The sequence below is a fragment of the Telopea speciosissima genome, chromosome 4 (assembly GCF_018873765.1).
Source record: "Telopea speciosissima isolate NSW1024214 ecotype Mountain lineage chromosome 4, Tspe_v1, whole genome shotgun sequence".
Lineage (NCBI taxonomy): Eukaryota > Viridiplantae > Streptophyta > Magnoliopsida > Proteales > Proteaceae > Telopea > Telopea speciosissima.
This window is the reverse complement of record NC_057919.1, coordinates 8,924,358-9,066,599: the sequence shown is the minus strand read 5'-3', so window position 1 is coordinate 9,066,599 and position 142,242 is coordinate 8,924,358. Positions and strand designations below refer to the sequence as shown.

The following is a 142,242-nucleotide window of genomic DNA, read 5'->3' as shown; positions in this document are numbered from 1 at the left end:
ATTTTCTTTTCTGGGTAAAGAGGGAGGGTCATCATTTTCACAGTTTTCACGAGCTTCTGCTTCATACTAAACATAAGTCAGCTTCCACATTTCTACGACCCACGAAAGGAAAAACCCTTTTGTCTATTAAACTTCTATATATAGCGAAACTACCAGACTAGCTCCACCGTCAGAGCTTATCTTTGCGTGAGAGAGACGAGAGAGAAGAAATGGGGGATGTGAAGTGTTTCTTAGAAACAGAGAGATCAAATCCAGAGTGTGCCATAGGGGTTCCATCCTCTGAAATCTCGTCTCCAAACTCGGGTAGATCATCACAATTACCAGGACTCACTTCTGCAACCCCTAAAACCACAAGGACTACTACTACTACTACTACTCCCTCTCGTTTCATTGCCCCTCTTCCTCCTCCTCCTCTTGCTTGCCCAGTTCCGGGAAAGGCAGCGATCGTGGCCACCAGGCAAGGCTGTCTCGACCTGGAGCTCGATGAAGAAGTAGCACAAGTAGGCCACAACCACAAGCGGTCAAATCCTACCAACCACGGTGGTGGTGGCCTTGACGCTTGGCTCCCCATTACGGAGTCGAGGAACGGCAACGCCTTCTACTCAGCATTCCATTCCCTTAACTCCGGAATCGGATTTCAAGCCCTCCTCCTTCCCCTTGCTTTCACCATTCTTGGTTGGTACGTCTCTCTCTCTCTCTCTCTCTCTCTCTCTCTGTACTAAAGCTTTTGGAGGTAATCATTGAAGATGGCTGATGTTTTTGATTTCTTTTTCATTAAATTTCTTGATTTTTCAATGGATTGGATGCTATGATGTACCATGTGGGCCAGGTCTTTCTTTGTCTGTTTCATGGGTGGGTTCAATAATTCGACAGAGTTGTATCTGTTTTTTCCATCTATCATCTATTTGTATAAATGTTTCACTTACAAAAACTTACTAGTCAATCATGACTGGTTAGTTGTGGTGGTGTTGTTGTTGCAGGACTTGGGGAATTGTAAGTTTGTCATTTGCATTTGGATGGCAGCTATACACTCTATGGTTACTCATCCAACTCCACGAATCGGATCCTGAGACTCGCTACAGTAGATACCTCCATCTAGCTAAGGCAGCATTCGGTAATGCCCTACTGGCCCCATTTGCACACTCTCTTGTTAAAATCCATCCAACGGTTGAAATTCTTCTGATCAAAGTAGATCATTAGATTAACGAGATCATCATGACTAACATTGAGAAGTACTACCCATGATCTGGCAAGTAGTTTTGGGGTAATTCAATTAGCTTAGGAGGGATGAGAAAGCTTTATGATAGGGAAATAATGCTTGCACCACTATGCTCCCACAGAAAAATGACATGGCCACCATGTCCATGGTTCTAAGTATCGGTATCATATCGCCCGTATCGGGCGATATGTACCGATTTTGCTAGTCACTGATATTGATATTGTGTCGATATCATATCGATAGCATGGTATGGACAAGGGGTAAAACAGTCAAAAAACTCATTTTTTAAGGAAATTTAGAGATAATTTTTTTTCGATACAACCGATCTAGGCTGATACCATATAGGTATCTTATCATTTTGCGTGTTGCCGATACCCGCTCCAATGCCGTGCACTTAAACCATGACCATGTCCCCCCACTCAAAAGCATGCATCACCTATCGACCCATATGGGGAGGATGGTGGATATAAATTGCTACATGCACTTGCTATGACATGCTAATGTTGGAGTAGGACCACATGGTTGGCTTTATATTAATTCATACCCAAAAAAAAAAAAAAAAAAAGAGTACTTTCTAGCATTTATACTTATGAGTTATCACCTTATCTGGTTAGTCCCTCCCCGAACAAACCCCTTTCTTCTCTTTGTGAGTGTTTTTTTGGATGATAGGGTGGGGACCAGCGAATGGGGGGAGGGGTGGGAGACAATTTGTCAATAGAAATTAAGAGAAGAGTGTCAGGAAAAGAGAGAATATTGACGTCGTCCGTGCTATTAAGTCAAATACCTTTACAGGCATAGTCTATGCTCTTAACTTAGACTCCTTTTCGCCAAAAAATTATTGTTGTAAGAATGAGAGAAAAAGAGTAAAGGAGATGGCACATGGCAGTCCATCACACAATGGAAATTGAACTGTTATAACAATAAGGGTTTCCTTTTACAATACAAACATGTTATCTCAGGATGTGATGATGGACAATGTTATTTCTCCCGTGAGGATAACATTTTCCTAACAGAAGAATTCTAGAAGAACTTTGACATGCCTCATGATAAAGAACCTTATCAAGTTTAGAGATCACATCATCTTGGTCACACCCAAGAGAGACCTTTTTATTTTTACTGAGTATTCTTTAAGTCAAAATAAATTCACTCATCGTAAGGTTTCAGATGCACACCGGAAGGTATCAAGAGAGTATTTTGAAAAACATACTAAAAAACCTATAGAAGTTTGGAAACCCTAAGGATAATGTGGTGAACCGTCACCCATGGCCAAGTAAAACTTCCAATGTCTTTTTTTCTCCCCTAAACAATCAAGGGGCCAAAATTGGAGCCCGGATCCTCTCCAATGACATTTAACACCACTGAGTGTGACTCTGATGGTTAAATGCCATTAGATAAGATCTGAATTGGTAAAAATTGCGGGTAATTTTTATGCAAGTGCACAAAATAGATTAGTTAATTACTAAAATATCCTTAAATGTTTTTTTCTCTAATGAAAATGATAACCCACGACATTTTTCTTGCTGATCTACATGCTCCTTATCTACTATTCTTCTTCTTCTTCAAAAGAGTGATCTAATGGCTGCAGTCGATCATCTCCCGTGGCCCGTCTGTTACTCTGTTTCAGGTGAAAAGCGAGGGAAGTTGATGGCCTTATTTCCGATCATGTACCTTTCGGGTGGGACATGTGTTGCACTGATAACCCTTGGGGGTGGAACCATGAAGCTTTTCTTCCAGACCGTTTGTGAGGGCACAACCTCATGCCTCGCCAACCCCCTTACGAACGTCGAGTGGTTTTTGTTGTTTACCTGCACTGCCGTAGTCCTGGCTCAGCTACCTAACCTGAACTCCATTGCTGGTGTCTCGCTCATTGGTGCCATCACAGCCATGACTTATTGTACCATCATATGGGTGGTTTCCGTTACCCACGGCAGGGCCGCCGGTGCTTCTTATGAGCCATTTCAGCCTAAGTCTGATATCGCCAAGACCTTCAGTATCCTCAATGCACTTGGCATCATTGCTTTCGCTTTCAGAGGCCACAATCTCGTGCTTGAAATCCAGGTAAGAGAGTAGAACTCAAGGCACTTTCAGATGTTTAAAGATAGGGTAATTATATATAGATGGGTACGTTGTGTTATTGGTGAAGCCTGATCTCAGTTCTAATCCAGAAAGTATTGTGGTGTTTCTTTGGCGGGTACTTTTGCCTTCGAAACGCACTAGAAAGGCAAAAAAATGCATACGTCAGCGCATAGGCGCTAGAACCTGAATAGCTCGTTGAGTGTTTCGATTTAATATGTATTTCACATTTTCACTCCGATGTTGGTTCGGACCAGACCGGGTGGGTTTCTGAGGGCAATTTTATACTTTCGTGGGTTAGGGTTTTCCTATGCATTGTGGTTATCTCTTTGAGAGATGTGTGAGAGGGTTCGTATTTTTTTTTAAAAAAATAGTGGATTCGGATTATCGCTCAGCCGTGGAAGTAGCCTTCCTTCTTGTGGGTGAACCACGTAAAATCGTTGTCTTTTGTGCTTGATTTCTCTTTCTCTTTGTTTTCTTATGCAAAATCGCCATTTTGCTGCGTTGTTTTTCTAACACGTTGAAATCTCTTTTCTTGTAAATGATATTGCAGGGTACAATGCCTTCAATTCAAAAACATCCATCTCAGGTGCCAATGTGGAAAGGGGTGAAATTTGCATATCTTCTCATTGCAGTGTGTTTATATCCTCTTGCAATAGCCGTCTACTGGGCTTATGGGAACCAGGTAAGTTCAATCTATGTAGATTATATACATTATTTATGGATGATGATTCTCATAGTTTCATCCAGGGGTGTCAAACGGTTGGTTCGTACTGGTTTTGAGTTGTAATTGGAATAAAGAGGAATAAATTGTAAAGGAAACTAACATTGAAAAAAAAAAATGGATAAATAGAGTTTGTAGCGAAATCCTTGTTATAAATCAAATCGTCGGTTATTATTTTTAGGATAGATAACTAATATTGAAATCACAAAAATGAATCCTATTATCAAATCATTCATTTAACTATCCAACTAATTTTGTATAGTGAACAAGGAGATCAATGGAAAAATTGTTACAAATCAATTTCCTATTCATAACTTTATACTTAACGATTTGTAACATATATTGAAATCAATGTATAATCAATTCATCTATTCATATATATTGAAATCAATGCAGAATCAATCCATCTATTCATAACCTCATGCTCAATGATTTTTTTATCGGTATAATTCAGTTTGATTTTCAGTCTAGATATCAGTTAGTTCGATGTGGTCTAATTTCCAGCCAGTTCCATCATACCCCCAGTCCAAAACCAACGCAATAAAGATCAGTTCGATTTGATCCAAGTTTTTTTGGTCGATTTACTAGTTCGAGCTATGTTTTGACACCCCTAGGTCTACCAACTTATATGTGTCCTTTGATAAAATTCTTTAATTACTACTGTACATATGAAGAACAAGAACATGTATTTTCTAGGGGTGTCAATGGGTCGGGCTGGGCCGGGCTTGGCCTTAACCCTAACCCAACCCTGGCAGCCTTAACCTAAACCCAAGCCCAGCCCGACCCTAGCAGGGTCAAGCATACCCTCAACCCCGCCCGACCCTGCCAGGGTTTTCCCAAGCCTGGCCTGGCCCTGAATAGTGAACAGCCCATAACAGCCCAGTGAACCCACTTAACATATAAATATTATGTATACACATAGCCCAGCCCACTGAACAAAAACCATTGAACATATAATATATATGAATATATAGCTCCAACCCACTTAACAAAGCCCATTATACAGATAATATATTGTGTATACAGGGTCAGGCTGGCCCTGCCAGGGCCAAAGCCTCAACCCAGGCCCGGCCCAGCCCTGTCTGGGCTCAAGGCGGGTTAGGGCCGGATCGGGATGGCCGGGTTTTTTTGACACCCCTAGTATTATTTTCTTTCTTTGTTTCTCTTTTATTGCACTTTTCATTGGAACCATATATATTGAAACTAAAAAAAGGTGTATCCTCTGATGCCAGATACCTCAGAACAATGGGATGTTGTACGCCTTGTTCAAGTTCCATGGAAAAGAAATCTCAAGGGTTGTCTTAGGATTAACAAGTGTGCTTGTGGTAATTAACTGCCTGAGCTCTTTCCAAATATATGCAATGCCTGTGTTTGACAATTTGGAGTTTGCATACACTAGCAAGAAGAACAAGCCATGTTCAAGGTGGATACGCACAGGGATTCGGGCCTTTTTTGGATGTTTGGCCTTCTTTATAGCCGTGGCACTGCCAGTCTTGGGAAGCTTGGCTGGTCTACTTGGAGGAATCGCATTACCTATCACATTAGCTTACCCATGTTTTATGTGGATTCAAATAAAGAGACCTCAACGATATGGTGCAATGTGGTTCATTAACTGGGGACTTGGGATTTTAGGTATGGTTCTTAGTTTTCTAGTGATTGCTGGAGCTGTGTGGAGTATTGTGGACAGAGGTATTAAACCCAACTTCTTCAGGCCTTCATGAGAAGAAACTGTCATTTAAGAAGAGTGGACTTAACAATTAGTAAATATTTTGAATGCAAATTACTGAATTACACATCTTAATTGGTTGCCATAATCACTTCCCTAGATGGATGATTTGAAAGGGTCTTTCTTGGGCCTGAAGTATTCGCGACTATGGGCCATGATCCTTTCAGGCCTATACTTTGTAACTAGAGAGTCTGATGAGGGATTTGAGGAAGGACCCCTAGCTTCCTGCCCCTGTCTCTCCTGCAATTTTAAGGGTAGTTTTTACTGGATTAATTAGTAGATTGATTTTGTAGATGATCATCCAACTGAGCCACTTTATAGTCCTTAGCTTGACCGCATTCATTATGATACACTACGTGCTTATATGTGCATTATTAGACCATGATGGGCTTAAGGAGCGCAAGTCAAAGTTACTCAAACATGAAGTTCTTCCTTGAAATGACCTCGTTACGTTTAATGTTGATCTTAAAAACTAATATAGACTCCATTGCCAATGATTTGACAATTATGGAAGTGTATATATACGTATAAATTGTCATTTTGAAAAGATTTATTGTAGAAAAGTTTTACAAGAAATTTATTTTTTTAAATATAAAATAGGGTTTTGCGTATTTTCATTTTCTAATTCATATTAAGAGGGAAAATGGTAATTTCAATGTAAGCCCAACGGATTCACCCAAAAACATGTAAGCCCAAGGGGGATTCTAGACATGGATGGATATTAAGAGACTTGCATTTCACTTAGAGTTAGATTTTATGGCTAGAAAACTCCACCCTTGAGACAGAATTAAGGATCTAAAGATCACACAAGCAAGGGGAATTTAAAGCTTGAAATACGGGGTTGCGATATACTTGTTTGGTTGAAGTGCGGATCCTGATTGCTTTTGAGATCCTTGAATATTCAAGTCGCATCATTGTGTGGTCTCTATTATTTTCTCTACAAGGTTACATTCAAATCTCTAAAAACTTTACGTCATTTTTATTGGGGTGCATCTTATTATCCTAAAATGTGAGAAGTTGTAACATTCTTTTAATTGTTCCTCGTCTTATTCCCAAAATTTGTTTAATATAATTATAAAAAAAATTTTAAAAATAATTTCAAAATAACTTGTCATTATATCTTCAAGTAGGCTGTCACATGTGAATGACAAAAGAGCAAAAATGTATAGGCCAGACATAGAAAAAAAAGATGAAAGAGCTTCAACGATGGCCGAGACAAAATAGTTGATGTTTTGGGGAAGATCATAGGATCATGAACAAAACAAAAATGAGTGATCTTCAAAGCTTAACACTTAGCAAAACAAAACTTTTACTTTATTATATATAAAAAATGAGATTTCTTACATGTACTGATATCAATTTTTTTACAAAAAGATGCTTAAAACTTAACCAAAACTGAGAGACCAACAGTTTTAGAGCACTAGTTGCGAAAACTGAGCCTCACGCTAACTGTTGAGAGCTTCAGGTACAAACAAAAAAGAAACCAAAATTAAAAAGGAACAAGATTTTTTCGAGTCTTCCACTAGATTCTAGAGCCCTATTCATAATTCTTTGTCGTTGTTTTGGATTAATTAGAAAAAAGAAAAGGGAAGGGTTTTGTGCACGGTCGTCCATGTTGAATCATATTTTTGGCAAAAGAAAAAGTGATTTGGTTGTTTTCCCTAAAAACAAAAGGCGATTTTATTGAGGCCGATGGTGGGGATATTGGGAAATCGAAGTAATCGCCCACCCAAAAAGACCATGAGTGGGATTTCAATTAACATTTTTTAATCCTAATAATGAGGCAAACGGATCTTCTACGGCGTGTTGCCCTGTCCTATCTGTACTGCGCAGACACAGGACTGTGCATAATGACTGCCTTACCCCTACTCGGGTAAGGCGCTCAAGCAGGGGTCAGGTGGTCAATGCGTACCACCTTATGTCTGCACAACACGACAAGATGGGCAGCCCACGCCGTGGACGATCTGGATCCAATAATGAGACAAAGATTGTCGTTAATTGAAACTGATATTGAAGTGTTGTTGGTAGATGCAGTTAATGGATGATATCTTCGGTAATTTTAACTATATTAAATTAGGCCAAATGTTCTTTGTGCAGTAGCGCAGGCTACACCCAGACACATAAGGATGGACAAAATGACCATCCTACCCCCTGAATGGGCAACCCATGTGCCTAGGCGTAGCCTGCACTACTGCATAGAGAACTTCCATCCATTAAATTATTAATTAACACCAAATTAAGTAGATAGTCATAGACTTTTCTTGCACGTTTTTAATTGTTTTTAGGAAAAGGACTTAGATTAGACATATGAAGAACCAGAACATGTTGTAATAGTTGTTAAGTCCACTCTTAATAGTTGTAAGAGTCTGTAAAATTTAAGCACTCCTTGGAATGTCAAAAAGGTCTGCTTATAGAAATGTGTTTTGGAGAGGACAAAGGATTGAAGCAAGTTTGTCCACTTCTTGGCTACGTTGTGCAATCCATAATTAGTTTAAAAAAATGGTTTACTGTTGCAATCAAGTCGTGGAGTACTATGTACCAGTCAAAGTAATTAAGTTCTAGCTAGCTACATAATAAGGCTAACTTGTGGATAAAAAACTTATGGTTTTGCATGAATTTCTTCTTTTCGTGAACTGAAAGAAACATTTTTTAGTACATACACGGGGAGGCATTATGTTGCTCTTTCATTTCATGTATTAATTAATTTGCACAACCTAAAAAGATACAAGATAATATTTACTTGCAGTTAACTTTGATGGGTGTATTCTTTGCATGACGTTCCCGTCATGGTGGGGTCTAAGAAGGGTCATAACGTTATCCTCGATTTGCGGAGAAGCATTATTTTGCACTTAACTTTGATGATGACTAGTAATTCAATTTTGTCAATCAGCCCAATCAAACTTTTCAAGAATGGCATTGCTCTAGCAAGAAAGAAGACTCTAAATCCATTGATGAGGAGTTCACGAGACACCCCACCTCTCTACATTGGCACATGCGACGAATATTGTTTTACTTGAAGGCGTTGTTGTCTGCAATGAAATAGATATACATGTTTGGGGAAAAGTACCTTTGAGCCACTAGGGTTTCTTACATTTCCTCAGAGTTCTTTTTTTTTTTTATAATCTTTTATTAAAATAATGATTTAATTATTCTCTGCAAGAGGACATAAGATACTCCGATGTCTCAAAGAACCCTTGTCCACATATTTATTGGGAAGTCCTTCAGAAAATAGTTCTTTTGTTAGAAAAACACTGATATCAAAAGAAGAGGACAAAGAGATAGCCTGAGTCGAACGAGAACGCTCTGTCCTTAAGACAGCATTTGCACCCTATTATTGCACTGGATTGCAGCAAATCTGCCTACCAAAATAAAACAGGCTGGATTGATTACTGATTTGCAGAGACAGTAATCACTTGAAACTATCAGAGAATTGAGAATTTGTTACTGTCTGACTGACTGAAATCGTACCACAAAAATTGAATGATTTGGGCTGTCCATTTCACCTCTATTTGTAGTGGTGGATGTATCCCTTCAAGACACCTCATGGAATGGGTGTGTCCATTGACATGAGTGGCTAGGATTAAAAGATTCTAATCCAAACGCTTATATGTAAGTGTCTCTTGAAGATACCCCATGGTGTAGGTGTGTCTCTTGGTTCAATGGATTAGATTAAAAGATTTCAATCCAACTGCTATGAATGCACCTGTACAAATGGATATGTCTCTTTGAAGATACATGTCCCTTAATTAGCCAAAAAATCAGGCCAACATTGAACCAAAGAATGACCCAAAACCGTCTACACAATTATTGAAAAAATTCCAACATCACTATTATATGAAGAACCAGAACATGTATTTGATAAAAATCTTTAATTACTACTATACATATGAAGAACCAGAACATGTATTTTCTAAGGGTGTCAATGGATCGGGCTGGGCCGGGCTTGGCCTTAACCCTAACCCAACCCTAGCAGCCTTAACCTAAACCCAAGCCCGGCCCGACCCTGCCAGGGTCAAGTATACCCTCAACCCTGCCCGACCCTGGCAAGGTTTTTCTAAGCCCGGCCCGGCCCTGATTGGTCCTGAATAGTGAACAACCCATAACAGCTCAGTGAGCCCACTTAACAAATAATAAAGCCTCAGCCCACTTAACATATAAATATTATGTATACACATAGCCCCAGCCCACTTAACAAAGCCCATTGTACATATAATATATATGAATATATAACCCCAACCCACTTAACAAAGGTCATTATACAGGTAATATATTGTGTATACAAGGTCGGGCTGGCCTTGCCAGGGCCAAGGCCTCAACCCAAGCCCAGCCCAGCCCTGTTATGGCCAGCAAAATACTAAACCTAGCCTGACCCTATCTAGAACACAGGCCCGGCCCACCTCTGTCCTGGCTCAGGGTGGGTTAGGGCCGGATTGGGATGGTCAGAGTTTTTTTGACGCCCCTAGTATTTTCTTTCTGGGGCGTTGTTCTCTGTGTCGCAGCGTAGGCTGCGCCCAGGCACATGGGGGTGGGCGCAATGACCACCCTACCCCCTGCACAGGCTGCCCATGTGCCTGGGCGCAGCTTGCACTGCGGCAGAGAGAAATTTCTCCCTTTCTTTCTTTGTTTCTCTTTTATTGCACTTTTTATTGGGACCATATTGAAACTAACTAAAAAGGGTGTATACTCTGATGCCAGATACCTCAGAACAATGGGATGTTGTATGCCTTGTTCTAGTTCCATGGAAAAGAAACCTCAAAAGGGTTGTCCTAGGATTAACAAGTGTGCTTGTGGTAATTAACTGCCTAAGCTCTTTCCAAATATATGCAATGCCTGTGTTTGACAATTTGGAGTTTGCATACACTAGCAAGAAGAACAAGCCATGTTCAAGGTGGATACGCACAGGGATTCGGGCCTTTTTTTGGATGTTTGGCCTTCTTTATAGCCGTGGCACTACCAGTTTTGGGAAGCTTGGCTGGTCTACTTGGAGGAATCGCATTACCTATCACATTAGCTTACCCATGTTTTATGTGGATTCAAATAAAGAGACCTCAACGATATGGTGCAATGTGGTTCATTAATTGGGGACTTGGGATTTTAGGTATGGTTCTTAGTTTTCTAGTGATTGCTGGAGCTGTGTGGAGTATTGTGGACAGAGGTATTAAACCCAACTTCTTCAGGCCTCCGTGAGAAGAAACTGTCATTAAGCCTTGTGGACTTAAACAATTAGTAAATATTTTGAATGCAAATTACTGAATTGCACATCTTAATTGGTTGCCATAATCACTTCCCTAGATGGATGATTTGAAAGGGTCTTTCTTGGGTCTGAAGTATTCGCGACTATGGGCCAAGATCCTTTCAGGCCTCTACTTTGTAACTAGAGAGTCTGAGCGATTTGAGGAAGGACCCCTAGCTTCCTGCCCCTGTCTCTCCTGCAATTCTAAGAGTTCAGTTCTCTCTCTCTCTCTCTCTCTATCTAGTATTATTAATCCAAAAGTTTTTATATGTAATAGTAACCCCGTAATGTGTACCTGAATTAATTATGTTTAATTAAAATAAATATGCTATTTTATTTTGGTGAAAAGTTTCATACATGGTAATGTATTAATATGATCAACACTTCTGTTTTTTTAATAACTTTACTCAATTTAGTTGGAATTGGTAAGATTTGGCCCTAAATAGCCTAAACCCTAGAAATCCAGTTATTATAGTAATAGTATTATAATACTAGTGTTAGAAGTATAATGGAGGGACATATTATTTTTAATCAAAGTAATAAATAAAAGGGAGAATGTTCTCTGTGCCAATGTGCTTGGACGCAGCCTGCGCTGCGGTACAGAGAACAGCATCCCTATGGTACTATTTACCACCATTATTTGTTACATTTCACAACGGTTTTTTTTTTTTTTTGAACCGCTGCTATATAGGCCATTACTCATTTGGCGTGAACATTGATTATTTTTTTTTTGGAATAGGGAGCTTTATATATATTTTGTATAGAGGGGGGGATCGAACCGGGGAGGGTATAAGGTACCAGCTAGGAGACTCGAACTCGAGACCTCTTGGTGAGCATGGGCATGAAGTGCACCACGGCTCACTAACTGAGCTAGGCAGTTGTTGGTATGAACATTGATTATTTAGCGGGCTGTTCAAGTTAGGGGAGTTGGGATAAGTTTTTGGACATTCAATAGTGATAAATATATTTTCGTTGCTAAACAATATGTAAAAGATCCTGATTGGGAGAAGATCACAGTGAAGAGCAAGTACTGTATCTTCCATGGGATTTACCCAAGAAAAGGTTCTTGGGATTTGTGCAATCTACATAACTAGCACCTCCTTAGAAAATTAATTTTTATTCTAGAGAAAAATCCCGGGGAAATTTTTTGGCTGGATAAAATAAAGGGGTTTACAAAAAAATTAGGTGGATGCAAGGTTTAAAGTATCGGTATTAGATATTATGTTGGAGGGGTGATTGTAAGAGACATCGTATCCAAGAGTAAGATACGCTAAAGATATGGAAATGATCAAGAAATATATGAAAATGCTTAGGATATATGCACAATATAGTTTTGAAGCATAAAACACTATAAATAAATAATATGTAAAATATATCATATATAAAAAAAAAAACAAAATATGACTGAGACAAGTGCTTTTAATTGATTATATATAAAGGATGAGATTTCTTGCATTTAATAATACAAATTTTTTTTATGTATCTTGCCGATACCTAAAATATATGTATCAATAAGTATTGACGAATACTGAGCCTCTGTGCTGGCTACTGAGAGCTCGAGGTACAAACAAAAAGGAAACCTAAATAAAAAAAAGGAACAAGATTGTGAGAGTCTTCCACTAAATTCTAGAGCCATATATCCTTAATTCTTTGGTGTTGTTTTGGACTAATAAGAAAAAGGAAAGAGGAAGAATTTTGTGCACCATCGTTAATGTTTGTGGCATGACTATGCACGAAGCCATTGGATGAGGATCTTTGTCCCCTCCAAATCTCTGTCCAGCCCAGTTCCCCCAGTGCCTCTAATAAGGTTGGGGGGAGGGGCAGAATGACCATCCTACCCCTGCTCGGATGGGGTCCACCCCCTTATTACAGTCACTAGGGGAATTGGGCTGGGCAAGGAACTGGAAGAGATAATTTTCCCATTGGATGAAGGATGAAGTCTACTATGCACCCTCTCAACTTCATCTGACACGATCATGCACACAACCTTTTACCAAAAGGAAAAGTGATTTTGTTGTTCCCCCAAAAAAACAAATGGTGATTTTGTTTTGAGGGGAAGTTTTCATACACGGCCATGTAAGCATACACGGTTGTGTCCTCTCTCACAAAGAGTTGGAAAAGTCATAAACCCCCACCTATTAATTGAAGCCTTGAAACTCTCACCCTCTCATATACCGTGTATGAAAACTTTCCTCTTTTATTTTTCTCCTAAAAAAAACAAAATGTAATTTTTATCGAAGTAATCGCCCATTCAAAAAGATCATGAGTGGGACCACAATTAACATTTTTTAATCCTAATAATGAGACATATTGGGGTGTTGGTGATATTGAGGTGTTGTTGGTTGATGCAGTTAATGGAAGATATCTTCGGTAATTTTAACTATATTAATTAACACCAAATTAAGTAGATAGTCATAGACTTTTCTTGCACGTTATTAATTATTTTTCAGAAAAGGACTTAGATTGAACATTAAAAATACATATATATGATGAAAACTTTTGAGAGTCTCTTTAAAATTTAAGCACTCCTTGGAATGTCAAAAAATCTGCTTATAGAAATGTGGTTTGAAGAGGACGAAGGTTCGAAGCAAGTTTGTCCACTTCTTGGTTACGTTGTGCATTCCATAATTAGTAAAAAAAATGGTTTTCTGTTGCAATCAAGTTGTGGAGTACTATCTACCATTCAAGTAATTAAGTTCTAGGGCAAGCTACATAATAAGGCTAACTTGTGGATTAACAATTTCTTCTTTTCGTGAGCTGAAAGAAACATTGTTGAGTTCAAACACGGGGAGGCATTATGTTGTTCTTTCATTTCGTGTATTAATTTGCACAACCTAAAAAGATGCAGGAAAATTTTTACTTGCACTACTTAACTTTGATGGGCGTATCAAGTGCACAAGGTTTCTGTCATTGTCGGGTCTAAGGAGGGTCATAATGTACGTAGCCTTATCCTTGCTTCATGGAGAGGCATTACGTTGCACTTAATTTTGATGATTACTGGAAATTCAAATTTGCCGATCAGTCTAGCCAAACTTTCCAAGAAAGGCATTGCTCCGGCATGAAAGAAGACTATGAATCCATTGATGAGGAGTCCACTAGACACCCCACCAATCCACTTTTAGGGAATTGGAGATGAATTTTTTTCCTAATAACTGACTTATTAAAACATATGAATTCTTAAAAATTAAACTTTTGGGTAAATTGGATGATCCGAATGAAGAAGAGGGTTTCAAATACTATTTGGGGAGAAGTTTTCTATAACATATGGCACATCCATAATGGAATCCACGGACTGCAAAATTTTTTATCATGTGGTGGTCTAAGACTTGATGTTGCAATATTTGATAATCCTTATTTTAACTAATTAAATCTTATTTGATGTGTCACAAGAAAAGAAATATCTAATGTGGTAAAACAAAAAATTCTCTGCAACGATGGAGTGGGAATTTCTTCCCACGATCTATCACGTTATGAGCCATGGCACATTGATACTACATTTTCTTGAATAAAATGTGGGTTTCTTCCTGAATGAATATGATTCTGACCCTCGCATTGGTGTAGTTTCCCACTCTACCATAATGAATTTTGAAATTCTAGACTTAAGTGAAAGAATTGATGGACAACAACCCCCATGATTCACAAGACGTTAGTGATGGCTTCAGGTTGACTCCACTCGAAAACCATTCTTCAAAGATGAAGGAGAAACCCTCCGATTTTCTTGTCTTATCAATTAATGTGAATCTATAAGAATCTGATATCTTGAACCCTTCTTACGAAATATATCAATGGTCCAAATGTTTTCATTAAAAAGAGTAATTAATACATGTGCACAAAATTATGAATCCAGTTCGACTGCGACTGCGACTGCGACTGCTTGATCCAAACTGGGCTGGGCTAGATTTAGAAACCTCAAACGTAGGTTATTAATTGGGCTAAAAACTAGCCCACCAAAGACCAAATCCATCCTATTTGTGGGAAAGAAATCTTCTCCAATGTGCATTCAACGGTTTTAGGAACTCAAGGTGCGTGTCCAAGTGCCTCCAGCAATTGAATGCGCACTGAGGGGTTAGCGTGCTAGAGAGGATCTGGGTTCCAATTTGCTAATGTAAATCGGAGTTGCTAGCAAATAGAGCCTTAATAGATAATAAGAGAGCATAATTACGGATATGAAGATGGAATCCCACCTTCAACTGTGCAATTTACTATCAATTATGACCGATTAATTGGTAGCGATCGAACACCAAATGTCAAAGTTCAAACCAAACATTTGTTTCAACCAAAAAAAAAAAAAAAAAACCAAACATTTGTTTAAATATTTTTAAGGGGACGGTATTATCTGAGTCGTTTTTGGGCGGTGGAGTGCTTTGAAGGAGAAGACGGCGGGCTAGGGAGTAGCACATAGAAGAGTTTTTATTCTTATACTTCCTCAGGGGTTCTTGACAAGAGACATTGGTCCTTTTGATTTTCAAAAGTATTAAGTCGACACCTGTTTTTTTCAAAACTAACTTCCAGGTTCACCCTTATTATTATTTTTTTTTTGAGGGGGGGGGGGGGGAGAATGTTCTCTGTGTCGCAGTGCAGGCTCACCCAAACACATGGGGGTGGGCGCCATGTGCCACCCCCATGTGACGTACACATAATAGACAGGGCCTGGGCGCAGCCTGCAGAACAACGCCCCTTTTTTTTGATAAAGAGAAATTCTATTGATATGAAGGTAATCATGATGTAGATAGAGGCCAATCTGACGTACACATAATAGACAGGGCCTTCCTGACTTGGGAGTCTACTAATACTTTTGCATCCCTAGAAATATGGGAAAAAGAACATGCTCTCAAACAAAGATGAGATAAAAGATATCAGCTAGGACAGATTCACACTTCAAGTATGAATATATACAAGGGAGAAAGAACGCTAGCTGGGTACGTGCGTCATGCGGTGCACTGCCCTTGGGCCCAAACACAAGGACACACAAAATGACTGTCGCATCCCTAGGAAATTTCGTCTTTCAATGGGGGTGCAACGGTCATTTCACCCAGCCCTGTGTCTGACTATAGGAGCAACGTACCACACACGCTCAGGTAGTGTTATCTTTCCCTATATATAAATACTTCAATTGAATTACTAAGGGGAAGATTGTTTTTTTGTAAAATTAGAAAGTATCTACACAACAAGTCCAAATAGTGATGACATTTTTATAATGTTTGACAGTTTGTCATGGATCCACCTAAGTTTGCCACATGACAAGGGATTTCGTGGAATCAACTAAGGGTGTCGATTTGGGACCAGAACCTAGAGGCAGCGTCCCTCTAAAACCCGGTACCAGACATTCCTATTGATAAATGAGTTTTTATTAGGATTTAATTTTGATATCAAATAATAAATGGGACGGTTTTGGGATGGGATTCCCAATAATATCAGAACCAAAATACCGATTAGGTATCAAAATTTATTAGCGCACGTCCAGCTAATTTAGCGCACGCCCATCTCACCAACCTTATCTTCTCCTAATTCTTCTCTCCCCTAATCTTGTAAATCTGTAACTGTATTACATATTCCTTTATTCTTTCCTTCTTATCTCCCTTCCCCATTATAGGAAGATAGATTTTATCTTGGAGAGATTTTCTCCAAGGATTCTTTGTATTTTTTGTATATAACCACACAATAGTTCTCAGAATAATTAAGTGAAGTTTTCACCTCAACGGATTCTCTAAATTCTATTTTCTTATCATGGTATCAGTCTAGTCGATCCGTTTTTTCCCAATGGCTGGAGAACACCAAGCTGCTGCTACTGCTTCCAGCAATGTCATTCCCACGACTGATTCCTCCCCTCCATACTTCCTACATTCATCCGACCAACCTGGCAGTCCCTTGGTGACCAAGCTCGTCACTGGTGACAACTACCCCACCTGGAGTCGAGCTGTTACAATGGCTCTTCAGGCCAAAAATAAGATCGGTTTCATCAATGGAACCATCACCAAACCTGCTACAGAACCGACCCTCTCTGCCTGGCTTCGATGCAACAGTATGGTGACATCGTGGCTCATTCATTCCACATCCCCGGCCATTGCAAACAGCCTGCTATGGAACAATAATGCTGCTGAAATTTGGAAGGAGCACCTTGATCGATTTTCTCAAGGAAATGCCCCATGGATCTTCGAAATCCGTCGAGCCATTGCTACTCTCAGCCAAGACATTGGTTCCATCTCCCAATATTACACCAATCTCAAAGCTTTGCACGATGAACTGGCCTCTTATCGTGCCTTGCCAGTTTGCACATGCAATGCTCTTGCACCTCTCAATACACTCTTGGCTGAAGATCATTTGATGAACTTCTTACAGGGACTCAACGACTCATATGCCATTGTTTGCAGCCAACTATTATTAATGGATCCCCTTCCATCCGTTAACAAAGCCTACTCTCTTCTCCTTCAAGAAGAGCGTCAACGAACCTTAACCGATTCTCGGCATCCTCAACCAGAGCATGCTGCCATGACGACTCAGGCGAATCCAAGATCGTCTTCCAAATTGAACAGCAGCTCACGTCCGAAATACCATTCCACTCACTGCAACGTTGATGGTCATTCCAATTCCCACTGTTTTAAATTACATGGGTACCCCCCGGGTTCCCTCGCAATGGCTCTTCAGCCAACCGTGGTGGCTCAACCACCGGTGATCGTAGATCTGGTTTGGCATCCCATCAAGTATTTTCTCGACCTTGAGATTGCACATTCCATATCAGGCTTCTATGTCTCCCAACGCAAATATGCCTTAGATATCCTTGTAGACTCAGGCCTCACTAGCACTCGCCCTGCAGATTTTCCTATGGAGCAGAATTTGAAGTTATCTGATTCCGAGGGTGTTGTTCTCTCCGACCTTTCTGTTTGTCGATGGATGGTCGGTCGGTTAATCTATCTGATAGTTACCAAACCTGATATTGTGCACACAGTCAATATTTTGAGTCAATTTATGCATCAACCTCGACAACCACACCTTGATGCTGGCATACGGTTACTTCGCTACATCAAGGCTACACAAGCGCAAGGCATTTTCATTCCCTGCCAATCAGATCTCTCTTTACGGGCCTATTGTGACTCTGATTGGGCGAGCTGTCCAATGACCCACCGGTCCACAACTGGGTACTGTATTTTCATTGGCTCTAGCCCCATCTCATGGAAGACCAAGAAGCAAACCACAGTTTCTAGACCCTCGGCTGAAACTAAATATCGAGCCATGGCTGTGGCAACTTGCGAACTCACATGGCTCTCTTACCTTTTATGTGATTTGGGCATCTCTATCAGCGCACCAATCTCTCTTTATTGTGATAATGCGGCGGCCCTCCACATCGCCTCCAATCCGGTTTTTGACGAGCACACTAAGCATATCGAAATTGACTGTCATGTGGTTTGGTGACAAGATCCAGCAGGGATTTCTTCGTTCGGCCAAGATATCAAGCCAAGATCAATTGGCCGATTTATTCACCAAGTCTCTTGGCCGTGAGCAATTTCAGTATCTACGGTCCAAGTTGGGCATCTCCAATCTCCATGCTTCAACTTGAGGGGGAGTATTAGCGCATGCCCAGCTCAATTAGCGCATGCCTAGCTCACCAACCTTATCTTCTCCTAATTCTTCTCTTCCCTAATCTTGTAAATCTGTAACTGTATTAGATATTCCTTTATTCTTTCCTTCTTATCTCCCTTCCCCATTATAGGAAGATAGATTTTATCTTGGAGAGATTTTCTCCAAGGATTCTTTGTATTTTCTGTATATAACCATACAATAGTTTTCAGAATAATTAAGTGAAGTTTTCACCTCAACGAATTCTCTAAATTCTATTTTCTTATCAAAATTGCCAGTACCCTTTCAAACGAGATATTTTATGTTTTGGTGTTCAAGTTTTATGGTTGTAGTTTGATGTATTTAGGTGTTATTTTCTCTCACGAAGGTTTCAGCTAATGAACCTTTAGGCTATGTTTGGATGGATCCAGATCCTCTACTGTCGAGTTGCCCGGCAGGACCGTGCTGCCGAGATACAGCAAGGAGAGGAATGATTGCCTTACCATGCCCGAGCGCCTTGCCTGAGCAGGGGTAAGGCAGTCATTCACTGCCTCACTGTGTCTCGACAATATGGTCTTGCCGTGCAGCTCGGCAGTAGAGGATCTAAATTGATGTTTGAATGCCAAGAAAAGACACACAAAAAAAAAAAAACTCAAAAAATTTTGAAATTAAGGAGAGAGATAGACACATAAATCATTCATATTATCATATAATCATGATTTTTATCTTATTATGTTTTTTTCTTTTCTTGGCATCCAAACATAGCCTTAGTTTTGTTTCTATAAACTTGGTTTATAATGGCACTAAAACCATATAGGAGCTTGTAATTATTATTTGCTAAACAATGTCGAGTTTGAAAACCATAACTGATGTATCAGTGATCAGAAACCATAAGGATAAATGGAAAAAACTCGGATATAGAAATGGAGTGGGACCTACAGACCTACAGTTCATGTTCTCTCCCTCCTCAGTCCCCACCTCCTTTCATGAGGTAGGCCAATATTGATTTTGATGAACTCCCTTCATCTAATTGTACAAGTTTCCTCAAAAAGTGATAGTATAGCTTTTCTTCCTTATTTCCCCTATTTAGATTGCATGTAATATTTGTCCTGTTTTCATCTTATAGACTTGCGTGTCGTCACTTATGAAGGAAAAACTCACTTGGTGTCGCAATGCTTGTATTCCTAGTTGTTATCAGGCGCCTAAGGTTGAACGCAAAACCTTTCCCAGGAGGCAAGGGCCAAGGGCCATATATAAACTGTGATAAGTAATTTGAAGCTTAATAATTATAGTTGTCATAAGGTGCGTACGTGAGATTGAGTGGAACATATATAGGACAATGGAAGCAGTTGGTGTTTATAGCGATCAGGAAGGAAATCCAGTTACATCCATCAAGGCATTGCATGTTACTACAAGACCATGTTGAGAGGGATGGTTTTATAATTGAGTTAAGTCAAGCAGGTCGGCCGTGGACATTTTTGGATTTTGTTCACACTTAGCAATATTCTACCACTTTAGAAACCAAAAAAAGCGATTATCTAGCATCAGCACCACGTCCATTTCTGTAACATAAATACGTACAATGTTTTATAACCATCTTTTAATCTTATCTCAGAGGAATTTTTTATAAAGAGGATGAAGAGAAGAAAGAAAACCCATTAGGATCTTTATCGCCCCCAGTACTGGGGGCGCTGCTGTGCGCATTGTGCGGTGTAGCAGTACCCATGTGCACACGGTGGGGCCCACTGTGCACACATGAGCGTTGCTTCGCTGCACAATGCGCACAGCAGCGCCCCCAGTACTGGGGGCGATAATTTTCCCATTATTTGTCGGATCTTTATCCCCTCTAGTTTCCTGCCCGGCCCAGTTCTCCAGTGCCTCTAACAAAAGAGGAGGGGAGGGGGGCGGGGGATGCAATGACCACTCTACCCTTGTCCGAACACTCTGCCCAAGTGGGGTCCAACCCCCTTATTAGACGCACTGGGGAACTGGGCCGGTCCCCACTGCCGGGCAGGGAACTGAAGGAGATAATTTTCCATTACTTGTCTTCCTATGTACCAAAATAAAAAAATGAAAAAACTGTACAAAAAAAATAGAAACCTATAATGAAGCAAAAAAAAATGAAAATCAAAGTCGATTTTTCATGACCTACAAATGGATGCTTAGGGAAGGCCTCAGTTTCGTTTTTGTTGATCTTTTGCTTGTGTTTGCATGTTAGTTTCTCCTGTTGATGGCAATGCCGAAGGTGGGAGGGGCTGGCTTTGCTCTTTGTGTTTGAGTTTCAAGAGGCTTTTCATTTGTAATTCTTTTTTATTCTTTTTAATACAAATCATCTTTTAATGGAAAAAAAAAATCACACAATGCATACAACGATTTACATGGTTGGACAAGATTACCTCCACAATGAGATGAGATCTGCTTCACTATCAATGGAGAATAGGGTTACAGTCGCTCGTTCTCACACCTCTCTCAGATTCATGACAGAGAAAAACCCTCAGTACAAATTTATAATGAAATTCTATACAATTAAGAATTTTATCGAAATACCCATATAACCCTAAAAAAGATATACTTAGTAGAAGTACACGTTTAATGCCATTATTTGGTGCTCTGGAAGAGTCAGCATATGCATACATACACAATAAATGTGTTGAGTATAAGTAAACGCAACCCTTTGCTCCAACCATTAGGAAACGTTATCCCCCTTTAATGGTCAAATGATACATTGTTAGGTGATAGAGATTCATCTTTGGACATGATTTCATAGTGTTAATGCCTGATCATTTTGACGCAATTTTCCGCCCACTTTGACAATACCAAGTATCTTTCCATCTTTCTCTCTCTCTCTCTCCCGTGTCTTATATATCTAAATATCGTGAAAATCTTCACAATTCACTGGACTGATCAGCTCATACCCATTTCAGCCACAATGAATCCTAAAGTCCTGGTGGAAATGGTGAAGAGATGGAGGCTTAGGTTTGCAGTCTTGGTGACCAAAAGGATATTCTTCTCAAGATCAGTGGAGAGGTTGGTTTCTGTTAAGGGTCATTTTGCTGTCTATGCTGCAGATGGCAGGCGTTTTGAAGTTCCCCTTCACTTTCTCGGGGAACCCATCTTCACACAACTTCTTAAAATGGGAGAGACAGAGTTTGGGCTTGCAAGCCATAGGCCTATCATGCTGCCATGCGATGGGGATTTCATGGAATCTGTTCTACTGAGATATGGGCACACTGGACAACCCTCGAGAAAGTTGAAGAAAGCACTCTGCTGGTCTTTGTAAGAGATGTAGGAACGAACAGAGCCTTCCCCTTCATATATGCTTCTACATCAGCCATGTTTGGGGTAACCTTTGTACGTACTTGATGTTTAATATAGACTAAGAGAATACCATTAATTATTATAGCTGGAGAATAGACTTGGAAGAAAACAAAGAGGGTTAGGTTCAAATCTTCCAACTAATCCTCTTTGCTATTGTACACAAGATATATAGATTAGAACTGATCAATTTTTCTCAGAGTTGAAAACCTCTCCTTTGTTTCTACATTACTAGGTTTTGAATTACTTAGAAAATAAGAGGGTTAGGTTCAAATCTTCCAACTAATCCTCTTTTGCTATTGTACACAAGATATATAGATTAGAACTGATCAATTTTTCTCCTCAGAGTTGAAAACTCCTCTCCCTTTGTTTCTACATTACTAGGTTTTGAATTACTTAGAAAATAACATTTTCCTACTTCTGTCCATATATGGATGTTTGAGTTTCCTGGTTTTGAAGTTTCAATATGGATTGCATGAGTCAGACCTGAACTTGGCCGAGTAGGTAGTACTAGTCAATTTATGGGTTCATCCCTGAGTATACATTATTGCTGCCTTTTTCTAATAGTTCGAGCTTTTAGGTGAAGCAATAGCGAACATGGTATGAGAGGTCGAGTGTTCGACTCCAGGGTAGTGTGAAAATCAGGTAAGGACCGACAGTTCTTCTCTCTCGGTGTTAGGGAAGGGTAACCTCAATGCATACATCAACACTGAAGAGTTCTCTGAAGATGCTGCTGCTGAGACATTCCATGGGAACCACAAACCTTCTACTATCAAGGGGTATAAACAACAAAATGACCCTTATGCCCTGCTTGGCAGTCTCATCACCATTGACTCTTGGGAAAGAGATTCTTCTCCTCCAAATGGAATAAGTCTTTAGTCACTTCCTCTCCATCTCAATGAGCCTCATAGAGATTATTAAATCTTTGGCTTGCAGAGTAAATCCTTGTGTTTTAGGCTTTGAGCAGTAGCTGCAGAGGCCGAGGGGAATAGCTGAGTTAGCTTAAGCTATATAACAGCTGCAAATGGAGACACCCCATTTCAGATTTTCCATCGTCGTCTCCTAGTATTGGACCACATTGAATGGGACTCAAAGCCATGTGATGGATGGTTGGACTAGATGCGTTAATTATTTGGAGGTGGACTTGTCAAGAGATTGTTGGACATCACCTCATGGTGAAGGTGGAACATGTCAAAAACACATCGACCCCCATCGCCGTCTCTGCAATAATTCATTGTGGAGTAGAGTCAAACAAGTGATAGATGTTCAAATATCTCATTTGTCTCTTGACCTTTCGGGCTATTGAAGAGTTTCCTAAAAACAGCTAACGGCGAAGTTGTCTGTGGATCTCCTTTTGCGATCCAGATAATTAGGAATAGTATTAGTAGACTCATACAGTACAGTACGTCTAGACTCCAGACACTGAGTCAGGCAGACCTTATATCGAACACCTGAACGACTGCATGAACCAAAAAGCCCATGTGTCGTGCAAAGTATATCTGCAATTCAATAGATTGACCATATATGTGATACTACATAATTGCATAATGAAGTTTTCCTTATTTTGAGCCTTTTCAAAATGTTAAGGAACCCCAAATTTGACACACACACAAGAAGGAAGAGAGAGGAGGCCTAGCTCATTGATTCGTTTGCCCCTATAAGAAAATGAGTTGTAGGCAGAAAGCTTCCCATTCGGATACCCTTGTAGACCAGAAATTCCCTCTCTTATTAAACTTGATAAAGGAAGAGATTTCTCATAACATCATAGTAAACCACACCAATAAGAGGGCAGGGGACGAATTTGTTCAGTAGAGGGTTCTCATTTTACTGAGGAGAGAGAGAGTGTCAGTATGAATCCCACAACTCAATATGTTAGAGGGTGTGGGAAAGAATCTCATTTCGACATCATGGGGATCTTTTCCCTAAACTTAACGAACTTTTTAACCTCATAACAGATGCGAGGGAAATTGAATTAATTCATATATATAATGCAAATCCTCAAAGGGGGAATTTATTGAGCCTCATTGGGGAAAAAAAAGAAGATACAGTAGGAATGAGATCCACCGGAAAAAAGGAAACCCAAAGCCTTTGATGTGGGTAACTCAACGCCCATTTAGCAAGATAGTAGGGGCATGGACATTCTTACCTCTATTTACAAGATTAAAGAAAAATAACTTCTTCTTCATGGTGGCTAGCAGAATCCAAATGAAGGTAGAGATTGTTGTGTTTTATGTTTTGTATTATGTAGTGATTCACGTAATTATTTTTGGATTTGTATATGTTTAGGTCGTATTATGGGCCCACTATATGTATAAAGGGTAAAATAATAATTGTGTGAGTATTATTATGGTTTTTTTTTTTTTTTTGCTAAAGGTCAGCAATGTATATATATTAGAAATGGGAAAATATGTACAAGGAATGACTCATGATTTTCAAAAAAGCTATCCTGAGTTTCAACTTGAAACCTTCGGCATAGCCCCTAGTTTACCGTTAGCCCAAGATGCAATCTACGTAAATCTATAGAAAGGCCGTTCTAGCGCTTCCCAATAGACAGTCTGCATAATAAAATGGGATGGACTAGTCCAACAAGTGGTGCATTTTCTTTTCGTTGCGTGGGTTGCAAACGCATCAGCTGTGAAAATTGCTTCTCTGTAGCAATGAGTGATTTGCCACCTGATAGTGTCCAGAAAAGATGAGGCCTTCCACCACTTATTCATTAGATACCAAGGAAACTTACTAGAGAGAATTGTAGAGACGACCGCCTTCGAGTCGCATTCAATCCAAATATTTTCAGCTCCCATTTCTCTAGCATGGTCAATTACAGTAAAAAAGGCCCCCAGCTCAGCCATGTAGTTTGAGCCCACTCCTTGGTACTGATTATGATTGTTTTAGGGTTTCTTACATATTATCTTCGTAAGAAAACCCTAGACATAAACAAGATCACATTGTGGCGTGAAGAGTGGTGTGGATTGTTTTTCCCATTCAATGAAAAGTTCTCTTATTCCAAGAAAAACCATTCATAAAAGGATAGACTGAAATATATTTCATTTATAAAATTGGAACTAATAATTACAAGGTGAACACAGGCTTCTTCTTGTTTACCAAACAATAAAAAAAAAAAGAACACAGAGTTCTCAACTTTGTGTGCTATGTTTTGAATCAAAGATAGTGTGTGTCTATATACAAATTTCTAACGTTGAGGGAGATCACAGCGCGCCAATCTCAAAAGGCATCAATTAGAATTTGTTGGCTGGTCTGTGCTTGAATTAGAGAAGGTAATGGGCATCTTTTCACAGATGAGATGATATACTCCATGAAAGCAGAATCACAAGGAAGTGTGATGGGCCCATCACCTGGTAATCCAAACTCTTCTTCAGACATTCTCAAGAGCTCCCTGAAGATGTTGGTGGTGAGATAAGCCAAAGGGATCATGAAACGTTTCTTATCAGCCGTGTAGACTATAAAATGACCCTTATCAGCCACCACTTGACTCTTACACCTTTGGGAACCCTTAGTACTACGACCTTCTGAGATTCTCCAGTGGCCAGCAGCAACTGCGAACTTCTTCCATCTTCTTGCCATGGCAATAATTAGCTTCTTGTTGTTTATCATGATCTGACTTGGAACTGTAAAGACTGAATTGTGGAGGAGATAGCTAGGTGTTTGATGGAGGTGGGAGGAGGGTGGCTGGCTTCTTTATATACATTATACAACTATAAATGGAGACAATATTTCAAAGTAGCTGCAGACATGAGGATCGAGTGGCTAATATTGAGTGAGGGTTTGGAATTTGGATATGCTTGGAATGCAAAACCATGTGATGATTGGGCTGCAATTAATTTGTGCTGGCTTACTGAGCAGCAACAGTACAGTACAGTGGGTCCTATGAACATGGGGATGTCTGTGTGCTGTTTGAGAACTGTAGATGATCTCTTGAAGCACGTACACGTACCACCTGTGTGCGGTAAATTAGCAGGCGCGCGACATCAATTAGGGAGCGGATGGGATCGATATCATACAGGAGGAGGGGCAGGGGGTCATTTCAAAGAAAGGAAGAGAAAGATAGACACAGTACGTGGGCGTTAGCTTAAGTGTGCCCAGCCTTTTCCCTTGTGATTGATCATCACAAATCGTTTTTGGACCTAGACATCCAGCGTGATAACGTTGGGTGAGAGCTTAATTAGTTCAATCAACTCTTGGGTTTCAAAGAAATCTATTGAATGCCTTTTGCTTTTGTAGAGAAATCTGCCGTATTATATTGGTTGTGTTTACCATTTTTTGGTCCCCAAAATTGATCTTCTACTATTATCTTGGGCAAATACAGATTAGGACTCTCTGAGACACACCATCTATTCCTAGGTCCCACCCGAGATATGTTTGTGTGGTGGTTTAGCACTTTATCTTATCCTGACAAAGGTCTAAAAATATATTATACTTGGGAGAAAGAACGCTGACAAGCTGTGGGAGGAGAGAGATCGATAGAGGGAGGCGCTAGCAATTTGCATATGTTATGCAGCCAGACTGAAACTCAATCATAATTAATTTTAAGGTCGATGTTCTCTGTGCTACAGTACAGTTTGTGCCCAGACACATGGGGTGGGTGCAATGACCACCCTACCCCCCCTGCAAAGACTACCCATGTGTTTGGGCGCACCCTACGCTGCGGCACAGAGAATATTCTCCCTTAATTTTATATCCCCACTCCTAACTTTCCTACCATCAAGGTGAAGGTGGGATTTGGCTTATCAGGTCTTTACTAGATAGGCTAGGCTAGTAGGCACCAAAACGCTTCCTGGCGGCTCCTCTCATATGGAGCAGTGAATAACCACCCCACCTCTCCCCTTGGATGTTTGTGCGCATGACTTCCTTTGGACCATGAAGCCCGACAACAAATATTTTCCTTATTTATTTATATTTTTTTTGGGACATAGAATTTCAGTTTTGATGAAACTCTTTCCAAGTGTAAAGGGTTATTGTAATAAAATTTGCCCTGTAGATAGGTGAATGAAAGAAAAAACCAAGTTTTCTTTCCCTTTCGGAGATGAAAACATGTCCATTAATACTACATACATGCCTGACCGACTTTAATTATTTCAGGCCCATCACAATAATTGGTTCTGGCCAGGACTTGGCCATATAGCTATTTTAGCATTTTGGGGCGTTTGCATTGTTAACGGTAACGCACACTGTTTGGACCTAACCCAAAATCCCAACAATGCCACTAAACTTAATCTTTTGGGCTAGAAAGCCCGAGTGCACAACCAAAAGGGAATTGCGGGGACCCTTGGCTCCTCCTCTTCTTCCCAGCTGATATACGACATCTGTTTTGGTAAAGAGAAATCTAGTCGAAGTGACACTAAAATCATGTGAAATCAAAGTTACAAGAAATCTGAATCCATGGATTGGATAGTGGCCAATCTATCCCACAAGCTAATGATAACGCCTTTTGGGCTAGAGAGTCAGCACTGTTTCTGAAAATTAAATTTAATTAAAAAAACAATTAACAAAAAATGATGGCAGGTAGATAATATCATGCACTATTGGATTGGAATCGTTATCGTCTACGGTTCCCTGACCAGTGCGGTTCCCTAGTGCCTCTCGCAAGAGGGGGTGGGACCCACCCGGGGCATTTGACCGAACTCTCTACCCAGGTGGGGTCCACCCTCCTCTTGTGAGAGGCACTAGGGAACCGCACTGGTCAGGGAACCGCATACGATAAAAATTCACTGGACTAATAGCAATAGAAAGTTGGCGCTGGGATCCTTTAATGCACGCAATGATCTTCCTGTTGCCCGAGTGCATGCCACCTAAATTTTTTTATTTAAGGAAAGAAAAAACGTCACCGAGTCGCGTTGATCTTACACTTAGACACGAGAGCGCACAAAATTAATTACCACCCATCCCCTGTGGAATAAAAAATCTCATCCATGTGGATGGCCCTGCAATCTCTTGCCCTTTATTTAAATAATAGAAGGGAAAAAGAACCCTTAAAGGTAGCATGTAGGGGTGTAAGTTTGGCCCTGTCAGCCCGAGCCTGCCATAAACCCGAACAGAGCCCAAGCTGGATTTTTCAACCCTGAGGATGGGTTAAGGTTGACATTTTCAGGCCTGGGGTCAAGGTCAGGCTAGACAAGGGTTGAGACCTTGAGCTGAGCCCGTCCTAGCCCAGTGTTAGGTTTTCCTTTACAATTTAGTGTTTACATTTTATAATTTTTGTTTAGTATCTAATTATCTATTGGTTTATAAAAAAAAAAGTCTAATTATCTATTGAATGAAAGTTTTTAAAACTATGAGTATGAAACTAATCAATACTCAATCACATGTGTGTCTCAGTTTTTAATGCATGGGAGGACGCAAAATGGCAAAAAAAGCAGGGCCAGTTAGGATCAATCAGGGCCAACTTGGCCTTGGCAAAAATCAGGGTCAATCAGAACCAACCTTGCCCTTGGCAAATATCAGTGTCAATCAGGGCCAACCCAGCCCAATCTGGCCTGATCAAGGTCCATCAAGGTTGGACTGGGCTAGGTTGAGCCTGATAGGGTTGAGCTTGGGCTGATCTAAGATGACTTAGGGTTGGGCTGATGTTTTAAAAAACCCAACCCAACCTGGCCCATTTCACCCCTAATAACTTGGCCTCTGCGTACAGACGCGAAGGGATGTAAAATGACTACCCCAACCCATGAAAGACGGAAATCCCGCCCCTATTGATGCTTCTACATGCTCCCAACGTAGGGGCTACTCTGCCTTTTAGGTACCCTTTCCCAAAATAAAAATAAAAGGGAAAAGGAACTTTGTCTGGGAGTGTGGCCTACACTAGCACTCCCATGAGTCTATCTCTCACTTCCCATATGAAAAGACACCTCTACCCCCTTGTTTTGAGGAGGAGAGAGATAGACTCATTGGAGTGTTGGCGTAGATAGAAAACTACTTCCCAAATGAAAAAAAACACAAAATATTAAGCATGTAGAATGTGAGTTAATGCGCACGTGCGCATGCGCATGCATGTGCAAGTGTGGAGAGTATGACCGCGTAGTGCCTGCAACAGCACTTTCTCGGCCCGCGTGTTTCCTCTCGGCTGAACGGCTCTTTTGACCAAAGAATACACAAAAAAGTCAAAGAATTACCAACAACTGCTTAGCTCAGTTGGTGAGCCGTGGTACGCTTCATGCCCATGCTCACCAAGAGGTCTCGAGTTCGAGTCTCTTGACTGGTATCTTTTCCCCGCCCCCCCCCCGCCCCCCTCCCCCGTCCCCTTCTATCAAATATATATGTAAAGCTCCCATTACCAAAAAAAAAAAAAAAAAAAATTGTCAAAGAATTCTGAAAAAGCGAAAGTCGGTGATTCAGTGCTTTGTGAGACCTTCCCTGTCAGTATCTGTTCGCCCCCATAATTTCCACCTCAGCTTACCGTTACTTTTTTTCGCCTTTGGATCCCTTAGAGGCAGTCGGTCCCGCTCAGGCCACTCTAATTTCTCTTCCTCTTCTGGTGGGTTCAGCAATGACTGTGGTGAGCAGAGCTGTGGTAGCGCCTTGCAAGGTAGTCATGAAGTTCGAGTCTCAATTTTCCGCCGGGGCTTCAACTCCTCCAAATGGTATGTCTTGTGTCTTCTCCTCATTTCTCTTTCTATTCCTACTCTTTCGAATCATCTCTGAGAGAGAGAGCCCTCGTTTTCCCTCTCCTTTTTGAGATACCCTGTTCTACCAAAAAAAAAAAAAAAAAAAAAATTGTCAAAGAATTCTGAAAAAGCGAAAGTCGGTGATTCAGTGCTTTGTGAGACCTTCCCTGTCAGTATCTGTTCGCCCCCATAATTTCCACCTCAGCTTACCGTTACTTTTTTTCGCCTTTGGATCCCTTAGAGGCAGTCGGTCCCGCTCTGGCCACTCTAATTTCTCTTCCTCTTCTGGTGGGTTCAGCAATGACTGTGGTGAGCAGAGCTGTGGTAGCGCCTTGCAAGGTAGTCATGAAGTTCGGAGTCTCAATTTTCCGCCGGGGCTTCAACTCCTCCAAATGGTATGTCTTGTGTCTTCTCCTCATTTCTCTTTCTATTCCTACTCTTTCGAATCATCTCTGAGAGAGAGAGCCCTCGTTTTCCCTCTCCTTTTTGAGATACCCTGTTCTAATTTGTTAAAATTTATTTAAAAATAATGCAGCAAAACTATGACGAAACTGGCGACGACAAGGATAAAGCTTCTTTCAGGAACATTGTGTGATAAGGTGTTTGGCCTCATTTTATTACAGTAAATTATCTCCTGCAAGTCTCTGTCCGGTAAAGTTCCCTAGTGCCAGCTGTCATAAGAGGGGGTGGACCCCATTCTATGGTGAATCCTTGTAAGTCTTCAAGGCTACTCATATTCGATGTGAGATTGGTTGCATTTGCATGGAATCCTAACATCAATCCCTCAGCAAGAGGGTACACGTGGGAACTGAAATCTTCCTCGGGAGACTTACATCCTCAAAGGCACACTGAAGTTGTCACGCCCTAACTCTGATATCACTTGTTGGAAACTCTGATAGAACTATAGAACTCACTCTTAAAGACTAGCTTTTAAGGATGAGTTCTACGGCAAAGGAATCGTGCATTTTCATTTTATTTTTTTTCTCCTATGGAATATTAGTCCATACAATCTTAACTGAAAATGGAATTATCTAAGGTAATCAGAAGCTGAATAAACAATATGAATTCATTCGGAGAAATCTGAAAAAAAACTTAAGATGATTTCATTTTGACATGAGCTGTGTCCATCTTGAAGCATCATCTCACTTGTTCAATTCTTATATATGGGTATACACAGACGAGATCAGTTCATAATTGGGTTATTTAGATCTAGTAGTGATCCAACAATTATAAGAGTATGCAGATAGAACTTGTCCCTTTGGATGTCTGTAACTCTGTATCAGTCTTGAGGACATAACCAGATTGTGCAAGAACAGATTGTCTGGAGGACTCAATTCATTTGCAGCTCTCTTAGTTAAATTTGGTTTTCTTTCCATGTTTAAATAGCTAGCTTGTGAATGACTTACAGCTACTGATTTTGTTGTGCATTTTTGTGTTGGTTTTTTATTTCTCATAAAGCTGATTGAGAAGCTCTCAGTCAGAACGCCTACTGGTGAAGTAAAGTTGAAGCTTATGAAGGAGATAGCTAAGGATTAATACCATATTGAATGGGATACGACAGAGTCCGAGAAGGAGCTTATAGGATCTGGCTCCTCACCTTCAACCTAAACTGCCAGATTATGATGCACTTTCTGCTCGCTTTGAAGCTCTAAAGTTACGAAGATCATGAACTGATGAGATTTTAGTTTGGTCATGTAGTTGTTGTTGTGTCAATTTTTTGTCCTCGTATGCATTGAATAAATGTTTGGAAGTTATTCTTTATTGAAAGGAATGGTTGGGGCAGTAGAGACTTGGGTGTACAGGTTAAGATTTCACAAATTGATGTTATCATGAATACTACAGAAATATATTTCTTCCCCATTTTTATTATTCAAATGGTATGATAGATCTTCTTTTATTGAAAATATCAGGAAAAAAAAAAAACAGAAATGCATGCTTTTATTGAAGATAGGAAAAAGATGTTTGTGTTGCTCTTGGAATGAACTGCCAGCTTTCCCAAAGGAGAACAGAGAAGATCAAGAATGAAGATATTTTCAATTTGTTTGGATTGGTACCTTTAAGAAATGGAATTTCACTAGTGGGCCGGGACCCATTGTCTGGGCCCTGGTGGTTTATATTGCCTCTTTTGTCCCCAGCAGGAATCTGATCACCTACCTATACCGTGTACGGCCGTACGCTTCATGTATGGTTAGATGATGACATATGTCCCATTTGCTGCGGTCGAGAGTGCATGGACGGGTATTTACCAACACTATAAATTTAATAAAATTATAGGGACCCAGTATCTCTCCATCCATGGGAAAGAGAGAATCTTTTCATGCACCCCATCTGTCCTTATAATTGAACTGAAGAAGGATATTTTGGACTATGAACAATAGGGGTGGGAGTTAAAGGTAATCCCATAATTTAATCATAATGTCATATCACCATTATTGAAGAGATTATCTCTTCATCCTGGGTGAAGGAAAACTTAATCCAAATTATTACTATTCGTAATACGAATAAAAGTATACACATTCCAGAACAATAGTACTTTGATACTAATATTATACTATTAGCCATGGAATATCTTAATCACTAATAAACTGTACTAAAATCATATTTTTCATAAGAGTCTGGCCTTGGCAACCTCTATAAAATATGAACCAGAGCCCAGAGAGCCGGGTGGGGGAGTGGGAATAAGCCAATAAGGAAACAAAAACAAAAAAGGTTAGAGAAACAGAGATGGGAAGAAAATTGAATTTTTTGTTTCTTCCCTCCTACAAGATGTGATGGAGAAGTGCTCTTTTTACTTCATCAGAAGGACTTTTCCTTTAGCAAAGAGATAATGTAGTCCATTAGCTCTTCCTCACAAGGAACCTGCAGGGGACCATGAACCATGGAGCCAAACTCCTCTTCAGCCATCTCCAAAAGCACTCTAAAAATGGGGTGGTTCAAATAATACAAAAGGGACAACAAATCTCTTGTCTTCTTTAGCATAAACAACAAAACGATGACCCTTCCTTCTGTTCTTCCACTTCTCCATCATCTTGCCCAACTTCTTGGTGCTTGTCATGATATAGAGATAATTTCTTTCTTGAATTAGATTAGATAGGTGGAGTTTAAGTTCTGGTAAATGGAAGGCTTGTTTGGTGTTATAAGAAACCAATTAGTGGAGATGATAAGGATGGAGATTGATTTTGTATGGAGGGAAAGGAATGGCTTGTGAGTTGTGACTTTGTGTTTGTACCTGAAAATTTTTGGAAAAAAAAAAACAGAAAGAAAAGAAGCCTCAATTCTCTAGACCATGACTCACCGACGACTTCTTAACGGCCCTTAATTTGGAATCAACCTATTAATGCAAGCGACGAAATACAAGATATCGTATCCCCAACATTTTGTAGTACATTGTTTGGCAGAAATGGGATAGGCTAATGGTGTCATTGCATGGCTGAGAAGAATGAAACAGATACATTGCTAACTATGCCCTGCCAGCTTGATGAGTTGATAGCCTAACTGAAACCATAACAAGTCCACATACCAAACCTTCACATGATTTTGCTTCCCATTTAGCACTACACACAAACACAACAAAACCTGTGGTTGGATTTGAACTCCTATCACTCTATCCTTACAATAGATAAACAAGCCTCCTTCATTGCTTTCTACTCAAACAACAAAGTATCTTGAATTCTCTAGACCTTGTCTTTGTTGTTCAAAGTCTCCTATCAATTAAGCTATGATGATCAACACTAAGAGGCTCATGATGAAGATGGCAAGGAAGTGGCGGATCGGGACGGCGGCAGCCATTGGAAGGAAAAGAATCACATTACCCAACAAAGGAAATTTCGTTGTGTACACTACTGATGAAAGTCGTTTCATGATCCCTTTGGAATTTCTCAGTAACAACATTTTCAGAGAGCTCTTTAAAATGGCTGAAGAGGAGTTTGGACTTGAAGGGAGTAGTGGACCAATCACATTGCCTTGTGATTCTGTTTTCATGAAATATATTGTCTCTTTGGTCCAAGGAAATGTATCTAGAGACCTAGAGATGGCATTGCTAGTCTCCATACCAAACGGTCCGTGTGGTGCATCTTCTTCAACCCATTCCCTTGAACAGAGTCACCAACAAACACTCCTTACCATGGTTTTTGAAGATGCTAGAAGTCACATTTCCATAGCTATAATTTAGATATCTTGGACATTGTTGGCGAGATTAGGTTGACAGCTCATCACAATCATCCTAATCCTCCTAATCCCATTATAGTAGGGAATAAAACCAGATCAAATTATGATTGTAGTTACCATATTAATCACGGAAATCACTACCATTGTAATCTATTTAAAGATAATAGAATCCTCCCCAAGAAAGCAAGTTGAGTGGGAGTTTAGCACCGTGGATGTAGGCTCTAGTCTGATGAGCTGAACCACGTTAATTCCCTGCGTTTTCTCTGCCTTTCTTCTTCGTTCTTGCTTCTTCTCTTCTTCTGCTATTATTTTATGTGAAAATGAATGTTGAAACAAACATAATTCTTAGCGTTTTGTACGTACAATATCATATAAAAGGTTTCACATTGGTTTCCAATTATAAGTAGTAACTCATAACTCTTCACGTATTAGGCAGTTGATGGCATGGTTTGAGGAATCCAGATCAGACTCGCGGCAGGAAGCAGTTTTCTGTGCGGGAGTGTGGCCGACGCCAGGACTCCCATGTGTTTATCTCTCTCCTCCTCAAAACAAGGGGGTAGAATTATCTTTTCACATAAGGAGGAGAGAGATAAACTCATGGGCATGCTGGCATAGGCCACACTCCCAGACAAATCTTTTTCCCCATATTTATTCATACTTACTTTTAAGGGTTCAGATTTTTTTTCATTTTTTATAGGCAAGTCAATTCCATTGCCAATTCCACATACACTTCTCCAAAATGACAAGGATCACATGTCATGGTTGGATCATATATGAATTGATGTCTACTAGTTGGGTTTGAGTCATATGATCATAAAAGTTTTGAAAGCTCTTCACCAAAAAAAAATTTTGGTCTGGAAACTTATTTGTGCCACATGGAGAACTAATATGGCCATTTTGAGTATTGGATATGGGCAAGAGATCGTTGTTTGGTTATATAGCCTGTGCACCAGTGTGGGGCCAATGAAAGTGTGTACAGTGACATCAGCACATATGAGTTTTTAACTTCAAGAAGGACTAGATGGTAATTTTGCATGTTATTGTGTCTGGATATAGGAGCCATGCGATCGAACAATATTATTTTTCTCATTGGGTATTTAAGAAATAATGTTTTTCTTGGTTTAAATGATAGAATCACCGCTGCACTTTCACCATGTTACCAGTTTTGGCATGTCCTTCCTATATGATCCTTGGCCTTAACACTACGAAACCTGTTATTGGGGCTGTCTTTCCCTACGAAACAATGGAGCAAACTTTTGTTTGTCCTTAAGGAAAAAGATACTTCCAAGGGAGATTGCTAATTAAATTATTAGTTTAGTTAATGAAATGGTGGAAATTATTAGGAGTTATGATTAGGAGTGGTTAATAATCTGTTTTAATATCTCTCTTGAGATGAGACACGTCAGCAACCAACATGGATGAAGGAACACGTAGAACCCAAAGGCATAGAAAACGCCCAGTGACCCTGAATGATTATATCTGATTATACAGTTAGGAAAAGACAAATAAAATGTGATAGGGTCTGTCAAGGTGTTAGGAATTGTCAAAAGAAATCTTTTTCTATGGCTTTTATATTGTAAGGATTTCAAGGTGCAAGGTATGCAAACAAATGAATATTCTCTTCTCTATCTCTCTGTTCTAAGGAGGAAGACCACCCTCGAAGCTGATCATCATTCACCTTCGTAGTAGTTTGCATCAGATGACCCTTTTGCCTATAATGTCTCTCCTTGCATTATTATAACCCATCTAATCATTTTTTTTTGTTTTTTTGTGAGAGAAAGAGAAGGGACGGGATGACGGAGGGATGAAGAGGGTGGGAGCCAGCTTCCCGTGATTGAAGGTGGTGGCTTGAGTAAAATTGAAAATATAAAAAAGGATACCCAAAAATATATATATATATATATCAAACGTGATATGTCCTAGACGTAATTGTAATTTCTCTAAACTTTTAGATACCCCAGATGTAATTTATACTAAATATATTAACACTGGGTCGGCCACTGCAGTGCGGGTATACATATAAAATGCAAAAAGTGGTTCTGCCATTATCTATATAATATATATAATGTCCAATGAATTATGAATGAAATAATATAATATATATATATATATAAACAATATATAATATTTTATTATTAACTCCATTGGTCTCGGTAGGTAGCCCTAGATTTTACAGTCAGTGTGACCAACCATTTAATGCGTTGAGTGAGCCAATATCCAAACCGTTTAGTAAACGGCTGGTCCGGTTTAGGTTCTTAACCAGTCTATTCTGATCGGTCTTACTGGTGCAGGCCAACTTTTTGACACACCTACATACTTGTCCAAATGATAATAAGTTGCGGTGTTGGAGTACATCGTAAAAAAAAGGTGTACTTAGTGCACGAGGCTCCCGCCACTGTAAGGTTTGGAAAGGATCATAATGTATGCAGTCTTACCCCTGTTTTGTAAAGAAGATGTTTCCAGAGATTCAAACCTAAACTTTGCAGAGTACATTGTACAAGAGTAAAATATTACCAATTAAAGTTTTCAATAAAAAAACACCATCCAAGCCAAGGATTGCAAAGATATCAAATAGGACATTTAAATATTGGGATGTTGATGAATACAACGATAGATAGATAGATGCCAACTTGCAAATTAATTCTCATAGCTTTGAGATAGCAAGCTTAATTAGATCCTTCCTCAGAATCTTGCCGGATGGGTTCTTGGGGATGGCACCCACGAATGCCACTCTTCGGATTCTCTTGTATGGAGCCACCTGCATGCATGCAAATATCTCGTCATAGTTAAAAATCAAAAGCTCTAAAGTTGATGGAACACGTTAAATTAAAATTTTTAATCTATCTAATACTAGACTGCAGGTCCAAGTTAATGTTCATATACTAGATCGAACCCCAATAGGCACGTAACAGTAATACTCTCTCACCTGTGTAGACACAAAGTCCATGACACCACTCTCCGACAAATTACTTCCCCATTTTTTCACCACATATGCCATGGGATACTGTCCCACCTCCTTATCTGGAAACCTGAGAGACAATTAACTTAGCACCCTCCATGTTAATTGGTTCCAACAGTATTAATTATCTATTACGATCTAAATAGCTAACACAAGGAAAGGAACAGAAATACTTACGGTATGACAGCAGCATCAACTATCTCTTGGTGTGTTAGTAACAATGCCTCTAGTTCTGCAGGAGGGACCTGCCACAATCATACACACCAGTGAGTGAGTGAGTGCTTCCATGTAAATTAGTAGCTATATTAATTAATTACTAGCTAATTAAATATGTCACTACCTGATAACCCTTGTATTTGATGAGCTCCTTCAACCTATCCACCACGAATATGTATCCTTCCTCGTCGATGTGGCATATGTCTCCTGTCCTCAACCATCCCTCCCTATCTAATGTTGATGCTGTGGCTTCTGGGTTGCTGAAATAACCTTCAAACAAACATATACACAAACAAGATTCTTCAACTTATTACAAACCTAATCCATAGAGTGTATTAAAATCCAACCGAACCAGTTGGACCAATCGAAATCTATTGAACCGAAGTGAAGCCTTATTGGGTGGTTCCAGATTGTGAGGGTTTTGAATGGAGACTAGTAAAAACCAAACAATTAGACCAATCAAAACCTGAATTCGAACCAAACCAGATTGAGAACGAAAACGAGCAAATCCAATCTTCAATTGTATAGTTTGGAGGATTTTTATCCTCTCAAGTGCGGTGCATTGCCCAGTACACATTTAAAGTGCAACTGTGACCCAAAACATGTTCTTGAATTTTAATCCACTCAAATGCACTTCAAACGTGCATAATTACGGAGTAATACATTTACATCAATCATCTTTTCTTTTCTTTTCTTTTCGTTTTCTCTTTTTTTTTTTAAATCCAAATGTGGCCACTATGTGGGTGGGCTTTACCTTTCATGACGGAGGGCCCACGCAGCCAAAGCTCACCAGTCCGATTCACGGACAAGGCCTCTCCAGTGTCCGGGTCAACGATCTTGGCTTCCATGCTGGCCGCCAACAGCCCCGCCGTACCGTATCGCTGGCTCTCCTCCGGCGTTAACGTGGAAGCTCCAAGCCCTGTGGTCTCCGTCAGCGCATAACCCTGCAGAATCCTCACCGTCGGATACTTCTCCAAGAAACTCTCGATCACTTCCTTGCTCAAGGGAGCCCCACCCGACAATACCCATTGTAGTGTCCTCAAGTCGTACTTGGCTTTCACCTTCTCCGCCTGGTTGATCAGCGCCACCAGTATCGGTGGCACGAGCGGCAGGTAAGTCGCCCCGTACTTGGCGATCACAGATAGCATCTCATCCAAATCGTATTTGGAGAGTAACACAACCGTCGATCCCAACGCCAGCAGCGTCGTGGCGAATACACCAAAGCCATAGATGTGGAACATGGGCACAGTGCAGATGAACGTCTGCTCTTCAAAACTCATCGAATTGCCTGCGATCGTCTGAACCATCGCGATGAGGTTCCGGTGCGACGAGACCACGCCCTTGCTGTCTCCGGTTGTGCCCGACGAGTAGAGCAGCGTAGCCGTGTCGTCCTGTTTCACTCGTTCCTTGACTCGGGTTTGGAGTCCTCTCTGACTCGTCTCATTCATCATGTCCTCTAGCGAAGAAACGATCTTAGTCTGCAGCTTGGAGGAGAGGTTGTCGTATCCTCCGATGAGAATGACGGGGAGACCCGTGCCGGAGAGTTTAGGGAGGAGGGATTGGGTGGTGAAGGCGAGGGTGGGTTTGGAATCGGTGACCTGTTTGCGAATCTCTTGAGGAGTATTGAGAGGGTTGGTAGTGGTGATGATAGCACCGAGGGACATGACGGAGAGAGAAATGATAGGGAAGAAAATGGAGTTGGGAGAGAGAAGAAGGACCACGTGACCCTTTCGTATGCCCATCTCCGACAAGCAGGAAGCCACGGAATCGACCGCACGCCAGACTTGTGGGAAGGTAAGGTGGCGCCCGGTAGAGGCATCGATGAAGGCGATTTTACCACTATGGGCACGTGAGGAGATGAAGGTGGTGATATCCAAGGAGTCGTTGCAGGGTAGGACTACGGGTTTCCGTTTGCTGTAGAAGACGGAGTTGGACTTGCAGAAGCCGCTTCTTGGGTCAATATCGATCGATACGCTATCAGACGCCATTAATGGATGCTTTTAATATGAAGGGAAGGAGATCAGGTTTCCAACATGAATCACTAAGATGGATATAAATTCAACTCCCATGAACTTCAAATGTATGATCTAATAATGTAAATCTGTGCAATGTTCCTCACTATTTGAACTTTAGCCAAAAGAAAAAAAAAACACTTTATTCCAATAAATATGTTTGCTCAATCTAATCATTGCACGGTGAGAGACTTGAATTCAGATGCACATTGAACCACCAAAGTCGATCTCCCACCTGGGGTGTGATCACCACAACCCCAAGGTGGTCCCCACCTCTCATGGATGGTGGTAGATTGTCTCTAGTGGTTAAATGTCATTTTAGAGGATCCGGATCATAGTTAGTAAGTTTGGGAACGATAATTGAATGGATATAAAGATGTACGACAATTAAACGGATTAGACAGTAAAAATACTTTTCAAATATTCGATGGAATAAAATGCATACGGCAATAATATGGTATGCATTTAATACGATTTCTCTAAATAAAAAATATGACTATATATTTACATATAATGTATGCATATTTGGGATTTTAAGTCAAAAGAGAACTTAAAAAACTTTTTTTTAAATATCGAAATCAATCTCAAAGCATATAATAATGCATAGAAAACTAGTTCTATAGGTATATACATGGGTTGGACCCCAAAAATGTCAAAATCTATCCAAATGAGAATCCATTGCGTTGGATTTTACCCATACAAATAAAAAAATCTCCCATTTCATTAAAGCTCTAGGGCCAAAGCCACACACTTTATTTCAACTAAGTCACATCAATATATTTATTCAAAATCCAAATTCCACAATGGCAGACACTTTATTTCGAGAAGTCGCATCAACTTTTTTATTCACAATCCAAATTCCAAAATGATAAAAACCTCTAGAGCTTTGCGTTTATCATAAGCATTGCTAATACCTTTGGTATAGAGCTTCCAATCACTTCCAGTAACACAAGGAGAATGATGAATGATCTGATGAGAGCCCATCCTTTGAACCCCATGAACACCGCTCCTAACAAACCACAACCCCCCCCCCCCCCCCAACCCCCCCAAATCCCAACCCAATCTAACCCCTAATCCCATGCACTCCCCCTCCAACCCAGCCTTCCAACACTTTCACAAAGATGTGTACAATCTGGAGCAAGGTTCTATTGCATGCATCCCCGCCTTTACTGTCAACACTCAAGCTAATTTATGGGCTCCTAAGGATGGCACAATCCATTACCAGAAAAAAAAAAAAAAAAAAAAAAAGGATGGCACAATCCCTCTGCATGGATATCCTATATCTTCAGAGAGTACTAAACCTTGCATTCCTAGCATTTTTACTAGGAAAAGAGCTTTTTTAGAAGAGGATTTGGATCCACTTGCACTTCAACTGAGCTCTCCTCGTACTGGGGAGTCATCGAAGAAAGCCAAGAAGGACAAGCAGCCTATGAAATTTTGTGACTCTGAGGCGATGGTGACTGGCCGGAAGCAGTCACCCAGTGGATCATGAAGATACTAGCTCTCAACTGTCGAGGACTTGGTGGACCCTCGACAAAGCGGGAAATCCGCTTGCTAATCAACAAGTTGCGACCTTCAGTCTGTTTTTTGTGGGAATCAAAACCGTCTAATCCAAACTTGCATGGTCTGTGTCGTTCTCTCTACTTCTCCAATTTTGTTTGTAGTCCTGCTGTGGAAGGCGCAGGTGGCATTCTGTTGCTGTGGTCGGATAGTATTAATTGTAATGTTTTATGGAGAAGTAGTTGGTGCTTTCATGTTCAAATGTTTTCCTCTGCAATCAATGAAGCCTGGACTTTGACCTTTGTGTACATGAGCTGTTTGGAGCAAGTTAGAAGGACTGAATTTAATACACTCTTGTCTCTCTCCACTTTCATTAATTCTCCATGGATATTAGCTGGAGATTGGAATTCACAGCTCAACCTGGAAGACAAGATTGGGGGCAGGCCGTTATCTTACTCATCCATCAAGCCTTTAAATGATTTTGTGAATGAAGCTTGCGTTTCTGACATCCATTCTAGGGGGTACAAATTCACCTGGAATAACAGGCAACTTGGAGAACGAAGGATTGAAAGCAAACTGGACAGATTTTTCTCGAATGCAGAATGGTTAAACCAGTACGTACCCACATGCCCAGGTTACCTCAGAACTCTTAGCCTCGTCTGATCATAGGGCTGTTATTTTGCATCCTGAGAAAGCAGGAACGAAATATCTTCAACCATTGATCGGTTTGAAGCACTTTGGCTTCTCGAGCCCTCCTTCATGGATGTAGTTTCACAATCATGGTCTTCAACACATTTCACAGGTTCTCCTTCCTACAAAGTTACTCGAAAGCTTACCAAGTTGCAGCAAGCTCTCAAGAACTGGAATCGCGTTTGTGTGGGAAATATTTTTCAGAATTTGGAAAATACTAGGGAAAAGCTGAATCAGCTGTACTCAGTGCCGTCCAATCAAAGAAACGGAGAATGGTTCATCCTTGAAAAGCAGCACATCACCAATCTGAAAAAACTAGCCCACCAAGAAGAACTTTTGTGGCAACAGAAATCCAGATTAAACTGGACATTGAATGGAGACCGCAACACAAGGTTCTTTCATCTAACCACAATCAAACGTAGAGCCAGAAACAAGATAAAGTCCATCAAGGTGGAAGGTACCACAATTTCGAAGGAGAGTCAGCTAGGGGCAGCATTCATCAACTATTTCAAAAGTATCTACACCACTGTTAATCCCTCTTTCGAGGACTCTTATTTTGAACACATTAGAGGAAGAGTCTCGACAGCAGATAACCTCAGGCTCACAAAAGCAGTTGATGAAGAGGAGATATTCCGCACCATTCGCTCCATGCCAGCAGACAAAGCTCCAGGGCCGGACAGCTTTTCAGGGATGTTCTTTCACAAAACCTGGTCAGTTATAAAGGAGGATATGATCTCCACAGTTCAATATTTCTTTAATACGGGCACGTTCACTCTACCCCTCAACCAGACTTATATCTCTCTCATCCCTAAGGTTGACAATCCAACATCGATTCCAGAGTATAGACCAATCAGTTTATGTAACTTCATATACAAGGTAATCTCTCGAATCATGGTCAACCTCCTTAGGCCGATTATGAACAAAATAATCTCATTCAGCCAAAATGGCTTCAACGTCAAGCTTTCAGCTCCTATGAACCTAGCTCTCTTAGCTAAGAAAGGCTGGGAACTCATCACTCAGCCTTCCTCCCTCTGGGCCAGACTAATGAAAACCAAGTACTTCCCAAACACCAATTTCCTTCAAGCCACTTGTCCTACCACATCCTCTTGAGGCTGGAAGTCAATCTGTTCCTCAAGGGATCTTCTAAAACTGGGCACTTTCACACAGATCGGCAATGGTTGATCCACCCACCCATGGCTAGATAACTGGATCCCCAATCACCCCCCCTTTCTGCACCATTCCCTCTACCTCTCGAAGTTCCCATCACTATTGAAGCTCTGATAGATCCCACCACCAAGTCTTGGAATAGAGATCTCATATACCACTGGTGGCCCCCAGATACAGCCTATGCTATACTATCCATCCCCCTGCCAATATTTCAACCTGAGGACCGATTCATCTGGTTAGGCACCTCCTCATGCATATTCTCAGTGGCTTCAGCTTATCATCTTGCACTCTCCGAAAAATCCTCTTCCAGTGCAACCCCTTGGCTTCGAATTTGGCACCTTCCCACCACACCAAAGGTTCAACACCTATTATGGAAAACCCTTCTTGGTAAACTACCTCTGCCTGACATCCTCAATCTTAGGGGCTTCAATCTCAATCCCATCTGCCCCTTATGCTTCAATCACTATCAATCACCATCCCATCTGTTCCTACACTGTATAGTTGTAAGAGATATATGGCGACAAGCAGGACTGATTCACTCTGCCACGGACTAGGACATCAGACCATTCATCGTCTCTCTCATCAATAGTAATAGACCTGCAAACGCAGACATCTGGTACAGGATCTCTCTCTACTGCGGCATTATCTGGTTCATTTGGACAGAATACTGGGATGCAGTCTTCAACCGTTCAAGATTCAACCCCTCTGATATTCTCTACAGAGCCTCTTCTATTGCCAACATGCTCAACTTCGTCATCGAGTCACCCCCAGAACACATAGACTTGTGAAGTGGTTGCCGCCGATGTTCCCATTCTTCAAATTTAACATAGACGGGGCAAGCAAAGGAAATCCAGGTAATGCAAGAATTGGAGGAGTGTGCAAGTCGTCCAACTCTACATTCATTTGTGCATTTTCTCGAGGAATTGGCTCTATCTTTGCTTTGGTTGCTGAAGCTACAGCAGCACTTGAAGCGATGAAGATGGCTCTCATTAGAAATATTCACAATCTAGTAATTGAGAGTGACAACCTGCTATTGATCAACATACTCAAAGGAGCGTCGCAGGAAATTCCATGGAGGATCAACAACATTATCAATGATTGCCTAATCCTCTCTAGCCATTTTCAGAATATTGTATTTACACATTCCCTAAGAGAAGCCAACTCAGTAGCTGACTGCTTGGCCTCCCATGCAGCACTAACTCAGTCTACGAGTTGTTGGAATCTCACCCCTCCCCCTAACATCCTCCTATTTTTGTATGCTGACTTAACGGGAACATTGTTCCTTAGATCTTTTTTTACCAAAAAAAAATCTAGAGCTTTGCGTTGGATATCTTTTTTTCCATGACTTTGGGTTTTGCAGCTCAAGTTTTGGTGGAGTTCATTCGGCAGCATCGACGACAACATCTCTCTCTCTCTCTCTCTCTCTCTCTGCGGCTGTCATTGCCTCTGCAAAGCCCTGCCTCCTTCATCGAGTCCATCAGATTTCTCTCTAGCTACTGCAGTTGCAAATCCCCTCCTTCATAGAGTTTATCGGATCTCTTTCTATCTCTTTGTCTCTCCGCCACCGCTGCAAATACCCTCCTCTTTCACGAAGTCCACCGGAAAAGGAATTGGATTGGTCATTTGTTTTAGATTTATTATCTGAAAAAAACTAAACATATAAAACTGCATAATACACGTTTTATATGTGTATAATACTTCAACCCTTAAAATGCACGTATTTATCCGGATCCGATGACTTATACGGTATACGAGAACATTTTCAGTTAAACGTTCGGATCCAAGTATTATGCGCATATAATACACAGATTTATTAACTATGATCCGGACTCGACTTTATTGAAATTATCTTCCTTGAACTATATATGGCAAGGGATAAACCTTGTCCTTGAACTGTATATGGTAAAGGATAACTTTTCCTTTTTCTGTCTTACCAGAAGAAAAAAAAAAAAAAAAAAATTTTCCTTTTCCTGTAGGGGTGCAAGTTTAGCCATGTCTGCCTGAACCTGCCCTGGTCCACCCATGGAAGAAAAACTCGATCGAAACCATCGAGTTAATTTGGTTTCACAAGTTTTCGAGACAAGTTGAAGGGGGATTTATAAAATTCTTGGAATCGATTGGGTTTCGATGGTTTCGACATATACGCCCATTGAAACTAGGAGAAACTTGGCTCGAAACTAGGACAGACAGGTATTTATGCTAGAAACTGCCAAAAACCAGGACAGACACTTAGTTATGTCTAATAACATTTAAGTAATACTTAAAATATTATTCATAAATAAACAAATACCCCCTATTTGAATCCAATAAAAATAGTTAAAAAATCAAATCCCAAAAAGAAAAAAAGTCAACCTCCCAATTCAAGAACAAAAACTGGATTTTCTACAATAGGTACAATTTTCAACTTTCTAATGTTGGAGTTTTTCTCAAATCTAAAAATTCCATAAATCTTAATATGGTAAACCATTGCTAAAAATCAAAAGTGTGGTAAAATATTCATTTATTTTTATGTCAAAAAAAATATTTTCATTCAGAGTGATTTTGACAGTATTTATGCACATCAAATTAAGTTTGGCCGGTACATAACTCTTTCAATATAAATCAGATTTAAACAATCTTGGACTTGTTGGAAAGCTATAAAAACAAAGCTTTCTAACAAATCCAAAATTGCTTAAAACTCATTTATATTGAAAGAGCTATGTTTTGATCAAACCTTATTCGATAACATGTCTAAGAACAATATACAGTATCAAACTTGGATCAAAACCACAAATAATATTTTAGTGTTCTCTATATGAAACTAATGCATGGATTGGGTTTAAAATGCAAAAAATAGGCAGCACAACAAGAATCAGGGCAAAAAAAACAACTTCTAGGCCTCGAAACCAAGGTTTGAGTTAGCCTGGAGAAAGTCCCAGGTTTCGACCAAGATATGGTCGAAACCCAGACAAACTCGATTTCTGGCTGGTTGAAACCTAGTCGAAACCCGAGTTTTAGAACCTTGGGTCCGCCCTCAGCCCAAACAGGGCCTGGGCTAAGATACCTAACCTTTAAGGCGGGTCAGGGCTATAAATTTCTGGCCCTGAGTCAGGGTCGGGCCAGGATTGAGGCCTCAAGCTGAGCCCGGCCCAGCCTAGCCCAACACTGTTTTAAGTTACACTATAAAATATACATTGATATACTATATATATTATAAACTTTAAATTTCACGCATATTTTGTTATATAATATATTATATATGAAGATAATAAGTGATAATATATTTTATGTAAAAATGATAGTTTTCTCCCCGACCCAGCCCAACTCAGTCCAGTCCATGCATCTCTCTCTTCCCTCACTCCATGATCAGGGTCAATCAGGGTTAGCTTGGCCCGACCTTGAGGGCGGGTCAGGGTTGGATTGGGGTTTTAAAAAGCCTGGCCCAACCCAACGGTCCCAACCCTGTTGCAGCCCTATTTTCCTGTGGTTGCTACTAGTGCATGATGACTCAGCTGAGGCCTTTTTTGTAGGCTACATGGGCCAACTCCACCCAAACAAAGACCGAATCAATGCTCGTATTCTCCGTTTGGCAGTTTGGGTGGGCTTTAGGAGTGGCCCAAGCCCAACGGAGGTTTATGAACGCAGGAGTTTTGATCTTGTTCAACCCTAGCCCAACAAAGTCAAATATTTCTCTTGGCCCCCAAGGTACAATAGGCAGTATTTGCTCGTAATGCTAGAATCCTAGAAACTGGGCCTTAGATATTTGGGAGCTCATGATTAAGCAACATATAATAAAATTTGGTGATCCGATTCAATCATTAGCTCAGACTTATGGGTCTTCCCTTTTATTTTACCAACCATTCATAGGATGTCCTGTGGTGCCTTGCAGTTCGAGTCTGAGAGCTCGACATGTGGAAGATGCGACATACAATGGTGCCGAGCTCGGGAAGAAAGGAAAAAAAAAAAAAAAAACTGGATCAATTGAGCTCGCACCATTGGATTAAGCATCTTCATGTGTCGAGCTCTCAGACCCTAATTGCAAGGCACCACAAGATGAAGGAATTGCAAAGGATTTTAATTCCCATTCATATTCCTCAAATAAATGGGATTATTTAAAATAATTTTATCAAAGTGTTAGGATATGTTAATATCAGAGTTGAGTGAAAATTATAACAATCTTTTACTTAGAAATTGAAATTTAATATATTTTTATACCAAGCTGTGAACATGCCCACAAAATTTTAACACTGACTAGAGGTATCATGTGAAAAAAATCTAATTAACAAGTACAAATCCACAAAAATCTAGTAAATATAGGTGGAAATTGGAATCGGATTTAGATTATTTCTATCTGATTTCAATTCCTCAAATCATGCCTATGCACCCTTAGTAAAAGAGTATACAAAATATTCAATATATAGTCAACCCAAATTAGACTAGGAACCAAGACGTATTGGAGCATAGTTAGCAAAAATGGGAACAAACAAATATGGTAAAAAAATGGAATGACAAAAGATGGAAACGGACAGTACAAATTTTAAATGTGAAGATTTCAAAAAAAAAAAAACAGGACAAAAAAGGGGGGGGGGGGGGGGGGGGGGGGGGGGGGGGGGGGGGGGGGGGGGGGGGGGGGGGGGGGGGGGGGGGGGGGGGGGGGGGGGGGGGGGGGGGGGGGGGGGGGGGGGGGGGGGGGGGGGGGGGGGGGGGGGGGGGGGGGGGGGGGGGGGGGGGGGGGGGGGGGGGGGGGGGGGGGGGGGGGGGGGGGGGGGGGGGGGGGGGGGGGGCGTTGTCATCCAAACACATTATTGGTTCCAAGACATATCATCCAAAATGCAATTTCAAATTTATACACCATAAAAAAGAACATGTCTAAAGTTCCGTTGAACAATGTGACTTGGCTATGGTATTGTTTATTGTTCTCAACACACCCTTGGAGTTATATATGCGCATTCAATTGGAATTGGGAGATATCGATTTATAAATCCTTTTCAATAGATGCATTAGTTTGTAACACAATTTCAAGGTCCGTGCATTAAACATGACTTTAAAAATGATAGAATGAAAAATATAGTCCTTCGAGTCAACTTTACCACGGTGAAATAATCAGATCGATCATAATTCGATACAGAGAAATATAGTCATAAGTAAATCATTATTCACCAAAACGGAAATGCCTTGCGTTTGCCTGATTCTCCTATTTTTCTTTTTTCAATTTTTCCATTTTTCCATTTTTCCATTTTTCCAGTATACTTGGAAAACAAAAGGCAAAACCCTTTTAAAACGATAACAAAAAGGAAAGTCCGTTTTAAATGCGTTTTTGTTAAGTATGATCTTGATTCCTGAAACGCATCCAAGAAATAAATAGATTTGCATCCGTTACCAAATAGGCAGCATTTATACTCAAAATGTGTGGATCTCCCAAGCTTATCTTTCGAAAACCAATCCTGTTCTCTTTTTCCCGGTAAACTCCTCACGCCAACGTTTACTGGGAAGCCGAAAATTTTGAAACTCTGCTTGTCAAATAAGGAAGATAAGCAGCTGAGAGACAGGGGAGAGACGAAAATCTGACTATCGTTTGCCATGGAGGGCTTGAAGCTTGCAGATTCCTCCTACAGTAACCGTTGCAGGAAACCTCTCATACCACTCGCTACTTCGAACATACCTTCCGGACGACGTTTTCTAAAATCAGCGAAAGATGGTCTTGCCCTTGTCACTGGTAACTCTGTGCTACCTCACTGATAGTCTTACTTCCATGACAAATGAGCAACCAATAGGCAGAACCCATTCTATATTACAGTAAGGACGGAAACCATGGAGTGTTTCTGTAGAGAATGGTACATTTGAGCATTTGTGTACCTCTTCTCTGTTGTTTTAGATTCTCTGCCTTGTAGTATTTGGCGTCAAATTTACATCTTGTTTAACTGTGGGAATTCTTATTGCAGACTGTAATTGAATATAGTAAAGTAATTAATTTGATAGCATGCTTGTTGAAACTGATAATTATATGTCATCAAATGTTAAACGACTAAATACTAAATTTTTGTAAATTAAAACTTGGTTATTGAAGTCATCCAATCAGATCCTAAGAACCATGGTGTCTGTATTTTAAAATGAGAAACTAAAGTGGAAGAAAGAAACCCTAGGTTTGAAAATTTTGGTTTTGTGCTTTTGTCTTTAAACATGACTTGATTGGATCATCAACATTGGGGCTAGGGAATATACTCATAGGATACAGCCCTATTTGATTGTAGAAATTTTCAGCTTATGTGGTGATTGTGAGTGTTTGTATTTTACTGTAACCATTAGGGCAGTAAGGGTACTGCGGAGGATGGGGTTTGTTTAAAGTTGTTTTAGTAGCGAGGAATCATATTCTGATTTCCTCATTGTAACAAATTTTTTTATTCTTCTATACATATATGTTTTAGACATGTTTACATCAGTTCCCCGCCCAATAAGATGAATTGATCGGGTATGGCTGTAGGTTGCAAAGTATATATGAGCTTGAGAATGAGAACTCTTGTTCAAGTTTCTCCGAGTATCAAGCTATACGAACATTCCAAGTTGAGGAAGACACAGGAAATACGGTGCTCAGCAGGTTTATTTGCCTCTTGTTTTACTGTTTGAATTAGAGCATCTCGATTTGTTGTTTAACGAATAATTTTTTTCTTAATTGGCTTTCAGCATCAATAAAGCCTGCAACAAAGGAAATGATGAAGGATATGCCCAACGACCTCCCAGTGAGTGGGGATTCCATACGCCGCCGGTTTCTTGATTTCTATGCTTCTCGGAGTCATAAGGTCCTTCCAAGTTCGTCACTTGTGCCAGATGATCCTACTGTTTTACTTACAATTGCAGGAATGCTTCAGTTCAAGCCTATATTTCTTGGAAAGGTATATTATGTACTGCTTACGAGATCAGAGTTTAAAGTTTAAACAGTTGGAGCTTGACAATTCCAAATCTTACTTATTTTGGAAAGGTTTACTTGTATATGCTTGTATTAGGATGTTGTCTTTTAGGTCTACTCATACCTTCAAGATGATTTTTTGTACTAAATAGTTCTTAAGCACATCTGTGTTATCTGAGTGGTGCTCAATAAAGGTAAATGTGAACATCGTGAAACTTTGTTTACGTTTAGGTCTACTCACACCTTCAAGATGAGTGTGTGCTAAATAGTTCTTAAACACATCTTCCCTCTTCCATTATGTTCAACATGAATTTTGACTGCCATTTTTTGTTATTTCTTACTGTTTGCATGTGATGACGTCTTGCAATACCATGCATGGTTTATGTACAGTCATGTTTTTATTTCTTACTGTTTGCATTTGATGACATCTTGCAATAATATGCATGCTTTATTTACAGCCATGTTTCTTTTTGCCTTGTTCCATTCTTTTGAGGGTGAAAATTGACACATTGTATCTTACTTTTCAAACATCTACTTTAATCAGATCAATGATATTGGCATATTTCTCATGTAGGAACCTAGAAAAGTAGCTCGTGCTACAACTGCTCAAAGGTGCATACGTACGAATGATGTGGAGAATGTGGGGCAAACATCACGGCATCATACCTTTTTTGAGATGCTTGGGAACTTTAGTTTTGGAGATTACTTCAAGAGGGAAGCAATCAATTGGGCATGGGAGCTTACAACTAAGGAGTGCGCATAAAACTTTTCCTAACTGATGACCATGAGCTCTATGTTGTTAAATTTTGTGCTATTTAATTGAAGTACAAAAACATTGACCTATACACTGAACTTGGTGGAAACAATGATAGTGTGTGATGAATAATGTGGCATATAATTGGACATTTTATGGCTGTTCTTGCACTGAGCTCTGTGCTGCCTTTTATATGTCCCCTACTTTCTGAACATTGTCAGTTCTCAAATGTTGATACAGAATCTGATGTGGCAAACTTAAGGAAATCTGAACAGGGACATGTCTGCATACTTTTATTTCATTATCAACAACTATGATTCTAAGATGATCTCTTCCATTATAGGTAGCCTATTAAAAAATGTAATTATTTTTTTTTTAACTTTTTAAAAGAGGATAAGGTGTAAATATAAGATGGTGTACAGTTAGTTGCTTGAAAGAAAAGATAAATGGTAACTATTCTTTGTCCTAAATGGTGAAATAAAAGAGAAAGGTTGATGACATTATTTAACCAACTGTTTGTGAGTCTTCAATGAGCTCTCAAGAAACTTGTGTTGAGAATAATGCGTGGCAGTTAAAACTAAAGATGAGATGTTAATGGGGTTTGCAACTTGCTTAAATGCTGTGTCAATCATTTTCATATTTCTAATGTCTCTCTTCCCTTTTATTTGTTTATTATTTATATATATATATATATATATTTTTTTATTTTTTTATATATATATATATATATATATATATATTTTTTTTTTGGGGGGAGGCGGAATGGGCACTGATTTGATATCATTGACTACCCATCACTTTTATGAATACTAAAGCAAGTGGAAATTCATTAATCCATTTAGCTTGAACTCTTATTGTGGAAGTTTAGCTCTTATCATCTGTCCTATTTATATCCTTTAATATGAGCATGTATCACATGTCTGTAATGAAATAGTACCCATTGGGAGTTTATGTTGTTATCTCTTGTTTTTTTTCATATAAGCATGCGATCCCTATATTTGCGTATCAGCATATATTTACTCAGTGAGATGGTCCTCTTTTATTCAGCACATTACTCGCTTTCAAATCGTTGCCTCTGTATCCATGTCCTTGAACCCTGAAAAATAGGGTTCAAGCGAGTCTCAACCTTAAACAATTTGCACAGTTGTACCCTTGCACAAGCAGCATTAGTTGGACTATGGATAATTTAGGTTGACAGGAGTGACCTTAGCCCAGGTCAGGGTAGCAACATTGCAATGCTATAGCTACCATAGTCATGCATTTTTCTATACTTGCCATATTTGTGTTGACACAATGTGACATTGACACATGGATTAGAGCAAGAATACTTGCAAACTAAATCAGTTCTACATTCCTGTTGCATAATACTTTAATTTTTTGGATATATCATATATTTCTTCCGCTTCTTAGCATGTCATTTAGAGGGGGGGGGGGGGGAGGTCACTGACCTGATGAAGTCACAGCAGCAACATGCTACACTTTGTTGCACGGTATTGCTCAACACCTAGCCAAGAGTATTCTCTACAGGGATTAAACCTAGCGAAAGGAAGATTTATATAGGTATTTCCTGTATGAAATACTAAGATGGAAAAAATATTCAAGACTTTTGGATGTTGTCTCGTTATTTCGAGGCCCATTCATCTACGGGTCCTTCTTTTATATTATCTTCTCTCATCATTTTATTCAAAATTTTACCTTTTCCTATGCATCATCTATTTGGAAAAAAAAAGTTCTATGCTGCCTGGATTTCAGTTTGCGTGAAGTGGCATCCCCCTCTTTGAATTAGTGAGTGTACTTCTATTTGGCAGGTTAGTTGTTTTGCCCCAGGAGGACTGCTAATCTTTACCGCTGTTCTGTTGGTGTTGTAGACTGGATTGCTCCCCTTTTGAAATTTGATACATTTATATCTGCAGAAAAATAACAGATCATGAAATAGATCTTAGTCATCTTAGTTTATAAAAAGAATTTCTTACTTGAAATTTTGAAGAGAAAATTGAATCCTTAGGTAATCCTCCCTGCTGAAGACAAAAAGAAACGACAGTATCTTTTCTAAAGTCCACAAATAAGATGGCAATGCAATTCTCTTCTTTACCTAATGAGCAATTTTCAGTTCAAAATTCCTTGAGAGCACTTTTTTTTCCCGGCTCTTGTTGTTAATCACTCAGAAAATTCATGTATACTCTTTTCCTTTCTTATGATCCCAAACTGCCAAATTATGGACATTCCGTGTGAGTTAATCTGGTTGGTTTCCATAGGCCTAGGTAGATAAGTAAACAGATAATATAGATGCACCATTTTGATTACAGTTGTAGTTCAATCACATTAATTTTCTAGCTGACTTGCTGCATTGTTTGAGATTCTGGACGGGCTTTCTCTGAATTTTGGCTTCTCTTGGTTCCATTTTATTTTTCTTTTTTTAATTGTAGATAGTAATGTACTTTTTCATTCATTACACTATGACCTCATGCAGGTTTGGATTGGCACCAGAGAGATTGTGGGTTAGTGTTTTTGAAGATGATGATGAAGCTTTCTCTATATGGCATGATGAGGTAACCTACAGTTGAAAACATCACTTTGCTAGTTCCCCCCCCCCCCCCCTTCTCCCGTTATTTTACTTTCTTGGTCTCCATGGTTCTATTTTTGATTGGTTAGCTTCTTGTACGCAGGGCATGTTCGTTTTCCATTCTTTTCTTTTTGCAAGTTTTAAACATATGGAGTAAATGAACCATTCTAATCAAGTGCAAGTCCTGGTTTCAGTGTCCCAGGAGGGGACTAGAGTTGGTCCTAACCTTCGGCATTTTTTGCACGAAGTGGCCACCCACAGAATTGAACTTGCATCATGCTGGCAGCCTGAGTTTTAACCATTTCCAAGCAAAGGCCCCTAGCTTTTCTAATAATTAGAAACATAAGTTTATCTCCATCTTTTTCGTGAGACCATGTTCTGAGACCCTTATTAGCCCTCCACTATCATAAATCCATTTCAGTTTTTGCCATATCTAACTGTTTATTTTTAAAATGATTATTTTCTGGTGCTATCCATTCTTGTGCTTGCGCCACCAGAGAAATTAGGTGGGCCCCTGAAAAAAAATGAAAGCAAAAAGAAAGTAGAGAAATCGGGCCATGTTTCCTGAGAGAGGTCACCTTCTCAGGCCAGCAGTCTTCTACAACTAGTTGACTGCTCTATGACGGGCTTCCCTGTTCCTGGGCTTTGCCTTAACCAAGATTCTAAATCTTGGTTTTGAGGCTGGTTTTGGTCAGGCCCGAAAATTGAGACGTGCCGGATCTCGTTTCGAGGTTTCGACACTGGGCCTCCATGGGTTGAAACCTAGGGTCTAATCTTGGGTTTTGACCCTAGGTTTCGATTTGGTCAGGCTCAAAACTGAGACAACTTGGAGATTTCGGTCAGTTTCGACCGAGAGTTCCATGGCCTTAACCCATTTACAGAAGTGGGCTCTCTTGTGCTCTTATCATGGATTCATTGAAAGTGTGCCTACAAGCCACGAGCTAAAAATTTTAGGAGCATGCATTTAGAAAATCTCTCTCTCTCAATCGTCTCCACTCTTTACTTTGACCCTGTTGTTTACTTGCAACAATTGTTTCACCAAGAATCTTAACAAGATATAATTTTCATCTGGAACCTTATGCATGTGGTGTGTTGTGCCTTCTAACAGTTCCTTTCTAAATGAAAATTCATTGCAAAATGGAATCAAAAGGATAAATATTCACATTGTGCTGTGATTTTTATCTCTAAGGTTCTTGCATCAGGTAGGGGTTCCTGTTGAACGTATAAAGAGGATGGGTGAGGATGACAACTTCTGGACGAGTGGGGTTTCTGGTCCCTGTGGTCCATGCTCTGAGATCTATTATGATTTCTATCCTGAGAGGGTAGATTCAGATGTAGTATGTATTATTAAAATTCTCTCTCTCTCTCTCTCTCTCTCTCTCTCTCTCTCTCTCTTTTCTTTATATATATATATATATATAATTGTATTTTTTTGCTGAGTTGCTGTATGTAAATAAAATGCTTCCACAGGATTTGGGAGATGATAGTAGGTTTGTAGAGTTCTACAATCTTGTGTTCATGCAATATAACAAGAGAGATGATGGGTTCCTTGATCCCTTAAAACAGAAGAATATAGATACTGGGCTTGGGCTTGAGCGTATGGCTCGCATCCTTCAGAAGGTATCTGTAATTCAATACATTTGCTCTGCAGCGGTTCACTGTTAAAAGAAGCTTTTCTTAATGAACAATATAATCATTCACAGTGCTGACATGGTAAGAAATTATCTGTGCCACACTTATTTGCAGGTCCCAAACAACTATGAGACGGACTTGATCTTTCCCATTATAGAAAAGGCAGCAGAATTGGCAGTGGTTTCATATGCCAAAGCTGATGATCGCATAAAGTGCTATCTTAAAGTATGTTTCACTCAACAAAGTATGTTATTTCTTTGAAAAATTTCTGCCACTAGTATTGATTTTGGTTTCATGTGTTCATAAGTAAACAGTTAATGATTTTGTAATATACTTTTTTCATAATATCCTATCGATATTTTCCAGATTATTGGAGATCACATGCGTGCAATTGTTTATCTCATATCAGATGGGGTTGTCCCATCTAATATTGGGAGAGGCTATGTTGTTCGGCGACTTATCAGAAGAGTTGTTCGTACTGGTAGGTTACTTGGCATTAAGGAAGATGGTAACGGAAACCTTGAAGGAGCATTTGTACCACTACTTGCTGAGAAAGTGATGGAACTAAGCAGCAAAATAGATTCAGATGTGAAAACTAGAGCACCCCGAATCCTTGAGGAGTTAAAAAGAGAAGAGCTGCGATTTGTGCAGACACTTGAGAGGGGAGAAAAGCTATTGGAGCAGCTGTTAACTGAGGCATCATTAAGGGGCCCTGTTAATGGGGTTGGACCTTGTTTGTCTGGCAAAGATGCGTTTCTTTTATACGATACATATGGTTTCCCAATAGAAATAACAATGGAAGTTGCTCAAGAAAGAGGCGTCAGTGTAGATATGGAAGGTTTTGATAGTGAAATGGATAACCAAAGACGCCAGTCTCAGGCTGCTCACAATGTTGTTAAACTTGCAGTGGGAAATGCATCAGAGCTTACTGAGAGTGTTCCTGACACTGAATTCTTAGGATATAACACCCTCTCTGCCAGAGCAATTGTGGAGAGCCTTATGGTGAATGGAAAGCCAGTAATACAGGTCTCTGAAGGAAGTGATGTAGAAATTATGCTGAACAGAACACCATTTTATGCTGAATCTGGTGGTCAAGTAGGAGACCATGGTTTTCTATATGTTCCAGATGCTGATAGTAGTCAAAAAGCTATTGTGGAGATCAATGATGTCCAGAAATCTCTTGGAAATATATTTGTTCACAAGGGTACTATTAAGGAGGGAGCTATAGAAGTTGGGAGAGAAGTGGAGGCTGCTGTTGATGCAAATTTGAGACAACGGGCTAAGGTATGGTCTTTGCTTCAAATTGTTTTTAACATCTTTGGAGGTTTTTTCCTGACTTCTCAAAAACTACTGCGTAAAGACTGTTTGAATGCTTCTGTCTATCATCCCTGTCTGAATATTGTGTAGATTGCTCTTTTGTTGTATGTTGCAGGTTCACCATACTGCTACACATCTGCTACAATCTGCTCTTAAACTTGTAATCGGCCAAGAAACATCACAAGCTGGTTCACTGGTAGCTTTTGATCGCCTCCGGTTTGATTTCAATTTTCATCGTCCCTTGCTAGACCATGAGATCGTGGAAATTGAGAGATTGATTAACGGATGGATTAGTGATGCAACACGTCTTCAAACCAAAATTATGCCTCTAACTGATGCCAAAAGGGCTGGGGCTATTGCAATGTTTGGTGAAAAGTATGGAGAACAGGTTTGTGGAATGGCTCCTCAAGTTTTATTTTAGTTCTCAATGTGGAGTTAAAACTTAGATATATATTAGGTTACCTCAGTTTATTTAACTTCTTTTTTTTTTTTTTTTTTTTTTTGGGAGGGGAGGAATCAAACTACAATCTCGACCTGAAGAACTGTCCTTAGAATTACCTTTAAAAAAAATTATTCAGAATAAGCTGTTCACTAACTGCCAACAATGCAGAGCAGGATTGTGAATGAAAGAGTTATCAAGAACAAAAATAACCAGGGTCTATAACACTTGTGCAGCATGTTTGCATATATGTGTATGTGGGGAAAGAGTGTACTTGAGCGTGTTGTTGAAGTAGAAGGAATTTTTGGATTGCTAGATATTTTTGTAATGGGATTCAATCTAATGCCATGGTAGATTTCATAATCCTACTCATGACAGAATCAGATGACTTATAACCAGCAGGTTAAGTACCACATATTACCCGAATCAAAGGGGCAGGTTATCCCCAAATTCAGACTAGATGTAACTAACAAGTCCACAATCCCTCAAAGTAGGATGAGGATCAAACGGTCGGATTCCTCGTTATTTTGCCAAGAATGAAAATAGAAACTAGTTTAGAAATAGAAACAATAGCATATTGTCACAACCACTTAACAGATCAGCATAAAATTATGTGCATATTGTAAAATATCAAAATCAAAACAATCCAGAGGTTAGAATCTTTATGATGTAGTTCAAAAGCACAAGAAGGTCAGCAGCAAACTAGGTCATCAGACTGGACTAAGAGTGGATTAATAGGCTTAATTTGAGTACCCACTACCCAATTGGTTGTATGGGCCATGTGCTTTATATTTTTTGATTACTATTATAATGGGCCAATTCTATAAGCCCAAATATTAGGGATTTAATTCCTATACAGGATTAAGTAGTTCATTTCTATTGTGTAATGTTCTAGAATAGCTTCTATTTTTAAGAGAGACTTAAGTTGTAAAGGACTTCCTATCATAGGGGTTTCTTATTTTGCTTATTTCATTGAAGGTATTAATAAGAGTAGGGGATCATACCCAGTACCAATGATTTGAATAATTTAACCTTGAGCTTGTGAGTTCTGTGAGAGACGTAGCATGGTTTTGTGGGATTCAAAACTACGCTACTGTAGGATGCTGAAGGGAAACCTTGGTGGGATGCCAAGGCTGGAGTTGGTGGGATTCCTTCTTCTTCTTCTTCTCCTCAAACGACTGAGATAAGTTTTTCTGCACTCATTGTCCCCTGTGGCTAGTAAGTTTGGATTCTTCACAATTCTATTTTGCTGTGCATCATCTAATAATCTGTTAGTTGGTCTACTGCTTGTTTACCTTCAGTTTTCTGTTTTGTTATCCACGACTAATTCAAGCCCTGTTTCAGTATTGTTTCAGACATGAAGATGCCATTGATTTTTGGGACTCTAATTGTTGTTTGAGTTTAGAACTTCATTCTCCAGAAATTATTTTACGACGCTGATTTCTGGTTCTGGTTGCTGAACAATTTATGTTTCTATTTTCATTTTGTACTAATTCTGTCCATCCCTTACCGTCTTCTACAAGTTTCTATTTCTGAACCTAGCTCTTAAGCTAAGTTTCTAATTCTGCTGTTGGGATTCTTTTTGTTTCTATTTTCAGAAAGTTTCTAAATCTGGTCTCAATTTTTTTTTTTTAAATTTTCTGAGTTCCTAAATCTAAGAGTTGTTATTTCTGATCTTCTGTTACTGCCAAAGATCAGTTCTGATTTCAGATCCCTACCCTCTGCGATCCTGGAATTTTCATTGGGATTCTAAACCCTCATCCCTTAGGTACCCTAGATTTCCATCACTTCAGATCAGCAGTGCACCAAATTAGCAACTTAGGATCAAAATTAGAAACTACAGGAGCAACAAAACCAAAAGTCAGATCATGCCCATATTGAAGTCGATGGAAGGTGATGTATGAAGGATCAACACTTCAAAGTTTCATCCTGAACTAATGGCCTGAGGCCTTGATGATTCAATTACAGCAGTATGTGAAAATAGCAACTTAAAGTCAGATTTAGTAACCACTAGTACACTTCAATTCGTAGGGTTGAATGCTTCAATATTCCAGTTGATGGACTGGTAGGACTAGCAGCAAACAACCACAATGAAACACCAACCTGATGGTCAGATATAGGAGAATCAATACTGTGTTGTCGCTGGCCAGTAAGGGTAGAATAGAAACCGTGGCCTTGCATAAACAATGGTTATGCGATGGCAGCGTATAAGATGGCTTCAACAGTCTTCAATCAACAACAAACTGTAGTATTCAACTTGGAATAAATAGACATACCTCAGTATCAGAACCAATGAAAAGAAAGAAGAAGAATGATATGACCTAGCTTCCACCTTAGGCCTTGGCCAGCTTCCCACCAGACCTCCTACTGTCTCTCACAGCTCCTCCCTCGCACAGTGCATTGCAGCCATAGCAACAAATTAGGGAAAATTACTTGTACACCCCCTATACTATTGCCCGTTTTCTTAATACCTCCCATTTTTCAATAACTTACTTGAACACCCCTTGCATTTTACATTTTCTTTCAAGTAGGTCCGGTCCGTTAGTTAGTCACCGTTAAGTGATGACTTCATGAATTAGAAAAAACCTAAATGCCCAAACTATCCTTTAAGGGTAGTGAAGTGACCATTTACCCTCATCCACCACCTTCTTCTTCTTCCTGCAACCCCACCGCCTCTACCCCCTTTTACCCTCCTTCTTCTTCTTCTTCCTGCAACCACACTTCTTGCTGCAACCCACCCCTACCCCCTGAACTTCATCCACCGCCACCGCCACCGCTGTCACAAGGTTTGGAATAAAAGTATGGAAACTACTGTGTTCGCTGTTTTTAACTCCAATTTATTCTGGGTTCTTGAACTGTCCGTCCTTTTTCCTTTTAAATGGAAAATTAACCTAAAAGTGATCAGGCCTTACCAAACCCATCCATTGCCATCTCGGAAAGGAGGAGTTCAAAGCTCTATATGAGCATGCAACACAGTCATCACTATTGAAAGGAAACAGAAACAAATGATCAAATTTGGTCTACAGAGAAAAGGTCCACACAAGGCGCGAGCTAAAAGTAAATGGTTTGTTTGCTACTGCTGGCATCTACATTATAGGTTCAGTTTGTTTTCCTGAGAATCGCACTCAAATCAGCAACACCAACTGCCTTCACTTGGCTAGCATCATCCTCACAAACTCCTGGTAATCGATCTGGCCATCACTGTCCGCATCTGCTTCTCAGATCATCTCGTCCACTTCCTCATCTGTCAATTTCTCTCCCAGATTTGCAAAGCTTCTGGAAAATGTACTCCACTTCCTATCGGATGCATTGTTGCCAATTCCTATTTCTCAGTTTCAAAAACATACATGGGAGTGGAATTTTTTCAGGAAGGAAATGGAACATGGAGGAAGAGAAATCCCAAATTTTGATAACGTGAATAGTTCTATTGGAAAATCAACGTTGTATATGCTCTGGAGGAGGAATTGGGTAGTTTTGATTACATGATTCATCCCCAACTACAAAGGAGGTAAGTACCAGTGCTCAGGTCTTGTGTGAACCTGTTCTCTGTAGACCTAATTTGATCTATTGTTTTTTTTTTCTTTCTGCAACTTCATTCGACCCATCCCTCACTCTAGTGTTCCACCGGTTGAAAAAAAAAGAAGAAGAAGGAGAGCAGAGAAGGCGAGAAACCGAAAATCCAAAAAAAAAAAGAAGGAAATACACCTGGTTTGTCTTGCGGTGGTTCGAATTCCTCCTTCCCGACGGTGGTGAGGTTCGGTCCTCCCTCTGCAGCTGAAGTGTAGTGGCGGAAGAAGAAGAAATAGTTAAAGGGTAAATTGGTAACTTCGTTGTTTTCAATTGAATAGGTGATAAGGGTAAAATGGACTTTTCTGTTCAACCACCAACAGCAGACTAACACCATCAGGTTTCAGGGGGTGTCAAGTAATTGTTTGAAAAGTTGGGTATATTAAGAAAACGGGCAATAGTTTAGGGGGTGTACAACTAACACCGTCAGGTTTCAGGGGGTGTCAAATTATGTAGTATAAAACTCTTAGTGCTATTCTGCTGCCCCTTCTCTTATTAATAGAATTAGATCCTATTACAAAATAGAAGTCTACAAAATAGAAACTAATATGTAGTGAAATAACAGCAACATCTTATTACTAAACAAGTAGTAATAAAAATAGAAACATATAACTAAAGAGATCTTTTAATTGTCCCAACTCTAGGCAATAAAAGGGTCCTTAATGGGCCCAGACCTGACCTGTTAAGTGGGCATAAAACATAAGCGACAAGAGGGTTTTTAAAGCTGGGCTCGATAGGACTTCATGGCTGGCCCTTTGGGGCCTGAAGGCAGGCTGTCTCAATTGGTGTCTCTACTTTTCTTCTGCCTTATTCAATCTACATCATTTTGTCAATGATGGAATATCCTCTTTTTCGTTTTTCTTTTCAATTTGTAAAATTGAGCGTTCTATCTTATTTCAAAAAATGTTTAATGAATGTGTCAAGTATCCTAAATTTTCCTATCCTACTGAGATGTATTATAGCCAAATTTAACAATACCTGCATTACTTTCTTGCAATACTAAACTACACCACCGTGTAGACTTTGTGGAAATTGACCTGCATAAAATTGAACACTTAATAAGAAGGTTTATTTTGTCATTAACTAATTATATGCCATTAGTAGGACATGTCTCAGTTTAGAGTTTTTTTTATTCGGGTGAAGGTCATTCGAACCTTATAAGCAAACATCTAAATGCATGGACGATATATATTATACAATGAAAGGATTATGCACATGTTTTATCTATCAAAATCCTATTTTCAACTAAATCAGATGTCTTTTTATTATCATCAATGTGCCAAGGATGCATGAGGTACATAGCCTAGCCTACAAAATCAGTCCTCTAAGATGGTAATAGTTGACCCTTCACTTATTAGCTACTCCTTAGAAGACAAGCACTTGGTTAACTAAATTGAAACATTGTCTTTCCTATAGCAAATACATAAAACTAATGTTTACCAGCACTACCTGTTGGGTACATGGCTGAAACAATATAGACAAACACTTGGTTAACTAAATTGAAACATTGTCTTTCCTATGGCAAATGCATAAACCTAATGTTTACCAGCACTACCTGTTGGGTACATAGCTGAAACAATATATGGGTGTGTGAGTTGTATGACTGCATTTTTCCTTAAAATTTGACTATTATAAAAGAAGATAGTTGGTGGGAAATTATAGTTTCCTAAAACCATTAATCCTATTAGAATCTTATCTAGTCATATTATAAATAATATTCGATAATGCATGTTGAGAATTCATATTAAGACTTGCATAAGTTTAAGATATTCATTCTCTTGGTAATATTTGTATTTTCAAAATTGGATTAACTAGAAACATATGCCCCATTTTTTTTTGGGGTAGAAATAAGCTCCATTGATTAAATCTAATTAATAAGTTTCTGAATTTAACAGCATTTTATAGCATGAATCTTTCATTGGTCTATGTAGAAGTATTAAGTAATATCATGCTAGAATTTAACTTAATTTTCAAAACGAAAAGTATGCCTTTTTTTGAATCAAAATTTCATTTAGATGTCCAAGAATACTGAACTTGTAGCAGAAAACCAGTTCATGACATTTATTTATTCTTACCATGAGTTGTTATAGGTACGCGTTGTAGAAGTTCCTGGTGTATCAATGGAACTCTGTGGTGGAACCCATGTCGGGAATACTTCAGAAATACGTGGCTTCAAAATAATTTCAGAGCAAGGAATTGCATCAGGGATTAGGCGTATTGAAGCTGTAGCTGGTGATGCTTTCATTGATTATATCAATATCCGTGACAACTGCATGAGACATTTATGTTCCACTCTGAAGGTAGATTTTTCTTTTGAGGTTTTTTTATTATCCAATTAGCAGCCAAGGCATAAATATTGGCATCTCTAAAGCAATGAAAGTAGGCCAAACTTATATGCATCTTAAGTACTCTGTTTATTTGTTTCCAAGAACATATGGCTTAGGATTTAGTTAGTCATTTGTACTCCCCCTCCCCGCTCTCATGTTAAAAGAAATTTGTTCTTTTTGGGGGGCCATGATATTCACAAGGGTTGTCAACTTAGCAAGTTCACTTGCCAAGCAATTGATCGGCATTTCAGTGTATTCCATGTTATAAAGGGCTCTTCACTCATCTCGTTTGTTAAAGTTTAACAGAAAATGGGCATGCTGTATGGGTTAAAAGTGTGTCCAAAGTTCTAGAAAATTACAGACATGCTACTAACCTCCATTATTACATATTAGAAGTTTATGGCATTCTTCTAATTTTTCATAACCTTGAACCATGATTTAACCCACATTAAGGTTGCTACGTCGGGTTCGAGTCTGGAAACCGGCTCTCTGCAAAAGCAGGGGTAAGGCTGTGTACATTATGACCCTTCCCAGACCCTGCAGTGGTGGGAGCCTCGTGCACTGCATACGCCCTTTTTATATACTCACAGTGGGCTGAAAATTTACCAGTGAGATGGATATAGTATCCTCTATAACATAGACCCACTCATGTCCACCATTTCTTGCCACATGGCTAGTGGTGAGTTTTAAAGTTCACCTACCTTGGTGAAGTTAACCTTTTCCTTTTTTATTTAATTTTTATTATCACTTCTTCCTCCATCAGTTTTGAACTCAAACTTGGACACTATTCAGCTTTACTATGACTACTTCAAAGTTCACATACACTTGTTTCTTTGAGACGGGTTAAATTTTACCTGAGGTGGTGAAAATCTGATCCACATATTTTGATTTGAGCGGTACTAGTAGTTTAGTTAGAAACAAGAAGATTAAGACTGAATTTCATAGAAATTATGGTGGCTATGATCCAAGATCAGATTGATTCATCTTTTTCAAATGTTGGCGAAGAAGCCAACCATAGCACCAGAAATGGGTTTAATTCTCACTCTGGCACGAGGTGTTGGGTTGAGGTTTAGCTTAACATGATCCCTTTTCTTCAAGAAATTATCTACTACCTGTGGAGAGAGAAAAGAGGTTATATAGAATTGGAGTATTCTTCTCTCCGAAAGCTGTCTATGTCCTAGTCAAAGAGATGCTTCAAACACACCATCCTCTTATATCCATTTTCTTATTTTCTCTCTCTCTCTCTCTCTCTTTCTCTGTGTGTGTGTGTGAGAGAGAGAGAGAGTTTTAGAAGGTTGCTTCTAAAGTATATGTTTATATTTTTTTAAGGTAAAAGATGAAGACGTAACAACCAGGGTGGAAAGTCTTTTGGAGGAGTTACGGATGGTGAAGAATGAAATTGCTGCTGTTCGTGCTAAAGCCGCTGTGTACAAAGCATCAACAGTTGCTACCAAAGTATTCTCAGTGGGAGCTTCTAAAAAGATCAAGTAATAATCCTATTGCTGTCTCTGAGCATCATACTCACAGTCCTCATTTTCTGTGTATAGTTAAGAAAATTTGCAATCTTTTATTTCCTACTTTGATTTGAATTTATTATCTTGACAATCTCAGAATTACTATAAGAATAGGAAGGGAGTGTAAGCTTGAATGCTGTAAAGTATGATCATCAGAATGTGAAGATATATTATGAACGATCTAACGAAAATGAAATTCTTAACTTTTTGACAGATATCTAATTTCTTGGAACAGTCATGTATATTATCAATGTCTCTTTCCTAGAAAACTCAAAGAAGTTAAGAATGTAGATGATTTCTAAGTCACCATTAGTTTCCGTCGCTAGTTGACTCGCTACTAGGTTCAATTCTTTCTTTGTTTTTTAATATTTTGTCTGAGAAAAGTTGGTTTTCAGGGTTCTTGTGGAGAATATGGATGATATTGATGCTGACTCACTAAAGCATGCTGCGGAACATTTAGTGGATACACTTGGGGACCCTGTAGCTGTGGTTTTGGGCTCATGTCCAGGTGAAGGGAAGGTGAGCTTGGTTGCTGCATTTAGTCCAGCAGTTGTAGATCTGGGATTACAGGCTGGGAAGTTTATCGGACCTATTGCTAAGATGTGTGGTGGAGGAGGGGGTGGCCGGCCTAATATAGCCCAGGCAGGTGGACGGAAGCCTGAGAACCTGTCGAATGCGCTTGAAAAAGCTCAAACAGAACTTGTTGGTACTCTGTCTGAAAAAGCAAGCTGAGTATCAATTAGTTTCGCCTTGATGAACTTTCGGTTTGCCAAAAGGAGTGCCAAATTTCTGTCATTGTAACTTCTGGAAGCACGCATATTATTCGATCTGCAACTACATTGTCAAGGGAATTTCTGTTTCCAGTCAATAGATAGGAACAGGTGGGTACAAGCTTTTCCTTTTCCTCTGGTTCTGTTGGCACAAAAGCAGAAAAATGTATTACTAGTTCTTAAACTGCATGTTGTCATCATGTTTATATATTTTTTTCTCAAACCAGCTTTATTATGTTGATGAAGCATGTCATATAGTAGCCAAATTTGTATAGGTCCTATTTGAACTTGTAAGAATGTGTATATTTTGTTGCTTTTTCCTAACATTCAGCTTGTCAGAATTTCCTTAACTGTACATTGCTGTTTAACATTTGACCCATTATTCGGACAAAAACTTGTTCAAGTGGACACTTTTAATTCTGTATCATAGATTTGATGAAGTTTGAGATTCTTTTTCATATTATAGATCAAGAGGAAATTCAGAAACCCGGTATGTTTATACAGTCTAATTCATCCATAGAATGTGAATGAGTGGTGCTACCAAAACATAGAAAGCAATTGCTTGAAATGAGGTAATTGTGTGGGAATCGCAATCTGGAGTTTTACCTGCCGAGCTGCCCAGTTTTTTCATGTTCCAGAGAACTGGAAAATTAGTTGAGTGTGTCTTCCAAGATATAGGATTTGTGATAATTTTTCAAATGCAAGACCTATGTGTGCATACGTCTGCTTGTCGCCTTGCCCGACTGAGGGGAGAGAGCCAAACCATTCACAATAGAGCCCATGTTGTCCCACAGTCACAGAGAGAGAGATAGAATGGTTTAGGTGGGAACAGGGGGAGGTGGAAGGTTCTCTTTTCTATGGCACTGTAAACCATAGCAGTTGTGTTTCTGCTGGGATTATAATGTTGTCTTGCTTGGCAAGAGGGATATATGGATAGCTGCTTTCGTCTCCAATAATGGACGGATGTAGCGTTCATACCAGATTACTATCTCCTTGCACTTTGGTTTTAACTATCAGTATTGGGTCGGTATTTCAGCTGAGACGTATCGGTATTGAATAGGGTAAATTGGTTCAGTTTTGAAATTTGTCAGATATCAGCTCGATATGGCCTGATTCCTATCAATTTATATCGTAGTGGCCAACACTGATACGGATATGGTACCAATACCTATAACCTTGCCATGAAGAGAACAATGGAATCACCCTATACTACATGTCTACCTTTCTCTATTTCATAATTGAGGGAACCTTTATCCCTTGAGGTTCGTTGACTGATACGGTTGTGCGGTTCCTCTCATAGGGGGGGGGCTGAAATGACATTCCACCTCCTGACCGAACACATTACCCGGGTGGCGTGTACCCCCCTTTTATGAGAGGCACTAGGGAACTGTACTAGTAAGGGAACCGCAGGTGATAAAAATTTAAAATTTCACACATAGACAGTGTACAACAAGAACCCAGCCTTATTCCAACTAAATGGAGTCGGCTACATGGATCTTTGCCTTCCAATCAAAACTATGCATGTCTTTCCTCATCATTTCTCCTGAGGTCATTTTAGGTTTGCCTTAGTTTTTTTTTAATTCCTTCAATATAAATCAAATTACTCTTTCATATTGGAGCATCCAAAGACCTCTATTACATGACCTCTAACAATTCATTGTTCACACTTACACTTCAATATGAAATCAAATCACTCTTTCATATTGGAGCATCCAAAGACCTCCATTGCATGACCTCTAACAATTCATTGTTCACACACACACACACACAAATTTGAAGATTCGAAAGAGAAACCCTCATTCACCCAAATTAGTACACGGGCGGGCATGGAAGGGAACCCTCTCCCTTTAGAATATCATCCATTCATTAATAGTGAGAATAAAACGTCTTTTAACAATGATTAGAAGCACCCAATTGTGAGATACCCATCTTTAAAAAAAATAAAAAACTGTTATCCATTAGTGGTTGCCAAGTAGATCTCCATACATAACTTTAGCTCACTTTGATGTGGCAATCTAAGTGGGTGTTATCTATTTGATCAATTAAATAGCCAGACGTACACATCGATTCACCTCATGGTGTTGGGTCAAGTTAAATCATGTTTATCTTTTATCAAACTTGATTTGAACTCGATAGATCTCACTGTCTTGATACTCTTTGATTGAGAAAATGCTTTTTTTAACTTGGCAATTATATTAGTATCAACCCTAATCGAATTACCGACTTGTGAGGCTTGCCCATAATTTGGCGAGGGCTCTGTACACTCTATACACTCATACAGTCTCTACAGAGAAGATGAGGTGGAAGCACCACACAGCCACAGGGACACGGGGAGAAACAAACTTCCACTTCCATGGGAAGTCAAAGTGGAACTTTCGTTCTTGTATGGACAGGACACACCGTCCATGAAGTCATGAAAACAATAAAAGCACTCACACCATTGAGTCCCTTTATTTTGTGACTTTTAGTGCGTGCAAGTGGAGTGGGTGAGAGAGAGGCCAGCAAAATTTCTTCTGTCCGCCGCGTTTGTGCAAATGCCTCACTTTCCTTCCTTAATCCTTACTATCACTTACTCATATTTATTTATTTATTCATTTAATAATGACACTGATCCGTGTGGAAAATTTGAAGCTTACCACCTGTACTCCACTCTTCTCTATAAATGTATTACCGTTCTCTCTTCCTCCTCTAGTAAATCACACTCCAGCACAAAGATGGCTATCTTCTTATGCTTCCTCTTCTTTCTCCTCTCTTCTGCAACTGCTTGCGATCGATGCGTGCATCAATCCAAAGCTGCTTATTTTTCGTCCTCTGCTCCCCTCTCCTGTAAGTTCCTCTGTTTTTTTTTCCTTGATTGAATGATGAGTTGATAGTATACACCTCGGATGAATAACGTTTTAGAGAAAAGGGCAAAGACCCTGATGATATTCTTCTGAAATACTTGATGGGCAATGTTTATTTTGTTGATTTGTCGCAGCTGGAGCTTGTGGGTATGGGTCCTTGGCCCTGGGCTTTAATGGTGGACACCTTGCAGCTGGTTTTTCTTCGCTCTACAGAGAGGGAACTGGTTGTGGAGGATGCTTTCAGGTATTTCTAATTAGCTTTAGAAGAGAATCAACAATATTCAGTGAGATATATTTTCTTTATTGCAGTTTAACAAGTGTCTGAGTAATTTCATTTCTGTGGCAGATAAGGTGCAAGAACCAGACCCTGTGTAGCAGGGGAGGGACTAAGGTTATCTTAACTGATCTTAATAAGAATAACCAGACAGCTTTCGTCCTCAGTGGAAGAGCATTTATGGCTATGGCCAGTGAGGGTATGGCAAAAGACGTTTTGAAAGTTGGGATTGTCGACATCGAATACAAACGGTAAAGTGACTATTAGTACTCTGTACATCATCATTTATCAGCGTTTTAGTGTGCTTTAATTATTAACACTGGATTTTGTTTATGGAATAGTACAGGATACCTTGTGATTACAAAAACCAGAATTTGTCTGTAAGAGTGGAAGAAACAAGCCAAAAATCACAATATTTAGCGATCAAGTTTTTGTTCCAAGGTGGCCAGACAGACATTGTCGGTGTCGATGTCGCTCAGGTGAACAAAATGGGCTACTCTATTACACTGTTTATTGTTCTTAAACTAAATTAGAAAAATTTGGTAAGTTGGGTAGTGGGAGAGTATCAGAATTACGTAATTAAAGGATGACTTGTTGAATCATGGCAGGTTGGTTCTTCAAATTGGAGTTCCATGAGCAGGAATTATGGGGCGGTGTGGGACACAAGCCGGGTTCCTGCAGGAGCGTTGCAGTTCCGATTGGTAGTGACGGCAGGGTATGATGGGAAGTGGGCGTGGGGACCAGAAGTCCTCCCGGCTGATTGGAAGGCAGGACTGATATACGATGCTGGTGTTCAGATCAGTGACATTGCTCAAGAGGGTTGCTCTCCCTGCGATCATGAAGACTGGAAGTAAATTTTTTTTGGGGGGGGGGGGGGGGGCTCTGCAGCTGTGGTTACCTACTGACGACTCCATAGTCTACATATGTTGTAGTTTGGATTCATTCATTTAAACTGAAATTAATGTGTAAAGCAACTACTAATGAAGGAGCTTCTGCTCCCAAAATGTAGTCCACAAGACTCACAGAACATGTTCCCTTCCTGTCAATGTACAACATGTTTCTAGGTTAATCTTTGTGAAAAGAAATTCTCCAACTTCCATGGACAACATCAACTCTCTCTCTCTCTCTTTCTCTCTCTCTCTCACACACACACACACACACACACATATGGATGGAAACTTGCCACTGAAACAAGTTACTTTGAAAATGATACACATAGGATAGTTCCCCTTGGAGATCAACCCTTACAGGAAGCCACAGCACAATAGGAGAATGAGTATGATGAGTATGACTGAGTTGGGCGAGAGAGAGAGAGAGAGAGAAAGAGGGAAGGAAAAAAAAAAACAGGAAAAGAAAAAGAGAGGAGAGCATACATATACTCCAAGTGCAGGGTTAAAAACGTAGAATTGGGATTCAGATAGGCCTTGGGTCAGAATCGACAAGAATCGATGAAATGGGCTACAAAAATAAAAACCCCAAGTCCTATAATATTCCCAGTCCTATAAAATAAAAACATCAAAATATGTTTTCGGACAGAAACGACACAGAAACATGCTTAACGTTATCAAACGGTGTCCTAGTTTTAGCTGGAGATTGGACTCTACTATTTCCAATCCAAATCAGCCTAAATCGACTGGTCTGATCCAATTTTCCATACCCTAAGATAATCAGGTGTAGAATGTCCCAAGGATTATCAAGGACTTGGCTCCTATCCAGTCGTCATGGGAACTGGACGGTTCAATGCTCGGAAACCACCCCAAAAATAGGGGGTTGGTCATTTCACATGTGGGGCCCAGGTGGGACCCACCGTGAAATGACCATCCCACCCCTATTTTTGCCATTGTTTAGTGGGGTTGGACGGTCCAACGCTCGAAAAGCACCCCAAAAATAGGAGGGTTGGTCATTTCACCTGTGGGGCCTAGGGAATTTTTATCGTCTCCTGTTACAGCACGGTGTGACTGTAACGCATCATGTGGCAGAGGCCATGTGCACCATGTGGGGCCCGTTGTGTCACATGGCCGCTGTAGCACCACACAATGCGTTACAGTGCTGAGAGGATAACGATTCGGGGCCCAGGTAGGACCCACCTATGAAATGACTACCCCACCCATGTTTTTGCTATTGTTTAGTGGGGTTGGACGCTCCAACTCCCGCCACCCAGTTGGCTGGATAGAATCCTTTTTTGATTATCAACGCCTAGTCAGCTAGCAAAAATGCGTTTTTTTTCATAACAGTATTTATGTTTTTTACCCTTTTAAACCTCTTTTACTGTTTGTTTTCCAATAATATAATAAAAAAGGTAAATAGCCAATAAAAAAAAAATTAGATATTTGATTCTCTACTTAGGGCGATGAATAGTGCACCCAAGGGTCGAGCAGTAAGGTAGAAATTGCAGAAAAAGGTTTTGTGGATGTATTTCACCAGCTAAGGGCGACGAACACAACAACATTCAATTCGTCGATCTTCTTCCTTGAAGGAGTTTCGGTTGAATTGCAAAGAAGAAGAAAGTTAAAAAACGAAACCCTTTACTATTTTTAGTGCAAATCATTTTAGAGGGCAAAAGGGTAATGTCATTTTCAGTAAGGGTAACTTAGTCATTATAAATTTATTTTCTCTACGATGTCATCACTTAATAGTCGATTACTAATGAAGTGGGGCCGAGTGTAATAAATTTTGTGAAATAAGGGTATTACGTGGAGTTTTTGAAAATACAGGGATGGTCTCTTGAATTAGACATAGCTACAAGGGAGGTCTATATAATTACTAAAAAATAAATAAACGCAGAGAACGGGCGAAGTTGGCCTTCGCTGCTTGGCTAGGGTTTATCTTGCGGGGTTTAACCGGAAAGAGAAGAAACTCGAAAGAGGTTAATAACTCGAATTAATCGAATTTCAATTGCTTGTAATGTTCTATCTAATTTCAACTCAGTAGTACAATATACTCATCACTTAAAGCGTCCCACCTCTTCTCTCTTGCACTTTGAAGCACGTTGTAGCGCAGCTCTGTTGTCGGTTATTTTCAAGCTTTTTGTTAGTGATAATGGGTAAGGGACCGAAGCGGCAGAAGAAAGACATCAGAAATCCTAAGGAGAAAACTCGAGATGAGTATTTCCCGGAGAAAGATATGGATGACGAAGTTGATGCATGTAATTCCATTGTTCACTCCTTTGTAAATCTCGATTGTTTCTGTTAACTTTGATATTCCCCGGCCCATGAAAGTTCTTTACCCCCCCCCCCCCTCTCTTCCATTGGTGTCGTATTATTTGCAGTTCATAAGCAGAGGGATGTAGTTGCGCTGGAAGTGGACGATGATGAGGATTTTGGGGCATCAGATGGTGATAACGAGCAACCTGTCTTTGATTTTGAGGTTTGTCGCTGTCTTTTCTGAATTCTAATTGCGATATACGTATTGTACTACTTACCATAAGCGACTCCTTTAATCAGCAACTTGTGGGTTAGAATAGGTAGTACATCATGACTGACGGGTATCTATTTTCTGATTTGAATTTGACAAATTTGAGTCTCGGGCCGTCGGAAAGAGTGGCGAATAGAATAAAATTGATGTGCCGACTCCTTGGCTAAAATTTGTAATCTGTTGGTGATACTGTAATTGCACCTTCTTACTTTTCTGGTTTCTCAGGCCATTTTAGGGACTGGGATGATAGCAAACATAGATATGTTAGAATGTAAACTTTGTATATTCCCCAAATATTTAGAAGATTTCTTTCTTATTAAGAGAGCTGGTGACGTTGTATTTGTAAATGGCAAAATCTTGTTCTGGTATTCTTACCTTTGTACTGTATGCAGGATGATGACGATGATGATGATGATGATGATGATGATGATGATGATGATGATGATGCTGATGACGATGATGATACCCAACTTACTGGCTTTGCAGCAAAAAGTAAGGAGATGGCACATGATACTTGTTACATTTGTAGTATGCATTTACTAAAGTTATTTTGATTCAATTGTGTGCAATGGTCAAATGATTATATATATGGATGAGAGGAAATCATGGACCAAAGAAGTTGAATCCTCTTAACTTGTTCCGTGCTGCTATCGTAATGGCATGAGTCTACTCTTGGATAAATCAAACTATCCGAAACCAGGCCAAACTTGGGATGCCCATACTGAACCATTATTGTTTTCAAATAGAAGTTAGTTACTAATTATTTCAACTTTTTTGAGCATGCTTTGATTTGAGTGTCTGTTGACTTTAAAGAAATGATGATGGTCCTTATGAGTTATTAACTTATTTGCAATATGTAGGAGCTGTTACATATGCCCACAACTTTCATTTACATAGTTGAATTAGGAGGATAGCAAGCAAGCAAGCCTGAAATTCAATCCATTGTTCCTGTTCCTGAAATTTTCTAGTTTGGGCAACCCTTTTATGCTAGCATTACTCGGATTTGAACTAATGGCATGTGGGGAGATATGTATTGCATCCAACCTGTCTTGTTAAAACAAATTTCAGATATATTTTCAAGAGTAAAATAAGTTGGATTTATGAAATATATTAGTTGGGACCCCATCTTCGTCACAGAAGAAACCATGTGACATTGTCTCTTGATTCGGTCAAACGATGATTGCACTTGTGAGCATTGTGTGGTCAGCCTGATCAATTGGTATTATTAACTATTAGCGAGTGAGAATTGTGTGTATGTTTCGGCTGCAAGTGTCTATTGGTAGATGTTCTAATTTATGACTTTTATTATTTATTTGTTTTCTTCTCTGGACCCATATTGTCTGAGACTCCTAATGTGGGATTCATTCCACTGCAAATATGATTCAAGTTCCTTCATAACCTGGGTATCCTATTTATTGAACCTTCAAGAGCTTTGTAGCAATCAACTCAAAGACCTTATTCTTAATTTGCTTGAAAGGAGAAGGAAAAACAGTGCTGAGTAACTCATCTCTATGTCATTGGTCAATATCGGATATGGTGCAAAGCCCCCTTTCTCGCCTTGAAAGCCATACTCTCATTGAAACCGCCATCTCCCTCTTGAAGTTCCTTTGCATAAACTTCTGATGTAACTCCCTGTGGAACTCTCTGTTGAACCTCACCTCCTGCATCCTTCTTTATTTGCTACTATTTCTTTGCAAACAGGTCCGTCCTAATAACCAGATTACCAAATCCATTAACTTGTTATCATGCTGCGCAGTATGATATTATCTTCTATGTTGTTTGAGAGCAATGGCTCTTTGGATTTGGCTTAATTGAGAGTATGTTATTGACGGTTTGCTGGATGTTTATTTATGTATTGTTTAGACTTAAATTATAACTGTTAGCTCATCAGAATCACCAGTGTCTTAGTTTGATTATTTTTAATCGAAATTTGATTTGCATTGAATCTATATTCCTATGTTGACTAATTAATTGCAATTACATTGCTAGTTGCAAGGCAACAAAAGTTTTTACGGCAAAGGATTGGTGGAGTTGAGGATGAACTGCATGATGATGTTGAAGATGAGGATGAAAAGAAGGCTGTATGGGGTAGGTGGAAGGACCTGTACTATAACGCAGATAATGCTGATTATGAGGTAAGTATTTGATATTCTTTGCCTTTTTAAAATGACAAAGGGATGTTGTATTCTTTTGCATCCGCTTAATGTATAGAGACCACAAAATTGTAGTCTCCATACAAAATTTTACATTTACCTTTAAAAGCGATTACACCCATGTTTTACAAACACATGTGCATGTATTTTTGGTATGAACCGAATAATTGAAAGAAGCAATAAATTTTTTTTTAAAAAAAAAATTGAATTATGATGCATTTTTTTTTATTGATATTTAAAGCTACAATCAAGTGATGAGGACCTCCCTGCGGAGGAAGAAGCAGAGGTTTTAAGATTGCAGAAAGAGAAGGCTAAATCTCTTTCAATGGAAGATTTTGGCCTCGAAGATGCCGAGGAGGGTGAGAGTGATTCTGATGCTGAACCAAAAGTGCTAGAGGTGAGAATTTCATGTCATCAATTTACTTCTATGTAGCTTGGTGCCATTTTTCTCCTTTTTTTTGGTCTCCCCGGGTGAGTGGTCAAGACTCTTGCTCTCTAAAATCCTAGGGCCCTTCAATTCACTAGTAAGAGGAGCTAGGGGATATATTTGATATAAATAGATGAATTATCACTTTCCTCCCTTATGCAGGATATTTTGTTTAAAGGGAGGTCCTCAGTGAAGCCTCGTGCAAATAAAGAAGCTGAAGATGACACTGGGACAGCTTACGAAGAGGTCAAAAAAGACATTAATGCTTTATCAAGAGAGGAACAAATGGATGTTGTTTATAGGTGAGTGTTTTCCTTTTGCTGTTTTGAATATTTAAACTGATTTTATTACTGGAGAAGGTATGGAAATACTTTTGCTATTTATAGCAGCGAACTCATTGTAGGATTTTATCAGATGTGTATCCAGCACATGCATTCTATATGTATGAGTGACCAGATCTCAGTAGTTAGACTGAGCCAGGTGAATTTTAGGTTTATCTAGTTTGTTCTGGTTCAAGTCTATGGTGTGATTAAAAACTACTCGTCATTAGATACTTAGAGAATATCCCCCTTTGTCTTTAGTGGATCTCCAAGGTCAAAGTTATGGTATCTCGGCTGGTCAAGATGGCAAATATCAAATATTGGCAAATATGTAGTTTTTGTCATATTTGCACTCCATCTCGTGGGTTTTGGCCATATCAAGGCCTAATACTTCATGTACACCCTTATTTAAGCTAAATAAACACTTAAACCTTCATATTGCAAAAAAATGAACTCAAATTGGTGTTTGGGTTTGCACTGATTGAAAGTGAATGTATAAATAGTTAAATACACATTGATTAGGTACTAAAAGTCATATAAGAATTTAAACAAAATGATGAAACAAAATAACTCATAAACTTCATAATAGTCAATAGTTCAATACTCAATATCAATACTCATTACTCAATAGTCAATACACAAAGTCACAAGTTCACAACTCACAGAGTCAAGACTCACAAGAAATATCACGAAATATCACAAATATGAACTTTTCCATTTGCCTTGCCATTCGTCATCAGATTTCAATATCCTATATGATCTTAAATCTTGAACCATGGGTCAACAGATGGATGTTAAGTAATTGTCTAGGGAGAGGATCAGGTGAAGTGGCACTCCTTTTTGTTCCTTGTTTGATTTAGATAGACAAAGGAATGCTTGCAAACTATGATTCCATGATGTTATGATTGGATGAGTTGGGAATTTGTACTTGGGAGTGGTTTCCTTCTAAGCTGGTGGGCTGTTTGCAAAAAGTGTAGGTTCTGTTGCTATTGGAAGACGGTTGCTTTTGGAAATGGTACTGCTTATGTCTTTCATCATAGTCCAGTGAGTTTGAATGGATTTCAGACTTCCCTTTCAGATTCTTCTTCCACGTGTGTGGTTTTTTTTTTTTTTTGTTGGGGGGGGGGGTGTTGGTGATGGTGGGAGGGTTTTTTGGCCTGCTGCTTTGCTGGTATTTGTCATTTTCTCTTTCCAATAAAATTTATTAGTCATTAAAAAAAATTACTTTACCCCTTCTTTACATGAATTATGTCGCCGTGGAGCCCCAAAAAAATTACATGCTTAATGATTTTGAAATATGGATGTATAAAATCAATTTAGATTTATTAGGTCTGAAAGCTAATTCTATATCTAAGCATGTGGCAATGGTTATCATCTTTGCTTTCAAATAGAACTTTTTTCTTGATTATTTTGAGTGGAAACATTCAGTCTTATATGATATGTGTGCCAAAATTCAACATATCATGGGAGTTCCGAGTGTTAAGTGATGCTTCTGTTATCTAACCTATTACATGCTACAGTTCCGCTCCTGAGTTGGTTGGTTTGCTGTCAGAACTGAATGATGCTCTTGATGAACTCGAGAGGAAAGTGAATCCACTTCTAACCAAGGTACTTCTTCCTTCTGTTCATCGTGACCCCACAGCTGACAATCAAAAGAAACCAATCAATGGATACTTTGGTCAGGATGTCAGACCTTTAACCTTTTCCCATCTACCTGGGAATGCTGTGTTTCACAGCTCCCCCCCCCCCCCCCCTCCCCCCTCCCCCCTCCCCTCTTAATAAAATAAAATTGAGTGTTGGCAGCAGCACATTCTTTAAAAAATATTGAGATACAAAGGGACCAGCAAAGCAGATCAAAGATTGGAATTAGATCTTCTCTCTTCCCTAAGAGTCTGTTAACCTATTCATTGATCTTAGTTCTCAAGAGAACTAATTGACCATAACCTCTGCTCAATAGTTGGATCTGTTGGTCAGAATGGATCATCAGAAACAGTGACAGTAACTCCAGCACATGGCCTCAATGATTGACATCAGATTGGTCACAGCTGTCCCAGGTCTAGACTGGGAATGAGTCCTAATACCAAAATAGGATCAGATGATGTGCTGTGGATCCACTCTCTATTGATTACTGTTGTACTATTGATATATACTGATCCTTGAGATCATGATGCAGAAAGAATAATTCATCAGGAGGTTAGTTTAATTGTGTCCAGTGAAAAACCCTTAGATCAATTAAATGGTGGATACCAACCTCCATGCTTGTAGAACTGTAGATCAAGTGTATGGCAAAGGCAGATAAATCAGATGGCTTTCACCCATATCAGTTTTTCTTTGAAATTAAAGTGGGCTCTTTCTTTACTGTTTAGTCTTGTTTGGCAGTTAACACTGCATCCCTAAATGTTTCTGTTATTTCTGTAGGTAGAAGAGAGTAAAACCACTGGAAGAGGAGGTCTGCAGTATTTGAAGACAAAACAGCTTCTATTGTTGACTTATTGCCAATCTATTGGTTTTTATCTTCTTCTCAAGTCTGAGGGCCACCCAGTTCGTGATCATCCAGTCATTGCTCGCCTTGTAGAGATCAAGAGTTTGTTGGAGAAGGTCCTCATATTCTTCCTAATCTATTTTGTGAATAATTCTTTTTAAGTCAGAGTCAACATCTTGTCCAAGATATTATTCATTAAGTAGCTTATTGTGTTAGGACTGAAAGTCCTGTCGACCTTACCATTCCTAATTATTGATTGCGTTTGAGACATTGTATAAACTGTTATCCAGTGATTCATATTCATTTCAGAATGCATTCATGCTAAAACTATTTTAAGCAGCCATTTATTTTCCTTTTAATAGCATGGGGCTTCTTATATGATACCTGGGATGCCAGTTTGATACCATAATTTCTAGAGAATTTTCTTGCAAGTGAATGTAGAAAGTCAAGTACAAACAGATTCATTAGAAGTGGTATTCAATTTTGTTGCTTTAAAATTGAAGCTTTATAGTAGTCTTAATTAAAAATTTAATATGTATTGGTTAATATAAAAGTGATTCAGGTGAAATTGAATGACTTGCATTGATCATCAACAAGGGGGCTATTATCTTTTATATATAAATGTGGAGGATGGAGAGGGAGGCAGGCAGATCTTGGAGGTGCTTACATCTCATAACACTGCCAAAGATGCTTTGCCTATGAATGATTTGTTACGGTGAAAGCCTAGACAATTGAATAAAATGGCTGATGATATTTCATAGAAGGAAGCTGTGGGACACCAAGTGTTTTTTGGGCCTTCAATTCCACTGCAATCCCTTCGTTGTTTTCTTTTGGGGGGGGGGGGGTGTATATCTTCTTTATAGTTTCTATGACTTATGGATCACTAGGGCTACCTCATGATGCAGATAAAACACAGAATTGGGCTTATTTTAGTGGAAATAAGCCTTAGGTTGGGTTCTATATGTGTTGCCCTTTGATCCAAATGGGTTCTTATTGCAGTAGACCACTTATATGAACCTAAAATAGGGGTAGGAGGAATGAATACGGGATTTTTTAATTACTTAAGTAGTGGGGTCTCTAGTTAGAGTCATATTCCATTGTTTTTAATTGCTGTTCAAGTGTTTTAGTTGGGTTAGATTAGGTCTCTATGAGTCTAGTATTGTTTCAAGTTATTTTCTTCATTATTTATGGTGTCCTAGTCAGTTAAGACCACGTCCTATCCATTTCCCCCCCCCCTCTCCTGATAAAAAAGAGACCACCTCCAAGTTAAGCTATTGGCTGAAGGAGTTTTAAGCTTAGTTTGATTACATTTTTTGAGTCCTTTATGTAAGGTTGTAAGGGACTTCAGCCTTGCACATGAACTTGATGAATGAAAGTTGGCTTTTTGCCTTTGGTTTTGTGGTAATTCAGAATGCTCCCTGCTGTGATGATTCAGTAAGATCCCTGATGGTGATTCTAAGGTGGGGGTGCTGGTGGTGATTCCAGCCCTATAGATCAGGTGTTGATTCCAGATCATATCTTTTCTATTATTGTTTTCCCACAATTGCATATCTGTTTCAGTTCTTGTTTAAGCGGTCAAAATTTTCTGCTATTTAAGTCTCTGATTTTCTGGGTCTTAAGAATCCTAGCCTTAGAAGGATTCTCTCACTACCTCAATCCATCCATCAAATTCAATTGATATTTTTCAGACTTGATTAGCTGCTTGTACTCTTCATTCGATTGCAATTTCATGCTGATCAGAATTGTTCAAATCTAATTATCTCGTTCTCTCAGACCTCGTTTTCCTTTTTCTTGCGATCCTGTTGCAAACTAATCTCCCACTAGATTTACCCTGATTCGAGTTTAACACCCTTCTTACCTATCAAAAAAATTCCAGTTGTCTATAGCCCCCTCCCCCCCACCCCCCCCACCCCCCCCAAAAAAAAAAGTTGCAGCAAGAGAGAGAAGAGACAATAATAGTAACTGTAATATAACTAACAACTATTGCTACTAACTACACACCGTTAATGGAAACAAAAAGCAGTTCAGTCATTTGGGTCTCACCAGCTAAAAGTTCCAAAATAATCTAAAAAGTGTGAACTTACCCACAGTCTCACTTTCTGCATTGTTTCTTTCTCTTTTGCCCTTTGGATCCTCATCATATTGGTAGGAGAGTGGTCATTGCTTGCCGCCTTGCCCCCCTTTCTCAGAAAGAAAGTTCTAAGTGAATGTTGTTTGGAAGTAAATGCTACAAATTATTCACACGTTTCAATTTTCCTTTTGTATGAATGAAACTCAATGAGAGGGCAAAGGAAAAATTTTAAAATGTTGATGGCATTATAGATTTAAATCTAGTATGATATGATATTTTCTTGTTGATGGGAATAATCTAATCCATTTCCCTCACAAGTATATATGTTTTAATCCATTTCCCTCACGAGTATCTATGTTTTGGCTTCCATGTATCACATGTATTTTTTAAGCAAGATAGCCTTTGGAGATGTGTTCAGTCATTTTTTCCTGCCTCCATTTCTTCCTTGTTTCTGAGCTGACATGTCTCCAAGTGTCAATGGTATTACTAAAGCAGTATTCAGATGTTTTTTTTTTTTTCAAATATGAAAGCTTGGAAGTTACTGACACATTCCACTGACAGGTGAAACAGCTTGATGGGAATCTTCCTCCTGAAATTGAAAAGATTCTCAATAAATCTGGTGGGATGGACTCAGGAGCAAAGGTCATGGAAGATGTCGTATTGACATCTAAACCCTCCACCGCAGATCACAAATTATCTTCCACCTCATCGGCTGAAAACCATGTAGCTATGGTATTTTTTAATAATAACCCTGTTAGTGATTTATGTATTTCAGTGATGTTCCTGTAAGTTCATTTCTAAAAGATTCCCATTATAGTTGCAGCCACATGAAACAACTGCACTGGTAGGGGAAGGCTTTTTTAAGGACCATGTCAACAAAGGAGAGAAACGCAAGCGTCAGGTCAGTAACCAGTCATTAACAATGATATTTGACATAACCTCTAGATTCTTTTACAACAACAACTCAGCCTTATCCCAACTAAATGGGGTCTGCTACATGGATCCTTGCCCTCTAATTAGCTCTATTCAAGGTCATACTTGATACCCGGCTTGAGCGCTATGCATGTCTTTCCCCATCACTTCTCCTAAGGTCATTTCCTTGGCTCTTTTAGTTCCTTCAATCTGAATCAAATCACTTCTTCGTACTGGAGCATCCAAAGGCCTCTATTGAACATGGCCATGCCCCCTCAAACGACTTTCTCGTAGCCATGGTTCAAGGTCTCAGTTTCAGACATGGTTTCGGCCAGGCAAAAAACCGAGTTGGGCCAAGATCTTGGCGAATTGGTGCATTTTTTTTTTTTTAACTCGAAGCCAGGTTTTAGTGGATTTTTGACCTAGTTAGGTCATGAAACTTGGTAGACAGCCTATTTTGGGCCATTTAAATACAATGACACTATTAGGTTATGAAATATCAAAGTCCAAATAGGAGTTTGACTTCGGACCCTAGGTTGGTAGGTTACGACATACTAATAGGTCCTATTCTACGCAGAATTTAGTAGCAAAAAACCATGCGATTAATGTAAAATACTGAGATAATATTGAGATCTTGCCGAGATACCGAGATAATACCGAGTTCTCGAGTTGATACTATTTCCTTAACTCGTCCTCTGTCTCGTCTCGGACCTCCAAAAATCCGAGATATCTCGGAGATCTTGACGAGACCTAGTTCCATGCTTGTAGCTTATCATGTATGGGAGCTATACTCCCAAACCAGCTCTAATATAATCATTCCCTACTTTATCCTTCCTATTTTTGCCACTTATCCATCTCAACATCCTCATCTCCACTACATTGAGTTTATCTATATGATGCTTCTTAACTGCCCAACATTCCACACCATACATCATAGTCGGTCGTATTACTGTCCTATAAAATTTTTCTATAAGTTTTAAAGGAATACGACGATCACACAACACTCTGGACGCACCTCTTCACTTCATCCATCCTATTTTAATTCTTTGTGAAATAGCATCCTTTATATCACCTTCTTTATTTATGATGGAGCCAAGATGCCTAAAATAAACACCTTGCGGAATTTCCCTCTCATCAATTTTCACCACCTCATTATCTGTCCTAGTGTAATCAAAGTTACACACCATATACTTCGTCTTCGTTCTACTTATCTTAAAACCTTTTGATTCCAAGGTTTATCTCATAACTCTAACTTGATGTTAGTCCCTGCTTTTGTCTCATCCACCAAAACATTATCGTCAGCAAAAAGCATACACCAAGGAACCTCATCTTGAATGTCTGTGGTTAAATCATCCATGAAGCACAAACAAATAAGGGTTTAAAGCTGATCCTTGATGTAACCCAATTCTAATTGGGAATTCACTACTCTGGCCCCCTACAGTTCTTACACTTGTCACCGCACCAGCATACATATCTTTAATTATGTCCACATGATTACTTGAAATACTTCTCTTCTCTTGTACTTGCCAGATTAACTCTCTAGGGACTCTGTCATAAGCTTTTTCTAGGTCAATAAAGACCATACGGAGATCCTTCTTGCACTCTCTAAATCTTTCCATAAGTCTCCTAATTAGGTAAATAGCTTCTGTCATGGATCTTCCTAGTCGATGATACAAGTCGTAGTAGTTGCCTGGCTGTTTCAAGCTTATTTCCGTTGATTAGAGTTACTCATCCGGGGGAATGAGGGGAAGGTGAACCGAGCAGCGGGGATTCCATTCATAAAACCAAATTGGTTTTCCATAATAGTAGTTTCTTGTCTCAAGTGGGTTTCAATAACCCTCTCCCAAATTTCATTGTATCACTCATTAGTTTTATGCCTCTTTAGTTATTGCGGCGCTGAATATCACCTTTATTTTTGTAAATCGGAACAACGATGCTTCTCCTCCATTCATCTGGCATTTTCCTTGTGCTCATAATCTTATTAAACAGTTTGGTTAACTAAGATAAACCATATTTTCCTCTAAATTCTATTCTTTTGTTTATTTACTTCAAAAAAAATATGCATATCTTTTAGTTGGAACAATAGCAGATTCATTTGAAGTATGGAAAATTAACAGAATGATCAAGTTGCTGTGCAAAGCATAGAGATGTTGAAAATAAGAGCGAGACTTGAAGAAAAGCTGAAGCAGAAAGGTGTTTTTAAGTCTGTAGCACCAAAGCCAGATAGATCTAAAGAACATCTTGTGCAACCAGTGAACAGGTATCAACGTGTTGAGGGACTCATGTTCTGTCCACTTACATTGAGAGTATTGTAGTTCACATAGATTTCAATTGGACAGGAAGCTTGAAACATTAGATGATTTTGATGATGAGGTTATCGATAAGGAGGCTGGAGCACATGGTTTGAATGATGGACATGCAAGTTTGGCGCGCTCAATGTCACAACTTGTTACTGCAAATGTGAATAAATCCAAGGTATGGATATTGATTTGACTTTTTATATTTCTTCAAGGGAGTTCACATGATGGATCTGGTTTTCATCCTATTGTGAATGGATAGCACATCATCAATTATTGAGAATGAGAATGATCGATAATACCCAATGAATAATTTTCATTAAGTGGAGCTTCATTAATTTAATGAGCTGAGATTTAGCTCCAGAGCAAATGGTTGAGAGCCCAGCGCCCAGGCCTTGAGGTAGTTTGGTGTTTTGTTGTTCCCTAATGTATAGTTGGCTTAATTTATTTTCTTTTTAGGGGCGTGTGATACCTGTTGAAACAGTCATGTCGGTTGATTCATGTCTTCATGCCTACTGTGATTGTGGTCTCTTCTCATTATGATGTGAATCTTTGTGTCATTTTTGCTATTATAAGGTATTTTTGTGATAAAGCATTTTCCTGACTTTTTTAAGTATGTACCTCTAATTGTGTTGTTCAAGGTTGTTTCTGGTGATGATGATGTACCTAAGAGGGATGATATTGGAGAAAGACGAAGGAAGCATGAACTCCTAGTTCTTGCAAGAGCCGGGGTTGACTTAATGGATGATGATGATCTCAAAGATCAGGAGGATGACCAAGCTGAGTTGGATGCTAATTCTGATGATGGTCGTGAAGGAGGGCAATCAGAAGAGTCAGAAGATGAATATTATAAACAAGTGAAACAGCAACGGTCTGCAAAACTTTCTGCCAAAGCTGAGCTGTATTCAAGGTTTGTTTTGACAACTATTGCAAAGTTGCTGAGGTTAAAACTTTAAAGATTCACTGAACCAAACACCCCCCCCCCCAAATATTAATTGAGTTTTGAATAATTAGTCAATACAGGTGCAAGTTTTTCATGACTCATGTAAGAAGTAAAATATCTATTTTTTTTTTTAGGGGGGGGGGGTGTTAATACAGTTTGCTAGATTTTCCTCGTGTCATAGTTGAGTTACTTTTTTTAAGTACTTGGTCATGATTACCTATTGAAGAAGACAACAGATTCAGACAAATGTACTAAACTTGGGTTTGGGTTGTTACTAGTTAGTATCAATCTGATTAAGAAGCAAGTCAGGTTTTGCTTCTTGGCTTAACCTTTACCTTCTTGCTCAGCCAGACTCAATTAGGAATCTTCACTCAGGCTCCTGTTTGTTTCCAGGTAAGCATGATGTAAAATGATAAATTTAACCTGAAAACAAATGGAGCCCAAACAACTCAGCTGGCTGACTTAGAACAACCGGCTGATGGCCTGATTTTTCTGATCCAGGTAGTAATGGGTCACTTTGCTTGTGTGCTTTCCCCATGGTCAACATTACCTGACCCATTTTGGCACCCCCATGTCTGAGGAGAAATGTAACCTGAACTTGTTCCCTCAGTTTTTCATGTTCTCATTCTGTTTTTTTTTTTTGCTCTCTCCCTCTCTCTGTGCAGAGCTCCAAAATTCCCATCGTTGCCAGAAACAGAAGTTGTAGATGGTAAACGTCATATTACCTATCAGGTCAGTAAATTGCTGGTGTAAAATCTTCCATGTTTATTTTCATTTTCCACTTCATCTAAGGTTCATCATATTTCCAACAACTGTTTTTGACATCAGATGGAAAAGAATCGAGGACTCACTCGTGCTCGGAAGAAGCTTACCAAGAACCCAAGGAAGAAATACAGGGTATATTAAATAAAAAAATTCTAGATATTCAATGAATCAAGCTAAAGTGCCTGTGAATTAACATTTCTTATCTGTCTTTTTTTTTTTTGTGGGAATTAACACTTCTTATTTGATGGTTTGCAGTTGAAGCATAAGGATGCAGTTGTGCGTAGGAAAGGGCAGGTGAGGGAGGTCAAAAAGCCAAGTGGCCCTTATGGTGGGGAGGTATCTGGTATCAATGCTGGAATCAGTCGGAGCATCAGATTCAAGAACTAACTGCCCTCAAGAGTTTGTTTATCTGGTTTCAGACCTGTTCTAGTCCGTCTGGTATGTCCACCATGGTCTTATTATGTTGTAGCAGTTTTGTTCATCTATCAATCTATAAGAAGAATATATTGAGAGAGGTTCGTTTTCTGTTCTATTTTTTTTTTAATATCCCAAATGAGTATAGGTTTAGTCAGTGCATCCCTTGCAGTGGAAATTCTTTCAGAGCAGTTTTACATGGTGACATCAACATACCAACTAAAATGAGAGTATGGCATCTAGTTGGGGAGATGATCCTAGTTATTCCACTCCTATAGACATATTCCAGAGTCCAGACGAGCATTTTGGCCGATTTTGTTTTTACTACATTTTGCTTTCTTCTTCGCACTAAGACTGAAGCACCATAAATGGCAATACATGAAGAAGCCCCAATACTAACCAGTGTCATTAGATTAGAGGTTCACCTCTGTAAGGAGTAGCTCTGGAACTCTGCAGTCTTAATTAGTTTGTTTTTTTCCCCCCTTCCCTTTCCTCCCCCGTGTATGAGAAAGCATCACCAACATCGTAGATATGCTTATTGCATATCTCTTGAGATCTTTCCAGGACATGCAAGCATTGATTGACCTCAGAAGGTGATATAAGTCCCAACCTTTTTAAGAATATGTAATATCACAATATCCTTGGGAGGTGATGCAAAGAAAGGAGAAAGACTTACAGCAGGTTTGGCTCTCTGATTGGTGAGGGGGAAGAGACGAGTCCCAGCTCCGCGATCCACCTAGTATAACGGTCACAATGGTTTGTGGGTCCCACTTTTCCATCTCCATGTCCCTCACCTAAAGAACACCATCGAATTCCTTCTATCAAAAAAAAAAAAAAATCACCATCCAATTCCATAAACCCAAAAGTCAGAAGTCAAAATCCCCTGGTAAATCATCACCTTCTGACCCGAATAAAAAAAAAGATTCAGACTAATAACCTTATCACCTAAACTCCTACAGCAGGGTATCACACCGACTGAACTGTCCAGATTGATCCTATGGTTGAGTATACCTACGGTATCCTCAGATAAATCTCAGACATTCATTAGGTATACAAATGATCCCAACCATCTGACCATATCATATTAAAACTATTGGGGTTTGCAAGCCCTAGGATGTAGGATGGGTTGGTGAAGTGCAATGCGCTACACCTGTGCCCAGATACAAGGAGTGTTCGACCATGTTCATACACGACCTGGCAATAACACCTTTCACCGGACTTTTATTTTTTGAATTTTGATGACAGAAAGCTTGAGAAAATGAGTAAGATGGTGAATCTTTAATTCATTGGTTTCTGCAATTCAAATTTGTCTTCTAAAGTACTGAGTTGGTCTATCCTAACCCTTTTTGAAAAGTCTGGATGCGGTTATCTCAAGTCAGCACATGATTGAAGAAAAAGATGAATCTTCAGAGACAGTCATGGAAAGCAGAAGAGTATAACTTTTCTTCTGAGCCTTGTTGGAGCTTTGGAGGTTATCATGGAGAAAAGAGGCACATTTTTATGGCCTTGTGCCATAGACTTTGTAGGTTTGAAAATGGACATCCCCTTCTGATCCTCTAATTGGACTTAGAGAAGGGTATTTTAGACCATGAACAATGGAGGATGGAGGTGGGAGGTGGGAGGTGGGAGGTGGGAGGTGAGAATTAATGAGGAACCCAGAGTCCAATCATAGTGTCACATCACCATTGGTGAAGATAGTCTCTCTTCACCCTGGGTGAAGGAAAATCGAAAACTTAATCCTTTGAAATTCATATCCTTGGGAAGCTCTATATGAACATATTATGTAGCCCTCTCTGACTGGGGGAATTTTCTGTTTTGTTTTTATGACCTGAATTGCCCCCTTACCCTTCTCTGTCTCTCTCTCTTCCTTGTTGTGACATAACAAGAATAGTTGCAGATAATTTCCTTAAAAAAATCCTCTGCAGTGCCCGAATCTTGCAGTGGACTGTAGTGCGGGCCTAAGAGCTCGACACATGGAAGATGCGATATCCAACAGTGCTGAGCTCGAGAAGAAAGAAAAGAAAGAAAGAAAAAAAAAGCTGCCTTGCACTGGAGAGGATTTTAATCCCATAAACCACTGGTGTTGCTTGTCCAAACGTTTCATGAGAACATGTTGAACTATTTTTTCTTTTTTCTCCCCTCTATTTTCTGTTATGGATTGATGTTTTAACACATTTTCTATACAAATTCCTTTGCAGACGAGGAAGAGCAACTTCTCCAAGGACTTAACAGATACCGAACATCCTTAAATTTGCTAGCCTTAAAAGAGAATGACAATGCAGATTGCTTTGCAGATCAACTGGCTGAGAAATTTAAGTCACAGCCCTACACCAACGCGACCGGCGTCAACACTGTTCCAGGCACCGAGAAGACCCAGTTATCCAATCATCTAGACCTTCTGGCTAAATGCGATCTAATTAAACACAACCAACACAAAAGATGGAATGATAATGCCTACTTGTGTTCCTGATCTGGTACCAAGTCTTGTACTGTCCAACTGTACAGAGTCCCATTACTCTGGTTATCTCAATGACAGTAAATATACTGGAGCTGGCATTGGTTCTGAAGAAAACTGGATTGTCGTCGTTCTGACCACAGACACACCTGCTGGGAGTTTTGAGTCTGAAACCAGCTTGGTGCAACAGTAAGGTTGCTCCATTGTGACCAATGGTCACAGGTTCGAGTCTTTGGAAACAGCCTCTCCGCAAAGTTTGGGGGGGGGTGTAAGACTGCGTACATTATGACCCTCCCCAGACCCTGCAGTGGTGGGACCTTTGTGCACTGGTTACGCATTAATATTAATATAACATTACATGTGGGAGGTGCAATATATGCCTTAGGCTCAGATTCTTCTTAAACCTAAAGTTTGGACATATAAATCAATAAACCAACTAAACGAGGTGCTGATTATAGAATCAGTAGCCAGGGAATAGAAATTGAGAGGTAACGTGATGAAATCCAATAATTAAGTCTTTCAGAATTATGGGCTGTATTTTGTAAATAATCCAGGCTCATAATAGAGGCCTTGCTTGCTGCTGCTGCAAGCAAGCAAACAAACAAAAAGGGCATATCCTTGCTCTCTCGCTCCCACCATTACAAGGTCTGGGGAGAATCATATTGTATGTAGTTTTACCTTTGCTTTCACAGAGAGACTGTTTCTAGACTCAAACCTGTGACCATTTGGACACAATGGAGCAACCTTATCGTTGCAGTAAAGCCCATCCTCTAAATGATAAGCCTATCATTAGTCTACCAAATTGAAATCGAACTCAATCCAAACAGATCTAAAAATAAAATAAAATAAAATTTGGCCCCTCAAGTGGCCAAACCGGTTCCTAAACTTAAGGTTCAAATCAAGGATTTAGTTCATGTATCAACATTGGTATCGTTGTCATCAATACCAATACAAATTAGTCATATCAGGTTAGATCGGACAATTTTATCCCACAAGATTTTGATATCAGCCAAATATCTATACTGACTCGAATAGATGAAGTTTGAAACTCCACATTTATGTTAGGTAGTAGAGTGTTGGACTGGAAACTAACAAAGGTCCAAGTGAAGCAGACCATCCCTGACCAGATTCAGACTAATTAGAAGACCTAAATTTTATTAATTACATATCAGGATTGGTTGGTTGTTTGAAGTCAATCAAACACCCAAGTTGATGTGTTCACGGGGTTAGTAGAATTTCAAGTATGAAAACCACAAGAAGCCACCTCACTTTGAACCAATTGATTTTAAGATGAAAATTTAATAGAATTAACTTCTTCAAGAAAAGTTGGTTTGATTTTGAATTGAGTTCGATCAATTCTGATTTGAAATGGTCGGCTCGCCCGGATCAAATTCGTTCTATTTTTAAAATCCTAGAGTCTCAATCTCACCTCCTTTAAAGTTGATTCAAACTTCAAACATAATCAAACTTGGAACCCTGATTAAGAGCTTAGTGTTCGTTGTTGGAAAGCTAAAGTCCCACTGTCTCAAAGAGAGACGTGGCAGTCATGAATCATGATATGGTAAGGTAAGACATGACAAGTTGAAAACAACAGTTTTTAAGAGTGACAGTTTCCTAACGAAAGGTGGTGGGGGATACCACTTTTTTTCTTTTTTTCATTTTTTCATTTTTTCATTTTTTATGTAAATGACTAGTAATCATAAAAATTAAAAAAAATTAAAAAATAAAAAAAAGTAATCCTAGCAAATATTAGATTAAAAAGTAGTTGTTGTCCTATAAAATATGAACTCTCTCTCACCCAAAAAAGAGACACGACAGGACAATTCGAAGCTCTCAACTGGGTTCGTCGAGGTTGATCGAAATTTCCAAAGTAAGAAAAGGAAAAGAAAATGTCGAGTCCATTTCATTTCGTTTCCAAACTTCTCTTTTGCCTTGGCAAAGTTGTACACGCAAACTCTGCCTTTGGACCGACCCCACTCTCTTCTTCTTCCATTTATATCTGTTTATTAGAAGAAAATTTCTCTGTGAGGGGTGGGAAATGACCACCTTATTTTCCACAAAAGACGGAAATCTGTCCTCTCATGATACCAATGTATGTGTTCTCATTGATCCCCCACATGCGTGCACATGTGTCACACTCCTCCATAAAGAACACCATCCTATCTCTTTAAAATACACTCTTTCTTGCTTTGAAAGTGTGTGCATGATTGAATTTCCTTCACAACAAGACTTTAGTTATTGGCATTAATATTCGGTCTCAATTGATATTAATAGGTGTATCGATCTAAAAATGAGAGTAAAAGTATTGGTCGAGACCTGTATTGAAATCAATATTGGTACCAGCATTGGCAGGGACAGATAGTGATCCCACCAATACCATGAATTAAATACTTGATATCAATACATATCAATCGATACAGATGCTGCAGATATGATATTGATAAGGCAAAAAGAATACTACCTAATCACGTGCCGGCTCCTATGTCTAAACATAGAAACGTACAAAAATACTACAATATATGTCACCTATTAAATAAAAAATTATATATATATTCATGTTTCTACGTAAGTTCTTATTGTCTTTGTGGTGGTGCAGGCAGTAGACGACCAGACAGATATCTTGCCTGCCCCTATTGAGAAATAGAACTCCGTGTTCAAAAAGTGGAAACCATAGCTTTTGACAATAGAATAGAATAAGATGGTGGCTTCTTTTTATGGAACAAACCCCCCCATTATGAAGTGTAATGTGTGATAGATAGATAGATAAAATATAGGGAAGGATAGGTTTAGTCAAAAGAAAGGGATGTTTTATAGTGTGTTGGTCGTTAGGGTGGTGGGATTAAAGTAATAATAATTGTAAGATTAGGAAACCTCCTAATTAAAACCTTTTTATTTTGTCTTTCTTTTTTATCTTCTTCTTCTTCTTCTAAAAAGTATATATGTGACGGCAGGGCCGTCGGCAACCATGGAATTTTTGAGACATTAGTAGTTTTAGTAGTAGTAATGTATTATTATTACTTTGAAAAAGTCATGGAGAGAGGAATTAACTAAGAAATGGAAAGAGGGAAGCGGGCCAAGAGGCCAAAAGGTTAGGAAGAATATTGATTCTTTCTTTCCATCACCAAAAATAAATAAATAAATTTGAAAGATTATTGATCTATCAATCAATCCATGTCCCCTCCCACTTCAATTCCCAGTTTAAAAATTAATTAAATAAAAAATTGAGAAATCTCTCTCTCTCTCTCTCTCTCTCTCTCTCTGTGTGTGTTGTTTCTTCTTGGAAATTTCAATTCCAAGAATGTGGATTCGAGTTCGTGGGACTAATTAGGCATACATAGGTTCCAACAATATGTATACGTAAACCAAACCCTATCAGTATGAACCGTTTGAACGGATGGATAGAAATATAGTTATTAATTGGTGAGCCGTGATGCGCTTCATGCTCTTGCTCACTAAGAGGTCTCGAGTTTGAATCTCTTGGCTGGTATGTTATTCATTCTCTGGTTCGATCCTTCCTCTTCTATCAAACTATATATGGAAAGTTCCTAATTAACCAAAAAAAAAAATAATACTGGTGCATGGAACCAAATCGTATCTACTGAACCTTTTTTATATGTACTAGCCTAGCTACGTTTGTACTTCAACTTTGAAGCTCGTACGTGTCAAACACAAACACAGGCTCAATATAAGCTGATTGATGCTTTCCACACTGTAGACCAGAGCTTTCTGGGCTTTTAATTAAGAGATCCCAATTGATATGTTTATATGATATGATATATCAGATCATTAATTATTGTATCTGCAGTCTTGCACAATATAGAACTAGCAGTAATATTAATGTCTAAATCCTATTCCAAATACTTTATTAGCCTATTAGCTTATAAGTAGTAGGGTTGCAACTGGGTTAGGTTGGGTCGGGTCTTTTAAAACTTTAGTTCAATCTTGAGTTCTCTTAGGTGAGCCCAGGCTCAACCTAACCTTGACTCCGGGTTAGAAAAATACAATTCTTTCCCACCCTCAAGGTTGGGCCAACCTAATCTTGATTGGCCTCATCATGGGAGGGAGTTGGGGGGGAATGGAGATGCATGGGCTGGCTAACCTTGGAAAGGGAGGTGCATGGGTGGCCAGGCTAGGAAGAAGAAGCTGGGAAGAAGAAGACGTGAAATAAGAAAGAAGAAAAAAGAGAAAGATGAAGAAGAAAAAAAGAAGAAAGAACAAGAAGAAGAAGACAGGAGTTGGGTTGGACCGGGTCGGACTCTGCCCAAGGCCTCAACCCTGACCTGCCCTCAAGGCCAAGGTATCTCAACCTAGACCCTATTCGAAAGGCGGGTTCGGGCCGTCAGAACCAAATTTGCATCTCTAATAAGTAGTATTCTATATATGAATTTTAATTTTCTCCAATTCTCTAAAGTGCGCAGTACAACAATTCTGGGTGGAGATGTTGACACTTGACAGCTCCAAACTCAATATATTAGGATGGTATCCGCTGAGGCATATATGCCTAAAGAAGAAGAATGGCTTTCTTTAATCTTAGGTATAATTTTGGCGATTTTGTCTAGGCTGTGGGTTGGGTGTATGTGGTATGTAGTCTGAACCATGGTTTTAGTGCATGGTATTGGAACAGGTATCGAGCAACTCAAATCAATACGCTATTGAATCAGTATCAACAGGGATCGGTTATATCGGACAAATATCCCTGTGATTGTCCTTCATACCATTTCATTGATACAATTTCAACACAGTATCGGTATCAGTCACTTGCGAAACCAAAACGATACTGATACCAAGACCTTAAATCATGGTCTGGATTGTGGACGTACTCTGTAGTAAATGATTAATGACGTCCCTTCCACTCATTAATTACTCAATCAATAAAATATTATAAAATAATAAATGAATCATGTTGGGACTATGAGTCTTCTTGTACTACTACTTACTGGCTAATGAATGATCTTAGTAGCCAATAGTTAGCTAGAGCTAGAGAGGCTAGAAGAGCACCCCAATTCCCAATTCATGAATCCTCCTTCTCTCATCAATCTCACCACTAATGAAGAATCATGTATCTGCGCCGGCGCAGAGCTTAATCATTATTGGGCCTACGCCGCCTCTCCTTTCTCATCTAAGTCAGTCACCTCACCTCACCTATTCCTTCCTTCCTTTCCTTCCTTCCTTCCTTTTTGTTTTCTATTTTTTATTTTTTTTTGGCCAAAGATACTTTCCCATCGCCGGATTTTCGCATGCTTAATTACTTGAAGTTGCACATCATCATTGATCCCTCTCATAAATGTGTTTTTTACATTTACATCTTAACTAAATCTGAATTTGGGGTGGGAGAGGGGGAGAGTTGGGGGGGGGGGGGGGGGGGAAATGAAAGCTTATAGGAGTTCAACAAAGGATTCCAATCCGACCGTAAATGAAAGCTTCGTACATTGCACATATTGTCGCATCCATGGTATTTCTTCAGTTTCCAAAGAAATATAATTACTTGGGCCCACAAAGGCAATCATTCTAGCAAAGCGATCCAATCCTAGAGCAACAGCTTTCTTAAGACACGTGTCACCAATCATCGTACGGAGACTCAACCTGAAGAATAGAGATCCATGCGCAATTGTACAGTCAGTAGAATGTCTCACGTCTCAACATAAGCCCCCCCCTCCCCTTTGTGGGCCCCTCACATCAAGTATAACATATCGGGACAGAGAAGCACCCAGAGTCCACAGTCGGATTGGAATATATAAGACCTTCGTACAGCCACGCATAAGCTTGCCATCTACACCGTGGGGTCGGTATCGTACCCGTCAGAGAAAGTAGTTTATATTTTCTATCGTGGTTTTCATAGCTAGAGGAACCACCGATGACGTGTCTGGGCATAGTTTACGAAAATGTCACCGCTGCCGTAGCAACGGTTGATTTGGTATTTACTACAAAGAGCTTAAAATAAACTCATATGAATATATGATGTATGTATGTATATATGTATGTATGAATGTACTATGTATGGCATATTTATTACGTACGAGTATTTGCCAGAAAAAAAACCTCATGCACTGGGCAAAAACCCTAAAAGCCTGCCTCCTAGGATTGCCCGTTGCTCAGTAATGACTAACTAATAAATAAACTAACAATTATCTCTCACTAATAACTAGTTAATTGTGAGTGCTGAACTAATGATACATGCATTCACCCTATTACCCTATACAGAGATAGATAGTGTGGAAGGAATCATTATCGTCTACAGTTCCCTGATCGGTGCAGTTTTCTAGTGCCTCTCACAAGAGGGGATGGGACCCACTCAAGGCACCTGACCGAACATTCTTCCCGGGTGGGGTCCACCCTCCTCTTGTGAGAGGCACTAGGAACCGCACCGATCAAGGAACCACATACGATAAAAATTCGTGTGGAAGAGACAATACGTAGATAAAGGAAGCTTTTGGGTTTGCGTTCCTTTTGACAGTAATTTTTTTGGTAATCAAGGCTTTATTGATAATAACTTGTGGGGCAAATGGATTCTGAATTACACAAGTTTATAGAAGCCAAGAAATGAAAATTGGCGAATCGGTTCTATACGTTAAGGACTAAGTCCTCTTGACAAAGGAGTCAATCAAACTGTTTCCTTCCTTTGGAATGAAAGCACAAAAGTATATGATTCTAAATTAGATGCCAAAAAGATGATATCTTGGATGATAGGGATCATCGAAATTGGCAGATTAGTGTGGTTATCACTGAGAAGAGAAATCAGTACTTTGTTTTCATAGTCAATAATTAGATGAATCAAATTATTTTCAATAGCTTGAAGTATCCCTATGCGAATTGCCATTGCCCCGCCAATGAGAATGGTTGAAAACATAGCCAGTTAAGAAGTAGCATGTTATAGACTGTCGCTATTGTCACGAAAAATAAACCCATGACTTCCATTAGAGCTACTAGATACTAGTGATGCATCACAGTTAAGTTTTAAGTAGCCTCTTGTTGGAGGCTCCCATAATGATTCTCGCAGAGTTATGTGAGCTATCGATATAGTATTTGGTTCGAAAGAGCATGAATCTAGAAATTCATTAAAGGCCTGCTGAGCTTGTTGAGGTTTATGATGGGTGGGGATTTGTAGAGGGGTGTGAGATAATGATTGACTATTCGGGTGGGGGAAGAGGTGGAGGGTTAAGTGGTTCAACAGCAGATGAAACCGTCCCATTTAAAGTGAAAAGAGATTAGGTTAGGAAGGAGGGCGAGGAGAAGCTGATTGAGAGCACCAGATTGGGAGGCATTGGACTAAGGGTGTCAATGTAGGACCAGAATCGGGAATCATCCCAGCCATCCTGCTAAAACCTGGTACCGGACCATCCTATTAATAAACGAGATGGTATTGAAATCTGATTTTGATACCGATAATAAATGGGATGGGACTCCCAATGGTACTAGTATTAAAATATCGATTAGGTACCGGAACTATTAGTACCCTTTCCAAGGGTATACTTTATGTTCTTGTGTTGAAATTTTATGACTATAGTTTGATGTGTTGTAGTGGTGTTTTCTTTTATAGAGGTTTCAACTAATGGACCTTTAGTTCTATTTCTATAAACTTGCTTTGTGATGGCACTAAAGCATATATGGCCTTGTTTATTGTGTCCTCATTAATTCTTAAATGTCATTTTGAGAAACTTACATATGATCTGTGGAAGTTTGAAGTAAGACCATAGAATTATCTTGGTTTCATATTCTAAGTTACTTTCTAATAAAGGAACCATCTTGAAGCCATTGAATTTATTCTCCTTTATTTATCTGGGCCTAGAACCGTTTAGCAACCAATACTGTCCCGTCCCGTTAATAATCGGGATTGGTACCTAGGTTTGGATCCGTTTACTAAATGGAACGGTATTGGGATTGGCATCTTTAGTACCAGTACTAGTACAAACCCATCTTGAATATTGAGAACTATCAGTATTGACACCCTTACATTAAACCTGGCAGATGGCATGGGATTAGATGCACTATAAGTAACTGCCGTATGTGTTGGATCATTTGCAATAGGTAACGAACGGCTCTGCATGTTGCAATCTGTTGGCGAGTCGAGGAATAAAAGAGTAGGATGGAATACATCCATTGTTGCTGAGGCCTTAGCAATTCGAAGAGCATTGATATATATTAGCAAACACACTCAGTGTTACGGCTCTCATCATCGAATCAGATAGTTTATTTATGGTCAATATCTTCAACAACGTATTTCAATCTATTCCTTGGACCATTGCTTCACTTATTCAGGACTGCAAACTACTTGCTTCCTCTTTCCACAGGATCTCCTTTGTCCACACTCTAAGGGAAGGAAATCGGGTAGCGGTCGGCTTAGCTTCTTCAGCTGCAAACTCTCAGTCCAACAATGTCTGGCTTCAGTCCCCACGTACCCCCTTTTGTTAGTCATCTACTGTACGAAGATCTTTCTGGGACCTTGTTCCAGCGAAAATAATATTAGTTTTTCACCCCCCCCCCCAAAAAAAAACAAAAAAAGGGGAATAAAAGAGTAGGGCAGTAGCATCATTCAAATGGGAGTTACTCAAAACGGATTGAAGCAATTCATTGCGACTTGGAATCCAAAAAAAGAACTAGAATGGCCATTACCTACGACACATGCAGAAGGGTGCTTGCATCTGTCATCCTCTCTCTTCCCCCTTTGGAAAATACCTTGTTATCCTCTTATGTCCATCCTTGTAACGGCTCTGGCAAATTGAGCAATAAGACATTGAGCAGTAGCATCGTCATCCTCTCTATTCCCCCTTTGGAAAATACCCCCTTGTCCTCTTATTTCCATCCCTATAATGGCTTTGCATGTTGTAATGTATTGGTGAATTGAGCAATAAGAAATAAGGTTGTAGCATCATTCAAATGGGGGTTATTTATTGTCATTTACAAAGCGGGGAAGGGTATTTGTGAAAACAAAAGGGTCGGGTGGTTACCCTCTCACATGTATGTGCGGATAATCTAATCTCCCCACATAGAGGAAGAGGGTAGGGTAGGGGTATGCATTATTGTTTTTATTTTATTTTAATTTTTTTTTGGCTTATGGGAAGTTGGGTGGTGAGTGGTGACAATTATTTAACCTATTTTATTTGGTTAATTCGATTGACCTGTACCTTCTCTCTTATGAGAATTGAGACGTCTACCCCACCCCCAAAAAAAAACAAAAAACACATTTGAGACTGGAGGGTAAGGGGAGGGAAGGGGTGGGATTAGTGAGTTGCGAGGAGAGGTCTAACTATGGTTGGTCGTTCCACTTAAAGAGAGAAAAAAAAGCCACTCTCCTCTGCCGTAGAGTCTCTGTTGCCTTTTTGTCTCACTTCAACTTCATATCCATTCTACGCTACAACTATTCTACTATTTACTACCTCTCGTTTCTTTTCTTTTTTTAATTTTTAATTTTTAATTTTTATTATTTATACAATTGGAGTCGACAATAGCTTCACAGATTAAACAGAGTCGTTACTCGTTACTCCACCCCCACTGCTCTCGTTGTAATAGGCTACCTACTTGGGTGGGCATACCTTATCAAGTATCGAGCAGATTGAGAAAGAGAGAAAGAGAAATGGAGGAGAAAGTGGTGAAGTCGAGGTTCAAGCGAGTCTGTGTCTTCTGTGGGAGTAGTACTGGAAAGAGGAACTGCTATCGAGATGCTGCCCTCGAATTAGGCGAAGAGCTTGTGAGTAGTTGTGACTACTTTTCAATCATTCGCCCATTCTCTTCCTCTACATACTCGTTTCTCCTGTTTCTTTCTTTTCTTCATTTGAGGCTTGAGACTGATTTTTCTCACTTCTCATTTTTGTTTCTCTTGTTTTTTTCTTCCCCACCCCTCTGACCCTCTGATTCTTTTCTGACTCCGTTATTTGTTTGGGATTCTACGAAGGTTTCGAGGAGGCTGGATCTTGTTTATGGAGGTGGGAGTGTTGGGTTGATGGGTTTGGTCTCTCAAGCCGTTCACCATGGTGGCGGCCATGTTCTTGGGTAACACTAAACACCACCACCAGCACTCATTCTCATAAAGATTAATGCCACTTTTTACTCTACTTTCTCTTCCTATTCTCTCTGTATCTCCCCTGTTTTTTTCAACTTTTTTTGTTATTTTGCTTCAGGATCATTCCCAAGACTCTCATGTGCAAAGAGGTCTGTAACTTCATCTGGGTCTTCTCTTCTGGATTGGTTGTCTTTTGTTGTTGTTATTAATTTGTTACTACGGTACTAACCCAGTGTTGCATGCTGTCATGGAAATATTGGGTTTTTTTTTGTTTTTGGTTTATCTCAGATAACAGGAGAAACTGTTGGGGAAGTTAAACCCGTTGCCGACATGCACCAAAGGAAAGCTGAGATGGCCCGCCATTCTGATTGTTTTATTGCGTTACCAGGTTCCTCTTCCTCCATCCATCACCCAAAATGAAAGTTAAAACTTATTATCATAAAAAAAAACGCTTTCTCACATACTTTCCCCTTCTTCACCGAAACTGACTGACAGGTGGGTACGGAACCCTTGAAGAACTGCTGGAGGTGATAACCTGGGCTCAGCTTGGCATCCATGAGAAACCTGTAAGCCACGATCACTAGATATCTCCGTTGGTATCAAGAGTTAGTTCTTCGCTTATAAAAATCTGTAAAAATCTGCAGGTGGGTTTGCTGAATGTGGATGGTTACTACAATTACTTACTCACCTTCATCGACAAAGCTGTTGACGATGGTTTCATCCAGCCTTCTCAGCGCAACATAATCGTTTCTGCTCCGACCGCTAAGGAACTCGTTCAGAAGCTTGAGGTGGGTTTTCTGTTCTTGCTTTAGAAAGTTTCTGAAAAGAGAAATGGAAGATATTGTTTCTTACCACCTTGTCTCGTTTGATTAGGAATATGTGCCTGTGCACGATCAAGTCGTCGCAATGGCGAGATGGGAGGTTGAGCAGGCGGAGTTTATTGCATCCCTGAAGATTGAGATTGCTCGCTAGATAAGAGAGGGAAGAAATTGGACATCTATTTTATTTTTGGCTTTCCCATCTTGTGCTTTTTTTTTCCCCTTCCTTTTCAGATGCTCTTTGCTCTGAATCCTTTTGTGATTTTGTATTTATGCTTGTATATGAAACTGAAACAGAGCTGACAAATTAGCATTGAAAGGGAAAATTTTTGTTTGTGTAAAGATGAGGTTAGAACTTTTCAAGGTCAGAGTTTTCCAATTCAAAATCCAATTGAACTCTCATCTAAAATCCCAAGAACTTCTGAAGGTCTAGTTACATTCGTTTGTGGCCTTGAAACGGTGTACATGAATAAGTGTATCTACCTGTACCTTGGTATATACGGAACTGTAGATCTCTTCCTCTGATTTGCATCCATTAAATACGTAAAAAAGCACAAGCTTTTTCGATTTCTGAACTGTGAAATCTGGGAATTGCAGGGAGCGGAGAGCTGAGAGAGAAGTTTTTTTTTTGTGGGGGGTGGTTGGAATGGAATGGAATGGAATGTAATGATAAGGCCTGAAGGCATTATTTGCGAAGCGACCAATAGAAAGAGCTTCAACGAAATACCAAAGTGGTTGCTTCCCTTTTTGAAATCGAATTTTGCTGTCCCTCTTTAACCCATCTCTCTTTATCGCCACTGAAACTGGAAGCAAAAGCTCTACTCATTTATCCGAGCTTGTGTTTCTCTGCTCTCCCAGTCGGTCACAGCCTCACATTCACACACTCTCTTTACTTCTTTGGTGTTGTTGAGAAAGAGAGAGCGAGATAGAGAGGGGAAGGAAGCAGCTTTTTGTTCCCAACCTGCAAAAACTTTTTCATCTTCAAGGCAACTATCTCTGTAGGATCAGAGAAGACGCCAAAAGGTGAAGACAAAGAATCCTCCCTTAAAAAGGAAAAAACAATTGGAAGGAACTTGAATCACCTGGTTCTGGTCGGCCTTGTTTTTTTCAATCGAGAATGCTCTATCCATCTAAAAAGTGAATGGATGTTCCTCTGATCCGCTCCTCTCCTTTCTTCCTCGCTTTTTCTTATTTTCTGTTTCTAATACTTGCAAATTGCAATGGAGAAAATAGCTAGAGTGTTGGGATCCAGATCATCCTAGTTTGATTCAGGGTGATTCTGTCCCAAAACCGGCACGGCACCGGCTTGATTCAGGCCGATTCGAATCAATATCGAGACCGATACTGATCTCAATACCGATTATTAAAACACCGAAGTCGTATTAGCTAACTTACCTATCTTTATGAGAGAGGGAGAGCGATCTAGCATATAAATTTAGAATGTATAATTCATGTTTTTGTATAAACTATTAAAAGAGGGTAGTGTGACATTTCTATAGGTGTATTTAGAACTTAATATCTTCTTTGAAATGTTTCATGTTCGATTTTCAAAAGTTCTTTAAATTAGGCTTATAAAAGGATTTTCAAAAAATATTTGAAAGTAACTTGTCGTTATGTCATTTATTGGGATGTCATTGCGATGCACATATTTATATTTGGATTGTCATCCTCCCAAGTGAGGCCAGTGCATATTTAAAGTACATCCTACGATAGCCACTGCATTTGAAAGGATAAAAATCCAAAAACATGTTCTTGGCTAAGGAATATTATCTTTTACCAAAAAAAAAAAAAAAAAAGCTTAGGAATATTATCTTCTCCAGTTCCCTGCTCGGCTTAGTTCCCTCAATGCTTGTAATACAGGGGGGTGGACCCCACCTAGGTAGGGGTAGGGTGGTCATTGCACCCCCTGTATTACAGGCACTGGGGGAACTGGGTTGGGCAGGGAATTGGAGGAGATAAAGAGAGTTGAGCTCGTCTCTAGGGAGCCCAGCATGCCCAAGGAGCATTCAACCGTTGAGCTGTGCCGCACACATCTCTAGGCGTGCACGGGGATATATGCAGCATAGCCCCACCCTTAGATACCCCCTGGGCTCCTCTCCCACTGAGCTCCCTGGAGAGGAGCCGACATGAGATAGAGATCCCTTGGCTATTGGTAGATGTACTTTAAAGCTGCATTGGGAAGTGCACTGCACTTGAGAGAATAAAAATTTCACATATTTAGAGTACACATGTGAAAAGACAATACTTACCTCTATTAGAAAAAAAAAATGTAATATTAAAAGGATAAAAAAAAGTACGATTATACATTATTTAACACTTAAAGGGATGTTAATAAGAAAATCCGTTAAATGAGATTATAAATATTTTACATTATGTATAGAACCATATCTCAATATATAAGTCCGTATACTATGTCTGAATAGACGGTTATGAAATCTATTTTCAAATAGCCATTTACATCTTTAGATACCGAGATATTAGATTTTCAGCTCACTCAAAAAAAATTGTTTTTTATTCATTATAGAATTTTCTCATTTAAAGTACGTACATACGGCCTATTAGCCCAACCTTTTCTTTTCAATTAGTTGGGGCTTAAGTTTTGTTGATAGATATAACTAAAGGTCCTCTACTCACATGTCAAGGTGGACTTAGCCACTTGAAAAGTTTGGGATTTTTTGATAATTTTATTGAAAATACAAAAACAAATTGCCAATACATGAAATTAGGCATTACAATTTGACAAGTGGACAAAACCAAATCATACACTATTTTTGCCAGATGGCAAAAATATATAGACTCTGGAGGAAGGCCTTCTTAGCTAGGAGGGTTGTGTATGAACCTTTCGCCTCTCTTGCTTCCTTAAATGGGAAATTTGAACGTCTTGTGTGTGGTCCATCTTTATATGGTGGGCCTTGTTGTAGATGATAATGCCATCAAAAGCATTGGTTAAATGATCTCTCAGATCATTCACTTGTCTATCTAATCAAATCATCAAATCATTTGTTCATATGGGAAGATAGATTTCGAAGCCCTATAAAATAAGGGAGTAGAAATATAAACTCCCCCCTCCCCCCCTCTCTCAAAATAAGGCTATAAGGCTGAAGAGGCTCACAAATTTTGTGATATTTAAAATTTTTGTTCACATACAGTAATTGTAAATGAAATTTATCAGCCGTCAAGCCGCTTTTCAGATGTTGACTTGTAAACAAAAAATTCCAAAAGCCATCTTAGCTAGTAAGTGGGCTTGTCTCACAATAAAAGGGAATAGGACCACAAGCCCAAAGTTGGTTGGAAGGCCTTGACGAGGTGGACCACCTAGCTACTAGGCTACCACAGAGTAAGAGATATAATTAACAGTAGTAGTACAGTACAGCCTTAAAACAACTCTGAATAATACATATTTGGGAATATGGCAGTTGAGATTCCTGGAAGATTCTTCCATGTTTGGGAACTATGATTCTCCTATTATATATGAACCCATTTTATATAACCTTGGAAATTACCCACTGGACCAATGGGTCTAAATCAATTCGTGCTTCTGGTTGTGGCCCGGGGCCCGGGGCCCGGGGCCCGGGTGTCGTTTTTATGAAACAAAAAAACTTTTTGAGAAAATGACATATTTGGGACCTGAGACTTGAGAGGAACAAACATCCCAAGGTTTGTAGCATTGCGAGGGGTGGGTGGGAGTGGTGCCAAGTGTCCAACACAGGAGTTATGGATTTCGACCCGTGTCCATGTATGGGACACGGACTCTTCAGTCCAAAAGCCCACGTACTCATATACTACAGTACAAATGTACGATCCATGGGCCATTGAGATGATGTCCCCCCCGCTCCACTACCTAAAAGCCCAGTACAAAAAAAAAAAAAAAAAAAAAAAAAAAATCTCTCTCACATCATTCTAGGATCAAAAGCGTGAGGGCTCATTCACTGGTTAGGGAATTCAGGAGTTCTTGCCATTTTTCTCGGCACATGTGAATGTGGAGTGTAAGTGTGTAACTCCTCGATTGGGAGGGACTACTTTGTCATTCTACTCGACGGTTTTGCATTGGAGAGTGTGTAGGGTTGGCCCAGCCCATCGGCATTGTCCCCTCCTAATCTTCTATACATATACACTTTAGAGATAAAGAACGTACCAAGCAACCCCTGTGGTGTATCATGTATGAGGGCATCCTAGGGATTTCTGTTATTAAGCCCACCAGAAATCACTTCATGTTCATGGGCCCCCACTATTCTTCAATTTAAAAGAAAGAAGGTTCAACATAAACCCATTATTAAAGATGGGATTAAGTGTTTTCTCACAATTCTCCACTGGTGATATGACCCTATGATTATATCACCTATGATTGGAATCTTATGTCATTATCACACTTCCAACCGTCTATTTAGAAAGTCAAAACTCTCGCGATCGTGAAAGTAATGTGTACAAATTCTTCTCTTGATATTACAATGATAAAGTATTTTTATGATAAAGACTATTTATTAACAAGGGAACTAAGTTCCAAACGAGTCAGCAAACAGCAACAAAGAAATAGAGGCGGGGGAGGGGAAAGCCAAAATAAGGAGTGCTGAGTGTCTGTAGCCATCGTGGCGAAAGAGTCCGCAACAGAATTGGTCTCCCTATATACATGGGAAAATAACACATCGACAAAGAAGGGAATACAGTTGAAACAGTCAGACAAGATGGTCCTAATGTGCCATGGAATCGACACCGAGTCAGCAGCCCCAAGGTCGTCCATTGAGAAGAGTAATCAATAAAAGATAATTACTTTCCATTATCACGTTGTAGATGTTGAGATTTACTGCGAATCAGAAGAGCTTGTTTTTGCCACCAGATAAAGTGGCGCCGGCATTATTTTTCTCAGCTTTGATTCTCAAAAATTTGTGGATGCCGCTATGTGGTACTACTGACCGACCGGTGCTACGTAACCTTATATTCTGAGAGCCGGTTCCTTCTCTGTTTGGTCCCAACTTGAATAAAACAATCGTTATAAACCTCCTATATAAGTTTTGGCCAAATGTTCTCTGTGCCGGGGGCTCAAGCTGCGCTCAGACACATGGGAGTGGGCGAAATGACCACCCTGTCCCCTTGAATGGCAAGCTCATGTGTTTGGGCACAGACTGCGCTGCATCACAGAGAACATCAACCCATATGTTTTCTAGGCAAAAGTTTTCCTTCATCTGTAGAAAAGAACAACCATAGGTACATGATTGGGCTTTTGGATCATCATTATACTTCCACCTTACCCTCCCTCCACAAAGGTCATTTGATAGTACCCATTTCAAAGGAGACCATATTTTTTATTCTCATGTTTCAGAATAATTATCACCTCCAATTCGCTGCTCGATCCAATTTCCTTCAATTCCTCACATAGGAGCGGAAATGACCACCCTGCCCTACAGTGGGTAGTGTGTTCGAACAGGGGATAATTGAATAATTATCTCCTCCAATTCGCTGCCCCCTCTAATTCCTCACATGGGGGTAAAAATGACCACCTTATCCCTGCCCAAAAACACTGCCCAAGGTGGGGTCCACTCCCCCCTATTAGAAGAATTGGAGGTGCCCACGAATTGGAGGTGAGGTGATAATTATTCGGGTAGGGTGGTCATTTCCGCTCATATATGCGGAATTGGAGTGGGGAGGGGATAACTATTCCATGTTTCATCTCAACAACATTGTACGTTTTTTTCTTAAATTATTGAGAGAGAGAGAGAGATGTGATAAAAAAACAATATATCAAATTAAAAAAAGTAGGTATTTTAGAATACCTTCTGACTATTTAACCTTAAATAAGTTAGTACCAAACCTTGAACTTTTCAGCTCAAAGTTAAACTACACACTACACATCCCACTACAAACCATTGAGGTAACATAGAGGTTGGTGAACCCCAAGGGGTTAGCGCAGCTGGTTTGGAGGGGACATGAGACTCCGTCTCAAGAAGCGAGGTCTCGTGATCAAATCTTCACCGCTGCATAATTTCTTGGGGCCACCCGCATGAAGTTCACTAGAGCCCAGAAGCTCCCGGATCATGCGTGGCACGGGGGTCATGTACAAGCCCAGAGGGGAATTTAGTCGGCCTAAAGTTGATACCCCTCCTATCTCCAAAAAAAAAAAAAAAAACATAGAGGTTGGTGAGTGTAGAATCATAATCTAAATACTTATTCCGTATAATGTTTACGTGTAAGACCTAGGAGGAACCAATTCAGTATTTTTTTAATAAAATAATCTCATATTCAATCTCTTCCAAAGTTATAACTAAACAAAGAATATACAAGATGGGAAAAGAGGGATAGGCAAAGAAATGACAGATCATGAAAAAAAAAATTTGTAAGTGAAAACACGGTCCAGCACGTTAATAGAATCTCATCTAAATGGGGTCTGCAACATGAATCCTTGCCTTCCAATAGGCTCTGTCTAAGGCATGGTTCGTAATCTCGGATCGGATCGGCTGATATCGGCCAGATTGGATCGGTATGGATCGAGGCCGATCCCAAAATTTGATCAATAGGGAAAGGTTTGACTAGATCGTTCCTTGGATCAGCCAACTCGGTTACTTTGGCTGATGCATGACCCGATCCATAAAAAAAATGATTTGGGGGGTTTTTTGACCAATTTGTACCAATCCAATCCCAATCCAGAAAGATTTTGGCAATGACCAATACCGAATTCGATACCTACATTGAACCTTGGTCCAAGATTTTGGCTATGTCCAGACACATGGAGGTCAGCAAAATGATCACCCTGGCCCCTGAATGGCAGACCCATGTGTCTGGGCGTAGATTGCCCTGCGACACAGAGAACATCAACCCATATGTGTTTTAGGCAAAAGGTTTCCATCATCTATAGAAAAAGAACAAAAATAGGTACATGATTGGGTTTTTGAGTCATCATTACACTTCCACCCTAACGTCCCTTCACAATGGTATCAAATTAAAAAGGTAGGTATTTTAGAATACCTTTTGACTATTTAATCTTAATTAAACATTAAATATTAAATTATTAAATATATAAATAGATACCAAGCCTTGAACCTTTGACCTCAAAGTTTACTGCACAATAGAAACTGCAAACTACACACCATTGAGGTTACAAAGAGGTTGGTGATTACGAAATCATAATCTATATACTTATTCCACATAATGTTACGTGTAAGAGCTAGGAGAAACCAACTCAATATTCTTTTAATAAAACAATCTCATAATCAATCGCTTCCAATGTTCCAACTAAACAAGGAATATACAAGATGGGAAAAGAGGGACGGGAATGAAATGACAGATGATGGAAAAAAATAATAATAATAAGTGGAAAGACGCACGGTCCAACACATCAATAGAATCTCATCTAAATGGGGTTTACAACATGAATCATTGCCCTCCAATAGATTCTGGACAAGGTTATACTTAGTACAAGATCTAGACTATGCGATTCTTTCCTCACCACTTGGTACAAGTAAGGGTGTCAAAATGTAACCGAAACTAAATACCGAATCCAAAACCGAGCCGAATTAATCGAACCAAACTAGACCGAATTAATTTGGTTCGGATCGATCAAGCAAGATTTTAATTTTGTTCTGTTCGGATATGCTTTCGATGTAAGAACCATCGGTTCTAATCGAAACCGAACCAAATGACCGAACCTAAATCCCTATTTTTTTTTAGTTTTACAACTTTACGTTTGACAGTTGACCATTAGGCTTTAATGTTTTATTTCTTCATTCCTATGTTGCAGGAGACTCTTTACCTTCCAAAGTTCCAAGTTCCAATACCTTTTATAATTTTTAAAAGGTTTTACTATCTCTATTCTCTACGACTCTTCGTCTCTCCCAAGTTCCAAGTTCCAAGTTCCAAGTTCCAACCTTTTATAATTTTTGAATTAAATAGACTTTCAAAGTGTACATTTAAAAATGCAAGGCCCAAAAGTACAAGATAGGCATTTGTAAGACTTTTACAAGCAGATGTTGCTGGGAATTTAAAGCCAAATAGTAGAACCATTTAGCAAACCGAATAGGAACTGAACTGTATAACCGAATTAAAATCGTATCAAGACCCGAATTGGAACTGTATTCTATAACCAAATTGAAACCATAACCAAACCGAACCAAGCAGGTTTGGATTTGGATTTAATTCTAGAACCGAGGCGGTTCTCAGTTCGGATTTGGATCACACTATCACTTCATGGAATCGAACCGAAACCAAACCGATTGACACCCTTAGGTACAAGACCTAGAGTGAGAAGCATGGCTCTGAATCTCGGATCGGATCCGGCTGGTCCTTGATCGATTCGGCTGAATATTTTTTTATTTTTCCAAAATTTTTAATTTTTTTTAAAAAATTTTTATACTATCTTGATTGATATTGACCACTACCAACCGATATTGACCGATCCAATCCAGATAATATCGGCCGATCCGATCCCAAGATAAAAACACCCAACAATTTTGGCCGATACATGATCCAATCCATAAAAATACCATTTTGGAGGTTTTTGACCGATCCTGGCCCATTTGTACCGATCCAATCCCGATCCAAAAAGATTTTGGCAATGACCAATACCTGGATTTTGAACCTTGATAACAACAATATATCAGATTAAAAGGGAAGGTATTTTAGAATACCTTTTATTGTTTTTCCTTCTCTCAGCCTCTACCAAGCCTTGAACCTTCGGCCCCAATGTTAGCTACATGCATTACAAACCATTGAGGCTGCAAAGAGGTTGGTGAGTGTGAATTCATAACATATATACTTATTTCGTATAATGTTACGTGTAGAAGCCAGGAGAAACCAACTCAGCATTTTTCCTAACAAAATAATCCCACTTGTACTCTTCCTCGGAGTTATACCTTCCTTTGCTATATAAATATAGCAAAGCTAAATTAAAAATCTATCCAAAAAAAAAAATTTAAAATTAAATTAAGAAAAAATAATCTAGAATCGAGGAAAAAATTGATAAATGTACATTTATAAATAAGGGTGCATCTATTTGTAACCGAATATTATATGCCCTTGAAAATAATTGATTTCAGTTTCTATAAATGGGTAAGTAATTTCACACTTTTAAGTGACATGGGGTTTAAATATGTAAATCCCTTTGGTTAAAGGGTAGAATAGGAATTTTATAGCCTAATTCCCAACTCTATAATTTGATCAAGGGAGAAAGAACGTTAATCGAAACTTTATTTCGTTGCCGTCTCTAGAATAAAAAAACAGATGGATATCGTCAAATAGATGACAGACTGGTTAACCAAAGCCGATGACTCGAAAATGCAAAACTGAAACTAAACCCTGAAGCAAGATTCACCACCTCACTCATCTACTGATTTCTGGATCCACCACCTATCGACCTTGACACAATTTTGATTCTTCAAGAGTTCAAGCTTCTTGTAATTAGGGGTGTAAATGAATAGCCGAAATCCATCTCCGTATTTGTGTCCGTATCCGTTTAACACTATCCGAATCCATCCGAAAGTTAAATGAATGAGGATACAGATAGGCTATAGCTATCCGAAAAGCTATATTTACATGTAAACGGATAAAATATGCGATCAATAATATCCGTGTCCTTATCCATTTAGCACTATCTGAATCCGTCCGATAGCTAATCGGATGCGGATGTGGATATAGCACTATCCGAGCCGAATCCGATCCGTTTACAACCCTACTTGTAATCACCGGCGATAGGTTCTTGGGTTTTTGACAAACTTTGTCAAAGATGCCATATCTAGAATTAAGCGGCAATTGACCTTATTATCCTCAAAAAGGTGCAAGCTTTATTTTTAATTTTTAATGATGATTGTACATTCAAAATAAAAAGACGTTTTAATCCCCACTGTAGAGGAACTAGTATCATTTCACATAAAAGGGTGAAGAAGAGAGGTTACAACCACCTCAGATACAAACAAATTAACCCATATAAGTAATTTAGTCCATAAGTAGTAGATCTGACCCTATTAACCAAACAATGAGCTACTGAAACCAACTATCCATCGTTCTTTAAAATTTGGGCAAGAGTTCGTTGTTTGGTCATGTAGCGTTTGTACCTACGTGAGGACCAATGAGAGTATGCACATGGACATCAACATAGGCGATTTTTTATTTCTTGAGGAGCAGAGCAGTACTTTTACATGCTCTTGTGTCTAGATGTAGGAGCCACACGAACAGATAGAGTTCTTTTTTCCTTTAAATTTTTTATAGACTCAATAGTAGAAATAATATTAAAATCATCAAATAACAAAGAAAATAACTCTCATGGCTAACATGATCTATTTTTCTATGTCAACCACTGCACCAAACCTTGGCAAGTAGTTTAGACTTCTAATCTTTTTCATCTCTGCTCCTGTGCTCTTGCAGTCTTTGTTGTAATCTCTTGGTTTTCAGTTCTTGAGCATATCTTGAAAAACCAGTCCATAAATGCCATAATAAATTGAGAGTTAAGAAATTGAACTAAACTCATCCCGCCTCACATGTAAGAGAGTTAAGATCCTCCATAAAGAAGGTTCTTGTGCCTCAGCATCAAGTCCGTTGTCAAATCCGACCCGGAGCTTGAACTTGATTTTGTTGGTACTACACCTGCCCCAGAAATGATTCATTTAAGTTGAACAAAGATGAAGCCTGAATGTATTTAGTATGCAAGCTTAATGGCTCTGCAACTCAAATCCTCTTAACAAGCTCACAAGAAAAAAGATAGTTGTCAATCAGATTCCATTTCTTTAAGCCATCAATTAATCAGTTTTAACGGCTTAAATTGAATAATTAAGCCGTTAAACTAAATAAAACCGATTATGAACCAAATAAAACCAATTACCAAACCAATTAAATTGATTATGAATCATATAACAAAAATTCAACAACAAACCGAAACCCAACCTGTAATAAACCATACAATTAGATCTAATTACAAGCTAATTAGTAATCGGTTTCGAATTGAGAACTTGAAGCCGGTTAAATAATTGCTTCTGTTTTGATTTCTTTCAATTACAACATGAACTGAACTATTTAAACAGAAATTGAACCCTTGCCTACTAGTACTACATAGGGTAGGCATCGGGTGGGCTGGAGAGGTCGCCCGAGCCTTATTAAAGGTCTAAGGAGAGGAGGCCCTAACTGAGCCCAAACCAAAACTCGGGTTTGAGCAAGCCCAGTCGTAGCCCAACCGAGCAAATTTAAATCCACTGTTGGGCTTGGGCTCGGGCTCGCTTTCTATTTGAAGAGCAAGTCTATATTCACTTCACATTCATTCTTTTCTTCGTTTTTTGTTTTTGTTTTTGTTTTTGTTTTTATTTTTTTGCATGTTCTGTTAAATTTGAAATATATAATTGCTAATTACCTAATGGGTCCAGTTTTTGTGTGAGATTTTTTGCAGTTCATCCTATACGGAGTGGGTTTTTGGTATTTCAAGGGGAACTTTTTTCCTGTCCGGTTCCCTCCTCGGTACGGTTGTCTAGTTTCTCTCATAGGGAGGTGGAAATGAAGACTTAACCTCACTCAGGCAGTGTATTCGGGCAGGGGGTTAGGTCGTCATTTTTGGCCCCCTATGAGAAGAACCGGACAACTGTACCAGACAAGAAACCGGAGACGATAATGATCCATTTCAAGGGTGGCTTTAGTCTCCATCCAAGGGTTCAGGTACGACCGTGGTGCAAGGTGGTACATAAAACTTTTCTCCTTATCTAACTGGTGGGTTTTTTTTGGGCTCAAGCTCGAGTAGATTCCAGTTTAACTAAGGCAGGCCCAGCCGTGCCCAACGTAGGTTCTAATTTTTTGACACAATCCCAGTCCCAAGCCCAAGGAAACGAGCCCAACTCAGATTTTTTTGGGTTTGGCAGATTTGCCTTATTTTTTAATTATCAGATCTTACCGAGGGCTCATGGACCACTAGGTGTCGCCCAAAAGGGCGGCCAACAAGGTTTAAAGTATCGGTATCGTGTATCGTATCGGTCAGGTGATTTTAAGAGACTTATCGTATCATTTTGGAGATACGTATCGAACAATACAAATACGCATAGAAATGGTCAAGACACACATGGAAATACACTTTTGGAACAAAAAACAATATATATAAGCAATATATAATAAGTGTCATGCATAAAACCTAAAATGGTGAATAATGTATAACCAAACAAGTCCATTAAATTGAAATTGTTATAAAAGATGAAGTTTCTCACATGTTGTAATCGTTTATAGCCCTGAAGAGTAACCTGCTAATCTATTTAACCTACCAATCTTTTTTTATTTTTATCATTAAAATAGTAAAAAATGAAAGCACCTATCCACTTCTTCTCTCTCCCATTTTTTACTCCATTCGTTTTTTTTTTCTTTCAATTTTTCTATTTAATTAATTTTTTATTCAACATTTCATCCTCATTGTTCTTCTTCGAACTGATTGATCTGATCCTCACCGTGATCCAGTTCTTCTCCTTCGTCTTCGTTATAAAACTGATCTATCTTTCATGGATTCTCAATGAAATCGCCAAGAAGGCAGAGATGAAGATAGTTGTGTAGAGATTAATTGCAATGGAGAAGGAGGGTTGCCTTCTACTTCTGCAAATATGAAGAGGGAGAAGAAAAGTGATGACTCGAGAATCACACTGTAGATTAATAAAAAATAAAAAAACACAAAAAGGTAAATTGAATAAAAAGAGAGAGAGAGAGAGAGAAGAAGTGGGTGCTTTGAAGAAAGTCGATCTGTTCCATGGTTTTAGTGCACAATATCAAAATGGGTATCGATAACCTGCAACACCAATACGATATTGATATAGTATCGGCCTGGATAGGTTGTATCAGATAAAATTACCCTTAAATCTCCTTTAAAAATGGGTTTTCTGACCATTTTACCCCTTGTCCGTACCATGCTACCGATACGGTATCAACATAGTATTGGTGACTAGCAAAATCGGTACATATTGCTCGATACGGGCAATACGATACCGATACTTAGAACCATGATTTGTTCGAAGAAGAACGATGAGGATGAAATGTGGATTAAAAAATTAATTAAATAAAAAAATTGAAGAAAAAAAAAAAACAAATGAAGTAAAAAATGGAAGAGAGAAGCGGGTGGGTGTTGTGTTTTCATTTTTTACTATTTTAATGATAAAATAATAAACAAAATAGAATAAAAATGATAGGTTAAATAGCATAGCAGGTTCCTAGGTAAAAAAGAAGATACTCTGGGCATTTAAAAACATGAGGGTAGAAGAAAGATGTAACTATTTAAAAACAAGATAGTTTTAGAAAAACAGTTTAAGATAGAGTAGTTTTAACAAATATCGGCTTAAGTGTAGGATGGCGATAGTAATTACCCCAAAAAAAATCTTTCCCATCCTTCCTGAGAGATGGTAGGACACGAGTCACGACACAGTGAATGATAGTAAGACAACAGCATCGTACGGAAGAATAGTATTTGGACTTGTTCAATCTCCTGTGGAGCTCTACGCGTTTTTCATAAACTTTTGATAATTTGATTCCCTTAGTAAGTGTGGGTCCCTCCATTTTCCTATTAAAAGTAGAAGCTGAGGGAGAAAGAGCGCGTAGGAAAAAATAAAAATAAAAATAAAAAACCTAGACCCAAACATTGAGTTGGAGGATCACAGAATCATTAAATTGTGTGATTCACGATGTAATAAAGGCGACAGCATTTGCGAGGTATGTCTCTCTCTCTCTTCCCCGAAATTTATATGTTCTTGTTTCATAGCAGACGCAGAGTTAACTTTCCTACTCTTTTTCTTATACAATAAAGAAAGAAAAAAAGAAAGAAAGAAAGAAAGAAGGGTAAGCGAGGTAGGGTACTAAGGTAGGCCCACTACCTGTTAGTTAGGTTTCGGCATCGCTGCAGATCCAAATCCCCTATCAGAATCTCCTCGGTAACATGAACCGAAACTTCTTAGGAAATTGCAGTGATGGGTCATGGGTGGTGTTTGTCTTTCTGCGAGGGAACTGTGAACTGATCCGTCTCCAAAGTCTATTAAAGTCTATTTGTAATTATTATATCCAGGGAAACAAGAAGTCTTTTTGTCCCTACTATCCAACAATTATGTGAGAGATAGAGAGAGAGATGGATCTTTTGAAAAGATTTTTCTCTTCCTAAAAAGTCATAAGTAATCCTAATTAAGAAAAAGAAAATTGGAATGAAGGAAAGCAGATCAATCTGAATAGGGTCGGTGTCTACTGGAGGAGGAGGAGCTGGTATTTGTCCACTTCAGCGGACTATCTCTTACAAAAGTTAAATTAGGAGGACATTATAAGGCCAAGAGATAGAGAGAGAGAGAGAGAGAGAGAGCGAGGGGTAGCTCTGGAAGGAAAGAAGGAAAGACTCATTCAAACTTAATAATGCATTGGGCTCCAAGCTAATTGAGGTCGTCGGGGTTGACTCCCAAGTCAAGGATTGATATCATGATTTTATTGACATTACTTATCATCACCACGCATCCCCATCAATCCCAACATTTGATTTTTCATTACTAATTTTTCCCGTCCCTAAAGGAAAGGACCCATGGATCAGAAGAAAAAACAAACAAACGCGGAGTCTTTCGTCATAAAGTTATCTTTGTTCATATAATCATCTATATTGCATTCTATGGCCTTTTTTCAATCTAATAGAATACGACTAACAATTAGAGTTAATTTGCAATGACTAACTTAATGACCCACCCAATTGACCCAATTACATACAACATAAACAATGCCCTCCTAATTAAATTACTACTTTTTATTAATTAATTAATTAACTCTCCATATATAAAAGCTAACAATGGACTATAACATATCACTTTTTTTTCCTAGCCCCCCCTCCTCTAAGGATTTTTTTTTTCTTCTCAGGGTCGTTGCCTGGTACGGTTGTCTGGTTCCTCTTATAGGGGTAGAAATGACGACTTAACCTCAATCGGGCAATGTATTTAAGCAGGGGGTTAGGTCGTTATTTTCGTCCCCCCTATGAGAGGAATCGAACAATTGTACCAGATAAAGAACCTGAGAGGATAATGATCCCCCTCCCCCCCCCCCCCCCTCAAAGACCCACAAATATATGTGTCTTTTGGTCACCAACAGATCTTAGTAGATTGTCACTCATTAAGATTTGCCTCGATCCTATAGAAATGTTAGGAATTATAAAATTATAGTCTCACATTGATTTGTTTAGATCCTTGGTGCTTTCATATACTTGAGGAGAATTTCTCTACCTAATGCCTTGAGGTTTTGTGTAGAAACATACAACATATTTTGAGCTTCCAATTGATAACAATATGGTTATGAAGTATGATAAAACTAAGCTTTGCCAATGACACATAGGCCCCATTACTTCTATTTATATTACATTTTACCTACTCATGATCAACCATTCATATTAATTTATGGAAAAAAGATCGTTGTGCTGGCCAATGGGAGTGCACGCGAATGTGTAGTACTTTCCTATGCATTTGTGTCTAGCTGCAAGAGCCACACAAGTCACGCGACCAGGTAACCTTCTTTTCCCCTAAATTTATACATAAAAATAATGAGAGAAAGAGTATACCTCTATAGTTGTGTTTAGAACTTGACACAGTCATTTAATTACCTATTTTTTTATTCTCAAAATCATTTAATATAATTTTTTCAATGAAGATAAATCTATCATTTTACAGAGGAGTTGGATTAAATGTTGCATTAAATGATTTTCAAATTTTTTTTTTTTAAATTCGTTTTTAACCCCTACATTAAATTGCTTTTGATAATAAAATAAGGGGCAAATAAAAAATTACAAGTCTACTAAATTATATTTATAGTTTATGTAACTACATGCATGCTAAATAGTTTATGTATAGAAAATCCCTTAATTAAAAGTTGAAAGATCATCTTGAAAGGCATCAAGCAATTAAAGTATATTTAAAATATGACCTAGGCACTAGGTAGAGTTTGAAACGTAAAAGCCCATCCTACAAGGAGGGCTTTCGGTTCAAATCTCTTGATTCCCACTTGTCTTTGTTCATAGCTTCTCCATTGCATTCTATGGCCCTTTTCAATCCATAAAAAACGAGTAACAATAAGAGTTGCCTTCTCGGTCCCCACCCCGAAAGACCCATAGATAGAAGAAGTGTCTTTTGGTCACCCATCGATCTTAGCCGATTATCGTTCATTGTGAATATTTTTTCGTGATCTTATTGGGGATTATAGAGTATGGGAAAATGAGCCTGTCCTAAAGCATGGCCCCTATGCATGTGCCTTGCTCAATGAGAGAGCGTGTGTGGGCATCGACCAAGAGGGCCATGAGGCACAATGGTCATTTTTGTGCCAAGCTCTCCTCATAGAGATTTCTCAACTTAAAGTCATCGTCTAACATTGGTTTGTTTTAGTCCTTAGTGCCTTCATATACTTGAAGGACTCTTTCTACCTAATGCATAAATGTTTTGGGTTAGACTCTACAACATATCTTAAGTGTTTAGAGAATGTCCGTTCGATCATGAGGTATGATAAAATGAAGCTTCCTTGCCATTGACAATAAGGCCCCAATACTTCTGATTTCCATTTTATTTTACCTAATCATCAATAATTCATATTAATTTATGGGCAAGAGATGCTGCCTGGTTGCATGACCCTTGCACCAGTGTGGGGACCAATGAGAGTTTGTGTAGGAGCATTAACATGGATAGGAGCAAAACGATAATTTCACGTGCTTCCTGTGTTTGAGCACATGATTCACGTGACCGGCCAATATTCTTTTTCCCTTAATTTAAACATACAAATAATGATAGAATAGGTCTGATCTGACCTCAATTTAATTAAAACTTGAAAGACATCAAGCATTAAAGTATATTATAGATAGTTTAAGTTCATGCTACATATAATTATGTAAACAATATTCCTTACAAGTTGGCCTTGATGATGTTAAATAGTAGGAGTTATGGTAATGACTACTTAGTACTAGCTAGCAAGCTTGACTCACTAGTAATAATGGAGAAACATATAGTTTAGTTTGAGTTTAACAAAAATAAATTTTTAAATAAAGAAATGACGACTATATGTCGCAAAGCTTACTCGGGGCAACTTCGAGGCCTGCTTGACCAAAACGAGTTCAAAAACTTAACCAGTAATCTAACGTCCTTAAGGTCATACTTAAACAGTTAAACCACATAATTAGTCAGAAACACATAGTAGTTAAATTTAAAGACTTTTTTTTTGTTTTTAACTCTATCAGTAAAATCCAAAAGGCAAAACTACATTTTATTTCTCCTTCTTCTTCTTGTTGTAGCTCTTCTCTTCACTTCTCTTCATTCTGAGGTGAGAGGGTCATTATCATGGGAACGCGTTTTGTGAATTTTGGTTGTAGAATTATAGACCATGCAGACTTGACGACTCTTCTGGTGGTGCTGATAATGGCATCGGACTATCGATCCATGTATCTCTCGCTCGCTCCTTGTCTTCAATCTTGAATTCCTTCCTCTTCCGGAAAAATAACACTTTTATTAAGGATTAGAGAGCCGTTTTCGTTGGTGGGGAGGATATAAGGGTAATTAACTGGTAAAAGTCAGGATTCAACCAATCTAATTCAAGTGTCAACAGCAGTAGTAGTAATAATAGTAGAATTAGTAGTAGTAGAAGAAGAATTGAAATTTGAAAATTGAAAATTGAAAATTGGGAAGAAATTGTGCCCTAGAGATTGGTGAGTCAATGAGTGTGGTGCCGGGTTAAGGACGAGTCTGTGTCATTTTCTTTCTTTCTATCCAAGTGTCTCCTTTTAGTAACTGTCTGCCGTGCCAGTCATCCCTATGGTCCCCATTCCAAATGGAAGGGGCCCTCAGACTAAACCGTGTGGGACCTACATCTTGGATGACAAGAATTTCCACAAGATTCCATTTTCTCGCATTCAACGGACCCAATCAACCCTCTCTCTCTCTCTCTCTCTCTCTACCCTTTACTTTTTTGTGTTCCAAGCCACCATCAAAACTAATCTGTAAGACTGTTAATTCTGTAAGTCTCTAAACCCACAGCCTCCCATTAGAAAGAAAAAAAAAATTCAAAATCAAAATCAAAATCAAAGACAAAGAGGCTGACTTTCACGGGCCCACTAAACACAGCATCGGCTTCTTACTCTTCTCCTATAAAAGAGTGCGACGATTGCAGGGCTTAAATGCAGACAGATTCGGTGGTGGTGGTGGTGGTTTTACACCTTCGTTTAAGTCCCAATTCCCAAATCCCAACCACTAACATACCAACCAAAGCTGAAAGAACAGTCACCACTCACCAGTAATTAGTATCTCCAAATCCATCCATCCCTACTGAGTAGTGTTCATAATGGATCATAGTAACACAACAACAACACCAACACCAACAACCCCGTCGCCGGAGATGGAACTACCGGGATTCCGGTTCCACCCCACGGAAGAAGAGCTCCTAGACTTCTATCTCAAGAACGTAGTTTTCGGGAAGAAATTACCTTTCGATATTATCGGCTTCCTCAACATCTATCATCACGACCCATGGGACTTGCCTGGTAATTGATATGATTTGATTGTGAATTCTCTTCTTTAATACCAATTATCCATTTTTGTAGGAGTAGTGTTTATAACTTGTTAATGGCAATTTGCAGGGCTGGCGAAGATTGGGGAGAGAGAGTGGTACTTCTTCGTGCCGAGAGACAGAAAGCACGGCAACGGTGGACGGCCAAACCGCACCACAGAGAATGGGTTTTGGAAGGCAACTGGTTCTGATCGTCACATCCGTAGCTTATTCAACCCAAAAAGGCTCATCGGTCTCCGGAAGACCCTTGTCTTCTACAAAGGCAGAGCTCCTCGTGGTTTCAAGACCGATTGGGTCATGAACGAGTATCGCATGCCCGATTCCTCCTCCTCCTCCTCCTTACTCAAGGTATACCATAGAAGAAGCCCAAATGCTCTGTTTACAGTAGCAAGGATTATTTTAGAAAAAAAAAAAAACGAAGAAAATTTAATGCCCAAATGCTCTGTTACGGATTGGTTGTGTAATTGTGTTGCTTAATTGATTTTATTGCCTTTGCAGGAAGACATAGTACTGTGCAAGATCTATAGGAAGGCAACTTCCTTGAAAGTCCTGGAGCAGAGGGCAGCCATGGAAGAAGATACTATGACGCAACAACAACCCTGTGAGGCATCTTCATGGACGACAATGGATGCCGAGGTCTCAATGTTGGAGCAACAGGAAAGCTTCACCACGCAAATCTCTGCACAGGGCATTCAATTGAAGACAGAAGAAGAGGAGGTAGAGGAAGAAGTGCTGCATAATGATGTTGATCATGAAAAGAAGAATAACAAGGAAGAAGCAGAAGCAGAAGCAGAAGCAGAAGCAGAAGCAAAAGCGGAAGCAGCAGAAGAAGAAGGAGAAGCGAATGAAAAGCAAGACGGGTACATCGGAATCAAACTAGCCAAGGAATTGCCGGAACTCCAATTGCCCAAACCCAGTTTCGATTGGACACAGGACCCATTCTGGACCCAACTTCGCAGCCCATGGCTAGATAACTGGGTCCTTACTCCTATGTACTGACCTGTAGATATCTCTCAACTCTCAACTCAAAGAAGTGTGCATCTGGGCCTAGAAATTAATGAGTTATTAAAATAAAACGAAGGTGTACTCCCATGAGCTAGTTCTGAGCCCAAGCCATAACCAGGCCAATCAGACTCTGTGCATGAAACTGGGTAAGGCCGTAGCCCGTAAGGATGTTTTCTGGTGAGTCAACGTTGGGCCTTGAGAGGCTCCAAGCCACTGTTGTAAGGTTCAACAGTAGTGCTGTTTTGCGTTTATTTCTTGTATCCTGTTCTTATCAATCGTATTGGAACTGTTTTTTTTTTTTTTTTTTAAATTATTATTTTTTAATTTACCATATTATTTTCATTGAAATTGATTTGATCACTTGATACCCAAAATAATAATCCCCTAATAATATATAGTAAAATTAAAAAAAATTAATATATGGGAAAAAGATCTCTACTTGATGGTGTTTCCTATGCCCTCTCATAGGGCACCCGGCACCGTGAGATGATGCCTCTATCCCTTGGGTAGATATCCAGGCATGCTCACCCATTGGACTAGACACTTGTGTAGAGATCATGCGACCAAGTAAAGATCTCTTATCTATAATATATTTGAAACTTGCAAGTTAAACTATGCAGGGTCTTTTTCGTTGCACTCGTTCATGAATCATGACCTGTTAGGCCACCTTAGAATTAGGTTAAGTCAATCGACTTGATTCCTTAAGAGTGAATTAGCTCATGACTTGATCACCCTAGACGTATAATTGAAGAGAGAGAGAGAGAGAGAGAGAGACTTCGTATCAACGGACTCAGTTTACCTTCACCTATGGCAAAGAGAGAATTTATTCATCCGCAGGATATGACCTCTTATTGGACTAACATGCAAAAGCATATTTTACATCTTCAACAATAAAGATATTTTAAATCTTCAACAATAGGTAGTAGGAGTTAATGATGATATTTAATCTTCCTATAATTCAATTATAATATCAAATAATCATTCTCACTTTTCTTACGGCAAAGATATAATAAATAAAAAATGAAAAAAGAACCAAGATTGGTGTAGAAACAATCATGGTTGGAAAACTGGGTTTCAAGTTGCCCTAATTGAGTCAAAATTTTGGAAAATCTGATCAAAAGCCGTGTAGACTCGGCCAAGGTAAAAATGACAGACTATTGATTCTAAATCGTTTGAGTCAAATAAGATTTAATATTTTTACCCGAGTCATGATAAACTTGACGAGTTTAGTCATTTTTTAAAAAACTATAAAGCCAATTCACTTAGAAACTGGGTTGAGTAAAATAGTAAACCTGTATTCTAAAACAGTAAAGAACCCATAACTCCTCGATTCCCTTCTCTTGTACAATGGTGTAAATTCAAAATGCATTGATATGTGATTCCAGGATTTTTTTTCTCCTGATGTTTCCATATTCCTCTGTATTTATTTGATTTTTTTTACTAATATATACATATTTGTTATATTAAAAATAAAAAAAAATGTGACTCGGAATTGTTGGGTTTGACAAGACCGAGTCACTTCTCACTAGGTTTTTCTAGAAGACAAGTCAAGTCCGAAAGGTTTTCCAAATATGGTAGAAACGTATTTCACTCTGTTTGGTTCGAATACAAAATGTGAAAAATTGCATTTACTTGCTCCCACAAACTTTCACACATTTGACCTCTTAAAAACTTTCCAAATGGATATTTTCTAGACTCAGATGATTTTCTATTATTTCTTATTTTCCCCATTAAGTCATTCATCATATCTTATCGCTTGGTTCAACCTGATCGGTGTGGTCCATTCGGATCCCATTGATGGGGATGGCACATGTTTGATCAAGAATACGTTAGGTACCTCTCTCCCTCCCCCCCCCCCCCTTAAAAAAAAGGTTAGATGAATATTTGTTCAAATTAGCTAGAACAAATAGCTAATTATTTTTAATATATTTATTGTAAGGATGTCATGGGATGTTTGGAAATTCTTATTTGATACGTGTTCGTATCCGTTTAGGAGAATTCAAATTCGTCCGAAACTAATCGGATACGAAGATGATAATCCCCTTATCCGACCGATTATTATCTGATTCGTTTAACAATTCGACGGTAATAAAATGTTTGAAATATATATTTGTGTCCATATATCCAATTAAGTAACCTTACTAGATTTTGTTTTCTTATTTTTATAATTTTATAAGTTAAAAAAAATGTGATTCTTTTTTTATATTTTTTATTGGTTTATATATATATTTTTTATGCACTGCGATACATGGAATCAAATATCTATTAAAGTACATACAAGATAAAATCAAAAGTAAAAAATATAAGAATTTTTTTTTTTTGGGATGCAAAAAACATAAGAAAATCAAAGACTGAGTAGAAGAAAGGATGGTTGCTAACTCTCAAATTTCAACCTTAACCGCATCAACAAAAAAGTAAAGATATCAACGGATAGTCAAACATTTGTATTGTATCTGCATTGTTACCCATTTAGGAGAATTCGTATTCAAAAAATACTATTCAGAAACTATCCGAATATAAATGGATACAACTATGATAATGCCACTATCCGATCAAATTTGATCCGTTTACATTCTTAATTTATTGTCAATGTTGACAGTTTGGTGGATTTGGATCCTCTGCAATGAAGCAAGCATCTAAAGAGTATCCAACGGCTGGGCATGTGCACAACGCCCACAGTCATCTGATGGCTCATTGGGCTTTCCAATGCGTTGGAGAGGATCCCGATCCTATTTCTAGTCTTACTCTTTTCTCGTTTTTCTCTTCTCATATTAAATATGTGAGTCCTCTTCTCTTTCCATGTTAAGTATACCGATTTGTTATCTCCTGTTGGCTTCACGTGTAAAATGCCCATGAATGATGTCATTACTGATATCGTAAATTAAATCCCTAGATGAAGCAGAGTCCTGATCCTCTACTTCCGCTTGCTCAATACTGTCGTGCGCCCTACACACAAGCAAAGAGGAAAATACCGCCTTGCCACTCGGGCAAGGCGCTTGGGCAGGGGTAAGTTAATATTTTCCGCCTTAACTGCGTGTGAGGCCCACATAATAGTACCGGGCAAACGGAAGTAGAGAATTTCGATTAACGAAACAGCGTAGTCGTTGCCACTGCTGACCAAGAAGATAAACTCTCCCATAAATCTTCACCTCATCTCAATTAAAAAAATAAAATAAAATAAAAAAAAAAATTGTAGACCAGAATTCTTATCTTCTCACCCATATATGTACTGTGTATTTGTGAACAGATTTTGATGCGTAGCGGCTTAGCCAAAACCAAAATCAAAACCCAAATCATAACCTACGAGGCTCCATCAGAAACCGAAACCAGCAGAGTTTGACAGTTACCAGACTACCAGAAGTAAAATAAAAAGGAGATTCCAAATTAGTCAAACAAAAAATTAAGATTTTGACCCATGACCATAAATGTAATCGATAATCGAAAAATAAAAACTCGGATTGATCCAAATTCGAATTGATTTAGGTTTCAGATTTTGTGATTTCAACGACGTACTACCCGAATTTATTTCCATATCAAACAAGAAGTCAGTCAATTTCCACATCCAACTTGCAGGAATTGCAGGCAGCAGCATTATAAATGCGTGCGTCACAAAGATGACCATGCATCCTATCCCATCACTAATTAATAAGCTAGATTTATTCTTTATTAATTTTATTCACTCTTTAATTTAATTAAATAGCTTAGCATACATATATATTTTTTTAATAATTATAATTAAGTGAAAGAGCGTTGATTGTAGCAGTCAAGGTTGTCACCATAGCTCACTCCAAGTAAGTCACAGTACCTCTTGTAAAATCCAATCCGATCAGCTACCCTGTTATCGGCTCCTTTCCCGCACTCAAGTCCACCGTTTATGATGTTAGTTGTGACTCCATAGCCAGGAACTCGCCCTGCTGCCGTGTCCGCGCTACTTGGTTTCCATTGCCCGGTCATGACATTATGGCAGGAGGGTTTCGGTGATTGTGGTGTCATCCAAAACCAGAACGCTGTCTTGAATGAGATGGTTGGATCTGTAGCAACCAGGTCCGGGTTGTTCAGCAAGTCTGAACCTATTGCTTTTCCTGCTTGCCCATAGTTGTAGTTGCTAAAAACAAAATAATGTCAAAATTAAAATTAAAAAAATAATCAAACCCATGGCTGACTCTAATACCAGGTCAAATTAAGAACCAATAAATTTTACTCACTATGAAATCTGAATGGGTCCTCGGCCGTAATATTTCTTGCCGGCAGCACATGGCCACTGGGTACTGGATTGACAGTAATCTCCAGGATTACCTTGTTCTCGAAGGTAACAATATCCCCAGGCATATGGACCATCTGGTGCAGATGCCCATCCTCCTGTATTCATTTCGCTTTCAAGGGTTACAAATATATACTGACTAGCTTTAATGAATTTTAACCAACCAAACTGTGGTCTCATGGGAAGTTTGAGCCAAGAAAGCGGCAATCTCCCTTTTACGGGTGATGGTGTCGCCGGTGGTGGCGAAGCCGTTGAAGGACTTAGCAGCGGCAATGAAAGCGTTGTAAGTGTAAAACCCTTTACCAGGGCAGTTGGCATCGTTACGATGTTTCAACATTTGGTTGAAAAGGTCTTGGCTGATGAGGGAACTCACATCGCCTCCACCACCACTAGGGGCTGGAGTAACAGGGGCAGGAGTAGAACCACCGGCAGTACATTGGCTTTGGCAGCCATTTTTGCAGTAAGCTTCAGTGCTACCACAGAAGCCAAACTGGCTACAGCAGAGACCCCCGGGGCATAGTGCACCTCCGGCTTGTTTCCCACATTGTTCTGCCTTGGCTCTGAGCTGCAAGCAGACCAATAAACTAAAAGAGAGCAGTAGTAAGTAGGACTTGGTCATGGTGTGGTTCTCCGGTGAGTTGTAGCTAGGGGGCTAAACTGAGGTGTGGGGAGTATTGCATGGTATGGAAGTATATAAAGAAGAAGAAGAAGAGAAGCTGTGTCGGTGACTGTTTGGTGGTGGCGGCCGGCCGGTAGGTGGACCCCTTTGGCTTTTGTATTTATTGTTATTTTGTTACGTTTGGAGTAGGGGGATTAGATTAGACCCGTGGTGCGTTTGCAGTGGGTCATTAGTTATCCTAAGATAAGAACACTGGAAATTAAGGATGATGTTAACCGAACTTGGGCAGATCCGGTTCCGGTATAGTGCCCACCCATTGGGCAGCCAATTAAACCAGTTGGAATATTGGACACTTAAGGAGGTGGACTTCTCCCTTTGGATCTCTTCCCTCTCTCTCTCTGTGTTTTCTATTTAGAGTCGGCACTGTGGGGAAAATTATTTCCTCCAATTCCCCCCAGCCCAGTTCCCAAAAGAGTGTTTGGACAAGGGTAAGGTGATCATTGTGCCCCCCCTTGTTAGGGGCACTGAGGAACTGAGCCGGCCAGGGAACTAGAGGGGATAAAGATCCGACTGTGAGGAGGTGGGGATTGATTATGTATATGCATAATTAGGTCACCCATAACCTCAATGCAATTATTGAGATTGTAGTATATCTCCCTCTCTCAAATCTTGTTGTCCAAGTTACTAGTATGTTCTCTGTGGGATTTCATCATCTATTCCCAAGAATTTGTGGTGTGTCAAGATATCTAGAGATTGAAGAAGATCATTCGAATTCGTAAAACTTATAACCAAATTTGGACGAGTTCTTTCAACTGCGTTCCCATCTTCGTTCAGGTAACATCTTAACAGACGGCGATTTGTTTATAGATGCATTTCTCGGTTACCTAATTAATTAGTTATCTTCAGATCAAAGCAATTAAGTTTCTTCTTTGTCTTCTTCTACGTATTTAGCGTGAAACTTTTACTCTATATGTCTTGCGCAACTACTCGATTGTGGGTGATTGCTGTTTTCATGTTTTCATAGGGTTTTTGGCTTCTTAATTGGAAGATATATAGAAAATCCAAAACTAGAATTCAAAACCAAAAAGCAAAAGGATTATAGATCAGATGAGTGGCCACCGATATATCACTGTAGCAAAAAAGGATATATTCACTGTTCTTCTTTTAGGAGCTGAGGAGTAGTAGTAGACGACCAGTAATTTGGATTCAAATGTTTGACAGTGACGAATTGAAGAAGAAACTAACCCACATGCATGCATGGGCTAGGCCATTTTCCATCCCATAACAGTCGTGCTGTACAGCTTTTAGATTAGATATAAGGATATATATAGCAGCAGCCTCTAGTGGCCACATCGATCACATACATATGTTTAATTGGGTGGGGGGTTTAGCCGTTTAGGTAGGTAGCAGCCCCATAGGCCCATATCATATCCATTAATATTGGGAGGGAGAGAAACGTGTGTGACCTGCAAGTCTGCAACAGCGACTTACTACTATACCCCGCATGTTGCTCCGACCATCACGCCATCATCACGCTGTGTTTATTAATGGCTCTTGTTTTCCCAATTCCATTTCTGGTTGAAACCCCGACGAAGAAGAAGAAGAAGAAGAAGAAGATGATGATGATGATGATGATGATATCCGTTGTTGGCCTCGTCAATGAGATTATTATTTCAAGACTTTTAGACTCTGAAAAAGGACAAACCACGTCACATTACCATGTGATTTTGGTCATGAAAAGGGGTGCAAGTTTGGCCCAGTTGGCCTGATCTCGCTATGAGTCCGAATAGGGTTGAGAATTTCTAATGCTGAGTTAGGGACGGATCAAGGTTGAGGGCTTAAGCTTAGCCCCACCTGTCCCAGCTTGACCTTCTTCTTCTTCTTCTTCCCCTCCCCCTCTCCCTCTCATGGTTAGAGCCAATCATGGTCAGCCCGGTCTGTCCCTGAGTCAAGGTCGGGCCAGGCTTGGGCTTAGGCCCAGGCCCAGGTAAGGGATACTCGAGTTTCGATTGGGGTTTTATAAAACGTCTGATCAACCTGACCTTATTGCAGCCCTAATATTGACAGTCATGGCTCGTGATATATATTATTAAACAAAACCAGGCTTGTAGTGGCATAGCCAAAGCCGTAGAACGTAGAGATCTTCAGACCCTAAAAAGATACAATGATACAAAGTACTATCTTGGGTATTGGGATCTTTCTCTCTCTCTCTCTCTCTCTCTCAAAATAGGGGAAAAATCTCAACTTGGTGGTGTTTCCTACGCCCTCTCACAAGGCACCATGAAATGACACCTCTGTCCCTTGGATAGATACTCAAGCATGCTCACCCATTAAACCCATACGCTTATGTAGTGACCATATGATCAAGTAGAGATCAAAGTTTAATTAAACTCAATCCATTATCTGTCTTTTTAGGATGAGAGAACCAATTTAAAGTCGCCGCCAAGAAAAATTCCATCCTTGGAAGATCCTTGCCCCCTTTTGCTGCAATCCTAGGAGAGAAAAAAAAATGCAAAAAAGGAAGTGTACCACAATACTGGTTTTCGATTTGAAGCCATGGTTTTGACTGTGGACTCCCAAGTCTAATCCATATCCACTATCTAATAGCCATCCAACGGAAATGATCATTTTTTAGTGTCACTACAACTTCCTTTCCTTTTCATCGTTTATTATCTTCCAAATTTCATGATACATTCAAAAAAAAAACTGTCTCCCACTTCTCCTTTCTTTTTCTTTTTCTTTGATATTCTTATGGCGGTCCATATTGTACAAATCTTCTTCTTGGTCTTTAGAAAATCTATCACTAGACCCCTCTGATTGAAATTTAGAAAATCTAACACACTATGTACAATGCCATTAAATTATAAAAAAGAAAAACAAGAAAAAAAATCTCTTTCCAAAAAAGAGAATAAGAATTAAGGCTTTTAAATGCATTTTATGAAATTGGCACAATTATATGTTCACTAGATGAAGGCATGACTTGATCCCAATATGTGATCTGACCACACTGCCCACAAGCATGCAAGCCTAGACTCTCCATCAGTATGCTAAGAAGCTAGATTCATGTATCATTTCTTCTATAAATAAGGAGGTGATTAGGCTTAAGGTAAACTGATGAGACGAAATTTTATTAGGTTGAGATTCAATTCATTGGGTTTATTGGACAAAAGTAAAGAGTTAATAGGCCTTAAAAGTACTTGGAGTGTAAAAGATTTGTTGCAACAATGCTTGGACATTGTTTCATACACGGAGCTATATTAAACACGATCAACAGTTCAACAAGCAGATAGGTGCACAAGAATTAGATATTCATAGGGAAAATTACATGATTAGCTACTTTTGGATTTTCATTTACAAAACTGTCCACCCTATATTTGAGTTAACAAAAATAGACAAAAACTAGTTTAGTTTTACAAAACTAGACAAAATAGTGACTCTCTTTCCTTCCTTCCTCGGCAGTTCCCCTCTGAAAAAATCTCTTGTTTTTTTCCTTTGTTACTTGGGGTAGCAGAGAATGGCGGTGGCTGGGATGAGGGTAGGGTTGCAGGGAACGGAGGATGTCTAGGCGAGAAGGCAATGACAGGGGTAAAAATGTCTAAAAAATTAAGTGTGGGAGGGAGAGACACTATTTTGTCCAGTTTTGTAAACCTTAACTTGTTTTTGTCTATTTTTGTTAACTCAAGCATAGGGTGGACAGTTTTGTAAATGAAAACCCAAAAGTAGCTAATCATGTAATTTTCCCATATTCATATCCACTAGTTAAATTGTTGATTTTGTTTATACACCATTATATACAAAATCTTTCATTTTTAAAACACATTAATTATTAAAAAAAAAAATTAAAACATCTCATACATGATAGATCATATAGTTGAGATAAACGACTATCTTTAACATGGTGGTTCATATGATTAAAATAAATTATTATAATTTTTTTTCTTTTCATGGTTAACTTTAAATTTTTAAGGACTGAGAAAGAACTCTGAAAACTACAAGAGCACAACCGACACACGCTAACCCCATAGAAAATCAAGAAAGCACCACCACACATGATATAACATCACACAAGAATGTTGGAAAAGTCAACTTTAAAAAAACCAAGAAAATGAATACCAAAACTTCTTGTCTAGGGGTGAGAGGAAAACTTAGTCTTTTTAATATAAGGCTATTAACTACACCTAAATCTCCACATGGTTCAGGTTGACCCATTCACCTTACAAGCCTATCAAAAGTATCAACACAACCATGTGAAGAACCTTTAACAATACTATTTTCATGAATTGAAAGTTCCACACCAATGTTTTTGGTAGCTTTTTTTATCATTAATGTTTAAGGCTTCACTAATCACTATCCATGTGCGAGATATACCCAAAATATATATATGAGAGAAGTGAGTTAAAGTTCAATCCGAAGTTTCATAAAATTATAATATTTACCAACAAAATGAATTGTGATTTGACCTGGGAGTTAGGTTTACTATCACATGAACTCACGTAAGGGTGTTAATCAGGTTATTCAGTTCGGCTTTTCAGTTTCGGTGTCGGTGTGAGTTTTAGGAAAACCAAGTTCGAACTGTTAAGGACTTCCTCAATTCCGGTTCAGGTTTTTGGGTTCGGTTTGAGATGTGTTATTGGATTGAGTTCGGGTTGTTTCAGTTTGAAAAAACGAGTATGGATTGCTTTCAGTAGGAATTAGGCAAGATTCTTAGGGTTCAAGAGTTGGGTTCAGAATTCAGTTCGGTTCAGTCCTATGAGTCGGGCTCATCAGTGGCCTGTCAGTTTAGATCAAACCGAGTTGAAACCGAATGGTACCCTTAACCATAAACTGAGCCAGATCCAATAAAGACTCGATTCGATTTGAATCAGGCTCAATTGGGTCAGAGTGGTTTGACCGATTCAGTTTAGGGTTTGACACCCTTAGATTCACCCTTGTCCCACAATGGGGTAGGAAGTGAAGAGGTTTAAGAGTTTGGATCTCTCCATGAGAATTTATTTTCCCCATATAAATTCATGCCGGCACCTGTCTTACTCATAACAGATGCAACTTATGTTAATTTCCTTATTTTCCTTTTTCTCTTTTTCCTTCAAATGTTCAAATAAGAAATTTGGTTCCAAAATGGACACTTTTTCCTTTAAATCTTCTCTCTCCTATATGTCGAATCTTCAAAATGGATTATCCAACTGTATTCTAAAAAACCTGCAGACCGATACGGGGCTGATGCTAGGTCAATCTGAACCGATATGAGCCGATACAAACTTGTACTGATCGATACTGGCCCAATTGGAGCCAATATGGGGTCTGTCACAGAAAGTAACATTTGCAAGCCTTGCAAGCCGATTCCGAATCAATATGGGCTGATCCGGATCGATATTGGATCAGTATTGGCAGAGACCAATTCCTAAAACCATGCCTGTAGGACAGAATTTTTATCCTTTCAAAATACTCTAGGTTCAACCAAGAACTGATTCAATGTATCCAGTTCAAAATGGAACAGGTTCATCAGTGGACCAATATGGTCAACCGGATTGGTCCTTTGGGTTGGGCCGCCTGAGATCAGTTTCCAAAGGTGGGCTTCAAATGGGCTATAAAATGGATTAATTAATAAAGTCCCTTATCTTTAAAATGAAAATGGGCCATAGAATATGGGCTTAAGTTTAATTAATTTCAAAGAGACCCAAAATCAATTAATTCAAATGGGCCACAAACAAACTTAGCAGCCTGCCCAAAATAAAGACCCAGTACCCATTAAAAGAAACCAACAAGTCCTCACGTTATCTTGACGAAACGGTTACTTTAACGGTGCTATTTTAACCGTCTGCATTTATCTCTTGTTAAAATTTAAGAAATAGAATCGGATGGAGGAACTGTGCATTTAACTGCTCATTATCTGCTTAGAAAAATTGAGTTTATTTGGTTTGATTTTATTGGTTTCTTTATTCTTTTTTATCAATTCTCATTCGGTTTAGAATTGTATGCTTTTCGATGCAAATCAAAACTAAATAGAGAAAAGAACCTATGAAATCAAAATCGAATCATTTTTCTGTGGTCAGATTCAATTCAAGTGTAAATGATCGGGGTTCTAGTTCCGATTCCATTTTGACACCCTTGGACTCCTATCCCTTAAATTAAGGGTTTGGAACCGATTAACTACTTGGTCCGATTTTGATCCTAATTCCCTAAGACTGGAGCTGTAAAAGAACCAAACCGATAGCCAAAATTTGGATCAATTGACACCCCTCTAAACCTGATCCAATTGATTGATTAAGTACACATAGAATAAAATACCAATTTGGATCCTCTACTGTCGAGCTGCCCGGCAGGACCGTGCTACCTAGACACGACGAGACATGCAATGACCGCCTTACCCCTACCCGAGCGTCTTGCCCAAGTGAGGGTAAGATGATCAATACACGTCTCACCATGTCTAGACAGCACTGTCCTGCCGGACAGCTCAGCAGTAGAGGATCTGGTTCCATAAAATCCTTGTGGGGTCACAGTTTCAATTCTTCCCTTCTGCGTGGATGGCAATTTGGTGATGTCCGGCTTTGTTATATGTGCTGGCTTTCTCTTGAATGGGAGACAAAATGAACATGAGTTATGAGGGCATTATCGAGGTCGTTGAGATCCGTTATAAAAGGCTTGGTGATCTCGCCTACATCAAAATTAAGTTTTTTTGTTGTGAATTATTAATCATTTGACGATGATGATGATGGTGCATGCGCCACGCTGTCCAATTCTTGTACATGAATCAGGAAACAAAGCTAGGTGTCACGCCACTCGTGCGTCTACCTTAATTAATAAGTGAGAGAAGAGAAGTAAGTAAAAATGTGGGAGACATTGAACAAACAACGCCGATCCTAACGTTGACATCCATACTGGCATCACATGATGATGATGAGGACACCCCATGACATGGATGATATGTTGAACAGCATGATCAGATTCCTCATGTCTCTTCTTGTACTTCTATATAAATTGGCTTCTAAATTGAGACACCAGCCATGAACACTCCGCAACACTTGTTTGTAGAGAGTTATTTTCTTGTTAACCAGGCCTCTTATTAGTCTCCCTTTCTCATTGGAAGAAAAAAAGAAATGGCTCCCTCTCCTCTGCATCCTATAGCTTCACGCCATGCTCGTTCCATCAGTTTGCCCACCACATCTCATCCTCTCACTCTTCAAGTTGAGGGCCAATTGCAAAGGCTAAGGGCTTCAGAAGCCACCTCGTCATCAATGTGCTTCAACTTGGGTGGCCTCAAAGATTTATATGATAGCGTCAATGATTTGCTTCATTTGCCATTGACCCAACAAACATTAGCCCAAGAATTAGGACAGAAATGGGTTGATGAGTTATTGGATGGATCTCTCAGGTCACTGGATGTGTGTGGTACAGCAAGGGATGTTCTTTCACAGATGAAACAATGTGTGACAGAGCTTCAATCTTCCCTTCGTAGAATAAGAGGTGAATCTAGTATAGCAAATGAAGTTGAAGCATACAATGTGTCCAGGAAGAAGGTGACTAAGGTGATCAGCAAGTGCCTTGGAGATCTAAGGAAAGTACAGAAGCAACGTGCATTTTCATCTCTCTTGGACAAAAACCATGACATTGTTGCCATGGTTAGGGTGCTAAGACAAGTGGAAGCAATCACCCTCTCCATGTTCGAGTCTCTCCTGTCGTTCCTATCTAGGCCAAAGGCCATGTCAAGGCCTAATGGTTGGTCTTTGGTTTTCAAATTGAGTAACAAGAAACATGTAGCAGAAGATGAGGAACAGATGCAGAGATGTGAATTGGAGAAGGTGGATGTCGCATTGGGAGCCCTCCTCGGCCACAAGACACACAAGGGCTTTGAGTTGAGACATGATGAAGCACAGAAGCAATTGGAGACATTGGAATTGAGCATCCGGGATCTTGAGGATGGAATGGAATGTGTCTTCCGGAGTTTGATCAAAACCAGGGTCACCCTCCTCAACATCCTCAACCACTAGCGTGCATACTTGTCCTGCTTGGAAATACTCAACCCTTTTTTGTCTTCCATTGGCTTCCCCATATTTTTTCCTAGGGAAATACCTTTGGATTTCACTTTGTACATGCAAAAGGAATTCATGTATACAGTATATTTCTGAATAAATACATACTTCAGCACATAGAAATATTGTGAGAGCATCTTCTTTCGTTTTATCTCTTATCTACTTCTGTGATTTTGTTTAATAATTTAAAGGGAGAGATTCTCTGAGCAAGCAGCATAGGGGAGCACGGACAAAACAGAATTGTACACTGGAAGGCGGCAAAGTCATTTCATTTGAGGAAAAGAGAGATAGAAACAAAGATGCTAGCGTACCCTGCCCTAGCAGCATAGAGAACCTTTTCCCTAATTGAAATATCATAAAAGGGGTCTCATGACTATAACTACTTTGTATCTAGAAAAAGGCCAAAAGAAGAAGAAATACAATGAGATAACGCAAGAAGATATGGACACACCAAGCTCTCATCTTTACAAAAGGTAAGAAAGGGGAAATAACTATTACTAGCCAGCACTTAAAATCGTCCAATTCCAATCCCGGCCTGTCCACAACTCCTCTGAAAAAAAGCATGAAATACCAACAAAGGTAACACAAGATCAAACCAACCACCAAAAGAGGCAAAGAAATAGTTTCCTAATGGCTGGTATGTTTACTATATTTATCAGAGAAGCATGACGAATCTCATATTCTAACCTTTACATAATTATCACCATCTAATATTTTTGTAGTCATACATAATTGGGAGAAATTTTGGTTCAGGCATTGGCTCATATAATCTACTAAAGAAGTATTTCAAAATTTTAAGATGATGTTTTCTAATAACTTTTGACAGAGATGGATATCATTCACTGGTAAATGAGCTTCAAACCTTATTTCTGAACAATGATTGGATACATACTTAAATAATCATAAGTTCCATAAAGCAAAACATTTTATCAGAGAGTTCTTTTCTTGCTTTGGAATTTTATGTTTTGCAGATCTTAAAAGCAGGAAACAGGAGGGTAATCGTAAACTTAACACAGTTGTGTTGAGATGAGAGTTATATTACTCTGATGCAATGACAATTTAAACATGGAAGTCTCATGAGATCTTGATCAGGGCTTTGATTATCTCCTGACACATGTATATGTGCTTGTTACTGATCTGTTTCCTGTAACAGTTTCTTGTAAAACTAAGTACACCCATGAGGGAGTTGATGTCCATTTCCGTAATAAACTAAACACTGCTCTACTTGTCACATTATCCCTGTTTATCTCCTTCGAGGCTTTGCCTCCCAGAATGCAAAAATGTTTCAATCATACTTCGTAACATTACAAAAATAGAATGTTATGGGAAGTCTGAGATCAACCCAAGAATAGCTTGAATCAAATCAAAGGTGATTGTGAGTTATGTGCTGGCCAACTCTAGAATAGGGGACAAGATGATTAAGCCACCCGTGTGGCTGTAGTATTTTAATATTTCACCTATTCATCATATAATGATTGTTCATTTAAGAACAAAAATTATGATAAGAAGTGAACGTGGGCATGGGAAGGCAGGAAACATTGAACAAACATCGGTGAGCCTATCATTGAGATCTTAAATGAGACCACATGAGTAGGCCAATGATCTTGAACAGCATGAGATTCCTCCTGTCTCATCTTGTTTCTATATAAATTGGGTTCTAAAAAAGGGGTTACCCATCACTTTGCAAGACTAATTTGTAGAGAATTTGAGTTATCCCTTTTCCATCTTGTGGGAAAAAGAAATGGCTCCTTCTCCTTTTCATCCTAAAGCTTCACGGCATGTTCGTTCTATCAGTTTGCCATCCAGATCTCATCCTCTTACTCTTCAAGTTGAGGAGCAGTTGCACAGATTAAGGGCTTCAGAAGCCACCTCATCATCATCAATATCTTACAACTTGGGTGGCCTCAAAGATTTATATGACAGCGTCAATGATTTGCTTCGTTTGCCACAGACCCAACAAACATTAGCCCAAGAACGAGGAGAGAAAGGGATTGATGAGGTGTTGGATGGATCTCTCAGGTCACTGGATGTGTGTGGTACAGCACAGGATGTTCTTTCACAGATAAAAGAATGTATGACAGAGCTTCAATCTTCCCTCCGTAGAATAAGAGGGAATCTGGTCTACCAAATGAAGTTGAAGCATACAACGCATCCAGGAAGAAGGTGACTAAGGTGATAAGAAAGTGCCTTGGAGATATAAGGAAAGTACAGAAGCAGCGTGCATTTTCCTCTCTCTTAGACAAAAATCACAGCATTGTTGCCATGGTTAGTGTGCTAAGAGAAGTGGAAGCAATCACCCTCTCCATTTTTGAGTCCCTGCTATTGTTCCTATCTGGACCAAAGGTGATGTCAAGGCCTAATGGTTGGTCTTTGGTTTCCAAATTGATGAATAAGAATCTTGGGGCATGTGATAGGAAAGAAATGGAGAGATGTGCATTTGAGAAGGTGGATGTCACACTAAGGGCCCTCTTTGACCACAAGACACACAAGGACATTGAGTTCTGGCATGTCGAAGCACAGAAGCAATTGGAAACAATGGAGTTGAGCATTCAGGATCTTGAGAATGGACTGGAATACATTTTCCGGAGTTTGATCAAAACCAGAGTCAACCTCCTCAACATCCTCAACCAATAGCATACTTTTTGTCATCAATCAGCTCCCGTAATTTTTTTTTCCCTTCCAGGGAATTGCCTTGGGATTTCACTTTGTACATGCAAAAGGAATACATGTATACAGAATATTCTAATTTAATACACATCAGTTCATATAAATATTATGAGCATCTTCTCTCTTCATCTCTTGTTTGTTTGCTTCTAAAAGTTTGCTTGAAGTGCATACTCTACTTTTTAACAATTTATATTGCTTGATGTAACATTAAGAACCATCAACTATCATACCATGGGCATCAGATACCCTTTCGCTGCTTTAGCCATATGCAGAGAACTCTTTGTCACAATCCGATCCTGCTGCATAACACCTGCCAACAGGAGCATTCAATGTCAATAAATGTGTTGAAGGATAACACTCTAAGAAGAGCACAATGAGTGCATGACATTCTATACCAAACTTATAATTGCTACAGGGAGATCTTGTGGCAGCCTGATAACTCAAACATCAGAAAATGGGGTCACATAACATTAACAGAGATAAAAAAGAGGGGGGAGGGGGGATGACAAACAATAACAAGAAGAATAAATTCTGTAATGTAATATAATAAACCAATGCAATATAGGGTATGGAAGCACCAAGCTCTCATCCCTACAGTTGATGTGAAAAGGGGGAAAGTGTCAAAAGTATACATAAGCTAAATTAACATTCTAAATCAGTTAAAATGTATTAGTACTCTTCGAATTAATTAAATACGTTATGAGGCCTAGACAACAAGTTGACTATCATTTTGATGCCTAATGTGCTGCACACTATATAATAAATGAGAAAATAATAAATATGCACACGAGTGACACTATCTTGTCTCATCTGCAGATGGTTCACCAGTTCATACTTAATAATTTAAACAGCCCTCTTGAAATTTGAACATCAACCATGTGTATTATACTCAGGATTTTCAATAGAAAATCAATAAACAGAAGGGAGTGCCAGGACGGGTATGGATCACACACATTAAGGACACAATTATAATCTCAAGATGCTTGAATTCAATAAATTTTAATGGTGTCTTCATGTGATCTCGATATTGACACTAATTATTTTCTTAAAAAAAAGTGTGGATTTCACGATGTTATAAACTCTTTGTTATCTAAGAAAAAGGTTTTGTTGGGCATAACAAACTTCTGTTAATCTGTTATCATAATAATGTGGGTTCAACCTAGGAAATTGTTTATGTCCCCTTACTGTTTTCCTCTCATCAATGGGGGTAATAAACTATTCCATTCAACACATTGGGCCTTCTCTTGTTTAGGAGGCAAAGGAGTCATACGACTTCACAGAACTTCTTTTTAATTTGTTTGAATCAATAAATTTGAAACTAGTAATAATTCGTGTAGAGCACCTGCTCTCTCTCTCTCTCTTTTGTTGCCTCTTGATAGGCCAAAAAAAGTCAACCAATGAGCAAGGGACACGTGAACCAGTCAATCCGTTAGGAGGATAGCGTGACACGTGGCAACAAGGCTTGCATTGAGGGGGCAAACAACCAACTCAAGGCACGACCCAAAGAGTGGTTAGAACTAACATCGCATAGGAGAAGATTCCGTTTCCCACTAGAGAGCATCCCCCCTCGTTAAGGTGAGTAATTGTCCATTACTGCCACATGTCAGAGGATTGAAGGAAGGAAGATTTCCAACCTCCTCAATAACTGCTCCAGGTATAAAAGCGTCGAGGGACACCTAGGTAAAGGGATCTGACAATTTACCCTTAGTGCTCTCTCTGTACCCCCTTTTCGGAATTTACTTGTTGGCTGGACTGATTTTGGCATCGGAGACCCCCCCTTGGAGTCCACTCTAAGTCTCTTTGCAGGTCATCCATGTCATCAAGAAGCTTTCCGGCAGCAACACCCCTATTGAGATGTGATGGTTTGTGCTGCAAGGCGAGTTTGGAACAGAAATCAAATGTAAAATTAGGTGAAGCTGTGTTCTGTTCAGCTTGTGGACTATTGATGAAATAAAGATTTTACATGTTCCAAGAGACTTCTTGTATACTTCTCCTCTGTTTCTTTTCTCTTTTCCTGTTGTTTTCCCAACCCCTGCCCACTTCTTTATACCCTTTAGAACACTTTCTTTTCCATCATCTGATGAGTCACCATAGAATGAACCAGTTAAGGATAGGGTTTTAAGTTCAATAGGGTTGTATTCCAGTTTATTAGATATACATTCCACTGCCTCAGCTAATCAATGCTAATAGTATATTATACAATAAAGCAAATACACATAAATAGCATGTCTCACTTCTTAAGAGATACCACACACGATGGGACTGATGTCCCTTTTGTTTCCAGTGCCACACCAAAATTTTCTCATAGTTGTCGTTGTTCCCGTTGAAGTCCTTGCAGGAGCATTTGCCTTCTCAGTTATTTGAAAAGTTATGAAGAACCATTATCAGTCTGACATCTGCCAGCATTTAGCTTCTATGTGCTGGCCTTCTCTTAAATTGGAGACAAGGTAGTTAAAATGTTAAACCATCGTGCTGTGCCTGTAGAGACTAGTATTTTAAGATTTCACTCATTCATTCTGTAAAGATTGTTGAGCTAATTAAGAACAAATAAATTACAATAAGAGAAAGTGGGCACGGGACGGCAGGAGACATTGAGCAAACATCGGCGACCATATCGTTTAGATCTAAAATGAAACCAGATTGGTAGCCTATAATGTTGTATGTACGAGATTCCTCATGCCTCCTTTTGTTTCTATATAAATTGGGTTCTAAATCATGGGAGACCCAACGCCTCCCCAAGCCTAATCTGTACAGAATTTTGTGTTAGCCCTTGTCTTTCTTGGGAGAAAAGAAGAAATGGCTCCCTCTCCTCTGCATCCTAAAGCTTCACGCCATGCTCGTTCCGTCAGTTTGCCCACCACATCTCATCCTCTGACTCTTGAAGTTGAGGGGCAATTGCACAGGTTAAGGGCTTCAGAAGCCACCTCGTCATCAATGTGCCACAACTTGAGTGGCCTCAAAGATTTATATGATAGCATCAATGATTTACTTCATTTGCCATTGACCCAACAAACATTAGCCCAAGAACGAGGAGAGAAATGGGTTGATGAGGTGTTGGATGGATCTCTCAGGTCGCTGGATGTGTGTGGTACAGCAAGGGATGTTCTTTCACAGATGAAACAATCTGTGACAGAGCTTCAATCTTCCCTCCGTAGAATAAGAGGTGAATCTGGTCTACCAAATGAAGTTGAAGCATACAACGCCTCCAGTAAGAAGGTGACTAAGGTGATCAGCAAATGCCTTGGAGATCTAAGGAAAATACAGAAGCAGCGTGCATTTTCATCACTCTTAAACAAAAACCATGATATTGTTGCCATGGTTGGTGTGCTAAGGGAAGTGGAAGGAATCACCCTCCCCATGTTTGAGTCCCTGCTGTCATTCGTATCTGGGCCAAAGGCGATGCCGAGGCCTAATGGTTGGTCTTTGGTTTCCAAATTGATTAACAAGAAACGTGTGGCAGATGATGAGGAAGTGATGGAGAGATGTGAATTTGAAAAGGTGGATGTCGCATTGGGCGCCCTCCTTAGCCACAAGACACACAAGGGCTTTGAGTTGAGGCATGTTGAAGCACAGAAGCAATTGCAGACATTGGAATTGAGCATCCGGGATCTTGAGGATGGATTGGAATCCATCTTCCGGAATTTGATCAAAACCAGAGTCACCTTCCTCAACATCCTCAACCAGTAGCATACTTGTCCTTGAAATACTCAACCATTTTTGTCTTCCATTGGCTTCCCCATATTTTTTTCTAGGGAATTGCCTTTGAATTTCATTTTTGTACATGCAAAAGGAATCCATGTATACAGTATTTTCTGATTAAAAATATATTGTATTCAGTACATAAAATATTGAGAGCATCTTCTTTCTTCATCTCTTATTTACTTCTTTAAATTTGCTTGAAATTAAGCTGATACTCTTATAAAAAATTTCTAGTGACAATACAATCCATTAACTACCATATCATGGACATTAGATACCCTTTATCTGGTTAGCCATCTGTGGAGAACTCCCTATTACAGCCTGACCAGGCTGCCTAGCACCTACCAACAGGGGCATTTGATGCCAATACAAGTGTTGCAGGAAAGTGCTCTAGGAAGAGCGCAATGAATGCGAAACATTCAGCCTCAATGACTTGCATGATCCTCTGGCTTTTTAATAATTCAAAAGGAGAGGTTCTCTGAGCAAGCGGCACAGGGGAGCACATCAATAAAGTGCGACAAAAAAGTACTGTACATTGGAGGGCAGCAAGGTCATTTCATGCAAGGAGGAAAGAGATCCACACAAAGATGCTAGCACCCTGCCCTGGATGCTTAGAGAACATTTTTCTCTAATTGAAATAATCATAAAAAAGGGTCTCAGAACAAAAACTAGTATGTATCTAGAAAAGGAAAGAAGAAGAAATACAATGAACTAATACAAGAGGATATGGACACACCAAGCTCTCATCTTTACAAAAGCTAAGGGAAAATAACTATTACTAGCCAGCACTTACAATCGTCCAATTCAAAATCCTGCCTGCCTGCCTACCCCCATGAAAAAAAACATGAAAATACCAAAAAAAATTAACACAAGATCAAACCAACCACTAAAGAGGCAAAGAAATTGTTTCCTAATGGCTGATATGTTTACTATATTTATCAAAGAAGCATGAAGAATTTCATATTTTAAGCTTTACATAATTATCCCCGTTTAATATTTTTGTAGTCATACATAATATGTAGAAATTTTTGCTCATATGATCTCACTAGAGAAGTATTTCAAATTTTTTAAGATGATGTTTTCAAATAACTGCTGACAGAGATAGATATCATTCACTGCTAAATGAGCTTCAAATCTTATTGCTGAACATTGATTGGGTACAAACTTAAATAATTATGAGTTCCATAAAGCAAAATTTTTTTATCAGTGAGTGCTTTTCTTGCTTTGGAATTTTATGTTCTGCAGATCTTAAAAGCAAGACACAGGAGGGGTAATCAGAAACTTAACACACTTGTGTTGAAATGAGAGCTGTGATACTTTCATGCAAAGTCAATTTAAACAAGGAAGTCTCATGAGATCTTGATCATGGCTTTGATTATCTCCTGACACATGTATATGTGCATGTCACTGATCTGTTTCCTGTAACAGTTTATTGTAAAACTGAGTACACCCATGAGGGGGTTTATGTCCTTCATTTCCCTAATAAGCTAAACACTGCTCTACTTGTCACATTATCCCTGTTTAACTCCTTCAAGGCTTTGCGTCCCAGAATGCAAAATGTTTCGAGAATACTTCATAGCATTGCAAAAATAGAATAGTATTATGGAGAGTCTGAGATCTACCCAAGCATAGCTTAAATCAAATCAAAGCTGATTGTGAGTTATGTGCTGGCCTTCTCTAGAATAGGAGACAAGATGATTAATCCACCCGTGTGGCTGTAGTATTTTAATATTTCACCTATTCATCATATAAAGATTGTTGATAAAGATTGTTGATCTAAGAACAAAAATTATGATAAGAAGTGACCATGGGCATGGGAAGGCAGGAAACATTGAACAAACATAGGTGACCCTATCATTGAGATCTTAAATGAGACCACATGAGTTGGCCCATTATGTTGAACAACATGAGATTCCTCCTGTCTCATCTTGTTTCTATATAAATTGGGTTCTAAACAAGGGGTTACCCATCACTTTGCAAGACTAATTTGTACAGAATTTGAGTTAGCCTTTTCCATCTTGTGGGAAAAAGAAATGGCTCCTTCTCCTTTTCATCCTAAAGCTTCACGCCATGCTCGTTCCATCAGTTTGCCATCCAGATCTCATCCTCTTACTCTTCAAGTTGAGGAGCAGTTGCACAGCTTAAGGGCTTCAGATGCCACCTCATCATCTTTGGCATCGCTATCATCAATATCTTACAACTTGAGTGGCCTCAAACATTTATATGACAACGTCAATGATTTCCTTCATTTGCCACAGACACAACAAACATTAGCCCAAGAACGAGGAGAGAAATGGGTTGATGAGGTGTTGGATGGATCTCTCTGGACGCTGGATGTGTGTGGTACAGCAAGGGATGTTCTATCACAGATGAAAGAATGTGTGACAGAGTTTCAATCTTCCCTCCGTAGAATAAGAGGTGAATCTGGTCTAGCAAATGAAGTTGGCGCATACAACATGTCCAGGAAGAAGGTGACTAAGGTGATAAGCAAGTGCCTTGGAGATCTAAGAAAAGTACAGAAGCAACGTGCATTTTCATCTCTCTTAGACAAAAACCATGACATTGTTGCCATGGTTAGTGTGCTAAGAGAAGTTGAAGCAGTCACCCTCTCCATGTTCGAGTCCCTGCTGTTGTTCCTATCTGGACCAAAGGCAATGTCAAGGTCTAATGTTTGGTCTTTGGTTTTCAAATTTACGAACAAAAATACTGGGGCATGCGATAGGAAAGAGATGGAGAGATGTGGATTTGAGGTGGATGTCACACTGGGCACCCTTCTTGGCCACAAGACACACAAAGGCCTTGAGGTCAGGCATGTTGAAGCACAGAAGCAATTGGAAACACTGGAGTTGAGCATCCGGGATCTTGAGAATGGACTGGAATCCGTCTTCCGGAGTTTGATCAAAACCAGAGTCACCCTCCTCAACATCCTCAACCAGTAGCATACTTTTTGTCCTCAATAGGCTTCCTTATTTTTAATCTTCTAGGGAATTGCCTTGAGATTTCACTTTGTACATGCAAAAGCAATACATGTATACAGAATATTCTGATTAAATACACACATCTGCTCCTATAAATCTTGAGAACTTTTTCCTTCAGATCTCTTATTTGCTTGCATATATAAATTTGCTTCAAGTACATACTCTACCTTCCAAACGTGATATTGTCTAGCAGAAGTGCTCCCCGATGGTAGAAACTTGCAAAAGCACTCTTAGTGTGGGAAACACTCACAAAGTGGAAGTCTTGCAAAACGCGGCTTTACTATCCAGCATCTCTTCCATTTGTGAGTTCTATCAATTAAAAAGATCTGCTTTGGGCCAAAGCTGCCATATTTAACGATGTCCCTTCACCCTTGTACGATACGGTCCAGTGACTCCAGTCAATTGCCATATCCAAATTGCGGGTATTGCAGCGAAATACAAGTGTGTAATTGTGTTGTCACGGAGATGACTGTGGAAGGCTGCCGTTGGTCGTAGCAGTCAAGGTTGTCACCGTAGGTCACACCGAGTAAGTCGCAGTACCTCTTGTAAAATCCAATCCGATCAGCCCCCCGGCTGTTTGCACCGTTGCCGCACTCAAGCCCACCATTGATGATGTTGGTGGTGACTCCATAGCCGGGGACTAGCCCTGCTGCCATATCGGCGCCACTTGGTTTCCATTGGCCGGTCATGACATCATGGCAGGAGGGTTTCGGTGATTGGGGTGTCATCCAGAACCATAACGCTGTCTTGAATGAGATTGTTGGATCGGTAACAACCAGGTCAGGGTTGTTCAGCAGGTCTGAACCTATTGCTCTCCCGGCTTGCCCGTAGTTGTAGTTGCTAGAAAAAAGAATGTCGAAATTGAAAGCAAAGTCAGTGCCAATGTCACAACCAGAAGGATATGCTATTAATTTGAGAGGCCTCCTCTACCTCTACCTCTACCTCTACCTCTACCATGGAAGAGAGAATTGGCTCTTAATTCTGTTCTTCTAATATATTGAATTAGTTTGAGTTGGACCAGTGGCCTTATTTCAATTAATTAATAAAATTCAGGATATAAACGGATTAATGCAGAATTGCCATGAATACTGGAATTGAATTTGTTTTCATCATTCGATGGATTCAAAAAGTTAAGAGGAAGAACTGATCATTGATAAGGAGATAAACCCCCAAATTCAAGAGATGAACAAGAAGAGGAATTAAAGGAGAAAGGATGCATGGTATAAATTACTGTGAGTACAACTACTCACTATGAAATCTGAAAGGGTCCTCGGCCGTAATATTTCTTGCCGGGAGCACACGGCCATTGGGTGCTGGCTTGACAGTAATCTCCAGGAAAACCTTGTTCTTGAAGGTAACAATATCCCCAGGCATATGGACCATCCGGTGCAGTTGCCCATCCCCCTGCACGCATGTAAATGGCGGAGTTCAAAAGTTATAGAAACCATAACAGTCTTACGGTCACTTCCCAATTTTAATTCAAGTTTCCACTCTCACAGAAACACGGTTTTGACGTCCAATTTTAATTTTAACGAACCTGTGGTCTCATGAGAAGTCTGAGCCAAGAAAGCGGCGATCTCCCTTTTACGGGTGTCGGTGTCTCCGATGGTGGCGAAGCCGTTGAAGGACTTTGCGGCAGCGATAAAAGCGTTGTAAGTGTAGAAGCCTTTAGCAGGGCAGTTTGTATCATTCCGATGTTTCAACATTTGGTTGAAAAGGGCTTCGCTAATTAGAGAGCTCACGTTGCCTCCACCACCACCGACAGGGGCCAGAGTCACAGAAGCACTGGAGCCTCCAACACCAGTAGCAACAGCAGCAGTATTACATTGGCTTTGGCAACCATTTTCGCAGTAGGCGTAAGTATTGCCACAGAAGCCAAATTGGCTACAGCAGAACCCATCGGGGCATAGTGCACCTCCGGTTTGTTTACCACATTGCTCTGCCTTGGCTCCCTCCTGTAAACTGACCAAACAAAAGAAAACCAGTAGTTGAACGCAGAACTTGATCATCATAGTGTTGCTAAATGGTAGGGCTTGAGGAGTAGCAGTACTGTAATCCATGGAAGTATGAATGGTCTATGGAGAGAAGAAAAAGAGAAGGTGTGTCGGTGACTGGTTGGTGGTTGGTGGTTGGTGATGGGTGGACCCGGCGATTCGGTGTAGAGTTAGGAGCCGTGGTGCGTTTGGCAGTGTTTCTAATTAGTAATCTTGGATCAAGGGAATGGATATTCGAAATCAAATAGCATCTATTCCTGTTGAAGTCCTTGGAGACTTTTTTTTGCCTTCCCCATATATGCGAAAAGGTTTCAATCAAACTTGTTAATCAAATTGAAGAAACAGAAAAGTTATGGAGATCTGCCAACATTTAGCATATATTTGCTGGCCTTCTGCTTCATAGGAGACAAAGTTATTAAAGTGCTAAACCACTCGTGTGCCTGTAGTTTTTTTAAGTTTCAATCATTCATCGTGTATAGATCGTTTAGCTAACAACAAATAAATTATGTTAAGAAGCGAACGTGGGCATGGGAAGGCAGGAGACATTCAACATACATCGGCGACCATATCGTTTAGATTTAAAATGGAAACCACATGAGTAGCCTATGATGTTATATGTATGAGATTCCTCATGTCTCCTCTTGGTTTCTATATAAATTGGGTTCTAAATCATGTGAGAACCATCGCCTCCTCAAGCCTAATCTGTACAGAGTTTTGTGTTAGCCCTTGTCTTTCTTGGGAGAAAAAAAGAAATGGCTCCCTCTCCTCTGCATCCTAAAGCTTCACGCCATGCTCGTTCCATCAGTTTGCCCTCCAGATCTCATCCTCTGACTCTTCAAGTTGAGGGCCAATTGCAGAGGTTAAAGGCTTCAGAAGCCACCTCGTCATCAATGTGCCACAACTTGGGTGGCCTCAGAGATTTATATGATAGCGTCAATGATTTGCTTCATTTGCCATTGACCCAAAGAACATTAGCCCAAGAACTTGGACAGAAATGGATTGATGAGGTGTTGGATGGATCTCTCAGGTCGCTGGATGTGTGTGGTACAGCAAGGGATGTTCTTTCACAGATGAAACAATCTGTGACAGAGCTTCAATCTTCCCTCCGTAGAATAAGAGGTGAATCTGGTCTATCAAATGAAGTTGAAGCATACAACATGTCCCGGAAGAAGGTGACTAAGGTGATCAGCAAGTGCCTTGGAGATCTAAGAAAAGTACAGAAGCAACGTGCATTTTCATCTCTCTTAGACAAAAACCATGACATTGTTGCCATGGTTAGTGTGCTAAGAAAAGTGGAAGCAATCACCCTCTCCATGTTCGAGTCCCTACTGTTGTTCGTATCTCGATCAAAGGCGATGTCGAGGCCTAATGGTTGGTCTTTGGTTTCCAACTTGATTAACAAGAAACGAGTGGCAGAAGATGAGGAAGTGATGGAGAGATGTGAATTTGAAAAGGTGGATGTCGTGTTGGGTGCCTTCGTTGGCCATAAGACACACAAAGGCTTCGAGTTTAGGCATGTTGAAGCACAGAAGCGATTGGAGACATTGGAGTTAAGCATCCAAGATCTAGAGGATGGATTGGAATGCATCTTCCGGAGTTTGATCAAAACCAGGGTCACCCTCCTCAACATCCTCAACCACTAGCATACTTGTGATTGGAAATACTCGGCTTCCCCATATATTTTTCTTGGGAGTTGCCTTTGGATTTCACTTTGTAAATGCAAAAGGAATTCATGTATACAGTATATTTCTGATTAAATACATACTTCAGCACAAACAAAAAATTGAAAGCATCTTCTTTCTTTATATCTCTCATCTACTTCTATTATTTTGTTTGAGCATTGAAGTTGATACTCTTACCTTTTCAAAAATTTAGTGTTTGATGAAACATTACAACCCATTAACTATCATGCCATGGACATTAGATACACTTTAGCTGGTTAGCTATTTGGGGAGAACTCCCTACTACAGTTTGATCAGCAGGC

At 39.3% G+C, this 142,242-nt stretch overlaps 12 protein-coding genes and 2 pseudogenes across 15 annotated transcripts; 10 read left to right on the top strand and 4 right to left on the bottom strand.

Annotated features, from left to right (window-relative positions):
• Positions 1-209: 209 nt before the first annotated feature.
• Positions 210-5,753, top strand: LOC122658296 (lysine histidine transporter-like 8). The gene is made up of 5 exons (XM_043853218.1): positions 210-679; positions 981-1,114; positions 2,844-3,277; positions 3,846-3,977; positions 5,249-5,753. The coding sequence occupies exons 1-5, from the start codon at positions 210-212 to the stop codon at positions 5,735-5,737; spliced, it is 1,659 nt and encodes a 552-aa protein (XP_043709153.1). The 3' UTR covers positions 5,738-5,753.
• Positions 5,754-21,458: 15,705 nt separating this feature from the next.
• Positions 21,459-21,809, top strand: LOC122658293 (auxin-responsive protein SAUR68-like). Its single transcript, XM_043853213.1, has one exon. The coding sequence runs from the start codon at positions 21,459-21,461 to the stop codon at positions 21,807-21,809; it is 351 nt and encodes a 116-aa protein (XP_043709148.1).
• Positions 21,810-25,066: 3,257 nt separating this feature from the next.
• Positions 25,067-25,456, bottom strand: LOC122658292 (auxin-responsive protein SAUR36-like). Its single transcript, XM_043853212.1, has one exon. It carries the CDS (start codon positions 25,454-25,456, stop codon positions 25,067-25,069), a length of 390 nt encoding a protein of 129 aa, XP_043709147.1.
• Positions 25,457-32,221: 6,765 nt separating this feature from the next.
• LOC122660107 lies at positions 32,222-32,570 on the bottom strand (annotated as a pseudogene).
• Positions 32,571-33,178: 608 nt separating this feature from the next.
• LOC122658291 (auxin-responsive protein SAUR64-like) lies at positions 33,179-33,631 on the top strand. Its single transcript, XM_043853211.1, has one exon. It carries the CDS (start codon positions 33,179-33,181, stop codon positions 33,629-33,631), a length of 453 nt encoding a protein of 150 aa, XP_043709146.1.
• Positions 33,632-36,266: 2,635 nt separating this feature from the next.
• Positions 36,267-38,796, bottom strand: LOC122660106 (probable CoA ligase CCL5). The gene is made up of 5 exons (XM_043855287.1): positions 37,557-38,796; positions 36,927-37,072; positions 36,764-36,831; positions 36,554-36,656; positions 36,267-36,385 (listed from the first exon to the last, which is right to left on the bottom strand). Exons 1-5 carry the CDS (start codon positions 38,788-38,790, stop codon positions 36,272-36,274), a joined length of 1,665 nt encoding a protein of 554 aa, XP_043711222.1. The 5' UTR covers positions 38,791-38,796; the 3' UTR covers positions 36,267-36,271.
• An 8,732-nt stretch (positions 38,797-47,528) lies between these two features.
• On the top strand, positions 47,529-64,283 carry LOC122659971 (alanine--tRNA ligase, chloroplastic/mitochondrial). Of its 2 annotated transcripts, XM_043855136.1 has the most exons (14): positions 47,529-47,635; positions 47,689-47,866; positions 48,632-48,745; positions 48,832-49,040; positions 49,629-49,807; positions 52,279-52,357; positions 53,574-53,708; positions 53,842-53,991; positions 54,118-54,228; positions 54,370-55,287; positions 55,436-55,708; positions 61,417-61,626; positions 62,983-63,140; positions 63,563-64,283. In XM_043855136.1, exons 2-14 carry the CDS (start codon positions 47,731-47,733, stop codon positions 63,897-63,899), a joined length of 3,009 nt encoding a protein of 1,002 aa, XP_043711071.1. In that variant the 5' UTR covers positions 47,529-47,635; positions 47,689-47,730; the 3' UTR covers positions 63,900-64,283. The 2 variants fall into 2 exon arrangements, with proteins under 2 accessions (XP_043711071.1, XP_043711072.1); XM_043855137.1 differs by lacking the exons at positions 47,529-47,635; positions 47,689-47,866 and having other exon boundaries at positions 48,632-48,734.
• Positions 64,284-66,612: 2,329 nt separating this feature from the next.
• On the top strand, positions 66,613-68,032 carry LOC122657770 (expansin-like A2). The gene is made up of 5 exons (XM_043852563.1): positions 66,613-66,763; positions 66,915-67,024; positions 67,127-67,305; positions 67,401-67,533; positions 67,663-68,032. Exons 1-5 carry the CDS (start codon positions 66,652-66,654, stop codon positions 67,906-67,908), a joined length of 780 nt encoding a protein of 259 aa, XP_043708498.1. The 5' UTR covers positions 66,613-66,651; the 3' UTR covers positions 67,909-68,032.
• Positions 68,033-70,086: 2,054 nt separating this feature from the next.
• On the top strand, positions 70,087-106,405 carry LOC122659850 (something about silencing protein 10-like). Its single transcript, XM_043854995.1, has 18 exons — positions 70,087-70,199; positions 70,323-70,420; positions 70,861-70,960; positions 72,458-72,603; positions 72,863-73,018; positions 73,211-73,350; positions 74,889-74,976; positions 75,787-75,966; positions 78,483-78,653; positions 78,745-78,822; positions 80,951-81,093; positions 81,173-81,308; positions 81,772-82,040; positions 82,739-82,805; positions 82,902-82,970; positions 83,094-83,241; positions 97,143-97,159; positions 106,396-106,405. The coding sequence occupies exons 1-16, from the start codon at positions 70,094-70,096 to the stop codon at positions 83,223-83,225; spliced, it is 2,079 nt and encodes a 692-aa protein (XP_043710930.1). The 5' UTR covers positions 70,087-70,093; the 3' UTR covers positions 83,226-83,241; positions 97,143-97,159; positions 106,396-106,405.
• Positions 85,423-92,727, top strand: LOC122658290 (annotated as a pseudogene).
• On the top strand, positions 93,528-96,863 carry LOC122659851 (cytokinin riboside 5'-monophosphate phosphoribohydrolase LOG5-like). Of its 2 annotated transcripts, XM_043854997.1 has the most exons (8): positions 93,528-93,541; positions 95,263-95,392; positions 95,597-95,694; positions 95,823-95,853; positions 95,993-96,092; positions 96,200-96,270; positions 96,349-96,492; positions 96,578-96,863. In XM_043854997.1, exons 2-8 carry the CDS (start codon positions 95,279-95,281, stop codon positions 96,674-96,676), a joined length of 657 nt encoding a protein of 218 aa, XP_043710932.1. In that variant the 5' UTR covers positions 93,528-93,541; positions 95,263-95,278; the 3' UTR covers positions 96,677-96,863. The 2 variants fall into 2 exon arrangements, with proteins under 2 accessions (XP_043710932.1, XP_043710931.1); XM_043854996.1 differs by lacking the exon at positions 93,528-93,541 and having other exon boundaries at positions 95,186-95,392.
• Positions 106,406-114,700: 8,295 nt separating the features above from the next.
• Positions 114,701-116,312, top strand: LOC122658778 (NAC domain-containing protein 6-like). Its single transcript, XM_043853893.1, has 5 exons — positions 114,701-114,747; positions 114,778-114,982; positions 115,079-115,356; positions 115,507-115,778; positions 115,833-116,312. The coding sequence occupies exons 2-5, from the start codon at positions 114,784-114,786 to the stop codon at positions 116,005-116,007; spliced, it is 924 nt and encodes a 307-aa protein (XP_043709828.1). The 5' UTR covers positions 114,701-114,747; positions 114,778-114,783; the 3' UTR covers positions 116,008-116,312.
• Positions 116,313-119,748: 3,436 nt separating this feature from the next.
• LOC122658777 (basic endochitinase-like) lies at positions 119,749-140,277 on the bottom strand. Of its 2 annotated transcripts, none has more exons than XM_043853891.1 (3): positions 139,802-140,277; positions 120,219-120,372; positions 119,749-120,118 (listed from the first exon to the last, which is right to left on the bottom strand). In XM_043853891.1, exons 1-3 carry the CDS (start codon positions 140,274-140,276, stop codon positions 119,749-119,751), a joined length of 999 nt encoding a protein of 332 aa, XP_043709826.1. In that variant the 5' UTR covers position 140,277. The 2 variants fall into 2 exon arrangements, with proteins under 2 accessions (XP_043709826.1, XP_043709827.1); XM_043853892.1 differs by lacking the exon at positions 139,802-140,277 and adding an exon at positions 120,443-120,893.
• Positions 140,278-141,010: 733 nt separating this feature from the next.
• Positions 141,011-141,901, top strand: LOC122658289. The gene has a single exon (XM_043853210.1). The coding sequence runs from the start codon at positions 141,011-141,013 to the stop codon at positions 141,899-141,901; it is 891 nt and encodes a 296-aa protein (XP_043709145.1).
• The last annotated feature ends 341 nt before the right edge of the window (positions 141,902-142,242 follow it).

What these genes read in the sequence shown, in the direction of transcription:
- LOC122658296 (XM_043853218.1), top strand. Translation starts at nt 210, where the DNA reads ATGGGGGATGTGAAGTGTTTCTTAGAAACAGAGAGATCAAATCCAGAG. An exon ending in TCTAGCTAAGGCAGCATTCG is followed by an intron (nt 1,115 to 2,843) that starts GTAATGCCCTAC and finishes ACTCTGTTTCAG; the next exon opens with GTGAAAAGCGAGGGAAGTTG. An exon ending in ACTGGGCTTATGGGAACCAG is followed by an intron (nt 3,978 to 5,248) that starts GTAAGTTCAATC and finishes CTCTGATGCCAG; the next exon opens with ATACCTCAGAACAATGGGAT.
- LOC122658293 (XM_043853213.1), top strand. Translation starts at nt 21,459, where the DNA reads ATGAATCCTAAAGTCCTGGTGGAAATGGTGAAGAGATGGAGGCTTAGG.
- LOC122658292 (XM_043853212.1), bottom strand. Translation starts at nt 25,456, where the DNA reads ATGATAAACAACAAGAAGCTAATTATTGCCATGGCAAGAAGATGGAAG.
- LOC122658291 (XM_043853211.1), top strand. Translation starts at nt 33,179, where the DNA reads ATGATGATCAACACTAAGAGGCTCATGATGAAGATGGCAAGGAAGTGG.
- LOC122660106 (XM_043855287.1), bottom strand. Translation starts at nt 38,790, where the DNA reads ATGGCGTCTGATAGCGTATCGATCGATATTGACCCAAGAAGCGGCTTC. An exon ending in GTTGATGCTGCTGTCATACC is followed by an intron (nt 36,657 to 36,763) that starts GTAAGTATTTCT and finishes ATTGTCTCTCAG; the next exon opens with GTTTCCAGATAAGGAGGTGG. An exon ending in TGGACTTTGTGTCTACACAG is followed by an intron (nt 36,386 to 36,553) that starts GTGAGAGAGTAT and finishes GCATGCATGCAG; the next exon opens with GTGGCTCCATACAAGAGAAT.
- LOC122659971 (XM_043855136.1), top strand. Translation starts at nt 47,731, where the DNA reads ATGGAGGGCTTGAAGCTTGCAGATTCCTCCTACAGTAACCGTTGCAGG. An exon ending in ATTTGAGACAACGGGCTAAG is followed by an intron (nt 55,288 to 55,435) that starts GTATGGTCTTTG and finishes TGTATGTTGCAG; the next exon opens with GTTCACCATACTGCTACACA. An exon ending in GTGAAAAGTATGGAGAACAG is followed by an intron (nt 55,709 to 61,416) that starts GTTTGTGGAATG and finishes GAGTTGTTATAG; the next exon opens with GTACGCGTTGTAGAAGTTCC.
- LOC122657770 (XM_043852563.1), top strand. Translation starts at nt 66,652, where the DNA reads ATGGCTATCTTCTTATGCTTCCTCTTCTTTCTCCTCTCTTCTGCAACT. An exon ending in GTCCTCTGCTCCCCTCTCCT is followed by an intron (nt 66,764 to 66,914) that starts GTAAGTTCCTCT and finishes GATTTGTCGCAG; the next exon opens with CTGGAGCTTGTGGGTATGGG. An exon ending in TCGGTGTCGATGTCGCTCAG is followed by an intron (nt 67,534 to 67,662) that starts GTGAACAAAATG and finishes GAATCATGGCAG; the next exon opens with GTTGGTTCTTCAAATTGGAG.
- LOC122659850 (XM_043854995.1), top strand. Translation starts at nt 70,094, where the DNA reads ATGGGTAAGGGACCGAAGCGGCAGAAGAAAGACATCAGAAATCCTAAG. An exon ending in CAAATGGATGTTGTTTATAG is followed by an intron (nt 73,351 to 74,888) that starts GTGAGTGTTTTC and finishes TACATGCTACAG; the next exon opens with TTCCGCTCCTGAGTTGGTTG. An exon ending in TCAAGAGTTTGTTGGAGAAG is followed by an intron (nt 75,967 to 78,482) that starts GTCCTCATATTC and finishes TTCCACTGACAG; the next exon opens with GTGAAACAGCTTGATGGGAA.
- LOC122659851 (XM_043854997.1), top strand. Translation starts at nt 95,279, where the DNA reads ATGGAGGAGAAAGTGGTGAAGTCGAGGTTCAAGCGAGTCTGTGTCTTC. An exon ending in GGTGGCGGCCATGTTCTTGG is followed by an intron (nt 95,695 to 95,822) that starts GTAACACTAAAC and finishes ATTTTGCTTCAG; the next exon opens with GATCATTCCCAAGACTCTCA. An exon ending in TTGGCATCCATGAGAAACCT is followed by an intron (nt 96,271 to 96,348) that starts GTAAGCCACGAT and finishes AAAAATCTGCAG; the next exon opens with GTGGGTTTGCTGAATGTGGA.
- LOC122658778 (XM_043853893.1), top strand. Translation starts at nt 114,784, where the DNA reads ATGGATCATAGTAACACAACAACAACACCAACACCAACAACCCCGTCG. An exon ending in CCTCCTCCTCCTTACTCAAG is followed by an intron (nt 115,357 to 115,506) that starts GTATACCATAGA and finishes TTGCCTTTGCAG; the next exon opens with GAAGACATAGTACTGTGCAA. An exon ending in CATGAAAAGAAGAATAACAA is followed by an intron (nt 115,779 to 115,832) that starts GGAAGAAGCAGA and finishes AGCGGAAGCAGC; the next exon opens with AGAAGAAGAAGGAGAAGCGA.
- LOC122658777 (XM_043853891.1), bottom strand. Translation starts at nt 140,276, where the DNA reads ATGATGATCAAGTTCTGCGTTCAACTACTGGTTTTCTTTTGTTTGGTC. An exon ending in GACTTCTCATGAGACCACAG is followed by an intron (nt 120,373 to 139,801) that starts GTTCGTTAAAAT and finishes AAATGAATACAG; the next exon opens with GAGGATGGGCATCTGCACCA. An exon ending in GGACCCATTCAGATTTCATA is followed by an intron (nt 120,119 to 120,218) that starts GTGAGTAAAATT and finishes TTTTGTTTTTAG; the next exon opens with CAACTACAACTATGGGCAAG.
- LOC122658289 (XM_043853210.1), top strand. Translation starts at nt 141,011, where the DNA reads ATGGCTCCCTCTCCTCTGCATCCTAAAGCTTCACGCCATGCTCGTTCC.